General features: G+C 36.0%; 19 protein-coding genes, 2 long non-coding RNA genes and 3 other non-coding genes across 30 annotated transcripts; 12 read left to right on the top strand and 12 right to left on the bottom strand.

Annotated features, from left to right (window-relative positions):
- The first annotated feature begins 16,936 nt into the window (after positions 1-16,936).
- TRNAY-GUA (transfer RNA tyrosine (anticodon GUA)) lies at positions 16,937-17,025 on the top strand. The gene is given in 2 exon segments: positions 16,937-16,973; positions 16,990-17,025. It is a non-coding gene; the product is annotated as a tRNA-Tyr (tRNA).
- A 922-nt stretch (positions 17,026-17,947) lies between these two features.
- LOC111795532 (CASP-like protein 5C1) lies at positions 17,948-20,507 on the top strand. The gene is made up of 3 exons (XM_023678013.2): positions 17,948-18,453; positions 20,008-20,140; positions 20,226-20,507. The coding sequence occupies exons 1-3, from the start codon at positions 18,323-18,325 to the stop codon at positions 20,418-20,420; spliced, it is 459 nt and encodes a 152-aa protein (XP_023533781.2). The 5' UTR covers positions 17,948-18,322; the 3' UTR covers positions 20,421-20,507.
- A 2,132-nt stretch (positions 20,508-22,639) lies between these two features.
- On the top strand, positions 22,640-23,509 carry LOC111795743 (uncharacterized). The gene has a single exon (XM_087124011.1). It carries the CDS (start codon positions 22,640-22,642, stop codon positions 23,354-23,356), a length of 717 nt encoding a protein of 238 aa, XP_086980137.1. The 3' UTR covers positions 23,357-23,509.
- Positions 23,510-24,923: 1,414 nt separating this feature from the next.
- Positions 24,924-27,986, bottom strand: LOC111795744 (uncharacterized). Of its 2 annotated transcripts, none has more exons than XR_015421126.1 (3): positions 27,124-27,986; positions 26,364-26,861; positions 24,924-25,438 (listed from the first exon to the last, which is right to left on the bottom strand). It is a non-coding gene; the product is annotated as an uncharacterized LOC111795744 (long non-coding RNA). The 2 variants fall into 2 exon arrangements; XR_002815241.2 differs by having other exon boundaries at positions 26,364-26,868; positions 27,124-27,983.
- A 2,255-nt stretch (positions 27,987-30,241) lies between these two features.
- LOC111795116 (anaerobic nitrite reductase Glb1-1) lies at positions 30,242-31,472 on the bottom strand. The gene is made up of 4 exons (XM_087124062.1): positions 31,288-31,472; positions 31,071-31,185; positions 30,723-30,839; positions 30,242-30,630 (listed from the first exon to the last, which is right to left on the bottom strand). The coding sequence occupies exons 1-4, from the start codon at positions 31,431-31,433 to the stop codon at positions 30,487-30,489; spliced, it is 522 nt and encodes a 173-aa protein (XP_086980188.1). The 5' UTR covers positions 31,434-31,472; the 3' UTR covers positions 30,242-30,486.
- A 1,813-nt stretch (positions 31,473-33,285) lies between these two features.
- Positions 33,286-37,616, bottom strand: LOC147792727 (plastid division protein PDV2-like). The gene is made up of 3 exons (XM_087124061.1): positions 37,488-37,616; positions 35,640-36,104; positions 33,286-34,011 (listed from the first exon to the last, which is right to left on the bottom strand). Exons 2-3 carry the CDS (start codon positions 35,898-35,900, stop codon positions 33,352-33,354), a joined length of 921 nt encoding a protein of 306 aa, XP_086980187.1. The 5' UTR covers positions 35,901-36,104; positions 37,488-37,616; the 3' UTR covers positions 33,286-33,351.
- LOC111795248 (putative E3 ubiquitin-protein ligase ARI2) lies at positions 37,469-41,725 on the bottom strand. Of its 3 annotated transcripts, none has more exons than XR_015421138.1 (8): positions 41,343-41,719; positions 41,101-41,133; positions 40,724-41,003; positions 39,957-40,437; positions 38,350-38,898; positions 38,097-38,266; positions 37,745-37,970; positions 37,469-37,605 (listed from the first exon to the last, which is right to left on the bottom strand). XR_015421138.1 is itself a non-coding variant. In XM_087124060.1 (8 exons), exons 4-8 carry the CDS (start codon positions 40,992-40,994, stop codon positions 37,828-37,830), a joined length of 1,614 nt encoding a protein of 537 aa, XP_086980186.1. In that variant the 5' UTR covers positions 40,995-41,003; positions 41,101-41,133; positions 41,343-41,442; positions 41,586-41,725; the 3' UTR covers positions 37,469-37,827. The 3 variants fall into 3 exon arrangements, 2 of the variants coding, with proteins under 2 accessions (XP_086980186.1, XP_023533321.2); XM_087124060.1 differs by having other exon boundaries at positions 37,469-37,970; positions 41,343-41,442; positions 41,586-41,725; XM_023677553.2 differs by having other exon boundaries at positions 37,469-37,970.
- A 901-nt stretch (positions 41,726-42,626) lies between these two features.
- LOC111795249 (UPF0496 protein At4g34320) lies at positions 42,627-45,195 on the bottom strand. Its single transcript, XM_023677554.2, has 2 exons — positions 44,564-45,195; positions 42,627-43,326 (listed from the first exon to the last, which is right to left on the bottom strand). Exons 1-2 carry the CDS (start codon positions 45,149-45,151, stop codon positions 42,778-42,780), a joined length of 1,137 nt encoding a protein of 378 aa, XP_023533322.2. The 5' UTR covers positions 45,152-45,195; the 3' UTR covers positions 42,627-42,777.
- Positions 45,196-46,481: 1,286 nt separating this feature from the next.
- On the top strand, positions 46,482-46,555 carry TRNAN-GUU (transfer RNA asparagine (anticodon GUU)). Its single transcript has one exon. It is a non-coding gene; the product is annotated as a tRNA-Asn (tRNA).
- A 2,496-nt stretch (positions 46,556-49,051) lies between these two features.
- On the bottom strand, positions 49,052-53,387 carry LOC111795259 (dolichyl-diphosphooligosaccharide--protein glycosyltransferase 48 kDa subunit-like). Its single transcript, XM_087123870.1, has 13 exons — positions 53,025-53,387; positions 52,676-52,812; positions 52,348-52,473; positions 51,956-52,009; positions 51,719-51,832; positions 50,965-51,020; positions 50,824-50,865; positions 50,518-50,593; positions 50,330-50,401; positions 50,123-50,248; positions 49,918-50,022; positions 49,394-49,477; positions 49,052-49,306 (listed from the first exon to the last, which is right to left on the bottom strand). Exons 1-13 carry the CDS (start codon positions 53,290-53,292, stop codon positions 49,259-49,261), a joined length of 1,308 nt encoding a protein of 435 aa, XP_086979996.1. The 5' UTR covers positions 53,293-53,387; the 3' UTR covers positions 49,052-49,258.
- Positions 53,388-55,642: 2,255 nt separating this feature from the next.
- Positions 55,643-58,636, top strand: LOC111795258 (deSI-like protein At4g17486). Its single transcript, XM_023677565.2, has 4 exons — positions 55,643-55,805; positions 57,326-57,579; positions 57,735-58,022; positions 58,111-58,636. The coding sequence occupies exons 2-4, from the start codon at positions 57,378-57,380 to the stop codon at positions 58,347-58,349; spliced, it is 729 nt and encodes a 242-aa protein (XP_023533333.1). The 5' UTR covers positions 55,643-55,805; positions 57,326-57,377; the 3' UTR covers positions 58,350-58,636.
- Positions 58,637-59,941: 1,305 nt separating this feature from the next.
- LOC111795257 (putative NAD(P)H dehydrogenase (quinone) FQR1-like 1) lies at positions 59,942-61,730 on the top strand. The gene is made up of 2 exons (XM_023677564.2): positions 59,942-60,619; positions 61,232-61,730. The coding sequence occupies exons 1-2, from the start codon at positions 60,099-60,101 to the stop codon at positions 61,461-61,463; spliced, it is 753 nt and encodes a 250-aa protein (XP_023533332.1). The 5' UTR covers positions 59,942-60,098; the 3' UTR covers positions 61,464-61,730.
- A 565-nt stretch (positions 61,731-62,295) lies between these two features.
- On the bottom strand, positions 62,296-64,847 carry LOC111794676 (mitochondrial import receptor subunit TOM6 homolog). Its single transcript, XM_023676783.2, has 2 exons — positions 64,558-64,847; positions 62,296-62,572 (listed from the first exon to the last, which is right to left on the bottom strand). Exon 1 carries the CDS (start codon positions 64,732-64,734, stop codon positions 64,570-64,572), a length of 165 nt encoding a protein of 54 aa, XP_023532551.1. The 5' UTR covers positions 64,735-64,847; the 3' UTR covers positions 62,296-62,572; positions 64,558-64,569.
- Positions 64,848-66,066: 1,219 nt separating this feature from the next.
- Positions 66,067-69,572, bottom strand: LOC111794378 (cold-regulated 413 plasma membrane protein 2). Its single transcript, XM_023676350.2, has 4 exons — positions 69,341-69,572; positions 68,845-68,952; positions 68,688-68,758; positions 66,067-66,547 (listed from the first exon to the last, which is right to left on the bottom strand). Exons 1-4 carry the CDS (start codon positions 69,514-69,516, stop codon positions 66,294-66,296), a joined length of 609 nt encoding a protein of 202 aa, XP_023532118.2. The 5' UTR covers positions 69,517-69,572; the 3' UTR covers positions 66,067-66,293.
- A 2,462-nt stretch (positions 69,573-72,034) lies between these two features.
- LOC111795834 (extra-large guanine nucleotide-binding protein 1) lies at positions 72,035-77,006 on the top strand. The gene is made up of 8 exons (XM_023678436.2): positions 72,035-73,609; positions 73,708-73,845; positions 73,937-74,038; positions 74,127-74,297; positions 75,051-75,237; positions 75,353-75,594; positions 75,988-76,151; positions 76,237-77,006. Exons 1-8 carry the CDS (start codon positions 72,491-72,493, stop codon positions 76,823-76,825), a joined length of 2,712 nt encoding a protein of 903 aa, XP_023534204.2. The 5' UTR covers positions 72,035-72,490; the 3' UTR covers positions 76,826-77,006.
- A 4,990-nt stretch (positions 77,007-81,996) lies between these two features.
- On the top strand, positions 81,997-82,593 carry LOC147792726 (uncharacterized). The gene is made up of 2 exons (XR_015421160.1): positions 81,997-82,067; positions 82,175-82,593. It is a non-coding gene; the product is annotated as an uncharacterized LOC147792726 (long non-coding RNA).
- Positions 82,142-85,858, bottom strand: LOC111795114 (B3 domain-containing transcription factor VRN1). The gene is made up of 5 exons (XM_023677364.2): positions 85,617-85,858; positions 83,785-84,445; positions 83,547-83,701; positions 83,189-83,456; positions 82,142-82,401 (listed from the first exon to the last, which is right to left on the bottom strand). The coding sequence occupies exons 1-4, from the start codon at positions 85,731-85,733 to the stop codon at positions 83,196-83,198; spliced, it is 1,194 nt and encodes a 397-aa protein (XP_023533132.2). The 5' UTR covers positions 85,734-85,858; the 3' UTR covers positions 82,142-82,401; positions 83,189-83,195.
- Positions 85,859-89,224: 3,366 nt separating this feature from the next.
- Positions 89,225-92,516, bottom strand: LOC111795918 (B3 domain-containing transcription factor VRN1). Its single transcript, XM_023678558.2, has 4 exons — positions 92,192-92,516; positions 90,195-90,786; positions 89,916-90,115; positions 89,225-89,820 (listed from the first exon to the last, which is right to left on the bottom strand). Exons 1-4 carry the CDS (start codon positions 92,294-92,296, stop codon positions 89,485-89,487), a joined length of 1,233 nt encoding a protein of 410 aa, XP_023534326.1. The 5' UTR covers positions 92,297-92,516; the 3' UTR covers positions 89,225-89,484.
- A 1,547-nt stretch (positions 92,517-94,063) lies between these two features.
- On the top strand, positions 94,064-96,373 carry LOC111794707 (uncharacterized). 3 transcript variants are annotated; one of them, XM_087124361.1, is made up of 4 exons: positions 94,064-94,224; positions 94,566-94,910; positions 95,688-95,795; positions 95,896-96,373. In XM_087124361.1, exons 2-4 carry the CDS (start codon positions 94,572-94,574, stop codon positions 96,193-96,195), a joined length of 747 nt encoding a protein of 248 aa, XP_086980487.1. In that variant the 5' UTR covers positions 94,064-94,224; positions 94,566-94,571; the 3' UTR covers positions 96,196-96,373. The 3 variants fall into 3 exon arrangements, with proteins under 3 accessions (XP_086980487.1, XP_086980488.1, XP_086980486.1); XM_087124362.1 differs by having other exon boundaries at positions 94,220-94,349; positions 94,572-94,910; XM_087124360.1 differs by lacking the exon at positions 94,064-94,224 and adding an exon at positions 94,231-94,349.
- On the bottom strand, positions 96,327-99,801 carry LOC111794706 (uncharacterized). The gene is made up of 5 exons (XM_023676819.2): positions 99,414-99,801; positions 98,498-98,731; positions 97,592-97,675; positions 96,996-97,125; positions 96,327-96,832 (listed from the first exon to the last, which is right to left on the bottom strand). The coding sequence occupies exons 1-5, from the start codon at positions 99,698-99,700 to the stop codon at positions 96,680-96,682; spliced, it is 888 nt and encodes a 295-aa protein (XP_023532587.2). The 5' UTR covers positions 99,701-99,801; the 3' UTR covers positions 96,327-96,679.
- Positions 99,802-101,429: 1,628 nt separating this feature from the next.
- Positions 101,430-103,623, top strand: LOC111795708 (methyl jasmonate esterase 1). The gene is made up of 3 exons (XM_023678268.2): positions 101,430-101,907; positions 102,352-102,483; positions 103,259-103,623. The coding sequence occupies exons 1-3, from the start codon at positions 101,461-101,463 to the stop codon at positions 103,541-103,543; spliced, it is 864 nt and encodes a 287-aa protein (XP_023534036.2). The 5' UTR covers positions 101,430-101,460; the 3' UTR covers positions 103,544-103,623.
- A 1,172-nt stretch (positions 103,624-104,795) lies between these two features.
- TRNAK-UUU (transfer RNA lysine (anticodon UUU)) lies at positions 104,796-104,867 on the top strand. Its single transcript has one exon. It is a non-coding gene; the product is annotated as a tRNA-Lys (tRNA).
- Positions 104,868-105,300: 433 nt separating this feature from the next.
- POK2 (phragmoplast orienting kinesin 2) lies at positions 105,301-120,513 on the top strand. Its single transcript, XM_023678141.2, has 37 exons — positions 105,301-105,551; positions 105,620-106,304; positions 106,491-106,646; positions 106,749-106,832; positions 107,091-107,210; positions 107,290-107,403; positions 107,496-107,588; positions 107,676-107,836; positions 107,953-108,027; positions 108,126-108,213; positions 108,294-108,352; positions 108,609-108,672; positions 108,760-108,825; positions 108,899-109,081; positions 109,348-109,452; positions 109,530-109,765; positions 109,842-109,911; positions 110,036-110,101; positions 110,696-110,775; positions 111,325-111,403; positions 111,581-113,293; positions 113,416-113,865; positions 114,340-116,796; positions 116,887-116,994; positions 117,090-117,211; positions 117,311-117,398; positions 117,528-117,602; positions 117,681-117,923; positions 118,026-118,124; positions 118,272-118,349; positions 118,427-118,482; positions 118,566-118,677; positions 118,824-118,934; positions 119,575-119,745; positions 119,814-119,879; positions 119,960-120,079; positions 120,181-120,513. The coding sequence occupies exons 2-37, from the start codon at positions 105,621-105,623 to the stop codon at positions 120,316-120,318; spliced, it is 8,790 nt and encodes a 2,929-aa protein (XP_023533909.2). The 5' UTR covers positions 105,301-105,551; position 105,620; the 3' UTR covers positions 120,319-120,513.
- A 201-nt stretch (positions 120,514-120,714) lies between these two features.
- On the bottom strand, positions 120,715-128,374 carry LOC111795615 (Putative N-acetyl-gamma-glutamyl-phosphate reductase). 2 transcript variants are annotated; one of them, XM_023678142.2, is made up of 15 exons: positions 128,227-128,373; positions 128,091-128,141; positions 127,724-127,876; positions 126,374-126,481; positions 126,132-126,218; positions 125,964-126,014; positions 125,783-125,854; positions 124,335-124,454; positions 122,549-122,609; positions 122,372-122,452; positions 121,722-121,801; positions 121,539-121,628; positions 121,340-121,468; positions 121,134-121,248; positions 120,715-121,033 (listed from the first exon to the last, which is right to left on the bottom strand). In XM_023678142.2, exons 2-14 carry the CDS (start codon positions 128,130-128,132, stop codon positions 121,141-121,143), a joined length of 1,182 nt encoding a protein of 393 aa, XP_023533910.2. In that variant the 5' UTR covers positions 128,133-128,141; positions 128,227-128,373; the 3' UTR covers positions 120,715-121,033; positions 121,134-121,140. The 2 variants fall into 2 exon arrangements, with proteins under 2 accessions (XP_023533910.2, XP_086980460.1); XM_087124334.1 differs by lacking the exon at positions 126,374-126,481 and having other exon boundaries at positions 128,227-128,374.
- Positions 128,375-129,791: the final 1,417 nt, after the last annotated feature.

The raw sequence follows: 129,791 nt of genomic DNA, 5'->3' as shown, positions 1-129,791 counted from the left end.
AGTATTTTTGAAAGAGGTATCAAAATTGAGAATTATTTTTTGAAATTTAGCCATTGTGTATGGTCGGTTGTCATTTAAAAAACGTTATTCTTCTGTTGTTCGTAACTTTCGAAAAGAACGAATTTTTGGTGCTTTCTTTTTCTTTCTTAATTATTAGTACGTTGAGTCTACCGTGACCGTCTGATAAATTCTAAATTTCGGGTCAATTTCGTCATAGATTTAAATTTTTTTTATTTTTTTTCTTTCTGAGATATTATTAGGTTAAGTTTATAAAGATTGTTCGTAAATTTTGAAGTTTGGGTCGATTTGGTGACATATTAAATAAGAAATTAAATTATTATTTTCATCCATTATAAATTTAAAGACATATTTTGATATAGTTGTAGACTATAGTGTTGTTATGTGTGCACTTAGCATTTACGTATGTTAATTGGTCTCAATGTCTTGTAATATTGAACTTCTTCATGTAATTTGACTTATTTCCTCTCTTTAATTAAATAAAAAATATTAATGAGACTTATTTATTAAATTTAATACAAATAAACTCATAAATAATATCCATCCCATATAAGCAAGAACTTTCTCTATTGAGTTGAAACATTCAAAATGTGTTGTAACGATCAGTCATTTCATACAAATTTTCATAATAATCACTGATTAGTAATTAAAGGGGCAAATTCTTCCAGTAGCCTTGTTGCTCGGAATGCACTTGTCGTGGGTAAGTAACACGAACAGAGTTACGTAGCACGAACAAGTATAAATTACTCGGTAAATAGCTTACTTGTATGACCAGAGTTGTGTAAAGATATCTAAGTCGTGGGTTCCTGAAACATAGTACTTACTATGCCCTGTTTATCCAATTCTAGGTTTAATTGACTCTGTCACTACTAGATGTAGCTTGTAATCTTTAGAGTCTCATAATAAACGTATCATAAACATATGAGAGTGACCGAATGATTGCCAATTAATATACTATGTGAGCTAGACTTGACTCCATCATACTTACGAGCCGTGGACAACACCTTCCATACACATATGTGAGATTCCATATCGGTTCGGAGAGGGAAACAAAACATTCCTGAGTGTGGAAACCTCTCCCTAATAGACGTGAGATTGACGACAATATGTAACGGGTCAAAGCGAACAATATCTGCTAGCAGCAGTAGGTTTGAGTTGTTACATATATAACTCTCAAATAGAAAATTTGAGTACTAATATGTGTTGTGTCTAACACTCTGATGCTTAAGTCCGTCCACGTGGCTACAATAGATTAGGGCTGAATACACCTAAAGTCCATAAATAATAATCTATATAATCATTGTTTGTAGCTCTGTCAGCTGACAACTGTAGCGTTTCTTTTATTTTTACACGGGTCAATACGATCATCGTTTCTATCTCTATCATCTGACAACTGTAGCGTTTCTTTTATTTTCACACGGGTCTAGCCCTGTTAGCTAGCCAACTATAACGTTTCTTTTATTTTCACACGAGTCTATACGATCATTGTTTCTAGCTCTGTTAGCTGACAACTATAGCGTTTCTTTTATTTTCACACGGGTCTAGACCCATAGTCTAGTTCAGGGTCGGCTCGTGAATATATTTTTTTTCTTTTTTCGTTTTAGAATAACGATAGAAAAGATCTTCCAAGTAGCTTTTAAGTAAAATGAAAAAGGGTCAAAAAAAAAAAAAAAAAAAAAGTAAAAAAACTTTGAATAAATGAATTTTTATTTTTTATTTACTCAATCTTAATTGTCGCCACATGGACTTTTGAGGATCACAAGGTTTTTGTTTTTAGTGTCATTTTTATATTCATTACAAGGATACCAAAAAATATAATTATTATTATTATTTTTATATATAAAACTATTAATAATTTGGCTTCATTGAACTACTTGCCACGAATCTTTATTTTTTATTTTATTTTATTTTTTTAATGCACGAAAATACACAAATTTATATATATTTTTTTCTTTTTTCTAATAAATACAATTAAAATATATAATCCCAAAAATTTCAGTCAGATCACTGTACAGGGATTAATTTTTTTTTAGGGTAAAAAATGATAATTTAATTATAAAAAATGAATAAACCATAACGACGCCAAACAGACCAACATTTATGGGACGTTTAAAATGTTGATGTCAAAAGGTAGATAATACATCGATACCAATAGATATAACAACCTGTCACACGTTTAGTGTGATGAAGCATGTTTCTCGGTTAGTTTTCGAAACTCATCGTTCTAAATTCTCTCTTGTTAACTGAAAAATTGTTGGACTCTTAAGTTTACAAGTTTGTTACGAGTTAGAGGTGCATGCGGGTTGGGTTGAAGGAATCTTTTGGAACAATATAAAATTTTAGGTTAGTTGAGTCGGTGACCCGAACAACCCGAATAGAATTCACAATCCAACCCAACCCAACCCTTTATTTCTGGTTGGTCGAGTTGGTTAAGTTGACTCGACCAAAGTACTGTTAAAAAAAGTCAACTTTATAGTTTGAATTGGATAATCTGAATTGGTCGAGTTCTCGAATCAACTGAACGTTCCATACAACACAGAGTTGAAAATTGGAATAAGAACAAAGACCTTAAAAATAAAGATATTTGTTTGTGTTTGGAAAAATGAGTCAACGTTTGTGTAAAACAATTATTGTTGGGTGGAAAAAGTGGGTATGAGAAGCGGGTCCGAGTGTGCTTGGGAGGTCAAAAGTGATGGCTTATCTTCCTTGCAATTTGCAAACGTTGAAATAAATTGTACGTCTTCGTTTTTGACTAAACACTCGTCCTAATCTCGTTCTCGAGTTCAATGGAATTAGAATTCTTCATCCCGATCGAGTTCAGAATCCTGATATTCTTCGAGCTTTAAATTAGGGTAAGTTGTATTTTTGTGCTCGATCGTTGGATCGTGTTTCATTTAATTTTGGAGTTTAGTTGAAGTAACAATCTACGTCACTCAAAACCTTCTCTTAAAACTTAATCAAACAGGAGTCCCGGATCAACACAGTTTAATTAACTATACTGAATTAGACTGCAACGTAAATCGCTTGTGTAGATATCAACTTCTACACAAAAGCTCCTATATGCAAAACACTGCAGTGCACACTCGAGACAACAACACTCCCTCTTTAACGATCCCCTTGAAAATCTACTGAAATGACAGTGAGAAAACAAGGGTGAGGGCGAAACCGATACAAAAACCCTAAATCTCGTTGGTCTAGAAAATTTAGTTGGTATAGTAGCTCTCCTAATGAACCTTATGGTTCGATTGAATACGGGTAATTTGTGATTCATGCTTCATGCTTGATTATGTAAATGAACGTAATGGTTATGTATTCATATACTGTGTATTATGGATAGTCAGCTTGAAGACGTCACGTATATATGTGAATTATATGTCATACATAGATCATGAGAGTGCAACAATTAACCTATTCTTTCGTGATGCGCAGCTCCACTGACTAGATATCAATTCTCATCCATAAGAGGTGAAGTCTTCTAGGACTCTCGGTTATGCACCACCGGAGAATTTGTAAAACTCAAATCGTGGGTTAATTGTCCACCTGATCGCATTAAAAAAAAAATGATATGATTATATATCTCACATTTAGGTCCACAATGCATGTGGTATGTTCTTATTGTGTGGGCATGATGTTTGACCCCATTAAGAAGGTTACTTACGACGTTAAGGATGTATAGGACATGTGACGAGTTGTTTTCTAAATAGGTTATAGGTCTATATCAGCACGAATTCCACTTTATCATAGGTTTAGGTAGTTTTCGTTTTTGTTTAATCTGAAATCGCGTTCAACAGGTGGCTATAATCTTTAGTGAAGTCGAAGAAATCTGGTTGTTACAATTACATTTTCAATTGAAAATATATGTATTTTTTTTAATTTCATGTTAGAGTATATAAATAGTTGTTGTAACAGTCAAAATCCGCTAATCGATATTGTATTTTTTGGGCTTTCCCTCTCGGGTTTCTGTTCAAGGTTTTTTCAACACCCTCATGAAAAATGCTTCTTTTGTTCCCTTCCCCAACTAATATTGGATCTTACAATCCACCCACTTCAAGGCCCAGTGTCCTCACTCGCACACCGCCCAATGTCCACCTCCTTCGGGGCTCAGCGTTCTCTCTGACACACCGCTTGGTGTCTGGCTCTTATACCATTTGAAACAGCTCAAGCCCACCGCTAGCAGATATTGTCATTTTTTAAATTTTCTTTTCGGGCTTCCCCTTAAGGTTTTTAAAACGTATCTACTAGACGGATGTTTCCACACCCTTATAAAGAATGTTTCCTTCACTTCTCCGACCGATGTGAGATCTCACAATCCACCCTCTTTCGAGACCTAACGTTCTCGATCGTTGTGCTTCTATTTAGTCTAATCATTAATACTATTAAAATAAAATAGTGACAACCCATCCCTATTTATTTTAAACACGTCCATCAATTTAACTTAATCAAAATTAACCTAATAAACATATCCCAATCATATTCAACATTTCATTACAGGTGTGTTTTCGTAGTAAGAGCCAACTACAAATTTACACGAATTCTCCTTGACAGTTATTTTTTACATTAATTTTTTCATTCGAGAGTAATTTTATACACATTTACAAGTCATGACGGTGTACATATTATTTTTATACAAAAACATTAAAAATGTAAAACGGTTGAAACGACTATGATTAGGTCTAATTCGCTTCTTGTTTAATAAATTCTTAAATTTTTAAATTTGTTTATATATTTAGATTTAGAACTAAATTTTCAATTTTGTGTCTAACGGGTCCTTAATCTTTTCGATATTTTAAAAAATTAATAGATTTACTAAATATAAAATTAAAATTTAAAAATTTATTAGACATAAAATTGAAAATTGGAACGTAAAACAAACAGAAATATAAAATATTAGAAATTAAATTGATAATTTAAGGATATAATAGAGACATGGCATATGACAAAGGATTTGACAAGAAGTTTCCAATAAAATAGGTACATGTGTGTCGTGTAAGGTTATGAGGTTTGGTCTTGTCCTTACCAAAGAGGCTAAACAAAAAATTAATTAAATTTTAGGCATTAAGCATAGTCATTAACATAATTTATTCCATTTATTATCATATGAATACTTTATTTATGGGTATTACTCAAATTAATTAATTAGAGCTCTTTTTCTTTCTCAAGCTAACTCATAAATGACAAAAATTTGAAAAAAAAAACTAATTTCTAGCCAATCAGAACATGCCACGTAGGATTAGTCTCTATTATTTGAGTTGAGAAATTTTTTATTTAATTTTCCAAATATAAATATATATTTATATTTCACGCCCAATTTCATCCTTGAAATAGGAGGCGAGATAGGGACAAAGATTTAGGACAGAGAAACCTTCATAATCCCTGTTCCGTGACATCTCTAATTATTAGTTTCTTGAAAAAATGTTGCTATCAGCCAAACCGATCATAGTTTATCAGTAATTAACATATATTATTTCTCCTTAAATCGAAGGTTCAGATATTTATACTCTTCATTTATTGTACTAAAAAAAATAATCAATGTTGAATTTTGAATGAGATTATAGTGTTTCACGTCTAACGTCAATGACATACTATATAATATTTATAAAACACAATTATGGTATAAATAAAAGAAACATAATTTTCACATAATACTATTTATTTTAAATTTGAATTATAATGTGGGGTGATAATTAATTAATGAATATGAAAGTAAACGTGGCTTATAATAAAAATAAATTTCGTTATTTTTTTTTTATTATATACTTTGTATTATGTGACAGAGAGATATTTTCATATATATATATTTTTATTTTATTAATAATTTAACCTCTTATCCTTACACTGTCTTCAATATTTATAAAATATTAATAATTAAACAGACAAAGTACAGTGAGACAGGTTGGTCTCTACAAGTTGTCAACTTTCAACGAACCGAAATTAATTTTTTAAAAATAGATATTTTTTTACACAAATTAAAATAATTAAATTAAATTAAATTAAATTAATTTCCAGGCTAGATTCCGTGGTGTATTTAAAAAAAAATAATTATTTTGAATAATTGTTCATAATATGTCAATAAGGTGATTCATAGGATTTGAAATTTGTGTCCCATTAAACATTAAAAAAAAATTTAACGTTATATTTTTTTTATTTTTTTATTTTATTATAAAGTTGGTTATGTTTGTCCAAAGCATGTTGCCTATGACCGCATGACAGATGTTCTAGTCTTGCTTGTCTGAGTCGGTTGACAGAGAGGATGTCATGTTTGGGTTGAAAAAGTTGATAACTCGAACAATTAGGTTAGATCTAAAAATGTCTGAACGAAACCCAATCAAACCCACGAACAAGTTTTATTTTTGGAAACGAATTTTCAAATGACGAACGAAACACCTACTATATATTTTTTTTTAATGACTAAGGTCAATTAATGGATTAATAGAGTAATTATATGAAGACAAAGGGTTTGATTGTAAGGGGCACCGCCAAATTATATTAAAAATCGTAAGGAGACATTGACCCGGAAAAGTATGAGGAAGAACAGTGCATGTTCATCCTCAACTGGTCAATATTTCCTTATCACTCCATTTTCTTGATTGAATGTTTTAAGAGTTTCGTTTGACTCTCTTCCTCCCAAATATTCAATGACAAGAATCGATCGACATCGAGTTATTGTGGGTTAAATGTAACACTCCATCTACAAAATTCAGATAAGGATTCGGTATCTAATATCTCTGATATTCTCGAGCATCCCTTGTGCCTCGGTTCTAAGAGTAAAGACTATCCCCACAGTCTAGCACGAGTTCTTTCAGCATACTTTGTCTTTACTCACATATTTTTTTAAAGAAAGTTTTTAGGTCACCGTTAGCAGATATTGTCATCTTTGGGCTTTCTGTTATGGGTTTTCCCTCAAGGTTTTTAAAATACGTCTCTGTTAGGGAGAGATTTTCACACCCTTATAAAGAATGCTTTGTTATCCTCTCTAACTGATGTGGGGTCTCGTAGTTTTCTCTTTGTCGGAGCTCACACATGCTATGTGTACATTTCATGGGTCTTCTCTAATCGTGCATGATGTGTAGGTTTATAGTTATTTTTCTTCATTGGTTTTAGTGTGCGTGGGTATATGCACGCTCATAATCTGACCTAGAGAGACTTGATTCTCGGCTATTGATCGTGACGTTATTTCTTAAAGCAAGTAAATTATTTTTGGTATTTAATTTTCTAACCCGATTCAACTTAATTGTAAATCAAATCAGAAAGAATTTGGCGAAAAAAGAGTTTTCGACTTATTGAAACGGTCTCTCGCTTCCTCGATCAATCAACCTAACCAATAATTCCACTAAGAAATCATAGAGAATATCAAATTTTAATTATTTTTTATATTTTTAATATTTTATGTACTTTATGATCTTCATTTGTTTAATTATTTTGAAAATGATTTTTATAAAATTTTATGGCTATGTTTTACTTCACCAATTTGTGTTGCCACAAAAGTCATGAAAGCAATTGAAAATTGTGTATCACTATAATAAACATTAAACATCATACACCAAATGGTCGTCTTCTTCATGATAAATATGGTGGGACTCGTAATCCAATTTGACACGATTAGTACGAAATTAAATGAATTTAAGAAATACGATGTCGTCAGCCTATTACGTTTCCACGCTCTTATACGAAATGTTTCGTTCTCGCGAGCACACCGCCCGGTGTCTCGTCCTGATACCATTTGTAATAGTTCAAGCCCACCGTAGATATTGTTTGCTTTGACCCTTTACGTATTGTCGTCAGCCTCATGGTTTTTAAAACGCGTCTACTAGAGAGAGATTTTCATACCCTTGTAAGAATGTTTCGTTCCCTCTCCAACAGTCGTAGGATCTCATAGAAATTATTCAAGAAAAAAAAATTACTTCGTGTTGTTCTAAGATTGAAAATTATTTTCATAAAGCTGTATGAATCTTGGACGTTTTGTCCTCACTCACATTCTTCCTATGAGATCACTTAATATAAAATTGTTTTAAGTCGAGTACGTTTAGCTTTTGAGTTCTTATAATTGAGTAACTAAAAACGAATGTGTATCTTGTTGATATAGATAGTAACTATCAATTTTTTAAGTATTTCTAACCATTATATCTTCACGAACGCTTTCATTCAGATCTAGTCTCGGTTCATTTATTTACCTTTTATTTACTTTAGCATCATAACGATGTGATATCCCACCTTAATTGGGGAGGAGAACGAAACACCCTGAGTGTTGAAACCTTTCCCTAGCAGACTCATTTTAAAACGTTAAGGAGAAACCCGAAAGAAAAAGCTCAAACTAGCGATGGACGTGAGCTGTTACAAACAATGTTTATTAATTAATTTGATCGTTAAAAATTGAAAAGATTCTCTCTTTCTCTATGATGTTTTTTAGTATTATTTTTATTATTATTATTAAAAAAAAACAATTATTCTTTGGACCATATAAATGTAATCATGAATCATGTTGGTTTGAAATGTTGTTAACTGGTTTTGTGAGCTGTCAGTATCTAATTGGTTAGTTATTTTATAGTTAATATTTAATTTATAATTTTAAGGATAAATAATATAAACTTTTTCAATAAACTGTTAATTGGAAAATTTTTGTATTTTTATATTAGTAAATAATATAAATATTTAAAAATTATGATCGAACCCGTCCTATTACATCTAAACTAATAAAAATGTTCGAGAATTTACAAAGATGAAATAAAGAGATTAAATAGTCACAATTTTAAAAGTTTAAAAATTCAAAATCTTCGAGACAGAGATAATATCGTGCAAAGTTAGGAAGGTATTTTTTTGGACTTTGCCTAACTATTGTTTTCATAGAATCAATAAAATATATTTTGTCCATATCGAGCAAGAATCTCAAAATGTAGTATGAAAACGAGAACTACAACCCTTACAAAGTTTGGAGGATATTTTTCGACCCCGCCTAACCCTATTGTCATTCCGGTAGAGACCAATAAAATAGGTTTTGTCCAAATCGAGCAAGAATCTCAAAATGTAGGATGGAAACGAGAAGTAAAACCCATACGAAGTTAGGCGGATATTTTTCGACCCTGCCTTACCCTATTATCGTTCTTGTACAAATCAATAAAACCAGTTTTGTCATTCCGAGCTAGAATCTCCAAGTATAGGGTATTTTTTGACTCCGTCATGCCTTGTTATCATTCTTATAGAATTCAGCCAAACATATTTTGTCCATTTTGAGCAAGAACCTCTAGTAAGGGAGGTATTTTTCGACCCCGCCTTACCTTGTTATGTGAGAATCCCACATTGGTTGGGAGGAGAACGAAACACCCTTTATAAGGGTGAGGAAACCTTTCCGTCGCAAATGCGTTTTAAAAACCTTGAGAGGAAGCTCGAAAGAGAAAGCTTAAAGTGGACAATATCTGCTAGCGGTGAGCTTAGGTCGTTGCAAATGGTATTAGAGCTAGACACCGGACAATGTGCAAGGCGGTGTGCCAGTAAGGACGATGGGCCCTGAAGGAGGGTAGATTTCTGTGGGGTCCCACATCGATTGGAGAAAGGAACGAGTGTTCGCGAGGACGCTGGCCCTGAAGGGGGATGGATTATGAGAATCCTACAATATCTGTTAACAGTGGACTTGTGCCGTTACATGTTATCATTCTAGTAAATCAATACTACAAGTTTTGTCCATTCCGAGCCAAAATCTCGAAATACAGGACGAAGATAAGAATTAAAACGCTTAGAAAGTTAAGAAGGTATTTTTGAAACTCGGTTAAAAACCCTACGTAAAAGGGAGAGTGAAAGGACCACACTGGTAGAATACCACCAAACCATGTTGGAGTCCTTTTGTTGGGCTATTGTGGCACCATCACAAAGGGCTAATAGACAGCCACATGTCTTATCTTCACTTTGGCTTAGTGGACGCCATTGGGCATTCACTCAATCCTCTGCTAACCATACGATGCTTCCAAGTATTGGCAAAAATAGGGTTTTCATGATGACAATGGGTCATGTTTTGATGCTTCCCTTCACTCGTCGCTTTCTTCTTCATATTCAACTTAAATCTTGCCTTTGCTACCAACAAAGGCCTAATGTTGCACCACATGATTTTTAGTTGGACTAGGAATTTGAGAGTGGTTGCAACTTCGTACCTAAACCATTCTATAGATTACACGTTGATGTTCGTTGATGAGTGCAAAATCATTTTGTTTAGATGGGTATTGTGGAGTTGGAACCCGTTTTCTTACGAATCTGTAACTTTTTTGTTTTAACGTTCTAATGTTATTAGGTCAACTTATGATGGTAACCGACCTTATTTCTTGTTAAAATGAGGTTGCTGTTGTATGCATGACATGATTGTTACGTGCGAAAACATTCATTTAAAGTATTTCATAAACGATGTCATGGATTTAAACGTTCATAATAAAATCTTTACAACAACATAGCGAAAAACAGATAATGTGAAGTTTAAATAAAATATATTATATTTAACTTAAGGGTTACAAATAACATTAATGCATTTACCATACCTTCAGTCTCATGGCTGTCACCGCGACGTCGTTATCCACATAGAGATGCCTTTCCTTCACTTGAAAAGTAAGAGTACCATGTGACTTGAATATTTTAAGAAATACTCAGCAGGTAACCTCACTATTGGGGTTGAAAAATGCAAATACATGCAATATGGTTGGACCTATTTCATAAAAAACATCCTGGCATGGTCTTGGACTTCTCTTTCCAGTCCAGGTAAGGTTTGTTGTGTAGTACTTCTCTACACACAACCCATTCAACCGTACATGAACCCACTAAGCGGGCTCGTTGGGCTAGCATACTTTTATGCTGTCGGACACCACATAAGGAAAAGACCCGATGATATCATGACAAACATAAATATTGTAAGGTATGTGTCTATACTATTCATAATGTGGAAGTATCACAATCCATATGACAGATAAATACATGAGGTCCCCTTAGCTTAAAATCATGGCATAAGTAAATGCACGAGATCCCATAACTTAAAATCATGACATAAATTTATGATACACGTCAAACTTTCATTCATACATATCATAACGAGGCTATGAACATCCACACGTAATTCTTGTCATAGAATTCATACTTAATTTACCTGACATGATATGTGGAGGTTTATGCATCATAATTATCAAATATAATAAACATGATTCTACATTACATAATCATATTATACCATAATTTATAATATGTGATAACATGACATAATATAATATAACATAACATGTCTTAACTTAGCATATCATGACGTACAAAGTATAGCATTTGTCGAACAATCATAATCATGATACCTACAGGGGCCACGGGTTACGTATTTGTAACGGCCCAGGTTCACCGTCAGTAAGTATTGTCTTCTTTGAGCTTTTCATTTTGAGGTTCCTCTTAAGGGTTTAAAAGGCGTTTGTTAGGGGAATGTTTCATGCTGCTTTGTTATATTAAATTAATTAAAGTATTGGAAAATAAAAATTAAAAATATATATATTTATGAGGTCAATGGGAAAATATAAAAAGTAGTCCACGTGGGCTCAATGTGGACGCAATCTTACCTTTGAATTTTCCACATGAGATTCTTGAAAGTGAGTGTTTTGCCTTTATAATTTAATGATATTAAAAAAAAAAAGAAATATTATTTATAACCATTTACGACGTGTTTAGGTTGAGTCTGATTATGACATTTTTTATATTCAATTTAATTGTTCGAGTGATAAATTATTTCACTCTGAATAACTTTTATTAAATGATCAAATCCAATATAATATAATAAAATATTTGGATTCATTTTTTTTAATAAAAGTAAAATATTAATATTTTAAAATAAAATTTTATTTATTTTTAAATAATTATAAAAAAAATTTAATGAAATAAAATATTATTAAGTAGTTATCAATTGATTTGTAAATTTAAAAATTTAATCTCAATTAAAAAAAGAATAATGCTGACTAGGACTCATAATATTCCTATAGATGACGACACCTAAAAAAGTCCACGAGTTTTTTTTTATAAAATTTTTTAATACTATTTTTATTAATAAAAAAATATAAAAATCTAATAAAAAGAAATAATGAAAGGAAAAGGTGGAAAGTGCTTGAGCCAACCAAATATTTGGCATATATTATATACACGTGTTTGGCTAATTTGTAGAGGAAGAAATAAAATGATTTTTCTTTAATATTATTATTATTTTTAATTGCCGAGCTCGAGCTCTAGTCCTTCGAGATGAACTCAAACAAGTGATCGTAGTTCGTTTTCTAAATAAATGAATTCAGTTTACGTATATTTCATCATTTAAAAAGACGACATTGTCATGTAGTATTTGTCTTGATCTTGTCTTTTTTTTTTTTACAGTGGCTATGCGCTTGACAATGCGACATGACAATAGCGTGAGAGACTGTAATGACCCAAGTCACGACCCTAGTCCACCACTAGCATATATTGTCCTCTTTGAGTTTTTCCTTTCGGGCTTTCCCGTTTTTAAAACGCATCTACTAGTAAGAAGTTTTATTTCCCTCTCCGTGAGATCTCACAGATACCGAGTCACTAAAATTACAATATTTTAATAATTAATTTGAAAAATAACTTTATATTTTAATAATAAATTTTAAAAATAACAATTATGATGTCCCACGTTCGTTGGGGAGGAGAACAAACCACCATTTATAAACGCGTGGAAACCTTCCCACACGTTTTAAAGCCTCGAGGGGAAACCCGAAAAGGAAAGCCCAAAGAGGACAATATCTGCTAGCGATGGATCTGGGTCGTTACAAATGGTATTAGAGCCAGACACTGGACGATGTGTCAGTCTTCTCGCTGTTTCTCGAAGGGGGGTAGACACGAAGCGGTGTGCCAGCAAGGACGATGGGCTTCAAAGGGGGGTCGCGAGGACGCTGAGCCTTGAAGGGGGGTGGATTGTGATGTCCCACATTGGTTGGGGAGGAGAACAAATCATCATTTATAAGAATGTAGAAACCTTCATGTAGCAGACACGTTTTAAAGCCTTGAGGGGAAGCCCTAAAAGGAAAGCCCAAATAGGAAAATATCACCTAGCGGTGAATCCGGATCGTTACAACACTATTCAAATCTTCTTATAAAAATAAGGACTAAATTATATAAAAGAGATATCGCTTATCTTATAGTTGAGAATTATTATAGTTCGTAGTGGAACGCTGACGTTAAAAATGGTCGCAAAAGTGGTTGAAATTTGAAAAAAAAAGGTTATTTATTGTGTTTGAAATGGAAACAAGTGGTGAATTTATAGGGCTTGATATCTTTTGTGGGGTATGAGTGTGAGAAAAAGGGTATAATCTTGGATAAGCATTGCCCACTTTCCTCAATTTGTTGTAGGCCATCGATGATGATGAGTGTATATAAGAGTCAAATAAGTGTGCTTAATGTAAAAGGGTAATCATATTATTCCAAAAGTGATTGGTGGGTTACCCAAAAAGTTGTAGCCTTTCATTTTAATTTATGGTTGTGTGTTAGTCCATGTGTTGAATATGATTTTCGCAAGAAATTATTGGTTCGGTTTGAAAAAATGTGGTTGAAAATTCTATTTGGTGTCTGGTCATATACGATAGGGTCGATGAATTGATCTGATTTATTTCGTACCTTTTGCTCGATGAAGAAATAGGAAAGTGGAAGATGTATGGTGATATTCGAATAAAGGAAGGTACATGAATAAACTGAGACCATATCTGAATGAGAGTAATCCTGTGAAATCTCACATTGATTGGAGAGGAGAACGAATTATTCCTTATAAGGGCGTGGAAACATCTCTCTAATAGACGCGTTTTAAAACCGAGCAAAAGTGGACAGTATCTCTTAGCAGTAGCTTGGGTTGTTAGAACTAGTATCAGAGTCAGACAGTGTGGTAACGAAGACGCTGGCCCCCAAGGGGGGTGGATTGTGAGAGGACGTTAGGTCCCAAGGGGTAGATTGTGAAATCCCACGTCGGTTGGAGAGGGGAATGAAACATTCCTTGTAAGGACGTGGAACCTCTAACTTTTAGGGGAAGCCATGAAGAGAAAGAGGACAATAAAGATAAAGCCAAGAGAAGACAAGCTAACAAATAAGGCATATCTTCTGTAGGCAAATTTTTTGAAACAATACCTTTATTTCCATGTCTTCCCGCTACCTTATCGCCTACTTTGATTTCACGTTTCTGTGAAATATATACACGAATCATTTCTGGATTATAACTCGAACCCTCTTTTTTCTGGATCTATCTCACATCAATAACTCGACCCCTACCGCCTATAGGTAGTTTTAGACAGGTTTCTTTTGAAGTAGATACCTGAATGCCAAGTATGGCTCGTAATATTCTATCTTTGGGGGCATACGATGATTCTTTCGCCATCTGAGGCGTTAATTTACCTACTAAAATATCGCCCGTCTCCACCCACGATCATGACATCACAATTCCATTTTTGTCTAAATTCCGGAGTAAGCGGGCTTCTAGATGTGGGTTTTTTTTTCTTAAGATAAAGTGAGTAAAGCTAGTATGGAGTCGAAAGTCAACTTAGCCCAAAGAGGTGGTTGAGAATGGAGAGAAAAAAATAGAGTTGAAAAAGGCCCAATAAGGCCCAAATAGAGAGACCAAATGAATCCATTGATCATCTAATGAAAAATTTGGTCATGATCGAAGGATGGAGCGAGTGAAAAGGTGTGACCCCATTGTTTATGTTTCGAAATTAACACGAGAGCTATTCATCTCCTTACTCTATGGAATATAAGTAAATTTTATCTCGTAAAATTATATTAAATTGACTATAAAAGTCATTCTTACCCATATGAACCAAAACACAAATTCTCATAGACAAGAATTCATAACTTAATCAAGATTAAGATTGAGTTTCATATGATTATTCTGTGAAATATTAATTTTCTTAATTAACGTTTTATAAATAGAGGTTAAATATTTTGTGGTCCAATTTCATACACACTCATGGTATAGAATACCTTCACTTTGAAAATATTAATCAGATAAGATACCTAACCTTATCCATATATTATAAATATTTTAGGTTATTACTTAAACATACCCTTTCATGTATCAACCTATCCTCTTCAAAATTATACTAATAATCTTCGATGGTTAGAGGCAATATATAATAATTTAAGTAATCATAATTACGGTTAAAATTAAAAAAAAAATTAAAAAAAAAAAAAAAAACTAATATTAATACCCTTAAAACTTATATAAAAAAATTTACAAAGCTTGGAAGTAATCTATGAGACGTAGAGAGATGATTTCTGTCTATATATTCGCAGTAATTTTTTTACAAAGGTTAAGAGTGTTAATACTGCTTTCAAAATTTCAAGTTATTTCTTAAATATCGTATTAAGGTATTTTTTATTTTTTAAAAAATTTGACGGGTATTAATGAAACTTTTTAAAGTTTAATGGTATTTTGGAAACACAGTTGAAAGTTCAAGGTTGTTTAGTGCTTGCTGTCACAATCGCAGTTCTAAGGCAGTAGACTTGGCAACTGTGCGGCGCTTGTTCTATTCTAGCGAACAAGGTAGCCATGTGAAAATCAGATTTTGTGGACAATTATGGTGAATGGTCGAGCATCGAGCCACATATTGAGAGAAAATGTTTGAAAACAAGTTGAAAGTAAGGATTGTGAAAGTCAATTACATTGAGAACATGTGGGCAAGAGAAATTACAATACTTAGTTGGGGAGGTTTGATGACCACTCAGTCCCCCGTGTAGTACATTTAGGCTATTCAGGTTTGACAGACCTAGACATGGTTTTGTGGAAGGGTCATACAAACAGAAAATACAATAATAAAACAATATAACATAAAAGCAAATAAGGGGTTTGACATGACATGAATATGCAGCCAGCCCGTGATACTTGCCAATCAAACTAATTTTGATGGTTAAGTTAGAGAGAAAGTAGAAGCGTGGAAAGTTTAAGCAAGATAATAATGGCTTAGTTAAACTTACTTATTTATAATCGACTTACGGTTCTGTTTCGTATTCGTTTTGGAGAGAGAATTAGGCTTTCACAAACTCTCGTCCCTCTTGATTAGCAACTCTAATCCTAGTATGTCGTTGGTCTCAAAATTTGTAGGCAAGTTTTGATCTCGACTCAAGTAAGGTCAGCTCAACCTCAACTTATGTTTGGCAGCTTCTGGAGTTCCATTTTCATAGGTTTGGGAGATTACTTTAATTAATGATCTGTGGCATCATAAATTGTTTGATCAACCTGGACTAATAGATATAAAGTTTAAAGAAAAATAAATAAATCTTAAATGAAATGCTGCCGACAGACAAATTCGTTTAGTTAATAAAATAGGCTTATCTCCATTTATATTCTTCCCCCTCACACATTATACCAATAAATGTTTAATGTAATATGTGCACATAAAATATATAATTCTAAATTATATTTATTTTATAATTTAAAATAAATACGACCTACGACCTACTTCATATTGACTCCCAATATCAACCAAAACTAACTAGGGGTGAATACGGGTTGGGTTGGAAATTTTCTTGGACCAACCTCAAGTTTTGGGTTGGTCGAGTTGGTGACTTAAAGAACTAGAATAGAGATCACAACCCAACCTAACCAACCCTCTATGTTCGTATTGGGATGGGTTTGGTTGTCGGGTTGTTTTTTTTAATTATTTAAAAAAATCATATTTATACCCTATTGTATTAATAACCAAAATCTCATAAAATTTAAATATGAAGTTTTTACAATAGTTAAATATTCTTAATTTTTTTTAAAAAAAGTAGGGTATGGTTGAATTGTAACTCTATCTTCGAGTTGGTTTTGGTAATAATTAGGTCGTATGAATCTGTCAAGTTGGAATTTTTTATTTTTTTTAATTTAAGCATTGCTCTCAAAATTTGATTAATTTCAGATTACTCTTGATTTATTTTAAAACCGACCTTAGCTCAGTTGGTAGAGCGGAGGACTGTAGTTTGTGCTAATTAGTAATCCTTAGGTCGATGGTTCGAATCCGATAGGTCGGAAGAACAAAAAAAAAAAACATTTATACAGAGCGTTTGCATTTGTTTAGAGAATAGCAATCCACAACCTTCACTTCAAAAGATTGGTCCAACATTCTGTAATGGGTCAATGAAGCACTCATTTTGACTTTGATTTGGTGATGCTTTGTTCTTAAAATGTCAATCAATCCATCAAAACTATCATAAAATTTTATAATATTTAAGAATATGATTTGCTTACGTGCCAAATCTACTTTTTATTTCATATTATCTTAATGTTTTTTTAAAACAAAAGTTAAATATTATATCTAATTACAAACACCGAGATCAGCCGAAGTTCACCGCTAGCAAATATTGTCTGTTTTTAGCTTTTTCTTTCCGACTTTCCCTTAAAGGTTACTAGGTGGTGACTGACCCTGGCTGTTTTTAGCTTTTTCTTTCCGACTTTCCCTTAAAGGTTACTAGGTGGTGACTGACCCTGAAACCATTTGTAATGGCTCAAACTCATCGCTAACAGATATTGTACTTTGTGCTCTCTCTTTTGGCTTTCCCTCAAGATGACTAGGGAGAGGTTTTCAGGCTCAAGCCCAATGTTAGTCGATGTTGTTCTCTTTGTGCTTTCCCTCTCGGGTTTCACCTTAAGGTTTTAAAACGCAACTGCTAGGGAGAGATTTCCACGTTCTTATCTCTCTCCAATTGATATGAGATCTCACAAAATAAAAGTTATTATCTATACCAACAACGTGCACCTTTATTTCTATATTTGGTGACTTTTTAAGAATTTTTTTTAGAATTTCGATCCGTGAAAACAGAACACGTTAAAAGAACTCGATAAAATCGTTCTTAATGCGTTAAATTAAAAAAAAAAAATTAAATGATAGAAGAATGAAATTGAGAATTATCCTTTATGGGAAAATATTATTTACATTTTTACTCGAGAATAAATACGAAACGGCAACATTCAACGGCAGCAGGCACGCCAAAATTTCTGCGGCTGATTTGGCTCTCGAAGCTCTGAGAACGTGCCACCCAAAAACAAGAAACGGCCCCCGGAAGTCTCAATTCCAACGCCCCGCCCTTCTCTACGCTTCAATTTTCTGTAACACCCATCTCCGGATTCGACCTCGAAACCCCTTTTCACCGGAAAACACGCCGGATTCTTCATCGGGACCAAAATTGTTCACCAGAGAATCAAAATAGACTCCGTTGATTTGGGTGTGAGCGGGTATGGTGGAGCATTGAGCGATTAAGATGAGTGGTTTTGAGGGGAAGAAGAAATGGGGAATTTGTAGAGTTAGGAATCGCATTCACAGGCGCCGCCATGGACGTGGTACCTGGGTCGGTGGGCACCGGCGGCAGTTTCTCTTTAAGACTGGGCCAGACTGTGTTTTCTTCCGCTTCGCTTCTTTTCATGTCTTTGGGTATTGAGTTCTACAGCTACACTGCTTTCTGGTGATTCCCCCTTTCCCCTTTTCTTTGGATTGCTTTTGAATCTGTTTTTTGTGGTTTGTATGATCCATGGAAGATGAATTAATTGACTTGAAAATCTCTGAAATTACGCCTTGATGGGATTTGGGTTTGTGTTCTTGAGATGGATGAATGTGAAGAACTTACTTGATCTTTGTTACTCTGTGGTTGTTAGGATCTGCAAAGCTTTTGAATGTTCTGTTTAAGGAAACTAGTTTTGATAACGCTTGCAGGCAATATAATATACAAATAACTTGTTGGTTAAACCATACAACTTTGAGCTGTGAGTTTATTTAGCATGTTATCTATGCTAGTATGCCCTTTTGTGGTGGTCTTCTCTTGCGGACTTCATTGAGGTTTGCCACCAAACACCTCCTATGGATCTATCTGCAATTCTGTTGTTTCAAACTTGAGTTATATGCAAAAACAAGCTCATTCACAAGATTTTCATAGCTTTGTCCTAGGATCTGACATGAAAGAAAACCGATTGAAGTTTATCTTATAGTTTAGTGCATAGGTTCTGTAGGATATGTAGGTGATGTGTGAGATCTTACGTTGGTTGTGGAGGAGAATAAAGCATAATTTATAAGGGTGTGGAAACCTTTCCCTACACCCTAGTTGACACGTTTTAAAAACCTTGAGGGAAAGTCCAAAGAGGACAATATCAGCTAGTGGTGGGCTTGAATTATTACAAATGGTATCAGAGCCCGACATCGGGCGATGTGCCAGCGAGGACCAAAGGAGGGTGGACATGAGGGGTGTGCTAGTGAGGAGGCTGAGCCTTGAAGGGGGGTGGATACAAGGGGTGTGCCAGCGAGGAGGCTGAGTTCTGAAGGGGCTGCACCGAGGGGTGTGCCAGCAAGGACGCTGTGCCTTGAAAGGGTATGGATTGGGGGATCCCATATCGATTTGAGATAGGAACGAGTGCTAGCGAGGACGTTGGTCCTGAAGAGTGATGGATTGTGAGATCCCACATCGGTTGAGTAGGAGAACGAAGCATTCTTTATAAGGGTGTGGAAACCTCTCTCTAGCAGACGCGTTTTAAAGACCTTGAGGGGAAGTCCGAGAGAAAGAACCCAAAGAGGACAGTATATGCTAGCGGTGGGCTTGGGTTGTTACAAATGGTATTAGAGCTAGACACAGGACGATGTGCCAGCAAGGAGGCTGAACCCCGCCCCAAAAGGGGGTAGATTGGGAGGTCCCACATCGATTGGAGAAGAGAGCGAGTGTCAGTGAGGACATTGAGCCTGAAGGGGGGTGGATTGTGAGATCTCACATCGGTTGGAGAGGAGAACAAAACATTATTTATAAGGATGTGGAAACCTCTCCCTAGCAGACGCGTTTCAAAAACCCAAAAAAACAATATCGGCTAGCGGTGGGCTTAGGCTGTTGCATGATCAGTGCATTTGGTTTAAAGTAAAATAGTTCACGAGATTATCTGAACTCGACCATCTATTTGTTTATCTTATAGGCTACTCTTCTGGGATTCCATGATTTTGCTTTGGATGTTAATCTTTCCATGGTTGAACATCAATGCAGCTACCTTGTGACAGTAATGGGTTTGGTCATACCCTGGAGCTTCACCTTAGCATTGGTTGATGGCTATTCAGTTCTCGTAAAATGTCCTCTTCGACAGCCCGGAATCCTCACGATCATCATCGTCGGAGATTGGGTAAGTACTTCTTCTTGAATGCCATTAAACTTTCAGTTTCAGGATGCTTTGGTTTTGGTATTCAAACCATTTGCTTGAACAACAGGCGCTCTCACTTCTTACACTGGCTGCTGCTTGCTCGACAGCGAGTGTCGTCGACATACTTCTTCATTCGGACAGTTCGTATTGCCCGTCGAAGCTGTGCAGGAGATATCAAATATCTGCTGCCATGGCCTTCTTGTCATGGTTTTTGTCTTTTGCTTCTTCTCTTTTCAATCTTTGGTTACTTCCATCCTTATAGTGTTCATAACTCCTAACCTCTAATTTGCTGAAGTTCTGCATCCATAGACTTATACACTCATTTTGTTCTGAATTAGAAATTTGTACACTTAGTTTTGTTCCCAAGTTGGATGAGATTTAACAAATCCAATGATCCGAACTACCCAAACTCAAACAAAAGAAAATCTAACCCAATCCAATTTTTATGATTTGACAAAAGAAAATCTAACCCAATTCAATTTTTATGATTTGAATTGGGTAGTCGAGGTAGACGGGATTCCTAAATGATATGAATACCTATACTATTAACCTACGGGGATTCGCTAATTCTAATCTTTAAAACTATAAAAACTAAATTTCAACTTTTTTTCGACCAAAAAGACTAAATTTATAATTTAATCTATCTTCAGTCTCGCCTTTGATCTTTGTGTCAAATTTGGAATTGATTCTTCCTCTAAAATACAAATGTCAATTTTGGAGGTATAACAATGGAATTTGACGTGACATTACTTCAAAATAGATAATGTTAAGTAACGTAATAGGCTAAAGCTTCAATATTCCATCTTACCCATTTGGATCTCCCTTCAATTTTTCAAGTTCAATTATGTTTCTAAGATATTGTTTCAAGGTGTTAGGTGGGGCACAAGAAAGATCGATTTGATTTAAGTTATGCTACTTTTAAAAACACGTTATACTAAAAAATGAATCTGATTGTCTGACATTAGGTCAATTGTAGAGGTCACACAATAATAAGAGTTGCCCAAGTCGTTTATTGATGTAGCAATATCAGATATGCTTTGATGCTTAAATTAGAGGTGAGTGATGATAAAGTGGAGAGGTATAAAAAGTGCACAAAGATGCAACATTAGGAAAAACATTCATTATACTAGAGAGACGATCCTTGTGTCGCAATGTTGACTCGTTTACATAAGATTCTCTCTTAGATTTTGTATGATACAAGCCATGAGGATCGACTTAAGCCTCAGTTCTTAGACGTCATGGACATATCAAGGTGTCAAGCCAACTATAATAGAGACGAAGCACTACTAAGCAATTCATGTATCACGTCGAGGCGGACGACTTATGTTTTTATGTCGGACCACAGTCGTCGACCTCCGATCGAGCTGCGAGCACGAGTAGGTAGGCGATTGGGGGGAGGAGCAGTTGGGCTGCCTTTTCAATCAATCTCAGACCAACCTAATTACTAGACCAACCTGACACTAATTACTAGACCAACCTGACAGATCTTGTGCCACTCCACCTGGTCGTATGAAATTGGCATGTCTCATAGCTCCCGAGACTCCTTCATAGAATTCCAATAATTTCTCCTGCCCGATGGGTCTACATCCATCCCTGAATGTCATCAGGTATTCTTCACTTCCTCACCATTCTTGTAACTGTCACCTGTAATCTGCGCAGGTGTGTCCACACCCCCTGAGTGGACGAGAAAGAAAGGATATTTCTCGGAGCAAACCCTAGATTGTAGACTTAGAAGTCAACTTTCCCGCATGAGCATTTGGTACATGTATCGGTCTACTTGATCTTACCAACCAAATTGAGTTTAAACAAACATCAACCTGAACATGATTCAACTGATTAAAACATATAAGAAGTCGGAAGTTCAAACTCCACGTCTCCGTATGTTGTTGAAGTCTATTCATTGAAATTAAACTAACCAAATGTTTAATATTAAGCTATAAACTAGGGCTAATGTCTTTGCATTATTCAAATCTTCCAAATTGCCTAATACTCTTCCAACTTAACAAAGGCATAGCCATAATCAAGTCTCTCAAAAAAGCTGCAATGCTCATATTTCATCGAATTTCATCGAATTCCATCTCAAATTCTGGACATGATTGTATCACAGATAGAATAAATATATCAAAATCTACAAATTCCTTTGATGGGTATGAACAAATATGCTTTGTGAGTATCAAAAGTGGTGCCTTCTTCACATTTGGGACTAATTCCCTTTCAATGCTTATAATTTACCACCTTCTCAAAGCATATAATAATTCCCCACCTTTGATTCATTTTCAAACCAAACCCAGCCCCAATAATACTCTAAACCACTCTTTTTCAATCCTATAACCCAATCTTTGCTCTCAAAATTAGTTGGTTTGACTGAAATATGTATGTATGTATGAAAAGGAGTCAGAGACAGTTACCTTGAAGCTTTTTCTTCAGTATATATACGATACGATTCCTGTTGTTTTACTCGAGCAGAAGCCAAATTTGAAGATGAAGTATAATGAGATTTCTCACTTCAGCCATCCACAACACAAGCTCAAGTTTGAGTACTCGGAGTCTCCATTCATGTGTGACGGTTGCAAGGAGGTCGGTATAGGCTCTCGTTATAAATGTACGGTCTGCGACTTCGACCTTCACGTGCATTGTGCGATCCCTTTCCCCTCTATCTCACACCCTTTTTATACCAAGTGCTCCTTTCAGTTCATGTCTCACCCGCCTGGTGACACTCCCCGATTCTGCAATGCCTGTGGGAAGGATGTCATTGGCTTCATTTACCACTGCAAATTATGTGGTTTCGACCTTCATCCATGTTGTGCCAAGCTCCCAATGGCACTGAGCGACGGTGCAATCAAGCTCTACCTTTATAAGAAAGTGAGTGCATCGTGTCATAGGTGCGGGCGGAAGGGAGGAAGCTGGAGTTACAGGTCTTCCTGTAAGAAGTATAATCTACATGTAGCTTGTGTGAAAGATATGCTTGTGGAGAGCTGGCATGAATTGTATTTTGGACGTGGGAAAGGGACCAAATTGGAGATGAGAATTCCTAGTCTTAGGAATTCTCTTCAGACTCATCACAACAAGGGCAAGGGGAAGATGAAAAGGTGCTGTGATATGGCTGGTATGGCTGTCCAATCTGTTATATCTGCACTGCTCGGTGACCCAACAGCTCTGATTGCTGGGGTTATTGTGGCCCTGATATCAGCAGCTTGATGAACAATGATATCAAGTAAGTTAGGATTAGGATTAGAATCAGGTTCCTTCAGTATGGACTTGTTTGTAGGATATCTGATCATCATGAATCTCATGATATCATTTAGTTGTAGCCAAAAATCCAAGAGCCTAACTCGTTAATAAACAATTTCTCTGGCCAAAAGGAAAAGGAAATAGTGATTTTCTTTCAAGAACTGAATTTCCTTTGAGTTCACGTAATATTATCTAAAAAGTCCCCCCAAAAAAGGAAAGAAAAGTAAAGAAACACAATAAAGCCTACAGATTCTCCATCTTTAGTCCTGAACCTCTCATGTATCAAAGAAGCTTCTGTGCGTATAATATTGTGAAATACCACATCGATTGGTGAGGGGAACGAAATATTCTTTATAAGGGTGTAGAAACCTCTCCCTAACAGACACGTTTTAAAATCTTGACAGGAAGCCCGGAAGGGAAAGCCCAAAGAGGACAATATCTGCTAGCAGTGGGCTTGAGTTGTTACAAATGGTATCTGGCTGGCTTGAGTTGTTACAAATGGTATCAGAGCCAGATACCGGACAGTGTGCCAGCAAGGACGCAAAGCTCAGAAGGGGAGTGGACACTGGGGGGGGGGGGTGTCACCGAGGATGCTGAGCCCTGAAGGGGGTGGGCACTGGGCGGTGTGCCAAAGAGGACGCTGAGCACCGAAGGGGGTGGATTGTGAGATCCCACATCAGTTGGAGGGGGGAACGAAGCATTCTTTATAAGGGTGTGGAAACCTCTCCCTAGTAGACACATTTTAAAACCGTGAGGGGAAGCTTGGAAAGAAAAACCCGAAGAGAACAATATCTGCTAGCGATGGGCTTGGGCTATTACATTCATCTCAAGTATGAGTCATAAACAAATTAATCGGATGATATTTAGAATATGATTACACGAAATTAAATCAAGCAACACGCAAATTATAGTCGATACCAATCTCTTTCGCGATGCAAAAAAATAACAATTGTTACAAGATCATGAGGCTGAATTATCCATACATCCAAGAAGTCTGTCTTCAAAAACTATAACATTTTGATTATGCCTACTACTGAAATATGTGATTCCCTTTTATGTTTCTAAGTTCTGGTTCATTAGTCATCCATCAATGTCAAGCTCGAAAACATTTCCAAAATTGGCAACCATATGCATACAGAAAGAGATTAAACTTGTATATACCAACATGTACATAAACATGGCCTCATCATTCATCTTATCAGACCTTTCCTTCAAACTTTATCCCTAATCAAATTAATACAAATTTAGAACCATACATCGATAGTATCAGTCTTGCATTTTTGTTTTTGGATTCAACACGTTTGATTCGAACCTATGGTCGAGAGTATATGTTTTAATACGTTGAACCATATTATATTCAAGTTATAAGACATACCCAGGCTTGGAGAACAGTTCTGATTATGGGCCATCCTCAAGTTCTCAAGGGAAAAGCTACACACTTCCACTTTCAGAATGGGACCTTAATGGGGTTGGTTTATATGAAATAAAAACATGCTTTATGGCTTGGACGAGATAGAAGAGAAAGAAAAGGCAATATTCCAGAACAGAGATGCATTCACAAAGAAACGACAATAGTGTCAAATATAGAAAAGGGTTCTCCTAGCGTGAAAGAAACATATGAAAAGGGCATATTGAAAAAGAAAGGAAGAAAAAAGAGTTTGGGCATACTTCATATCTACAAAGGAGGAGGGCCACAAGTCTACCTGTAAATTGGATGTATCTTGAACTTGCCTACACAGAATGGTTCGAGATTTTTCCTGGAAGAGGATGAATGAAGCACGCACGCCATTTTGGTCCAAACTTTGTAAAAGTTGCTCCAAAATCTGCTCTACCTGATCAACACAGACCATAAAACATTAAGAAACTCGAACCCCATTAATCCATTTTTAGCATTTGGCTAAATTTGCATCTTCCCTCATAATTTCAGCAAAGTTTCCTTTTCCAGAAAGTGAACTTTCCCTTTCCTTGTCATTAACACCAATTATCTATATTGTCACAGAATGCCATCAAGTACATCCCATCTTTGAAGCAGACCCGGGGACCGCCAGCCTCCCCAAGGAAGAAGAAAATGGATAAACATGGAAGAACATGAAGAAAAACTTAGAAAAATTGGATAATAACTCTTCAGGATTCTAAATATACATATGAAGAATCATAGATAAAGTGTAAATTTAACGGGAAAAGTAGTGAGACTGAGTACACATAATGTGATATCCCACATCAGTTGGGGAAGAGAACAAAACATTACTTATAAGGGTGTGGAGACCTCTCCCTAGTAGACGCGCTTTAAAAACCTTGAGGGGAAGCCTGAAAGGGAAAGCCCAAAAAGGACAATATTTGCAAGCGGTGGGCTTGGGCTGTAACAAATGGTATCTGAGCCAGACACCGAGCAATGTGCCAGCGAGAAGGCTGAGCCTCGAAGGAGGGTGGACACAAGGCGGTGTGCCAACAAAGACGCTGGCGCCAAAGGGGGTGGATTGGGGGGTCCCACATTGATTGGAGAAGGAACGAGTGCCAGCGAAGATGCTGGGCCCCGAAGGGGGTGGATTGTGATATCTCACTTCGGTTGGGGAGGAGAACAAAATATTATTTATAAGGGTGTTGAAACCTCTCCCTAGCAAATGCGCTTTAAAACCCTTAAAAGGAAGCTTGAAAGGGAAAGTCCAAAGAGACAATATTTGCTAGGAGTGGGTTCATAACGTTCAATTCTGGAAGTAGCAATTCATTGCTTATGCTGGTTGTAGTTATAGCTAACAACCTTGCATAGATCAATATCATTTTCCAAACCTACATTATTTCAAAAGACTATTGAAAACTTTTATGATATCAAACATAAAAAGTGCTTTTGATCCTTTCACTAATTTTTTTTAAAAAGTAAAATTTACATCTCCAAACATTCTACAATTATTACTTTCTATTATATGCATGTATTAATGGAACTCTTTTGAATACTGAAGAGATGTGATAGCAATACCTCATGAGACAAAATCTGGATAGTATAATTCAGTACAGCAAGAGGCCCTTCTCCTTCTTCTCTGTTACTGTCCAAGAAGTAATTTGGTCGGTACTATTTTCAGTCTCCTTTCACCCATCTTCTTAATCCTATTACCCAACATGATACATGACAGCTACCCTTCTTGTCAGATCCCATATCAATTAGATAGAGGAATGAGTGCTAGCGAGGATGTTGGCCCCGAAAGGGATGGATTCTAAGATCCCACATCGGTTGGAGACGGGAACGAAACATTCTTTATAAAGGTGTGAAAACCTCTCCCGTGAGGGGAAGTCCGAAAGGAAAAGCCAAAGAGAACAATATCTGCTAGTGGTAGGCTTAGGTCGTTACACTTCTATGGCACTAAGATTGATCCACATAATTCAATTCCATGAACCATAAGTACTATCCCATTTCTTCCGGATTGGAGACAGTTTGCAACCGAAAAGAAGCCTCGGGGCAGCGTAGAGATCGCCCCACCTGAGATCTAAAACAAAAAGGCTTCCCAATCAAGAACAATCAAGAAAACATTATGGTTACAAAAACAACTTATTTTGTGCAGAGCACTCCATCTCAAGGCCAAGAACAGTAGATACCCACAAGAAAAAAAGCGCAGGAAGAGTTGCTATTTCTTTTGAACCATTAGCACATGTATATAAGCATTATCAAAATCATGATATTGAGATCCAAAAGGTTAATCATGTTGATCAATCAGATAACTCTGTTGGGACAGAGAAGTTACCGATTGGTGTCATTGTCAAACAGTGAGAGACACGTTGAACAGTCGGTTGGTGGAGAAAGGGGTCTCCTGCTTTCTCTCACTCTTTCTCCCTGAGATAAATGGTCAGTGTGGCCCAGCTTCTGCACAGTTTTGGTATCTAATTGTAGCACCAAGGAAACTCAAAAAGGATAATCAAGCCTCATATTCACTGCATTTTCCGCCGTTTTCATACCGTCTTATCATGGCCCCATGATTCACATGCCCTGCTATTTTCCCCCCAGTTTTCTTTCTGTATAAATATAAGTTATCATTCACTACGTACCCATCTCCTCTTCCATCCAACTAAAACAATGGGGGTTTGTGCCTCATCTCAGAACTCGAGTGCTAGCAGCCTCACAAACTGGCCTTCAACAGCAAAAATTATCCATACAGATGGTAGGCTTCAAGAATTGAGGCATCCAGTAAAGGCCGGCCACATTCTTGATCAAAACCCTAATTGCTTTCTCTGCAGTTCAGAATCTATGAAGATCGATTCGATCATTCCCCAAATATCCAGCAACAGAGAGCTCGAATTAGGAGAAATTTATTTTCTAATCCCGCTGGCTAAAGCGCACCTGCCGATTTCCCTCACGGAGCTCTGTTCTTTGGCCGCCAAAGCAAGTGTGGCCCTCGCAAACTCCAAGAAGCCATATTCGTCTTTGAAAGCGGCGCCGCCCTCCGTCGGGTACCGAATCGGAGCCCCGGGGGCATAGTATTGAGATTTCGGCGATGGTAGAAGAACGAAAGCTAACGGTGAATAGTGCAGACATTGTAATAGAAAGATTCGTCCATGGCGAAGGAGTTCGTTGATGAGGGCGCATTGGAGAAGAAACAATGACACTCAAATATTTATTTTTTAATTTCTTTTTTAATTATGTTAAATTACCATTTTAGATTTCTTTTCATTTAATGTATCTATTTTCATTTATTTAATGTTTATGATTTTAAAAGTATACTTTTTTAGTTTATTCATTAATTTTTTTTAATATTTAATGTAAATAATTTATTTATTATTAAAAATAATTATTTTATCGATTTTAAAGTAAATTATATTTATATTTTTTAAATACATAAAAAATAAATAAAACAAGAACCGAACTCAACAACATGCTATCCTATGTCGACTAAAAAAATTTGATGTGATATCTTATAATTATTATTGTTTTATATAGTTTTCTCATCAATAACTACCCGGAATACTAAAAATTCTGACTTTTTATTTGAATAATGTTTTTAAAATTATAAAGCTTTAAATAATACAAGTCAGCAATTAATATATATAACTAAAAATATATAAATTAATTAAATATTGAGAATAAAATAAAATATATTCTAAATCAAATCATAAATAAATAATATTAAGATATATTCTATAAATAATATATACTTCAAATATTATATCTCAAAGGATAGACATATTGCCAACCTTGAGTGCACGAGTCGTAGAGGAACTAAGTCAATTGAATGACATGAAGAGGGTATTAGTGAACCTCCTCGAGCAAGTCGACAAACTCATTCACTAGAGGAAGAAGTTCCCAAAAATTCAAACTACCGACGATGAAAGGTTGTGACAGATCGAAGGATCTTACCAAACACCTTTATAATTTTCTTGAATTGAGTTCCATGGAATCCGAGACACAACCAAGTCAGTCGTGAAATTTCAAACATCAACGTCTTTTTTTTAATATAATTATACCGAATATATATATATAATGTTGGAGACAAAAAGGCAAGACAATGTTGTCGTACACACGACATTTTAATAAGCACCAACAAAAGAAATCTCAATTAATTTAATTTCAAAAATGAAAGTTTTCATTTGTGTTCAATGAACCATTCGAGGTTGTCTTGTCCTTTCATTAGGTTTCGAACCTATATTAATAATATATAAATAATATTTTATTACCTATTTTTTTTAAAAGAATTAAATTTGTCTATTCATAAAAATTATAATAGCTAGTTGATTTCGAGCGCGATTAAAAATTTGATATGGTAAAAATTAACGAATTGAGTTAACTGAACAATGACAGCGTTTCAAGGATAAAAGTAGAAGAGCAAAAAAATTATTTTCTAAAGCTAAATTTTTTTAAAGTGTTTGATTTTATAAAATATATATATTTGAAAATATTATATGTTTAAATAATATAATTTTTAAATACATCTATTTGATCAAGGTGAGACTCGGAATAGATAGGTATGTTCCTATGAGTGACTATGTCAATGCTTATATGTTTTGGTCACGCCTGTTTGTGCACTAAAGAACAATGTTTGGATCTTTCTATCTTATTTTATGAGAGATGTGATCATGTTAGATCCATAAGATATTATAGATTTTAGTGTTATATGATTTAACTCCCGATAATGAGTAAACAGTTCGATTATTTTGATGAGGGTGTTTATAGATTGGATTGGGTCGGGTTAGGACATCTTATAGACTCAATTCAATTATTCGGGTTATAAATTTTTTCGACCCTAATAACTTTTATTAATAATGTACCTAACCCAATCCAACAATAAACATTTTGGGTTCGGTAGGTTCCGAATTGTTTATTCAAATTTTTATTTTTAATAAAAGTAAAAGATTGGAAAATGTAACGTTTGTGTTGATGATAAATTTTAGTGGTGAACAAGAAATCTCTCTCTATAAGAAAGTAGTGTCGTTTTAACGGTAGATTAGTCGATATTGTGAGATCACGCATTGATTCGAGAAGGAACGAAACATTCTTTATAATGGTATGAAAGTTTCTCCTTAGTAGACGCGTTTTAAAACCGTGAGGCATGCTAACAAGGACGCCAAACTCTAAAGGGAGGTGGATTACGAGATCCTACATTGTTTTGAGAGGGGAACGAGTGTCGGCGAGGACACTAGGCTTTGAAAGAGATGGATTATGAGATCCCACGTCGTTTAAAGAGGAGAACGAGTGCCAATAAGTATACTAGGTTCCAAAAGGCAACGGATTGGATATCTGTCATTTATTAAAGAGTGAAATAAAACATTTTTTTTAATAAAGGTTAGAAACTACGCGCCAAAACTGATGAACTGTGTGCTTGAGCTAATACAGATCTTAATTAATCTAAAAAAATATTATAAAAAAAGCAATTTGACATTAATTAATTTATTTATTTATAAACAATGAAACTTTAAATTAAAAAAAGAAAAAAAACAATTCTTTTCTTGATGAAAAAGCCATACATTTATTCAACCACTCTAAAATTAAGCATAAAAAACGTCCTTGTCACACAGAATTTTAAAAAATGAAATATATATATATAGATGTATATATATATATAGATATATATATATATATAGATGTATATATATAGATGTATATATATATATATATATTAAGAGGTGGAAGAAGGCTTCATCTCAGCTTTAATGGCGGCCACCAACTGATCATAAGCGTCAGCCCATGCCCCTCTCATCTCCGCACTCCACATCTCTGGAATTCCTTCCTTTATTGTCTCCAAAAGTGCAAATCTTGTCACCTATGAACAAAAAAAACGTTCATTATTAGGTCATAGTTCGATCGGGATGAAGATAAAGTTCAAATTATAAGATCAAAATAGAACGTAGATACATCGAAATGTTCGTCGACGACACCATATTTGAAGTGACTGGCACCGAGCCTCTTGATAGTGGTTTCTCTAGCCGCTGCTATGCCACCTTTCCGAAGCTGAACCGCTGACTCACAAGTCTACAAGATTCAAACCAAATTCATAATGTAAAAGACAATAAAAAAAAGCAAGTTCTTGCAAATGAGAAAACGGGCTGTTTGAATGTGGGGCTGTTCTTATTTTACCCGAAGGGTTTGAATTAGCCCCCGATCACATTTATCCAGAGATTAAAGAAAAGATGGACAATCTGTCTTTTCAAACCAATCGTAAAAAAATATTCTTATGATAGAGTCCGTTCCTGATTTACTTACCAAAGTAAAGACACTCAAAGCATGAGGTTTCAGCTTAGGGTTTTGCTCGAGGGGAACATTAGCGTCTCTCAGAAAAGGAAATATCTTTTGAGCGGACGGAGCGATTTCAAATATCCTAAGCACAATCCAACAAAACAAGAAAAGGGTCAATTTCAAATGACGAATACGAACCTTAGGATTGACGGGAATGTCGTCGTTCGGGTTGGGAGTAGCTTACTTGAGGAAGAATTTGAGGGCCAATTCAGGAGCATTTTTTTTCATGACACTCCATGACTTGACCACAAGAGCTTCTTGGTGTTCAGTGAAAACCTTGGATTCTCCGAAAGTGCCCATGATTATGTTGTTTTTGCTTGGGGAACTCATATTGGAGGATCCTATTTATGCAGTGAACCAATAAAAGTGTTCTGTTTTGTGCTCTTACCTCTTCATTGCAATGAAAAGCCATGGCAGCCTGCCTTTTGCTTCTTTGGGTAAAATACAGAGATAATCCACAAGGCAAGAACAGGACATGGAACAAAACAGGGGGCTGTCTTGAAAAACAGCCAAATTTGCTGGTTTTTTCATTGGTTTTTGGGATAACTTTTTGAACTTATAAATTCTTGTGGTAAAAATTAATTTCAATCACTTGGGGTTTTTTTTTTTTTTTTTTCTAATAATTAAAAAATAGTTTTGGCCTTGAGTTGGGCAATTATTTATTTATTTTTTTGGATCTTGTTCGGTAATTCATTTATTTTGTTATTGAAAACATCGAAGATTATTCAAATAATGGTTTCAATTCGACCACAGAATCGATCTAGGGTGGTTGTCAATGTACAAGCTAGAAAAGAATCAGGATAATATAAAAGTCAACTTTGTTTTAATGAGTGGTTTGAATGTTTGATTAAATATAAATTTAATTTCTATAATCTACTAGTCTATAACTATCTTATGGTGTCGTCTTTAGTTGTCTCAATTCTCGGGTAATTACACCAAAAATTGAGTTTCTTTTGGATTTCCTTCTTGATCAATAACAATTGTAGCACTGTTATCATGTTGTATTATCATACCGTTTTCTCGTTTGAGTTCTCTACAACTACGTAGAATTATAGCTTTGATCACTGCAACACTGTCCTTATGGGTCAGCTTAGAATCACGAGGTTGACTTATAAGGGTCTGTCGAGGGTAGTAAGTTCAACCCTGCTTTGGTTGAGAAGGTTAAAGCCCAAGTCTCTGGGTTTGAAGGAAGGTGGGCGATTATACCTGAGGCTGACTACATCATCCGAGAAATCTACAAGAGAGTATATGGTAACCACTCAAGAGAGAAATCTCTAATAAACAAATTAACGAGTCAAATTATTACTGATCAACCATGGTCAACAACATGCAAAAGTTCACTAGGTTAATAGTGTTAGACGAACACGACTCTCCACAATGGTATGATATTGTCCACTTTGAGTATAAGCTCTCATGGCTTTGCTTTGGGCTTCCCCAAAAGGCCTCATACCAATGAAATTAGTATTCCTCACTTATAAACTCATGATCATTCCCTAAATTAGCCGATGTGGGACTTCCATCATCCAACAAATAGGTTACGTGATTGATGCCAACAACTCGTCGTAATAGCAAGGTAACCAGCATAGCCTCGAACCGAAGTTATGAGTCAAAGTTACAAGTCTTCGAACATTTGCATAATAGGAACCCATCTTATTGGACCTCTCCTCCAAGAATGAACTCATATTGAGGTACGGAGAAGAAAGAACGCGACTCATAATGTAACGGCCCAGATCCACCCCTAGTAGATATTGTCCTCTTTGGGCTTTCCCTTTCGCGCTTCCCCTCAAAGCTTTAAAACGCGTCTGCTAAGGGAAGGTTTCCACACCCTTATAAATGGTGGTTTGTTCTCCTTCCCAACCAATGTGAGACATCACAATCCACCCCCTTCGGGGCCTAACGTTCTCGCTGGCACTCTTTCCTTCCTCCAATCAATGTGGGATCGCCCCTAAATCCACCCCCTTTAGGGCCCAACGTCCTTACTGGCACACCACCTCATGTCTACCCTCCCTTCGGGGAATAGCGAGAAAGCTAGCACATCATCCGGTGTCTGACTCTGATACCATTTGTAACGACCCAGATCCACCGCTAGCAGATATTATCCTTTTTAAAAATTGTCGTTCAAATTAGACCAAAAGGTAGATTTTAAGATGGGATGCATTAAACTAAAAAAAATTAAAACCTAATATATACTTGTATATATTTTTAGAACATAAAATGGGTTAAACAAGAAGCATTGGCAAGTGATGCATTAACCACATCCATAGTTCACATCTGGTTTGGCCACGGCCGAGGAAAATGGAACTTCGACTCTCTCTTTCACCACGCACCGCGCCTCCCCGTCTTCCACCGTGAGAATTTTCCCGGGTGGGCATCGAATTATCGGTCTCTCTTCTTTGGTCGATGGCTGTTCAAACCCATTGGAGATCTTCGAACGACTAACTCTCTTCGCTGCGATTCGTTGTCCAAAGCCAGACATGCTCAATATTGACACAACACCAACAATGGTAAACACTGCCTTGGCTGCAGCAGCTATGAGTGAACCTAATCCGTTCGTCGAGCTTCTCGTGCTCGCTTGTTTGCTGGTAGTCAACGACTCGCTTGACTCCCTTTTAGCATCGTTCGTCGTGTAGTTCAAGGTTACCCCACTGCGGGCAGATTTGCGAGCGGACAAGGATGGTGGTAATTGGCCATTGTTTAGGTGAAGAGCGTAGGGCGGGCGGGTTGGATATGGAGGAAGCATGAGATCATGGTTGTGCTCTACTGCCTCGCCAGCGAAGGCCGAAGCTTCATTTATCACCTCCAAATGCTCGCCTTTGTAGTTCTTGAGCTTGTCGAGTAGCATCGTGCGGCTGTGTTCGATCTCACTCAGAGCAGCTTCCCGTTCGTATCGTTGTTGTTGTTGCAATTCCTTGATATGACAAGAGTAGCAATATCAATTAGCACTGGACCAATTGTCTGGATCATATAGTTACATAACTAGGAATGCAAATATATTCAACAAAGACTACGTTATTCCAGAGTTCAATTAACGTTCTAGTAATGAAACAGAACAAAAATCTATGGATTATTCTGATATAACTCAAATTTAGAACTGAGATATGTGAGATCAAGAAAGCAAGAATAGATTGGTGCTATGAGTATAGACGGCTCTTCGAGCAGACCATAGTCTGTAACGGTCCAAATCCACCGCTAGTAGATATTGTCCTTATGGGCTTTGCCTTTCGGGCTTCCCCTCAAGGTTTTTAAAACGCGTCTGCTAGGGGAGAGGTTTCCACACAATTATAAAGAATGTTTCGTTCTCCTCCCCAACCGACGTGGAATCTCACAATCCACCTCCTTTGGGGCCAACGTTCTCGCCAGCACTCCTTCCTTTCTCCAATCGATATGGGACCCTCCCTCCCCAAATCCACCCCCTTCGGAGCCCAACGTCCTTACTGGCACACTGCCTCATGTCCACCCCCTTTGGGGCTTAACCTCTTCACAGGCACATCGCTCGATGTCTGGCTTTGATACTATTTGTAACGGCTCAAGCCCACCGCTAGCAGATATTGTCTTCTTTGGGCTTTCCCTTTCGAGCTTCCCCCCAAGGTTTTCAAAACGCATCTACTAGGGAGAGGTTTCCACACCCTTATAAAGAATGCTTCATTCTCCTCCCCAACCAAGGTGGAATCTCACAATCCACCCCTCTTCGGAGCCAGCATCCTCACTGGTACTCGTTCCTTTCTCCAATCAATGTGGGACCCTCACCAATCCACCCCCTTCGAGGCCCAGTGTCCTTGCTGACACACCGACTCGTACCCACCCCTTTCGGGGCTCAGCCTCCTCACTCACATCACCTGGTGTCTAGCTCTAATATCATTTGTAATAGCTCAAGCCCACCTCTAGCGGATATTGTCCTCTTTGGGATTTCCCCTCAAGGTTTTTAAAAAACGTCTACTAGAGAGAGGGTTAAAAACGTCTACTAGAGAGTAGTTTCCACCCCTTATAAAGAATGTTTCGTTCTCCTCCTCAACCGATGTGAGATCTCAACTAGTCCCATTGATTTTGACCTAGACAAGACAGACAAAGAGAAGGATACAGAGAGCGAGAATATGATTTAGCATTACAATCCCAAAGGCCAAACTTGTTTGCTAGAAGAGGAAAACCTTTCAGAAAAAGCAAGAAATCATGTTTGAAAACATGCCATATAGATAGTTAACAAAGAAAACCATTTCTTATGATATCAGTTTCTGCATTCACAAACAATATACCAAAGCAAGGAACAAGGTCTGATTTGACAGAACACAAACAACAAAGCAATTCAGTAAGTAGTTCCAAAGTTTCAATTCACTTTCTTTCTACCACAAGAACAACGAAGATCATTCAAGAACTTCTTAGCTCCAAAATATGGTGAAATGAACAAAAGAAAAACGAAACCCAGATCAGAACAATTGCCATATGATACAATCAAATCAATTCAAAATCAAAAGCAGAACAGAGTCACAGACCATCAAATCAAGAAATGTGAGAAAAAAAAAAGAGCGAACGCGGGAAAACCTGCAAAGAAGAGAGTTGGGTCTCCAAGGATTCAAGGGCATCGCAGATATTCAAAAGCCGTTCCACCTCATCGTCGTCCTCCGTGACGCCGGCAGGACATTCGGAGGTGGAACCACCGTCATTGGCAGCCTCATTTCCCACTCCGGCAGATGGGTCTTGCAGGAGAGAGGCGGTGGTTGTAGCCTTGTGAATGCAGTTGCTGATCTTCAACCGGAGCTCTGTGGCTCTGCCAAGAACCATGTCTATGCCGTCTTCTTCCATGGGCGCTGGTGGGTGGCTCCGGCTAGGGTTTTTGAGGGAAATTAGGGGAAATGGGAAGTGGGGTTTTGAAAAGAACAGGACTTTGAATCAGAAGGCGCCAATAGAAGTAGTTTATGGTGGAAAAATTGGAAGATTATAAGTGATTCTGGTGCTCTCTCTGTAGATATACTGATTGGCTCAGAAGACCCACCTTTCTTCCTGAAACTGAAATTTCAAACAATGCAAACTTTGTTTCTACCCAAAATACAATGGAATCTTAGCAATTACATTAACAAGTTTTCATCCATTTCAAAAATTTATAACCGTGAACTAGTTCAACTAGTTATGGTATTATATTCATGTTCTAAAACTCAGATGTTCGAATTTTCAAATCTACATTCTCGAACTAAAAAAACTAGTTATGAAAATACTAACTATTGGTTCCGATAGTAAATTTGAGTATTTTGGAGTGAATGGGTTTGTAAATTATGCTATTACTAATGAAATTGTGTAATTTGTTATTTGATTTGTGAAAAAAAAAAAATATAGTTTTGAAGTCATATTAATTTCAAATTTAATTTGATAAAATAAATTAATAAGATTAAAATGGACTCAAATAGAGCAGATGAGTTGATTGGAAAAGAGCCCATGAAAATGGATTGTTTGCACTAAAGAAGTAATTGAAGGAGTGAGCACACGTCTAATTTTTAGCATCTTCCCATGCTTTCTCATGTCGAAAGGGTGGCTCGCTAAACTCACCACTAGTCGATATTGTCCAGTTTAGCCCATTGCGCATCTCCATCAGCCTCACGATTTTGAAACGCGTCTAGCAAGAGGTTTCCACACCCTTATAAGAAATGTTTCGTTCCCCTTTCCAACTAATGTGAGATCTCACAATCCACCCCCTTAGGGGCCAGCGCCCTCATTGGCACAACGCTTGGTGTCTGGATCTCATATTATTTGAAACAACCCAAATCCACCGCTAGCAGATATTGTCTGTTTTGGCCCATTATGTATCGTCATTAGTCTCATGATTTTAAAACACGTTTGTTAGGGAGAGGTATTCACCCTCTTATAAGAAATGTTTCGTTCCGCTCTCTAACCAATGTGGATCTCACAGTAACTTCACAAGAAATAACTAGACCAACATATGACTGAAGGAGTATCGAACTAGATGTAAAGACACATAAGCATATCGGACCAGAGAGAAGTGTCAATCGCAAGAAATGTCTAGACCAACATATTCCCAAAAACCAAGCTGGATGTAAAGACAGAAGAATTAAGGACTATAGAGAAGCATCAATGCGGCGTTTGTGTTACCTCAATGATTAGTTGAATTAATGGACAAATGATGTAACACCAATAACGAGGTTACACAATATTCCATTTGTTCACAAACAATTCTTTAATGCTGATGAACCACACATTATCTGTAAATAATGCTAATCTAATTCATAATGAAAGTGGAGCTGGCCTAAAGCAACATCTAAACAAACACAGGTTCACCAGACTACCTAGGAATCAACAATCAAATCAGTTCATGGCAGACAGGAGGAACAGCTTTAGAAACATCAAAATAAACACAGCCAGAGAGAAATATCAGACTACCTCAGAATGCATATAATAAATACCCTCTGTCTATCTCAGGCTGAGAGTTCAGCTAGCATTTACATTCCAAATACCATCAAAGCTCGATATCACAGCTATGTACAATTTGCGGATTCTTCTAAAGCAAAATGGAAATAAGGAACGTGAGTGAAGTGAAGAACATCACAGATTCTCTTTCAAACTATAGCTCAGCCGAAGATAAGATAATAAAAGATGGTGATCAACGAGTGAAGAATTAAAAGAACACCTAAGATTACCTGGTCCCATGCTAACGAAGCTATTGTTTTATGTCAGATCTGTACAACTGTACTTTATAACCACGCAACTTCCAGATATTAGTTTAGTTTCTGTCAACCACCTCAGCAGGCAAGTTTAGATCAAAAAAGTTACCAGTAACAACGTCTGCTCTGGCACGCTTCCTAGAAGAGCATCCGTTCTCGTCGGAGTTCAATCCAGACAAACGATCGCGTTCCGACAATCCTCCTGCATTTGTACCATCAGTAAAACTATAAAGCATATACATCAAGCAATGTGCAACGATCTTGATTTAGAGTTGTAGGTAATGAATGCAGATTTACAATAAGTGTAGAAAAGTACTCTCTACATTACCACTTGTACTACAGTCTGATGGAAGATATTTATCAATAGTAGTATTCGTTTTGCTGTTCCAACAAGCCGAAAGTTCCAGTGCTTTCTCGATTCCTTTCGACTTGTACGGAGCGATATTGTGTATACCCAGTTCAAGAGAACCCAGAAGATCATTTTCAATACAGTCATACCTGCATGAGAATAGTACTTGAGTTCCAAGAGCTTAACGCACGTTTAGAAGAACAGAATTAACAGATTGTTCGAGTACGCTTACATCTTCTTGCAAAGGGTATCGGTGATAACGGACAGATTGATGACCTGCATCCTTATCTCCATTACCTTATCTTTGGCGTATTGATCAAACGGTTCCTCTAAGAACTTGGAGAGCTTCTCAACATTTGCCTCAAGTTGTTGTTGTTGGTCCTCAAATAGATGTTGCTTTATTTCCCTTTCCTCCTCGGTCATCTCGTCTTTGAATAGCTCGTCCCCGAACATATAGAATGCAAATGGGTAAGAATATGATAAAACCCGCCTTGATCTGAAAAGCCTATGAAGTCCATTGTTTACCCAACTAAAATCTCTCAGCATGGATTCCCTCTCTTCAGATATCGAAATCTTCTCTTGTATGGATTCCTTCAATTTGCTTTCCAGCTTACAAGAATCTGTATGAGCCTTGTATCGATTATGATAGTGCATATAGCGATACAAATCCCGTTTTGCTCTTTCAGCTTTTTGTGCTGATTCTTCTTTGTAACGCCCACAACTGTGACCAGAAATACTCGACCAAGTGTGTTCTCGACCGGTAGCTCCACCACACAGCCAACTGTACCAGAAGGATGGGAAGAAGAAACTTAGACACACTTGATAAAATGAAAAACATGGCCAGAAGAACAAATAGCTAGAACAAAAACAAACAGTTCAAACAAAATTTATTGTAAAGAATAACAACTACAAAAAGAAACAGAGTTCTACAATCAGAAACTTAAGTACTAAGCACTAAATGCTTGATTTTTATGAACTTATTTCAAATTAGAAAGAGTTTAAGTTATTATTTGGTACGTTAAAGGAAACAATACCCATCTTTCACACTTCACACCTCACTACCTTTATTTCCTTAGAACAGATTATGGAGATACGTATTTTTACAGAATCTATAACTAACATAAGCTTAAAATGATTAAGCACAATGTATTGAACTTGTTCAGTTGAATGTCAACAAAAGATTAAGTGAAGTTTTAAGTATAAGAGATGGATTAGATATTACTAACTGATTAACTAACAACAATCCTCCTTAGATTTCATTCCAAATGACTCCGATGTACGTCGAAACCATCCAATATACATATTCAAGAAAAGACAATTTTTCTTGATAATAAATTAGCAAAAGCCAACGAAGTCAAAAAGAAAAAATAATGAAAAGAAATGTTGTTGTTGTTCTTTTTTCCAGACGAGGACTATCGAGCACACTAAGTATTTTGAGACCCCCAAAAGTGGTGAATCATGACGAGTGTCAACGACATGTAATTCAAAGAAAATAACAAAGAAGAAAACTGTTCTTAGAAAGAGACAGAAAGAGCATCAAATGGCTAGATTCATCGGAACATTTTCACACCAGATGAAATGCAGAAAACTATTTATTCAAGACAGCTAAACCCCCGTATGCTTTCAAGAGAAGAATTTAGCCTCAGTTTCAACAATATATGACAGTGAGCTATCTGCCTCGAAGTCTGGCAATATACGAAAGAGGTATCGCTATCAGAAAGTTCGTTTTCAGGTCTTGTATTTAAGTAATTTTGAACAGACCGCTTCCGTCCAGGCTAATAAATTTATCGAAAAAAAACCATAACAAAGAAAATGATTACAAAAATAGTAAGAACATACCAAAATGCTTGTCCACAGATGCAACTGACAAGGTTACAGCCACCATTCTTCTCGACAGGTTTGTGGCACTTTGGACAGGGTTTCGTATGTACTGTCATCCAGTTAACTGTTTCAGATTCATCTCGACACTTCTTAATCCAAAGTTCCCACATCAAACATGAACATGGTGAGTGAGCCTCTGATAAGCAACTGAAACAAAATTGAAGACCGCACGAACATTCTACTTCACAAAACTCATCATCCTCCACGCGTATAGCATTACCACAGTGAGGGGTACTCGGACACCATTTGACTCTCTTGTTATCCTCAATGTACGATTCAAGAAGAAAACGATCAAATTTATTGGCAAGAACCGGATGCCTTTTACTAACTAGATTCCTAACAACAGCTTCATCGCAAATAGCATTACATTTATGAGCCATGCATCTAATTCTCCGACTTTGACCCTCGTTTATTTTCACAATGAAATGTTCAGTCCAACCTGAAACACAAAAGTGTAGTAAATTTGATCTCAGAACAAATGTTTCAAGTTTTCAACGACATAATGAACAATAAAGCTCCGCCCATTATTAGTAATTTATACGAACTTCCCACAATTTCATTCCAAAACAATTGCTCACAACCAACAACATCACAGCTAATCTTTACAATATCAGTTCACAAGGCCATTGGAAAATACTTCTACATAACTCCAAAAGTAGAATTCGTTGATTAGCACGTGAAAAGATCGACAACAAGTAAAATTTTAGAGGGAAAAAAATGCTTACAGTTATTACAAAAGCAATGGCCACAGTCAACTCTAGTTGCATCATTGCCATGAACTTCCTCCATGCAGATATCACACATCACCATGGAAGAAGGCTCAGAGGAACTAATACTTTGATTCTCAATCATAGTAACACCAGATGTAGCAAACAAATGATGTCTCCCTTTCTCCACAAGTACTGCAAACAATTTCTCTACATCCCATCGGTAATGAATGAGTAAGGTACGAGCATGGTATTCCCTCAATGATAACATATCCATTACTCTACGCATATCCTCCTTCTACATGAAAACAAAACAATTCTAAAATCAAATTCAAACAACGAACAACAACCCAGCTAAACAATCAAACAATAAAACGAGATAAATGGTTCTAAACCTGTGCCGCAAGGAGACATTCCTTCGTAATAACCTGAAAACAGAAAACATGTTCTTCATAAGTATGGCCGATTAGAAAATCCATAAAATTCCGCCGCTCCATCATAGAATGTTACGTTATGATTCAACAAAAATCAATCGAGAAAAAACCTCTCCAAATTGAATCGAGAAAAACAAAGAACAGTAATCAAATCCAATTACAATCCACCTCCCAACCCGAACGCGTCGCGAGAAATAGAATACCTTAGTCGCAGAACTTTTAGGAATCCACTGAATTTCAGAGTCCTCGTTCTCGAGGCCGTGGAGAGATTCTCGATCGGAGTCATAGTAGTCTTCATCGCTGCTGATGCAGTCCTCCATTGAGAAATTGAACAAAGAAATTACAAACTGAAGTCAGATGGAAAAGGAAAGGGAAAGCTCAGTGGTTAATACAGGTAAGATCAAAAAGGAAAGGGAAAAAAAAAACAGAACAAAACAATTGCTGACGAGATTCGATGAATAAATCGGATCCGGAGAATCGGGAAACGCCGGAGAACGTTTCCCTCCAGCGAGATCGTTGGAAAATCCGGCCAAGAGACTGAAAGGACAACGACTAATAGGAGTTGTTCCGATGAAATAAAAAAAAATAATAAATAAAAAAATCTTATATATATATATATATTTTTTTTTTTTTTTGCTTTTTTTCTGCTTTAAATTATTTTACTAACTCAGTAACTTATGGAATTACTGCGATTCCCTTCCCTCTAATTATTGGGGTCGTAAGTGTGACATTTTTTTACCACTGCAAGTAAAAAAAAAAAGGTTACCCGTAAATTTTTTTAACTTATGAGGGTTATTTAATTGGTGCATAGAGGTCGGTTTTTAACTTATGAGGGTTGGGTTGAATCTCGTCTATACAAGGAAGGTGTTCCCAATTTTTCTCGAGCCCGAGCTAGGGCAATGTCTACTAAATTGAGTTGATAAAATTTTTGTGTAAATAAATTTGAAATTGGAGTGATGACCTTGATGACGGGTTTATAAGAGAATGTCTGAGAATAACGATTTATTAATTTTGAAAAAAATGGATATTATTTTACGTTAATTGGGAGTAAATAAAATATTTTGTAAAATCGAGCAAATTCATGTGAACTTAGATTAAAATAATAAAGAATCTTCGATATTATCTATTGGAATATAATATGATTTAAATATGATCGTATCATTAAAATTTCCTATAAATATGACATTTAAATACGATAATTAAATATAAATTTAAATATCTTATGTCATTTAAATATGATTTAGATAAGATATTCGTATATATTTATTTAATTTAAATATTTAAATATATTATTTTTTAAAATTCTACCAAAATCACTTTAAATAAGACGGAATGCATTTTAATCTTTCTCTAAATTCCCTCTACAATCTCGAGGATTTTCTTTCAGAAAGCTCGGGTCATAGCGAGGAATCCTAGGTTTGCTAATTTAGGGAATGATTATGAATCTATAATTAAGTCACATGACACACAGACGTTCTGGTTCAAAATTAAAAAGGGTAAATGTTTTTTATTTATTTATATATATACTTTTAAATTTAATTAAAAGAAATAAAACAAAATATCTATGAACAAACAAAATAAAAAAAAAACAAATGAAAGAATGTAATTAATTACATAGTACTAATCGAAATTAAGATGTTAATTAGGATGTTTTATTATCCTCTGCAAAACCACTGTCCTTGCTCTTGTAATGTCTTTGCTACACAAATCAGCTTGAACTCCCAAATCCTCAACGCTCTTCATGAACACATCTAGTTTCTTCTTCATCTCCTCCACTCCAACCTTCACAGCTTCCTCTTCGATGGCGAACTCCGCCTTCTCCAACATTCCCTCCATCTCCGTCTCGACCTTCCCGACCAGAACCCGAATGTTGTCCATGTCTTTGATCGCGATATACGTCCCGACCTGCATTGAGCTTATCACTTCCTTTTGCCCTTTCAATGCATTCTCATAGCTCCTCCATAAGGAATCAATCCACTTTCCCATGGAGCCTAGAGGAATGGAGGAAGCTGCTGATAGCGCTGCCGTGACTGGCGGTGCTGCGATCACCGTTGCTACTACCGAGCAGATTAACACGGCGGCGAATGTGGCCGCAAATATCATGCTCGAGAGCTTCCTCCATGTGTTGATGGACTTCAGCTTCTTGTCGAGCTTGTTTTTCTTCTGTTGAAGCTTCTCGAGCATTACCTGGAGGAAAATGTTGAAAATTATTGAAATGAGTAAGTAACGATCACTATCTTCATTGATACGAGGTCTTTTGGGAAAAATAAAAGCAAAGCTACGAGAGTTTATGCTCAAAGTTACAATATCATAACATTGTACAGAGTCGTGATTCCCAACATGGTATCAGAGTCATGTCCTTAACTTAGTCATGTCAATAGAATCTTTGATGGTCGAACAAAAAAGTTGTGAGTCTCGAAGGTACAGTCAAAAGTGACTCAAGTGTCGAACAAATGATGTACTTTGTTCGAGGGCTCCAGAAAAAGGAGTTGAGCCTCGATTAAGAGGAGGCTATTCAAGGGCTCCATAGGCCTCAAGGGAAGCACTATGGTGTACCATTTTGTGAGGGTCGTGCTTCCTAACATGGTATCAAAGTCATGCTCTTAACTTAGCCATGTCAATACAATCCTCAAGTGTCGAACAAATGGTGTACTTTGTTCGAGAGCTCCAGAGAAAGGAGTCGAGCCTCGATTATGGAGAGGCTATCCAAGGGCTCTATAGGCCTCAAGGGAAGCTCTATGGTGTACCATTATAGAGGGTCGTGGTTCCTAACATAATATCAGAGTCATGCCCTTAACTTAAACATGTCAATAGAATTCTCAAGTGTCGAACAAATAATATATTTTGGTCGATGGCTCCAGAGAAAAGAATCGAGTCTCGATTAAGGAGAGGTCATTCAAGGGCTCCATAAGTCTCAAGGGAACCTCTATGGTGTATCATATATGGAGGGTCGTGGTTCCTAACATGATATCAAAGTCATGCTCTTTAACTTAGCCGTGTCAATACAATCCTCAAGTGTCAAACAAATTGTCTATTTTGTTCGAGAGCTCCAGAAAAAGGAGTCAAGTCTTGATTAAGGGGACGTTGTTCAAGGACTCCATAGGCCTCAAGGAAAGCTCTATAGTGTACCATTATAGATGCTCGTGGTTCCTAACATGATATTAGAGTCATACCCTTAACTTCGACATGTCAATAGAATCTTCAAGTGTCGAACAAATGGTGTACTTTGTTCAAAAGCTCTAGAAAAAGGAGTCGAGCCACGATTAAGGATAGGCTATTCAAGGGCTCTATAGGCCTCCGGGGAAGCTCTATTCTACTTCGTTCGAGAGGAGAAGATTATTGAACATTAATGAAAGGAGTAGTCCCACATCGACGTCGTGGTTCCTAACAGAAACGATTTTTAAAGCGGAAATTGAGAGATTACCATTTGCTGTTTATAAACAGAGTGAAAGATGTTGAAGAACTCCTGAGTGAATGGATCAGCAGAGGCCTTAAAATTCCTCAATTCCTGCAAAGTTTTCACAAAACGATTCCGACCCACATGAGTTTCCTCCTCCTCGAACTGCCGGAGCGCCATTAAAATCAGCAACTGGCTGTCCCGAGCTCGTTTCAAGCAATTTTCCAGAGCAGTACAGAAATCAAGCGTCTGGAGGCTATTTTCAAAGTAATCTTCAACCAGCTCGAACACCTCCTGGCTCTTCCAAATATCCTTTTTGCATTGCAGGATGACTCGAACCACCTCCTGGTTCATTTCGAGGAGGCATTCCGTGACTTGTTTCAGGGAATCGAAAGACAGGGCTCGGACTTGGACGCCGCCGCCGCCGCCGCCGTCGTCGGCTAATGTGGTCAGGACTTGGTTGGCTCGGGCTTGGAGGGCTTTATCGAAGGATCGGACATCGGCGTCGGCCACACAGGCGGCTTCGTAGGTGGTGAGGTCCTTGGCGGCGAGATTGATGGCGGCGGGTTGTTCGACGGCGGTGGTGCTCCGTTTGGTGGCGTGGCTGTTTCCCATTGGAGGAAAGATTGGGAAGAAAATAGGGGAATTGAGAAGCAATGAATTGAGAAAGGATTTATAAACCGTTAAAAGAAGCGAAGAAGAAAGAATGGCTTGCACGCATAATGAAAAATGGAACAGAATGCTACGGCTGCGGACTGGGAGGGGGAAGCAATCTCTCTCCTCTTCTCTCTCTTACGTCATAATAACTAAGCATTTTAGGGAAAAAAAATAAATAAATTACTCAAAACCCGGTCTTAATGAACTTACTTTAAATTTAGTTGATTCACGAGTTCTCCTGCAATGTCCCACGTTGGTTGAGAGCAGAACGAGACAGGGTGTGGAAACAGCCTTAAGTAGAAGTTGAACACGAACTCTTAATTATATGATTGGGGTTCGGTTCATTATTTAATGGGACGTGAAAAAATCTACAGCTGAGACAATTGAGTCGGTCTAAAACATGTCTCGACCCATCCCGACCCAATTTATGTCTGTTAGAGTATTATTACGTGAATAAAATACGAACCATTTTACTTAAAGTTAGAGTGGTATTTAAAATTAATTTAAAAATATAAGAAGATGAATATGACAGTGATATTACATTTCACCAACTATGAAAGTGATTTATAATTCCAAATAAACGTGACAAAACTTGAATTTATTTTCTTTCGATTAAATAATAAATAAGAACACTATCGTTTAATCTCGTATTTTGATCATAGTAGAAATAATTTTTGGCCCACGTAAGTGTTTACGTTCATTTCTTCTCTGGCTCTGTTAACATCAGTCATTGTCATAATTTAGGTTGTATATTATGTAAATGTATAACAAGTGGTATCACGATGTCAAGTTTTATTAAAGCTTGATTTGTTAGACAGTTCGTTCGTTGAGAACTCTTGGATATGGTAACTGTGAAACGCAGAGTATTATTTTTGGATCCCGTGCTAGTTTTATTATGGTAAGCTAAAATGTAGACGATCCTGATCCAAATGGACTTAGAAGAAGCGTTAATGGGAATTGCTACGGTATCGACATCTTGGTCATAAGAAGAAATGTAAAACAAAGATCGATAAGCTCTTATTTCATAGTAATAGTGTTTTGACCGTCGTGAGAGGAAAACAAAATTGCATTAACTTGATTCTACTGTTCTAGGTGACGTTATATTTTTCACGGGTTAACATTATTCAATTTTCTAATTACGAGAAAAATAATAATAATAATAATAATAATAATAATAAACATTTCAATTTCTCACTTCAATCTTTAGAATTATATAATTATTTAAATTATATTATCAAAACTAAAATTATTTATTCATTAAAATATATCTCAATAGCTATAAACAAAAGCTGGAATAGCTCAGTTGGTTAGAGCGTGTGGCTGTTAACCACAAGGTCGGAGGTTCAAGCCCTCCTTCTAGCGGGGTTTTTTTTTTCTTTTTTATTGTTTTTTGCTTATTACGCCTGAAAAATATTTGAAATTATTATTAAATCGTAAAATTATTCTTTTTATAATTTATAATAATTAATAAAATTGGGATGAATTTTATGGGTATTTGTGTAAGGGAAAAGCTACACAATTAATAATTGGAAAAATGGTATGAAATTCGTGAATTGAACGTATTTTTCATGTTATTTATTAATCATTGATTGCTTAAAATAATTTGAAAAAAAAAATCAGAATTAATTAGGTAATTAAGAAAATTATTGAGTGAGAAACTCCAATACACTTTATAAAGAAGAATCTGCAAGTCATATAAATTTAGAGATATTAAATAATAATAATAATAATAAATCAAGGCATGTAAATTTTGATTAAGATAATGATTTGATATAATTTAATAATTATCTTGAAAATGACATAAATATTTGAAAAAAAATTTATAAAACCTTTATCACATGCTTATGAAAAAAAAACTGAATATTATTATTTCTTTCACCATATTCTAATCATAAAAAATATGAAAATAAATAAAGTGCCGTATTATATGAAAATGCAATATATTATGTAAGGATTATATAATAATTTTTAAAGTAACCAATAATTTAATAGATTAAAGATATGTCCGCTCGTTTCCCGTTTTTTGAAACGACGTGGTGTGATGATGGTCTTCTAGTTAAACAAGCAATAAAAATAAAAATAAAAGACGAAACGAGAAATGAAGTAATTATTTAACGAGTTTCTAACGTGTATGATTCAAAAAATTGATCGTTTTTTTTTTCTCTCACTTAAACAACTTGATGTATTTTAAATAGATCGAAACCAATTATATAATAGATCGAAAGTTTCTTTTCTTAAACAAAATGATGTAATGATGATGTTTTAATTAAGCAGCAGTAATTATTTAATGAGAGTGTAACGTGTATCTTTCAAATAACTTAACGTTTCTTACTTCGTTGTGTTTAAATGACGTGATGAGATGACGGTATTCTAATCAAGCAAGCAGCAAAAAAAACGCTGAACAAATAACTGAAACAAACAAGAAGAGATTCAAAACATTGACACTCATTTTATTTTATGGAAATTATGAAACTAATTTACTATAATTTTTTTTTTGAATTTATTTTATTTTAAAAAATGGTAAAAATTGTAAAAATTGATGTGAGTAATAGTGTTATTAATTGATAAAGAAATATGAGACTGGTAAGACAAGCAAGAGAGGTGGACACGTGGCAATAGAATAGTGGTGGAAAATAATGATTAGGAAAAGTTTGGCCATAAATGATTCCCCAAATGGCAACAAAGATGATTCTTCTAAGTTGCTTTCTTTCTATTGCTTACGTCACTCAAAGTTTTCTTTTTCATTTTCTTTCTCTTTATTTATTTATTTATTTATTTATTTATTTCTCTCCATAGAATTAGCTTATTGAATTATATATATATATTTTAATATATAGTAAAGTCAAATTTGTTAAATATAAAGATAAATAATTTCAAAATCTAAAATGTTTTAATCAAATAATTATAATAATTAATATAAACATATATGTATATTAAATTAAATATATGGTAGAATGTATTCTATATTTGAATAACATTTTCAAATAATTATACGTTATATATCAGTAATATAAATTTGTGTTTTAAACAAAGTTTAGAAAAAAAAAATTAAAAATTAGAAATAGAAAGAATAAAGTAAAAAGACAAATGTTTTTATTAAAATTTTCAAAAGTCAATAATGTTAGAAAAACGGGACTTGAAAGAAAAGCAAGAGGATGTGGACGTGAGGATTTGCGGGGCGGGCCGCCGCGTGCCCCGACACACCCGACTTTTCCCAGCCCGGAATGTCAATTTCATTTAAAATTTAAAAAAAATCAATAATTACGTGGCACTCACCTATTGGTTATGCAAAAAGACTGAGAAATTAAATCATTTCCCATGTGAATACATTCATTTGAGTTTCTTTTTTTTTTTTTTAATTAAATTATAAATTCAATTTCTATGTTTTTAAAAGTCATTTTGATAAAATCTTATAAATACTTCTAAAATTATAAAAACTAAATTCTAATTTGACTTTTTTTTTTTGGTTATAAATGTGGTGGTTGAAAATTGTTAGCATAAAAAAATTGAGAAATTAGACAATTTCCGCACGTGGTAAAAAGAAAAAAAAAAAAAAGAGTTTTATTTGTGAATCAAAATTAAAATTTAGAATAAAATAAATATTGATATGACATAAAAGATTAAATTATGCACATTTTAGAAAATTGAACAATCTTTAAATAGTAGAACTTGATAGTTCAAATATTGAGACATTTACATAAATAATATAATATTAATGTATTAAATTAGCATCATCATCAAAATTAAACCTGAATTAAAAAATTAATAAATAACCCAGAATAGCAAAAAATCATATTTAATGCCATATTTGTAAAAATCCAAAATTTAAAATCTTTTTTCTTATTTGAGAAGAAAATATAAAAGAAAATAAAAATTCCGAGAATAATTTGATTAATCTCAACAAAATTGTCATATCTCTCTAAATTAATTACTAACACTAAAGTATCCATAATTGTAGTATCAGCATCCAATATTCAAGAGAGAGCTCAAATAAAATTTAAAATTACGAAAAAAAAAATCAAAATTAGAATAACTAAGAGGCTCTGCACCTTACAGTGATTTTGGTTACTTGTTGTATAGATGAACAGCAGTGAACATAATGAAGCCAGCCATCTGCACCACAATTCAATTCTTATTATCATTTTGAAACATGAAACTGCACATATATACAAAAATGGGTATTGAAAGAGGCAGGCATACCATTGAAAAGGCTGCTCCATAGTATGGATAAGCGGTAGGAATGAATCTTTCATATTCATTGTGCCTAAAGGGTCTCACTGGAATCTGCAATATTATGAGTGTGTTCAAGAAGCACAGGCCATAAGCAATATGCATATACAACATGAAAGACTTCACCCATGTGCAGGTGCAGGCAGGCACACTCGAGTGAGGTTGCCCGACACTAAAAAGGTGCTAATGGTGTACACTGCATTCAAGCCTACGTTTAATGTAACAACCCAAGCCCAAGCCCACCACTAGCAGATATTTTGTCCTCTTTGAAATTTCTCCTCAAGGTTTTAAAACGTGTCTGCTAGGGAGAGGTTTCCACACCCTTTATCAAGAATGTTTCGTTCCCCTCTCATACCAATGTGGATGGAGTTCCATCTTAAACAAAGAGCAATTGCCATAATTTCCAGAACTACTTCTCGCTATAATAATGGGATCCATCAACTTGCTTATTCCCTCCATAATTAGAATGCATCAAGATGAAACTCGAACATTACCTGCTTCGATAGAGATAAGGCAGTGTATCCAAGTTTTTGATACTCGACCTTGAACTGGAATACTCCATATACATCCGGAACTTTAAAGGTAGTGTAGTAAAGACCCTACAAGAGAAAGAGAGAAAGTAGCTATAAATATTAAGGTTCAATAAAATCCATACGTAAAATCAAACAAAAAATAGTTATAGGAAATTTTCTTTTTTACCTTGTTGTCGGTTGATAAAGTTTTCAAAACATAGGGGCTCATCATGTAAAACTGCACCTGAACGTCGTCAGAGACATACGGCTCCCATGCCTTACCAGACCACTCGAAAATCTCAACGGAATATTCCTTTAAACGAAATTCAAAGGTCAGAAGAACTCAAATATTTCCATTTCGTTCTGTATTTAGCCTTTCTGAAATTAGAATTACCAAATCATCATTAATCCTGTAAATTGCTGGTTCATCAGTTTCCCCAACTTTGTGATGCCTAACATTCACAGCCTAAAAAAAACAAACGTCGATTTGTGGCGCAGAGGATAGAATTAGCATCTACAATCTGATTCTATAACAAATTCATACCCAGTAGAAAATGCAAAAATGTTAAAGTACTGCCTCACCTTAAGATGACCTCTCTCGTGGAAAACCCATTTGCTTAGTTCAATTGAAAACTGCTCGTTGCCTGACTTGTCATACCTGTATCACAACATACTCTCTTCAACAAGTATCTTCAACAGTTCATAAGCATACTAGATACCAATAATTGCTATGTGATCTAAATTCTCATCAATGTTCATTAATAATTGATGCAGCTTCATAATTGTTTTCCACCGTCCATTAGATAATATTTTACATGTATATGATGGTTGCACAACTATGAAGGTTTTTATCAAGTAATACAATCTCGTTCAGGCATTTTCACTTACTTGGTTGGATGTCCAGCCTTCTGCACCCCAGATTTGAAAAATCTATAAACAAGAGGAAAAACTGTATTATTAAGAGATCCTGAGATAGATAAAGAAGGAATAAAGTTAGTTGCTGGTAATTAAGCTACAAGTGTTCCCTACCGGTTGCTAAACAAACTTAATGATCCAGAGATCAAAATCCGGGCATTGTTTCTTGCCTGTAACACAGAAAGAACGGTTAATTCTTTTTTTTTTTTTTTTTTTTTTTTGAGGATAAGGAAAGAACTGTTGATTCTCTTTCTCTCTCCCTCTTTCATTGGTGATAAGAAAAATTATATTGTAGGTCTATGAAAGACAGAAGTACAAAGGATGGCTGGTAAGAAACCGTCCCAAATCAAAAGCCAAAAGAATTCACCCACTCAAAGAAATGGAGAATACGAAAACTCTTCATCTAGAGGCAAATAAACATTCTAAAATCTAGTTGGCCTTATTTTTAGAAGACACATCCACTAAATACTCATTTTAATTGACAAAAACATATGTACAAAACCAAAGATTGCAACAATACAGTAGTTGTACATCTGAAGAAATTTAAAAGGTTGCTCCCTGCCAGATGGATAAGAATGAGAGACCTTACAGCTTTAGTAGACCAGAGAAAAACTTAGAACACAAAGCCAATAGAGTTCAATTTCGTACTTGAACAACATCAGTTTAAAGAAATAATCCCAAGTACGTAAGTCAAGAAGTCCTTTAGGAAGCAAGATAAAAGCTAAGTGAACCGGTACACAATAAACTTTATTGTGCCTATTCAATACTCCATCTTTTCGTTTATCAAACTTTATGCTCCAGCAACATAGAACAAAACCATTAAAAGAGATGCATAGAAAGAAAGGCAGGAACTTGATCAATAATAGACCTGTATGACTGAAACCAGCGAGATAGCAGATCCTTTTAGTTGTGGAGGGCTCAATAGCTTGGACTTTGGCTTCGCAGAATATGCTGAGGGAGATGCTGAGAGAGCTTTTAGCACCTGGAGAATAAAAGAAGAGAGGTCAATACATAAAAATGGTCATGCCAATCCAGAGTTATTAAGCATTAATAGAACCACATTCTATGAAGAAGTTGTAAAGTAAGGACTATCCAAGTATCTTACCAAGTTATTAACAGGATTTAAAGTATGGCCAATCCCCTGGAAAAGAACAGGAGCCTGTGTGGAACATTCATTCAGATAGTAATTAGAAGTAAGCCTTATATTAACAATGACTGTTACAAACATAAAATAGAGTTAGTGCCAAATGGGAGAAATCAAGACCAAAGTAAACAGAAATGCACTGATGAATGACCAACACTCTCAGAATTATGAGCAGCCATACATTAAGACACTAATTATGTGAACTATCAATGAATTTTTTCTCCAAGCCGAGGAAAACTTTAAAGAACTTTCGATAATTAATAAAACCCCAACGAAAAGTTGATTCTAAAGGATGAAAACTACTATCTTCCTACATGATCATCTTTCTTAAATTACTGAAGAATCTAACTTGCCTCAATCTTCTTGCTTCCCACAATTACATCAGACTTGATCAAATCGTCACTGGCAATCAATGTGTGATCTCCCTCTGTCTCTGATACTGCATAGCTGGTGTGGTCAATGACTACAGCAGCTGAATCCTTTGAAATAGTACTTTTCATATAAGTGTACAGAAAAGAAACGGAGTTTTGATACGAACAATAAAACATAATCCATTTGCTCATGGAAATTATAAATATTATAACTTTTTAAAAAAGGTTCCATAGAATCTTCTTGCGCTATAAAGAACAAATATCATACTGCTATGGATAAAAAGGTAATATTTCCTAGATATCCACCTACCTCATCGAAATCAACACCACATTCAGTGGCAATTTCTCGGATCAAATCCGATGCATTAGAATCAGCAGCGAGAATAAGATCATGCCCCGAATCGACAAAATCCAGAATACCAGCAAGATCAACGGATCCCCCAAACCCTACAAAACCCGAGAAATTAAAACGTAAACAATTATCACAACATCTATGCAATTCATTACGAGTAATTCCGGCTACGTCAAAAGATAAAACCTCAAAATTAATAAATTCCAAACAACTGAAACCCTAATTGACACTATGTCTCGAATTTCCAAGTAAAAATACAAGAATTCCAACACGAAACCATCAGAAATGGAAATGAACGAAGGCTTACGGTCAATTGTTGGTGCAAACAAGATCAATGCGTCATAGAAATAGCGTCCATGTCTCTGCAAGGAGATCTTGGGGTCATCAGCGAGCTTGAAATCGAGGTCAAAACCACGGGACTGGAGGGAGTTGAAGAACAAAGAATGGGTAGATTTGATGGCAAAATCGTCGAGTAAGACGAGGACTTTGCGATCTGTGGGATTCTCGGGGGAGAAGGCATAGCAAAGAAATGGAAGAACAGAGATTAGCGTCAAGACGACGAGGGATTTCGACATTGCGCTAGGGTTTTAGGAAGTGGCACAGTCCGAAGAGGGATCAGAGATCTCTTTTGCAGTCGTTCTGTGAAGACAAGAATAGTCTGCGGAAGAAGTGAGTATTTGAAGTATTGCCCCAATTCAAAGTATAATCACAAAAACGCCCAATACTTTGAAGAATTTGCCAAACCACCCCTCTATTTTACAAAATCCTTTTAACTCTCCCGAACATCTATTAACTCGTAGAGTCGAGACTCTGGCTCGAGTATTTCTGTAAAAATTTTACCTAACGAGCTTCCAATTTTAGAAAATCTTCAACTCTCCTCATGTTTTTATGTAGAGATGTCTATTTAATTCGTAGGTTCGAGACTCTGGCTCTTTAGAGATCCAGCTCGAATGAGGTGAGAATGCTCGTTTAAATGGAGAATGATGGAGGAAACGGGGAGAGTTAGACCCATTATTGTGTATAGATAATTTTAGTCTTGAAATATAAGAATAATAACTACGGGAAGAATTATGCCTAGAATACACTCGAGAAACACACAGATAGCCTAACCCTAAAAGTAAGGAGAGAAGAGAGGAACTGGTTAATGATCAATTCTTTAGCCTCGACCACCTAAGTGGGCATATGCATTGCAAGTTCCTGGTTATGATGTCTCTATGTGGTCTGGTTTGGTTCTCGGTTAACCTAATTCGAGAAAAATAGAAAAACTCAAGATTATTTCCTATATAAGTATCTTTCTTTAACCTACGAAGGGTAAGTTCTTTCTTATTTCCTAAACTTGTTACACACACAATTCTTCGATCAAACGTAAAGTATTGAAGCTTGTGTGACTAGCATGACACAGATATACAAGTATATCTTATTTTGCATGTCACAATTTCGTTGTTGTATGTGGGAAAGAAGTCAAATTCATTGTCCAAACTGTGTCGGGGGGCCAAAGTTAAGGCCATAGTCATCCCTTGGAAGGACAATAGGGTAAGATCAAACTTGCAAAACCTAATCGAGAAAAAAAAAAGTTGCAATCAAGGTCGAAGTTAAGATTGATAATCCTCACCGCAAAGCAAATTTAATGAAGATCCAAAAAAGGGTCGGGGAGAATTCAAGTAACTTCTAAAAGACGTAAGAAGTTGAAGGACTAGATCTAGGAGCTCTAATAGCTCAAGTAGATAAGTACCTATAAATCATGGTCGTCTTCAAATTTAGGCTTTCAATTTCGTGTTTAATAAATCATTGATTATTCATTATTTTTGTACTATTAACAAATTTATTAAATAGTTAATTTTTACCGACTTAAACATAAAATTAAAAATTTTAAAAATTAAATAAATTCAAATCTAAAATAGAGTAATTTAACAAAAATAAGGGAGAAAGGATGGGACAAAGAGAAAGATAGAGGAGAGAGAAGCATTTGAATTTAACAAAATAAAAAAATAATAAATAAATAAAATATTGTTGTCACATCATTGCAGTAAAAATTGAACAGTAATTTTTACCCAAAAAAAAAAGTTTGAAACTTTAACCATTTTAACTTAGAAATTGGTGGATAATATATATATATATAATAATCTTATAAATTACCTAATTAACAGACAATTTAGAAATTGAATTATAGTTTAAATAATATTTATAGACTAAAAAATTAGTTGTAATTCCAAATTAATTAGAAAAAAGCTTGTTTAATTTAAAATCTAAATACATTTAAAAATTTCAAATTATAAACTTCGATAAAATATATATATATATATATATATATTATGTATATTAATTAAAAAGCATAGTAAAATTAACAAACCTTTAAATATTTACGTTAAAATGAGAAACATAAATAGGATTGAAAGTCCAATCTTCATTAATATTCTATCTAAATAAGATACAAACTACCAATTAAATCGTATAAATAAGACTTTCTTGAATATTAATCTGAAAAAATGAAATAAAATGTATGTTTTACTAACAAACTTGCGAAAATAAAATAAAATATATTATTAATAAAATTCTAAAAATAAATAATAAAAAATCCTAACAGATTCTTAAATCAAATTTCATAATAATAACTAAAAAATAAATAAATAACAAAATTATAAATTTTGATGGAAACAAAAATTCAGAGTGGATACAGAATCAGATTCCTTTGAAAACTCATGATTATTTTATTTTATTTTATCTAAAAAAAGGGAGTGAAAATGACTGCAACTGTACTAGAAAGGGACCAAGCTGGGAGGTATACTAAAAGGAAGAAGAGCTCAATGAAAATAGGAATTCGCGTCTTCAATCTTCTAATTAAATTCAACAAGCTGTCCACGAGCTTCATCGATTTTTGAACAAACCCCATCTGCCTTTGCAAATTTCCCCTCGTTTTCCCCTTTCTTTACTGTCCTCTTCGTCAAAAGGACTCTGGTTCTCTGCATTTCCAGTCGCCCACACGCTCCATCGCCCCCTTTGGGACCTCTGGAAATGGCTGCCATGCTTCTGCTGCTCTCTGGTTTCTCCATTTTCACTCTCTGATGGCTGTTTTTGGGGCTACGAAAAGGTATGTTCATGGGTTTTGATTGTTTCTTGCTTTTGACAAATGGGTTTCTCTTAACTTTTCTGAATTTCTGGGTTTCTTCTTGAATCTGATCTGGTTTTGTTCTGTGGAGTTTGTGTGTTGTGGTTTTTCCACTTGGGTTCTGCTTGTTTTCGTTTTTTTGTTGAAATGTGAAGCTTATCTAATGCACCCACCACTTGATTTCTTTGCTAATCTGTTGTTCTTGAACGGTTAGGATTCACGGATCTCTACAATCGTATGATATTATACACTTTGGTGTATTCCTTACTTATAAACCCATGATCATTCTTTAAATTAGCCAATGTAGGACTCCCTCCTAACGATTCTCCCCTCGAACAAAGTATAATATACAGTCTCCTTGAGGTCTATGGAGCCCTTGAACAGCCTCCCCTTAATCGAGGCTCGACTACTTCTCTAGAGCTCTCGAACAAAGTACACTCAAGAGTTTGACTTCATAGCTTGGATCTTGACATAATCTGGTTGGATTTGGAATCATTATGTGGAAGTTATGATGAATTTCGTAATGAATCATTCAGCATTCTTTAGCAGTGGATTTGAGTTTGAATGTTTATGTTTCCTTTACTTTTCATTTATATGGTCTGGCTTTGCTTGTGGAACTATACAAGGAATCTTGTGTTGAAAGATCCAAAAAGGGTTGAAAGATGGAGCTGAATTTGCCACTGGAGGGGACTACTTAGATTTCCTCTAGTTTTCTTGGATCTACAGGGACCTTAGTCATGTCCTAGGTAGATAGTCGACCCGACATTGAAGTTCGAATAACCCAATTGACGGGACGGGGGCGTATAGGATCATAGAGACCTTGGGACATCATTAGATCTCAAGAAAAAGTGAATGCTATAGCCTAATTGTAATGACCCAAGCCTACCACTAGCAGATATTGTCTTATTTGGGCTTTCCCTTTCGGGATTTCCCTTAAAGTTTTTAAAACGTGTCTACTAGGGCAAGGTTTCCACACCTTATAAAAGATGCTTCGTTCTTCTCCTCAACCGGGGGCGTATAGGACAATGGAATGGGCAAAAGATCATAGAGAGCTTGAGACGTCATTAGATCTCAAGAAAAAGTGAATGCAATAGCCTAATTGTAATGACCCAAGCCCACCGCTAGCCGATATTGTCCTTTTTGGACTTTCCCTTTTGGGGTTTCCCTCATGGTTTTTAAAACGCGTCTACTAGGGAGAGGTTTCCACACCCTTATAAAGAATGCTTCGCTCTCCTCCCCGACCGATGTGTGATCTTACACTAATTATTAAAGAAGAAAGAAAAGTAGAATTATACTTTGTGGCACTAGCTTTCCCTTGAAGGAAAAGGGCTCCTTGGGGCTTGCCGAGATAGACCGAAAACGTGGGTCACGAGTCGTATGAATTAGGTTATACTACTATGTAGCCGTCTGTGGTGTCTTTTCTGTCATGATTTCATACTTTGATAAAGAAATGAACTCAATATTATAACTTCATGAAGTAAAGTGTGTGCATATGTTTCCAGAATTTACAGGCTGAGACTAAGAGCCAATTGATTCCTGGCTTCACTATCAACCATGAAAGGAGGATCAGAGAATGGATGGCATTACTTTAAGTCTCTTCATTTTAGAGGTAAACCAGCCAACAATTTGTGCTTACTTCAGACCTCTGCCAGTACTCCGGGCGAAACTCCGGTCTATCTCAACGTGTATGACTTAACACCTGCAAATGGCTACATCTACTGGGCTGGTCTCGGCATCTTTCACTCCGGCATAGAAGGTTGGTTAGTTTACTTCTCTTTCGTTCGTATATCTAAATCGTGAACGATGATTTTGTTCTCACTTTTTTGGACAAAGGATCTGTGTTGATCTTGTAGATGTTCTTAAGATTATGTTATATAAGTTGTAGCCATAAGTTATTATTTGTGTTAACAGTTTACGGGGTTGAATATGCGTTTGGAGCCCACGACTATCCTACGAGTGGTATCTTTGAGGTCGAACCTCGGACATGCCCTGGATTCAAGTTTAGGAAGTCGATTTATATCGGTACGACCTGCTTGGACCCAATCCAAGTAAGAGACTTTATGGAGTGTGAAGCTGCAAACTATCATGGCGATTCGTATCACTTGATCGTGAAGAATTGCAACCATTTCTGTGAGGATATATGCAGAAAGCTAACTGGGAAACGCATACCGAAATGGATAAATCGGCTTGCGAGATTAGGTACGTGCATCGTCGTTTCCCTTGTCCAGAATACTTACGATTTCATGCTAGATCCTATGTGATTTTAAACCAGAAACACTCTTTGCAGGTTCCAAATGCAACTGCATACTCCCGAAAGCTCTCAAGGCCACAACCGTGCAACACGACCCGGGATTTGAGGGACAGGACAGCGAAAAGAAAAGACTAAGAAGCGGTTTCGGTTGCTTATCCTCAATCTCTATGAATCAGAAGGAAGTTTCAATATCTTCACTGTTTCTACACTCTCACTATAAAGGCTGCCTACCTCCATGGGAACTGAAACGATCCAAAAGTTGGTCGTTCAAGTAAGGGGAAGATGACTTACCTCAATCCGAACTTTCTTACGAGGTTTGTTCTTCGAGTTCTCGAGATAATAGCCATGGGAGCTGACTGGTCTGAGGTTTGAGGATTGATAGCAGAGGCTTTGATTTATCTCTTTCTTTTTCTCTTCTGTTTCTTAGTCTCTTAGAGGCTTTGTTCTAATCATTGACTGTTTCTTTTAGTAGAGCTTAGGAATCTTTCAATGTATATTAGCAGTTTTCTTGGAACGGCTAACGTATTATGTTACAAGTCTATGAGATCCTACATCGATTGGAGAGGAGAACGAGTGCCGATAAAGACGCTGGACCCTGAAGGAAGGGGATTGTGAAATACCACATAGGTCGAGAGGAGAACGAATCATTCTTTACAAGGGTGTGGAAACCTCTTTATAGCAGACGCGTTTTAAAAACCTTGAAGGAAAACTCCAAAGAAACAATATTTACTAGCAGTGAACTAATGACTCGAGAAGGTATACCAATTAGATTGTCTCGAGAATACAAACTTGGAAAAGAATCTCTTCCAGCAGAAAACTGGATCATTACAACTGTTGAAAAGCCTATTTTTAAAAGAAGAGAAGAATATGAGATAGAAATTTATTAATCATTCATTACAGCTTTATGCTGAACATGATTTCATTCCTAATCCCACCAATATTTTATGCCAAATTCTTTCACACAGAATATTTTTAGAAAATAAATTAAAATAATTAATTCACACAATTTTCTTTTTATAAAAATATTTGATAAAAGTCAACTGTACATTCAAATTAAAGCTGGAAATCATTCATATTGAATCCAAACACAATTAACAGAATAAGATAACTATGTATCAAATTAAAAAGCTTATAGTAATTTCTCGGTCACTAGTTAATTCTTCTAATAACGAGTTTTTAAATATGCAAACAATATGAATAGAAATCTTCTACACTGAAGCAAGAAGCAAATCCAATTAGGGGTGTACACGGGTTAGGTTGGAGAAATCTTTTATACTAAATCGAAATTTCAAGTCGGTTAGGTTGGTGACTCGAGTAATCGTTCACAATCCACCTAACCTAACTCTCTATTTATGGGTTGGGTTAGGTTGAGTTGTCGGGTTGTTTTTTTTAATCATTTAAAAAAATCTACTTATCTACCATACATGTTACATTAACAACTAAAATATCATAAAACTCAAATATTAAACATTCACATGTCACAATGCATAATTAATATCGGTTACAAATGTCAAATATTCTTAATCTTTGTATGATCTTAAAAGTCGAGTAGGGTTGGGTTGGGAAGGTTGTAACCCGATTTTCAAGTTGGTTAGGTTGACCCGACCTAAAAAATATCAACCTGCAAACTAGCCCAAATTTTTTATTTTCAAAAAATTCAATTCAACCCAAATAAAAAAAAGAATCTAACCCAATCCAACGTGATTTACGTTGGTACTCCGGATCGGTTTAGGGTTTAGGTTTTTTTTTTTTTTTTTTTTTTTTTTTTTTTTTTTTTTGTGTGTAAAAATTGGAATCTGATAACGATGAAGAACAAGTTTTCCATAAATTTCAAATTTGCCTCTTCTGGTCAAAGAACAACCTGTAACTTTAATTGAATCAATCAACCTATAACATAATCATCATCCAGTCAACTCAAAGTCCAATCCAATCTTCGTTCAAATTCCTCTTCATTCTCATCAATCAATCAATTAATTATCGAAAACTCCTCTTGATTTTCCGATTCTCAAATTTTCAAAAAAAAAATGGGCAAAGGCGGTGGATGCGTACCTAGCAAGAACAGAGCATCGATTGCCGTCTCCGATCCAGATCCCGATCATCCTCCGCCGCCACAGGAGCAAAAATCCGCCGCTCAATCTCACAATCCGGCCGGAGAAATCGCGAGAAATCTGAGGATCTTCATAGTGTATTACTCGATGTACGGTCACATCGAGCTATTGGCGAAGAGGATCAAGAGAGGAGTCGATTCGGTTGATGGCGTTGAAGGTGTTCTGTTTAAGGTGCCGGAGACGTTGCCGCCGAAGACGCTGGAGCAGATGAAAGTTCCGGCGAAGGACGACAGTGTGCCGGTGATTGAGGTGGGGAAGATGGTAGAGGCGGACGGATTCTTGTTTGGATTTCCAACGAGGTATGGATCCATGGCGGCGCAGATGAAGTCGTTTTTCGATTCGACGATTGATCTTTGGAAGGATCAGAGATTGGCCGGCATTCCGGCCGGATTGTTCGTCAGTACCGGAACCCAGGGCGGCGGCCAAGAGACGACGGCGTAAGTTGGTTCGTCGGTTTTGTTTCTTTTTCACAGTGCCATCAATCATTTGGTATTACAGTTCATTCTCTTCTGTTAATTTAAAAAATTTTAAAAATTGCTAAATTAAATTAGAAATCAAATCCTTTAATATATATATACACACATATATTTGTAAGCTAAAATTTAAAAATTAATTTAAATATATATATATTTTAAAATTATAGCTAAATTAATAAAAAAACTCAACAATTTTATATTTTATCTAAAAAAAGAAAAAGACCATTTAACCTTTTAAATTTCAATAATACTCTTAACTTATAAAATAAAATACTTCTCCGGTTTGTTTTGGATTAAGACGGTTTTAAAAATATTTTGAAAATACCCTCTTTAAGGATACTATCAAAACAACGGTAACTCAAATGAAATTTGAGAGAAGTGAGAGAATTTCGAGAGGTTAAATTATTCTACATTTAATATTTTATTTAAATATTATTTTGGTATATTAAATATTATTTTGGTCTTCAAACTTTAAAAAAAAAATGACGTCATTTTTGGTTGTTTGTCGTTGCAATGGTTAAAAGGGTAAAATGGTAAATTGAGATGTATGATATGTTTTTTTTGTGTGTGCAGTTTAACAGCAGTGAGTCTTCTAGCACACCATGGAATGGTATATGTTCCAATAGGGTATACATTTGGGAGTGAAATGACGAATATAGACACCATTAGAGGAGGGTCCCCTTATGGGGCTGGGGTTCTCTCTGGTGATGGCTCAAGACCTCCTTCTTCAACTGAGCTTCATCTTGCTCATCATCAAGGTAAGTACATGGCTACCTTACTTAAAAGATCTCTCCCCCGCTCTTGACTAACCCTTCTCCTCCTCGGTCCATTACTCGTTTAGTCTCGACGCTTTAAAACGTCTCAACTTCACGTCCTCTCTATCATCGCCGTTGGTGTTTCTGTCTTTTGATTTAAAGCTTAGGAAGTACTTCGATAAGCTTTAATCGAATGACAGATTCAATAAAGTAAAACACAGGGATTAAAAATGTAATTTAGCCTATTTTTTTTATTCTTTTCGACATTTGAATGTAGATTTATTGGTGCACTAAACTGGAACGTTTCTTTTCCCCGAGCTAACCCTCAGTTTCTTCATCTCCCCCTCGAGTAGTGACATACCCCTTCTATGTCATCATAACCAATAATTTACGAAACAATTCGATTTATGTGTCATACCTAATCATTCTTATATTGTCTAATCACCAAAAACATTAAGATTAAATCATCAATCCAAATACATGGATAAATCAATCCATATTAGTCTCATGCTAGCTGCACTTACTTTGTAGCAGGCTAGTCGACCCAAGCTATAGAGAACTAAAACTCGATCGACCGTCTACAAAACCTATCAACCTCTCTCTCCATATATATATATATATGTATATATGTAGAGAAATTGAAATTTGTAATGAAAGGCACAAAATTTAGCACATCTAACAAAAATCACATATGAATGATTAAACAAAATGACATCACACATTTCATATACTGATGATAAATATTAACTGAAAAACACAGTAAATTGGAAATTTACGTGACATCAATTGGTTACAACTTAGAGCTAGCTTTATAAGGTTAATTAAAGGATATGTTTATGCGATCTACATAAATAATCATACATTCCTAATGAGAGTTTAAAATAGAGAATTAATTGAGGCTGATAACTTAAGTTGCAGAAAAGAAGAGTGTCATCAGGCATCTTAAATTAACACATTCTACAAAGCCAACCTGAGATTTTATGAAACGATTTCAAGTCTCATCACATGATAATAACCAGCCTATGATCCAATAGAAAGAGCAAAATTGAAAAATAATGAAAAAGATGAAAAAGCCTCTCCGTCCCCCTTTTCCCCAATGAATCAATGGAAGAAAGAAAGTTACGATTTGGAAAGCCTTCACCCCATGGTCCAATCAAAACTGCACGAAGAATGAAGGAACGATTGGTAAGTGATTTGTGCAAATCTGAGTATAGATACTCACAGGCATGTAGCACAAAGTTAAGGTTATCAATAACTAGAAGTGGAAGGAAGTTGAGCATAGTGAGCTATATACATAACCCGCCATATGAAGAAACACAACTAACCTCAATTTATTGTCTTGAAAAAGTGAGCTATATAACAGCAATACAAATAAACAAAGCTAACCTCAGCTAACTAATTAGGGAGAAAAACAGTTACTGGTTGACCCAATTAAAGAAAGAAATGGAGGAATGTGGATGTGAGATCCCATGTTGAAGAGGGGAACGAAATCTCTCCAACATGGAGGGAAAGCCCTTGAAGGGAAAGTCCAAAGAAGACAATATTTGCTAGCGGTGGGCTTGGACTGTTACAAAGGAGAATAGGAGAGAGTAGAGAGTGGTCAAGCAAATTACTGCAAGCCTAGGCTTGGCTTCAAGATTAACAGGGCCATGTTCCATTTGATAAGCACATGGAGTCCACATAAGCAGCAATGTTGCTTTTTGATACGTGATAGTCACGGGGGATGACGGGCAAAGAAAAATTATCTATGGATTCAGCAAACATAAATCATTACGAGATATCAGTATCACCAGAGAAAAGGAATAACTGAAACCTAAAATCAATCACATTGGAATGAAGCATAGAGGTGGTTCAGTTTCCTACCAACCAGAAGGTGAATCGATTAAATCTATTGCATATAATTTCATTTTCAAGCAGAAAACCTATCAACTAAAACTTGTTAAATTTCTCCATTCCTGTGAGATCCCACGTCGATTGGGAAGGAGAACGAAGCATTCTATATAAGGGTGTGGAAACCTCTCCCTAGCAAACGCGTTTTAAAAACCTTGAGGGGAAGCCCATAGAGGACGATATCTGCTAGCGGTGGGCTTGGGCCGTTACAATTTCCATATCATAGCAGTCAGCGGATCCTCCACAGAAAGGAATTATCAAATGCAACGCAATCTTGGATTCCCTAGCATACTCATATATTTCTTTTTTCAAACCTCATTGCATTCGAGTATCCCTACCGAAACAGTTTAGCTCATTTGGTTGGCAAAAATGCAACCACACTACATGTTGCAGGCTCGAATCTCAACAGTATGGGTCGTGAGTGTGAGTTTCGGTGAAGGCATTGTGCATTTGATTTGTCTTCAAAAGTACCCCTATCGACTATGTTATTGTTGATAAACAACTTCTAATAATGCTCTGAGCAGGAATCAAGCTATGAAATCTTCTTCGATCTCTAAATTCTTCAGAATATCAGGAAAGCCATATGCTCATATACAGTAAGAGGGTATAAACTAATGGCACCCTTTTAAAAGCATTTTGAGAGAGGTCAAGCGACAGAGAAGAACACAGATTTTAAATTTAATGTAATATTCCAACCAAAACAGCAATTAGCAAAACGAAACATGATCAATGCAGCACAATCACTTATTTTGTTCCAAATACTTCAGGTATAATTAGTTCAACATGGTTCTCAGTGTCTTTAGCTAAGTAGCAAAGAAAACATTGCAAATAATTCAAAACAAATGAATAAGTAAAACCACAGATACATCAATATTTAACATACAGAACCTGCTAAGAGGCTAAGTTTACAAAATCAATCGTTTCTCAGTAAAAAAAAAAAAAAAAAAAAAAAAAAAGCCTATGTGTAGAATTAACAACAAAAAAAAATTAAAAAAACTACAGAAAACGGCAGTATAAACATGAAGCAGAGAAATCGTTCATTCAAACGCCGAATCGAACAAGAACAGATCTATTTCGAAACAAGATTTTTTCTTATTCGAACAAACTTCCAAGGGATGATGATACGCACATAATAAATAGATCAGGAAATAAACTAGAAGTCAAAATTGGATGCATTCACATCGTTTCTCAATAGCGAAACATTAGACAGTAAAGAGAAATCTAGACCTTAAAAATCCAATAGACTCGAAATACCTTAGAGATGACCTAAAAGTCGAGCTTGAGTTCTTCTTTCTCGTCGGAAAGGTAGTGTAGAACATAGGGGGTAACTCGAATTACAGCAACCCATACGCCGAACATAGCAACGTGAGATCGGAGCTGCTTGAGAGCAGCAGCCTTGTCGGGCTTACGCATAAACATTCCGGGAAACATTTTTCGCTTTCTCGTAAGCCGAACAGAGGGATGATCGGAAGTCGACGATAAAACCCTACACTGAAATTTGGGTATTTGTTGTGTGGGTTTAAGGCCGAGCCAGAAGGCTTTATTTTGACCGCTTTTTATTTATTTATACTAAATTACCAATTTAACCCTTTATATTTATTTAGCCTATAAAATTAATCTTTATACTCTTAAATTATTTTTTAAAAAAATTAACCGATGTCCTAAATACAAAATTTTAAATTAAATTTTTTATTAAACATAAAACATTAATTTTATTACTTATTTTAAACTTCATTTATTATTTTCACTTTAATTTGAAATACATATCAAACACAAAATAATAATTTTTATTACTTATTTTAAAATTAAATTATTATTTTCTCCAAATAAAAAATTGATTATTTTCACACCATTAATACTAAATACTCTAATTTTCTCTTAAATTATTATTTTTAAAGGGCTTTCTGTGGCATTTTCCAATCTTAGCATGTGTAGACATAATTTTGGCAAATAGTCATACGTTGTTGTGGAGCTTTTGTTTGGTGCTCGGTTGACAATGTATTTAGTGGATTTTCATCTTTCATATCGGTAGAAATTCCTTTAGGAACCCCAACTTTTAAAGTTAAGGTATGAAGCCCTACCCAACCTCTTATCATATATCTTTGTCCCTCATGTTGACATCACTATCTCCCTCACTTATGCCTCAGCTTGGATTCAATGTACATCTCTTTAGTGTGTGTTAGATGATGCATCGTCCTCTTATCCTTCTACAGGAAGATCACACACAACCTACTTTCTTCATAGTATGATTGTGACACTCAACTCTTTACTATAATATATTAAAGTGTATTGGACACAACACCATACCAGTGTTCGAATTCTTCTCTTATAAGTTGTCATAGGTCGCGTTGCTCACCATTGTTCTAAAACCACCCAAGAAGCTTCGACACCAACACAAGTATTTATCTTCTTAAACTTAATTTTTTTTTATAAGTGAATTACTTTTTAAACACATTTAAGAATTCCTCAAACTTCTTTATAATATAAAATAACAAATCTATTGATGATGTAATATTGTGAGACTTAAACCTACTCTGTTTTCTTTTTGAAAACATTATGATAATGCTATATTATTGACAAATTCAAACATATATGCTAATTAATTTAACATCTTAAAATAAGATTTTCTCCGATCCTTAACCAAGTCAGATTATTATAGACCAACTGGTACTATGATGATTAATTTACTCATAATTCCTTTTTAGACCGTTAGATCGGTGAAAAAAAAAATTCTATATAATATACATCTAACCGTGTAAGGAGTCACAGTTATATTGAATAATTTTTATTTTCTAAACCAATTACGGACAAACTTTTTACAATAAACTTTACACTGATGCAACCTAAAATGCAACACCCAATTGGCAAAAGAAAAAACTTGGAACAACTTTTAAAACAAATCTAACAGCTCACAGCTCACAGCTCACAGCTCACAGCTCACATTCCCAACACAAATACAAAGAACAATGCGTAGTTGCATTTGGGAACAATCAAAGCACGCGAAGTAACAGAGCCCAGACAGGAAAAACAAAGAGAAGGACAATGCCAATGGTGTTTGAAATGCCATTGGCTTTGGTGAAGGAGTTTCTGAATCCACCAGAGGCTCTGATGTGTTCTTGCAGCAAATAGCATGATATGATCAGACATATCACTTCTCCAATGGCGTCGCCCCTTATGGTGCTCGCAAATAACCCCGGAGCCACCACAATTAGAAGTATCAAAGCGCCGGGCAATTCAAGCCAATCTGTATTTCCAGGCAATGAAAGAAGGGAGTGGCAATAATTCAGTTTGACATTGTTAAGAATGAGATAGAAAATATAATTGGGAAGGTGTATATTATCATTGATATTGATATCCTTTAAATAGGATACGAAAAGTACAAATGAGGAAAATATAAAATAATTAAATACTGAGAATAAAATAAAATATACTCTAAATCTAACCATAAATGGAAGAATATTAAGATATAATATCTAGGATATATTCCATAAATAATATATCTCAACACTCCCCCTCAAGTTGGAGAGTGTATGTAATCACGTCCAACTTGTCTTTAACTTGTCTTTACGGTAGGTCAATAACACCCAAGTTGTCTTTCACTCTTGTCTTCTCAGTAATGAAAATATCTGTCAAAAAATAGACCGCCTTTGATTGGTTTGCATTTTTAGACTTTCAAGAAATTATTGAATTTTCAAGAAAGATGCAAGACTCAGAAATAGGCCGCAATGATTGACTCGAGGATTGGTAACTTGTCCCATTTAATTTGATTTGGAACAAGTGAATATCCTCCCTGATCACTTCTTTGTCCATGCATAAATGCTTTAGAAATAGACCGCAATGATTGACTCGAGGATTGATAACTTGTCCATTTAATTTGATTTGGAACAAGTGAATATCTTTCCTGATCACTTCTTGGTCCATGCATAAATGCTTTAGTGGATAATAACACCAAGATCGGTGCTTTGGATCACTTGAGAGGCTGTGAAAGAAAATACGAACATCTTGAATATGTCACCTTTGAGCTTGGTGAGAAATTTGAAGATGCTTATAACGTATTCTTGATATTGGATGATTGACGACGGTAAAGGCTTCACTGATTGGTTAGGGTTTGGCTTTAGGTTTAATACTCCCCTTGGACTCTGAGTCCAAGGGGTATTAGGAATACCACGATCGGAGCTTTGATATTAGGAATATCAAGATCGGTGCTCTGATACCATGTTAAGAATGAGATAGAAAATATAATTGGGAAGGTGTATATTATCATTGATATTGATATCCTTTAAATAGGATACGAAAAGTACAAATGAGGAAAATATAAAATAATTAAATACTGAGAATAAAATAAAATATACTCTAAATCTAACCATAAATGGAAGAATATTAAGATATAATATCTAGGATATATTCCATAAATAATATATCTCAACAGACATCTAATTCTTTTGGCTCTTAAGCTTGCTAACTAGACAGGACATACTATACTTCAACATGATGTGAAATTTCTATTTACTGAAAGCTTAAGCTATTAGATTGGAGAACAATTGATTATGGATGAGGTTTGGGATGTTATTTGTTCCTTCAAACTAAGCAAATGAAAGTGTCGAGGATTGTTGGGAAGGAATCCCTCATTGACTAATTTAGGGAATGATCATGGGTTGAATATATCTCCACTGGTATGAGGTCTTTTAAGAAAGCCGGCAAGGCCCTTATGCTCAAAGTGGACAATATCATACCATTATGGAGATCTATGATTCCTAACATAGTATTAGAGCTATACTCTCAACTTAGCCATGTCAATAGAATCCTCAAATGTCGAATAAAGAATCTATGAGCCTTGAAGATGCAGTCAAAAGTGACTCAAGTGTCGAACAAAGGGTGTATTTTGTTCGAGGACTCCAGAGAAGGAGTCGAGCCTCGATTAAAGAGAGGCTGTTCGAGAGCTCCATAAGCATCAGGGAGGCCTCTATAGTGTACTTTGTTCGAGGGGAGGATTATCGAGGATGGTTGGGAAGGATTCCTTACAAAAAGAAAGTTCAAAGGTATGTTAAATACCTAATGGTAGTATACTTCAACTGAACTTTTTGATCATTTTGATGCTTTAAGATCTATCGAACTTTTTACAAGCTCAAAGATGTTAAACAGTTTGATAATGATTCTTCTTCATTGTTAAGATTTCAAAAGTTCTTAACGAGGAATGAAAAGGAGAATAGAAAACTAGTCAATGTAGCAGTCATCCAAAATGAAACAGAAGGAAGAAGAGAGTAATCAAAACTACTGATGGCTCTAAATCTATTTCAACAAACTCATCATCCAGAATATTTTGTAGTTCATAAACTGAAACTGAATTCTGTAATTTCTATAATCAAGTCGAGTCCTGAAACTACCTGGGAATCGACGTGGGAAGAAGAGACGCAGCACTACAGCAATGGCGGCGATCCACTTTCCGACCTCTCCCCTGCAAGAGAAAGCAATTTAGTTAGAGACGACAGAAGCGTAATTCCGGGAGCTTCATTCGGAGCCAATTGCTATAGAGATGATCACCTGAGAAAACCGAAAATCAAACCAGGAAGACTAAAGAAAATGTACGGAATCAATAATGAGGTAAGTATATTCGTCTTCCAGTTCGTTCGATCCAAAATCAGCAAGTAACTGCACTCACAAAACAAATTCAAGTTGCAAAAGTGTACAATAATATGAACAGAAAGGAATCGAAGTCGAATCGAAATGATCCAGAAAAACCTAAAAGAAGATCAAGCAGATGTCAAAACCAAAACGAACATTTGGTTACAGTAATCATTTCCCTAACTAAATCCTTCTCATATTCGTCAATCAGTTCAATATCTAAATCAAGAAACGAATCACTTCAGTTAAACAGAAAATCGATCACTAAACACAAACTATTCCTCGAAACAGAAACCGAAAATTAGCCTCTCACAACTAAAGTTTCCTCTAAAACAATCAACCGTCAGCAACGAACCACAAACAAAACATCGCTAAATGAAGCAGGAATAAAGTCGTATGAGAGAGAGAAACATACATAGCAGCAAAGGAAGCAATCCATTGGAGGAAAGTAGCGCCAAAACCCACAGCACTAAGCCTAACGACGTGTGTAGCAAGCTTTTTACCAGCGTTACGAAGTTCCCGAAGATCAGAGGAGATAAGATCGGAAACGTCAGAATCCGTCAACATTTTCAAGTAGCTCGGTTTCACCATTTCAGTACGGCCGCTTTGATCTTCCGATCTGATGAAATTACAGAAGTATAAGAAGAAGAAGAAGAAGAGCAGAGCAGTGAGACAGACACATACGCTTTTGATTGGAAGATGCCACGTGGACCAATATTTTAATTATGTGATCTGTCAGCCACGTGGCCTTCTCGATTTTTCTTATTTTATTTTATTTTTATGGTGACAAATTAAGTATATGGCTTGTGAAACTAAAATTCCTTCCCGCCCTTTAATCTCTGATGACTTGTAAACATTATATGTTATAATATAATTCACCTATTTCTAAATTACACGTGGCAAATTAGTTCTTGTCCACGTCTATCATTTATCTATTATTTTTATTTTGTTTTATAAAGGGTTTTCTACTTTTTTTTTTCTTAAATATTATTTTGCTTTATAAAATTCGTTTGATAATTATTTCAATTTTTAGTTTATAGTTTTTCCGTTCCTAAAAAAATATTATTTTGTGTTTGTTTGATAATCATTTTATGTGATATCCCACACTGGTTGGGGAGGAGAACGCAACACCAGAAGAGTGTAGAAAACTTTCATTAGCAGACGCGTTTTAAAGCCTTGAGGGAAATCGTGTAAGGGAAAACCCAAAAAGAACAATATCTGCTAACGGAGGGCCTGGGTCGTTACAAATAGTGTCAAAGTCAGACACGGGGTGATGGGAGGCTGTTTCCCGAATAGGGGTAGACACGAGGCAATGTGCCAGTAATGACGCTGGGCCTTAAAGAGGGTGGATTTGGTGGTGGTCCCACGTTGATTGGAGAAAGGAATGAGTGCCAACGAGGACAAGGACATTGGGCCCTGAGGAGATTGTTCCCTAAAGGGGTTAGACACGAGCGGTGTGCCAATAAGAACACTAGGGCACGAAAGGAGTGAATTTCCAACAAGGACAAGGACGTTGGGCCCTGAGGAGGTTGTTCCCTGAATGGGATAGACACCAACAATAAGCCAGTAAGGACGCTGGCCCACGAAGGGAGTGGATTTGGTGGTGGTCCCACAACAATTAGAGAAATAAACTAGTGTCAACAAGACGCCGAAAGGGAGTAGACATGAGGCGGTGTGGACAATTATTATTTTTACAAACCAATTAAATTAAATTAGGATCAGTTAATTTCAAAGATATTAATAATGTTTTTATTAGATTTGTTTCTTCTTAAACCATAAAAATAAACAAATTTAGTTTTCAACTATAATTAATACCGACATTAATTTAAAAAAGGTGGGGAAATTAAATTGTTAACTTCTATGGTTTTAATAATTTTAGAAACAAAATTAAAATTAAAAAAAGAAACTAATTGCTAATATTAATTTAATAAATTTTATTGAAATTTAGTGTGAAAACAGAAAAATAAATAAATAATTTTTTTAAATAAGAAAATGTATTTACCCAATTGCCCATTCAATGGGACTGTATTCATATTTGTAATCATTAAGCCAAATATAAAGTCTTTGAGTTAATAATAGTGATCATTAACAAATAATAATAATTAAAAACTAATCATGGCATTAATGGCCATTATTTATTTATTTTATTTATTAATTTATTTTTTAATTTAAAAACAGTTCCTTAAGAATTAAACACATTATTTTTTTTTAAATAGTTAAATACTCCCTTTGAAAGTGCTTTAAATATATTTTAATTTTTTCTCAAATTATGGTAAAAAAAAAAAAAAATTAGTGGGTAAAAACAATTTTGGTGTCAATACCATTGCTAAATTGGTAGCTAGCAGCCCACGAGCAAGTATAGACTGATGTTTTGACGTCACTCGTTATTTTTTATAGTCCCTTTCCATTCTACTAAACGACCAATTTTGTTTACTGTTTAGGATTTTAACGAACTACTTACCATGACTACTGTCCATTCATAGTTAATTTAATGAGATAATTTTTTTTTTTGAAATTAGAATTAGGCCTGAGAAGTTTTCTCCATCTCCACCTCAGTGAGTTTTGACACAACTATCAAAGGTCTAACTCCTATAGAATCGATTTAAATATGATTTATATTATTTTTTGAGAAAACATTTAATCTTAATTATAAAAAATTTAAGTTTATTAAAAAAAAAAAGATTATTTGTAATTAAAATATTTTCATGATTTTTTTAAAAATATATTTATAATTGAGGGCAATTGTAGACATCTGTGATTAACAGAAATTCATTTTAAGAACCAAATTTGAAGCAGAATCATCAGTAGAATCAATTTCGAAGAGAAGTGAATCAATTTCGAGAGCGAGATCTCAAGAATGGGAAATTCGGTACAGTTTCTCCATGGCCCTAGCCTGTTCGATCATTTCTTGTTCAACACGACTCAGCCAGGGCACAGTTTTCTCTTGCAGAATGTTCAAAATCGCCTTTCAAATCGAGTTATAAATAAATGCAAGTGGGGACGCGATTGTGGAAGAAAGAACTGGTAATACTCGAAAAATCCTTTTCAAATTTGACGTATTGTATACATAGAATGATTATAATAATAGCTAAGACCTACCACTGGCCATGACCGTCGGAAATTTCCCTTTTCTGTCTCTTTCTGTTGGTTTTTCTTCGATCTACTCCAACGCGTTGATTTCCACCATGGGACACTATTTTGAGTAATCAAAGTCTTCTTTGCAGTCTTTGTGTTGACTGAGTATTATAGCATTCGTGTTTGGAGACTCATTTTCCATGAGCCCCACTGTCTAAAAGTCTTCCTATTCGATTTTCTTGATTATGGGTTCCCACTAACTGGAGAATTGCAACTTCTGGATCATTTCCATTGGAGTTTCTTTCTCCTCTGCGTGATTTTTTCGCAGTTCACATGGAGAAATTGATTTGGATTCGATGATTCGTTGATTCGTTGATTGTTTTTTCTGTTTTTGGGGGTTTGGGTAATTGTTCTTGCTTGATGAGTTGTGGGATGTGATTTTTAGAATCATTGGCTCTGTGTTTGACTTGTGTTGTTTAATCGGCGAGATATGGATGGGCTTCTGAAGAAGTTTTTTCATGAGAAGCCTTCTTCTTCGGTTGGTAATGAGGATTTTAACCCTGAATATTCTTTTGCAATTGAGTATACAGGTCCTGGAATCAATTACGACATTCCCCGTGCAGTTCCTATCAATATCGATTATATTCCAACTGCTTCTGTTGTTGTTTCATCGTCTCAGTTCAGGGATGATGTATCAACGCTTCCAGTTATACAACCCATCGTTGGTAAATTTAGTAGGAGCTCAAGTTTGAAAGCCAATTTAGTGATTTCTTCAACCTCTGAAATCCAGGAAGATGGGCCTGTTTTCCTTGATGCCAATAAGAAAGATAATGGGAAAGATAAATGTGATATCATTGAAAGTTCTGGTGAACTTGAGAATTTCAATAAGCTAAAGGGAAGATTAGAAGGCGGGTTAGAATCACTGGAAATTAAGAATGAAGAGGATTTTCAAGGTTACACGAATTCGAGTGATTCAGAATCGGCAGAATCGGGTTTGAGCTCGTCTTCTGGGATTTTTGCTGTAAGAGGGGAAGAGGAAGTTGAAAATGAAATCCAGCCTTGGCATGGCAGGAAGCCATCAGCTGTTACTTTTCTGGATCCCCATTCGAGCAGCAGCACGATTTCTGACGAGGCAGAATCGAGTCAATCTGATGCTGAAAGTATCCATGACATGCCAAGAGCTGAAAGGAAGGGGAAGAAAGGATCGTGCTACTACTGCCTTAAAGGAAACCGTTTCACTGAAAAGGAAGAGTGTATTGTCTGTGGAGCCAAATATTGTATTGCTTGTGTAATTAGGGCAATGGGATCAATGCCAGAAGGAAGAAAGTGTATCACTTGTATTGGGTTCAGGATTGATGAATCAAGAAGAAACAACCTGGGTAAGTGCACTAAAGTGCTCAAGAGGCTGTTTACTGACTTGGAAGTTAAGAACACTCTGACTCGGGAAAAAGAGTGTGAAATAAATCAGATACCTGCAAGACTTGTTTATATCAATGACCATCCTTTAAGTCGACAGGAACTGCTTATGCTGCGAAGTTGCCAAAAGCCACCAAAGAATCTAAAACCAGGACGATATTGGTATGACAAAGAATCGGGCTTCTGGGGAAAGGTCCTTTCTCTTTGATTGCATTCATTTTATCTTTTTGGGCATTTAAAAGAAGTGTTTTGCACCACAACAAGCTTCTTATTCTGTTTTTAACCGAACAGGAAGGACGTGGACCGTGTCAGATAGTTAGCACCCATCTAGAGGTTGGAGGTCGCATTAAGAGGGATGCTAGCAATGGCAATACAAATGTTTGCATCAACAATCGAGAGATCACGAAAAAAGAGCTGCGGATATTGAAGGTGGGTAATTCACCCAGTGTTCATATTTAGTTTAGCTTTATTAAATTACAAGAACGTGCAAATAACACAAATGAGATCATGTTGCTTGCAGCTGGCTGGAGTACCTTGTGAAGGAAGACCTTCTTATTGGGTTAGCGCAGATGGATCATATCAGGAAGAGGGAATGAACAATGGGGGGAAAATATGGGACAAGGTAAACTTTATGCGATATTGTTTACTTTCTCGTGCTCTATCTTATTTATCGAACTTCCGAGAATAATAAATGCACTTTTTTTTTGCAGCCTACAACGAAGCTTGCATGTGCCGTTTTTAATTTACCTATTCCTTCTAGTTCTGTTCATTCTGGAGAGGAAAAAGTGGATAAAGCTAGTTCTTCTCCTGAGCCGAAAATGCTTCATAAACTTCTACTCGTTGGCCATGACCAATCTGGCACGAGTACCATATTCAAGCAGGTAAGGCTTAGCTGATCTTATTACTATAGAATCAACTTGAACAATTATAATTTGACCCGATTTTAGGTGTGGTCCATTTTTTGCTATACATACATTAAAAAAAAAAACTGTCCAAGGCTAATTCTGGTAGGTTTCTGAAGTATTATTGCATTTTCTGCTTCAGTGACTTTTACCTGTGATTGTGCTGACATTCTTATTATTTATGATGTTAATCTTAATATTAGTTTTCTTCTTGCTCGATCGGAGTTTCAATAAATAGTTTCAATTCATAAATAAAGTTCAATGATTTGCCTGAAAAAGTCGTATGTTGAGTAAGCAGGCGAAAAATTTATACCAATATATGATTTGCTTCTCGTGTGTAATTTATACGTTGTGTCAACTACTTAGTTGAATGCATGAAGTTAAAAGGTTTTTTTTCAAGCTTGTGTATTTTGAACCATCCGTTAAGGTGCATTCCGGGGGTGCCTGCCTCATGAAATGCGAATTTTTGGGAACAGACTTTGGAAATCTGCCATGTTCTTGTTTTCTTATCTAAATATGTCGTCAATCCTTAAACATTATTGTTCAAGAGAGGTTCCTTCTTGGTTGTAGTTGAGATTCATGTCCTTGAATTACACCACTTTTACATCTGACGTTTTAACTTATTTTCACCCAATATCTCAACCTCCCTGTTCTTGGTGCCCTACAAATAATATTAATATAGGAATGTTTATCCTATATGCTTTCTGAACATTAATCACTTCTTCAATCTAGGCCAAGCAAATTTATAAAGTTCCTTTCTCTGATGACGAGCGTCAAGCCATTAAGTTCCTGATTCAAAGAAAATTGTATTGGTATATTAGTATACTCCTGGAAGGACGGGAACGTTTTGAAGAAGAAATTTTGATGGATGAGAAGAATAAGCAACCTGTGAATGATCCGTCTACCTCATCAGCATCAGGTATGTTGTAATTTAAAATTTAGATGGTTTTTCCTAACAGTAGATTATGATATCATCCTAACTACATTAGTCAGATGATTAATGTGTATAGTATGGAACTGTTCTATGGTTACAGGGAGTGACGTTCAGTTTGAGCGTAAAACCATCTATTCCTTTGGCCCTAAGCTGAAAGTGTTCGCCGACTGGCTTCTTCAAGTCGTAGTGTCAGGTTACTTCGAGACAACATTCCCAGCAGCTACCCGTGTGTACGCCCAATCAGTGGAAGAGTTGTTGAAGGACGAAGCGTTTCAAGCCACATACAGTAGAAGGAACGAACTAGAAATGCTCCCAAGAGTTTCAACTTATTTCCTTGATCGGGTGAGTTTATAGAACGTACCCTTCTATCTGATAGGGTGATAAACACTGTTTTCTCTCTGTCTTCCTTGGCCATCTTGAATACAAATCACATCAACTTGAAAGTTTAGTGATATCAGTTTAACAGTTACATGACGTGTTGGTTGTATAATTTCAATTGACGAGTTAAATTTAAACAAGTTTAGGCATTGATGAAGTTAACATAACATTATTAGGAACCTAGAAAATTTTCAAGTACTAGAACAATTAAATAAATACAACATTCAAAAGTTTAGTGACCCATATGAGATAATGTAAATTTATCACATCTTTTAAGCCATGATTTTTCCCCTGATATCTTGCTTGTGAATACTGGACTAGATCATGATTTGCGATCATCATTCTTTATGAACGCAGGCTGTTGACATTTCAAGTGCAGACTATGACCCTTCTGACAACGACATCTTGTATGCCGAGGGAATCTCCTCATGTAAGAGCCTCAGTGACATGGAGTTCTCGTTCCCCGAGTCACGACAAGACTCCCTTCTCGATCCACCTTACCAGCATGACTCGTCAATAAGGTTGCTATTTGACGTTCTTAATGGATTTTTGTTAGACATTTATATGAAGCCATCTTCTAAAGAACTTCATGCCTTGTAATTTCAGGTACCAGTTGATTCGAGTCCATCCCAGTACCCTGGGAGAGAACTGCAAACTGTTGGACATGTTTGAAGACATGAGCATTATCCTGTTTTGTGTTGCTCTGGTCGATTACGACGAATTTGACGAAGATGACAATGGAGTTTTAGTCAATCGGATGATCGCAAGCAAACAACTCTTCGAAAGGATCGTGACCGATCGAGCATTGAGTGGGAAGAACTTCCTTCTCATACTCAACAAGTTCGATCTCTTCGAAGAAAAAATCATCCAAGTTCCTCTTTCGCAATGCGAGTGGTTCGACGACTTCAATCCAATGATCACGCCAAATTCTACCGGAAGAAGCAGCAGCAGCAGCAGCACAAACCCGTCGTTAGCTCAACGAGCGTTTCAGTACATAGCGGTGAAATTCAAGAGATTGTTCTATTCTCTAACAGACAAAAAGCTGTTTGTTTCACAAACTACAGGGATGGAACCTGAAAATGTGAATGCAGCTCTCAGATATGCGAGGGAGATAATCAAATGGGAAGTAGACAAGCCTAACATCAGCATTACTGAAATTTCAAGTGCCAGTGCTGATGCAAGCAGCTTTTTATAGGTACTCAAATTTAATTGATTATTTCCTTCATAATAAATTAGTGTAACACAAATTATTAGATTGTCCTCTGTAAATTTTTTATATTTTTATTAAAAAAAGCTGAAGAATTAAAATGTATAGATTTTAGTAATGCCTAAAGCGACCGTAACTCAGCAATAATTGACATATATTGTTTCGTTTAGATTGATCAACGTCTTCTTTGTGTTTGTAGCTTTGTCAAGTCCTGAATTTTATAGAAAATAGATTTATTAGCCCTTATGTTAAATATATTTTGTTGGTGAATTTGAAATTTGTAATAAATAATAGATACTTTCATATTAATTATTTAATTAAAGTAATTTTCTTTCAACGATAAATATTTAATTGTTCATGCATATGTTTTTGAAGTATCTAGTAAAGTGTGAAAATAATATTAATAAAAAGCTGTTTATACAAATGTATCCAATTTAAAATTAATGATATCAATTATTTATTTAATTATCCATACCTTGCTATCCTAACTAAATTTATTTACTGAATTTAACTTATATATTTAACTAAGTAAAAATGTGTTGGATAATATTATTCTAAAAGCTATTAATTATAAATAAATTAACCGAAATAATTTAATTAATCAATTTTAAAAAAAAATGCTTATCCTAACTTGTACCAGTCACAACATTTCACTAAGATTGGTTAATAATCTTATAAGCATAGTAGAATTAACTTAGTTGAGTTAGGTTATAACTTTATTTTCGAGTTGATAAGACTGACTCGACCTGGGTTAAGTTATAACTCTATTTTCGGGTTGATAAGACTGACTCGACCTACAAATTTCAATCCACAAATTGTCTAGGTGGTCGGGGAATATGCTTACCTTAAATAATATTTAAAAAAATGTAAAAAATAAAGAAAAATAATTCTTTTTACAAACGAAAGGATAATACATCGATTAGGTAATCTTGTGAATCCAATTAGAGGCTGACACGTCTCAAACTCCACGATGTGAGTTGGCACCCACTGAGAGTAATTGCAACAATGACGTGGCATACACAAAATTTGGACAAATCAGAATACGACACATATAGAACACGTAGGCAATTGAGAGAACATGTGATGTGACATGTAAGTAGGACATCTCCAAACCATGGGCGCACCTTGTGGCACTCAATTAACTACCATTTTCAGTTTATTTATTTATTATTTATTATTATATTTTTATAATTAATTAATTAATTACTATTTTTAATTTTAATTTAAAGTTTAAAACTTAGGACCGTTTTAAATATTAGTGACATTTTTAAATAGTGCATGTCACACATTAAAAAAGAGTTTAGTATAGTAAGATTTTAGAAATTATGGAAGAGTTTTAGGAAACTATGGTGAAACGATTTCAATCTTCATAGAGGTGTACGATTCTCCTCTTAAGAGCTTATAATCATCAATAGTTTAACTCTAATGCCTCGAGAAACGAATGAATTGAGAAGACCATGAGCTGTGGGCGTCCACGATTTGTTAACGAGCCTCGACCTTGTCCTTGATCTCAACTTAAGTGAGGTCGACTCATCTTTGGTCTCGACCTGTGTTGGTCTTTCCTTTTTGTTATAATATCAAAACTTCGTTCCCTTTTATTTTGGTTCTTGGTAAAAACTAGTTACGTCGGCCTCGACTCTCGACCTCCTTAACGTGTGTTTTCCTTCCACTTCTCCTTCCATAAAACTCCGACCCTCTTGTCTATTCGATTGGTTCGTACTAAAGATTAGTCGAAAAATAGGATCTTACTAAGAATTATTAACACAAATATGTACATGTAACTAAAGTTTTGGCCTTTGGGGGACTAATCCAACAACAAAAAGCCAGAGTAGAACTAGAACCATCGGATCCCGCCACCGCTCCCGGCCGGAAAATCTCAAGAACCACCACCATCTCCTCCTCTCTCCTCTTCCCAACACGGCGGCGAGACGACGGCCAAACCCAACGCCGGCGCCGGCCGTAATTCGATTATAAAATCATTTACACACACTATATATATATTCATCATATCACAAGCAGATCAGAGAAAAACAGAGAAAAACAGAGGAACCCATTTCTCCGGCGGCGCATCACAAGGGAGCAAAGCGATCGATGAGCAAACAAATGGTGGAATCCGACAAGGTTGCTTCTCGGTCATCGGAATCTGCAGAGATGACAACGTTGTTTTCGGATTCTTTGAGGTCTCGCTGGTGACAAAGCTTGGATTTGGGCATCAATGGCTTCTTCTTTTGAGCTTCGACTCTGTTCTTCCATTTCCCCAGCTCGCTCATCCATGATTCTACCATTGCTGCCATTTTTTTCCTCTTCTTTTGCTTTAATTGTTCTTGATTGTGCAATGAGATTTAGAGCAACGGTTGGGGGGAGATTTATATAGACAGACAGCTGCTCAAAAACAGGGCTGCAATGGCACATCCAATTTCAGCTTCGAATATTCTATAATGAAAAATATCATATACAGTTTAAAAAATGTCCCACTTTTAAAATTAAATCCCAATTGTTTTATGGCCCATTTAGAGAATGATTATGAGTTTACAATCAAATAATATTATCTCTGTCGGGATGAGATTTTTTGGGAAGCACAAAGCAAAACCATGACAGCTAATATTCAAAGTGGACAATATCATATCACGGTGGAGAGTCATGTTCATCTAACATGGTATCAGAGTCATGTCCTAAACTTAGATATGTCAATAGAATCTTCAAATGTCAAACAAAGAACTTCAAAAGATAAAAGAGTCGAGTCTTGATAAAGAGAAGATGTAGAACCTCGATTAAAAGGAGGTGTAGGATGAAAGTCCGACGTGCTAGGGTATTTTTCTAGAAGTGATATTGATGGTGGTACAAATATTTTTTATTTTTTTAAAGGTTGAAAAATATTAATCATTTTCTTTTAGTTTAAAAGTATTTTTGAAAATATTAATTATTTTATTTAAAATTAATAATAAAATATTTATTTTTTTAGTTTAAGAATGTTTTTATTAATCTAATATTTAAATTTTTAATGGAACTTAATAACCTTAATAAATATTATAATATTTTTAGTACGTTTGAATGATGATATAATTTTTGTAAAAGGGGTAAAGAGGGAATATGGGTGTGGGGACCATTTTTGCATTATTTGAAGTGATTGAGGGGTTGAGAAGATGATAAGGGTGGGGGATGATGTGGCTTTGTGGTGGGGCCCATATACTTTAAAATTAAATGTTTCAAATATTTTTTTAATATAAAGTTGCTATTATTAAGACCCAAATGAATAATTGTGGATTTTTTTAAATATTTATTTTTAAATATCTTTTCTTTCATTTGATATTTAAATATCTTTCTAGATATTATCTAGTATATGATAAACAATATTTCATTTTATCAAAGAAAAAACATTTTTTTCTCGACGCCGCGTAATAAAAAAATTTGAATTAGACACGAACACGAGTCCTTCCAACATGTTTTGTTTTCATTTATCTGTAAAATTTTCGGGAGGTCATCCAACATAAAATTGCTCAAAGTAAAGCATGATTAATTATGAAGTTCATATGATCGAGCGGCAAAAAAAAAAAAAAAAAAAAAAAAACAACATCTAATTGGTATAGATGGTGACTTTCGATTTTTTTTTTTTTTAAGTATTTCTTAGTCATCCTACGCTTATGATTGCTCTAATTTAGATGTGGTCTCGGTTTATTTATATACCCCTCTTTTACTCGGGTGTCACATGCCCACCAACTTTCGCATTGGTTCGTCTCCGAACCACGTCAAACTAGAAGAGGTACTACTCTGATACCATTTTCTCGATTTGTACGGGGTCTGGTACCATTCTAAAAAAAAGAATTGTCCAAACAGCTCCTTAGATGTAATCATATACGAACTTTCCTCCTAGTTAGGTCTATGTAAATATATGAACATATCGTTTTCTCAATATAATATATCTCAAATAAAGCTATCGATGGTTTAGAAAACTAACACGTTAGTTATTTTAGGTCTCTATATTCATGTAATCGTGTTAGGTTGAAATATCTTTTTTTTTTTTTTTCAAAATATTTTTAGTCTATTAGGGCCAAATTAGGATCATATTAATATTGGCCTAACAAAGACCTTAAAGTGGCCATCGTCGACTTGGCCTTATGGACCACGGTCACCATCGACATCCCTCCGAACCATGGTTTGTTTGTCATCGAGCTACAACTTTCATATTTAGCCCTTGTTACCCTTCGCTATTTCAATCTCATCCTTTCCTACTTTTTTACTTCCCATTTTTGCCCTTTCGAGGTCGAGTTTTATTAAAGTACTTCATTTTGTAAGTAGTCGTTTTTTTAGTACAACAACGTATGAGAGTGGGAGATGCTAACTTTAAACCCCATGATGCCTAAACAATTAATACGAGTGGATCTTTCTTTTGTTCTATACCTCGAATAAACAAGTTCTAACTAGAACCGCAAGAAGACGAGATGTAACGACCCAAGTCCATTTCTAGCAAATATTGTCTATTTTGGCCCGTTACGAATCGTCATCAGCCTCACAGTTTTAAAACGGGTATATCAGGGATAGGTTCACATCTTTATAAAGAATGTTTCATTCTTTTCTCTAACCGATGTGAGATTTCACAATCAACCCCCTTGAGGGTCCAACGTTCTTCTATTTCATGAATCTCAAACAAATGGAATTGGATAAACTATGGGAACAATGCAATGAACAATTTCCCTCATGTTTTGTGGAAAGGGCACGACACTAAGCCCCACAGTTTTTGTGCTTATACAACTTTTTCCAAGTTAGATATTGAATTTTGCTCTCTCAGTCCATTTATCCATAACAAAAAGTCAAGAAGAACACAATAATGGATGAGGATAAAAAAAAACAAAGTAGAAGTCAAACCTTATCCACTTAACACTCTATCAATGACTCATCAACACCCGTGGATTGAAGAAATTATTTGAACCGACCTAAAATTTCATGCTGAATGGGGTTAATGACTCGAATTACCTAATTTGGGTTCATAACTCAACCCAACACAATACAGGTGGGTTATTAGGTTGTATATTTAGTTCTTCTCCAGCATGTTTAGAACGAACGAAGCTCTAATAACCATGATTCCTGAAGTTTCCAACTCACCATAGCTATATATTCTTCAAACAACAAGTTGTTGTAGTATAGTGGTAAGTATTCTTGCCTGTCATGTGGGTGACCTGGGTTCAATCCCTGGCAACAGTGTTTTCTTTCAATGGCGAATCTTTCTTCCAAAGTTGGTATCCATTTCTTTGAAAAACTACATTCAACTTTTTGAGTAAAAGAGTAGAGAGTTCATGGCTTGACAGATAAGAAAACCAACTTTTTAACTTTTCCATGTAGAGAAGAATGTACAGATGGGAGGCTAAAAGCACTGGAGTTTCAAAGTTCAACCACTCTTCAACTTCCTGCTTTTAAAAAAAAAAGCTGCATGGACTAAACAAGGATAATCTTAAACAACAGGGCGTTGTGTATTCAAGGCACCTCGTTGTCATCAGTCTTTGAGAAAAACTTAAACACATTGGCATTGTAATGCACTGGATTTGTTCCGGCTGGGCTTCCACGTTTTCCTGCAAAAATGAAGAACGTCATGACAGTGTCAGATATGAGAATGTCCGATCTATGATTGATGGGTAAACAAAAGGTAGCATACGAAGAAGGAGATAATTTCTGCTCAATATGCATATGTAAACGAAGAATCCATTTAGTTCATGTCACAGCTCAAATCCAGCCCAAATCTATCGCTATCAGATATTGTTTTCTTTGGATTTTTCTTTTTGGGATTCTTTCAAGGTTTTAAAACGCATCTACTATAGAGAGGGTCTAGCCCTACTCCGACTAATACCTCGTACCGTCGGGTGACTGGCTCTGATATCATGTGTAACAGTCTAATGCTACCGCTAACAGATATTGTCCGTTTTAGCCCGTTACGTATCGCCGTCAGCCTCACGGTTTTAAAACGCGTCTATTAGGGAGAGGTTTCCACACCCTTACAAGGAATGTTTCGTTCTCCTCTTCAATCAATGTGGGATCTCACAGTTCATCTACTCAAAGGCTTGGTACTGGTTCATAATAGTAACCTCCAAAGGAAAATGAAGCTCACACTAAAAGTAATTTTAAAAGGGCATGAAAGTGAATCACTCAAACATGTCCTCAATAAGCAATTTGGGCAATAACATTATTTGGAATAGTTATCTCTTTTGTTTTAAAAATTTTCAACAATGTTCCACTACATGTAGAGGTTAAAGCTATAGTGTTTAAATTTACCATTTAGAATCTCATGAAGCATGCAAGTAAGAAAGGTAGCCAACCTTGAAAACTTTACATGACACAAGTCAAATTCAGCAAACGAATTACCTTGGATTCAAGTTTTTGTTGGAAAGTCATGGGCACGGAATATTGTAACTTTCAGCACAATGTCTTTTATATCAAGCAGTTCAAAAACACAAACATCTTCTTCTTTCAAATCGTTCTCCATGACAAAGTTAGCCCATCCCCTGGTTAGTTTGGTGCCAGGACCTTCACGAACACATCGAACACGCCATTGCTTTCCACTAGAAACCTGAAGCGTGATGTCGCCTGAGACCCCTTTCAGATACTTCTCAGAAAATTTGGACGGTATATGCTGTCAACAAAGGAACCCAGTTCATTTGTATCACCTGTTTCACAACACAGTTGAGAATCACACAATGGAATGTCGAGCTAAAAGACTTACCAGATGGAATCCTCTGCGTACATAGGAATGTCTCATAACAATCCAGCAAAAAGGATTGCCAAACGCGAACTCCTCGACTCCGAAAGCCATCCTAGTAATTTTATGTGGGATGTTTCCACATTTTTTTTCGAATAATGGCTCATTGTAGTAGTCAACTACATTCAATTTTGTTATTAAGAACCAATTTATTTCTTAGAATCTGCAAATTAGTTGAACTGTGTGCATTTGTAGAACTTACTTGGTTCAACTTTTAACTTCTTTTTCCTGGCTCCTTCTTCTATTTCATTAGAGAATTGAAAGTCAAGATTCTCTCTAGCTTTTGCGAGCCCATCTCCATTGAACTGAATACCAATATCTCCATTTGACCTTAGAACTTGCAACTTATCTAAACCTTTGAGTGTATAATCAAAATCCTTTGGAGGATGCAGGTTCTGTGTGTCAAACCAATGCGTAAAGTTCTTAGTGCTAGCTTCATTGGAACTTCCATGGAATTTCTGCTGCTCTGAAGACTCACAAAAAGCCTTCTTGGCCGAAGAATGCGAAGGGTCCGGAGAACTGTAACCAAATAGTTCAACTAATTTCTCACATTCAGCTTCTTTTCCAAGTGCAATTGGGCTTTGTTCACAGGAAGCATTTGAAGTAATGCATGAACCATTAGAAATAGAAGTCAGGTTGAACATGTAGAAGTTGAAAACGGAATTTCCTTCAAATCTGAACACCAAGAGTTGCCCAACTTGAATGCAATGGTGACTGATAAATTCATGCCAGCCATCCTCAAACCACAAACTACGGCCATGTCTTTTTAATTCCAGAACCCATCGGTAACCATTAGGAACAACTAGAGTAACAAAATCAGAAAGATCATCTCCAAACTTCTTTGCAAATTTTTTCGGTATTTTCTGTGCATACATCAAATTAATCAGTTAAAACGTTACTAAAAACATAAAGCATCTCAATCAGCAAAATAGCAAAATTTCAAACAAGGTGTAATAGCCCAAGCCCACCGCTAGCAGATACTGTCCTCTTTGGGCTTTGCCTTCAAGGGCTTCCCCTCAAGAACGCGTCTACTAGCGTGAGGTTTACACACCTTTATAAGGAATACTTTATTCTCCCTTCAACCAATGTGGGATCTCACAATCCACCTTCCTTGGGGGCCTAGCGTCCTCGCCGGCGCAGTGCCCGGTGTATAGCTCTGATACCATTTGTAGACGCGTTTTAAAACTTTGAGGGGAAGCCCAGAAGGGAAAGTCCAAAGAGGACAATGTATCACTCAAAAGAGGACAATCTAAAGTGTTAATACCATTATCAGAGTCAAATTACTGAATGGATTGTTATAAGAAACGATAAAAGAAAAGATCATGGTTTTCTCACCCCGTCCAAAACAATTCAACAGCAAACAGCCTCCAAAATTCTTTGAAACCAGAAATTTCGACCTCTTTACTGAATTTCCATGGGAAGAATTGAAAAAGAGAACCAGAAAAAAAGAAGAAAAAACACTATCCTCCAGCAGTTGAACTTGTAAGTCACACTCATTGAGTCACTGCCTAGTCAAATGAAGCTCAACAAGCCTGACAAGATATAGTAAAAAAAGGGGTCCTGGCAGTACATCAAGCTTCATGCACAGACATATTGAACAAGTGTATCAATTAGAAAAGTAAAGATCAATCAACACCAAGAAACTCAAGCTGCAAAGCCTAAATCATGTTCTCGGCCATTCAATTCGTTTTGTACTGCTTTCACTCACTCCCCTCTATGCAGCAACAGAATTTGGCTTTGAATCACTCGCCCCTCTAATCCTCCAAAACAATCAAACGAAAACTACCACGAAAAAATTGCACACTAAAATCAGCCAAGAACACAACCACAAAAAGGCGTTCTCCCTCAATTTCTTCACCATCAATGTGCAACATACAAGAAAAAGAAGCTTAGAAGATGAAAAATCAGTCTACATTCTCAAGACCAGAAATGATTCTGGTTTCAATTCATTTTACCATTCGCAGAAGAAAAATCAAAGCAAGATTCAAACAGAAACAAAACGAAATACAGGCGATAACAACAATGACTCATTACCAGCTTCTTGTCTTGAAGAATAGACGGCACTACTAGCTTATAGAACAGGCCAGCCTTCCTCGCTGGAGAGGGTTCATCGAACGATTGAGCCGCATGTTGCTCGTTTGACTCGGCCATGGCTGTTACAGAATTCTCCACGGAAACTTTAGCAGACCATTGATTCACTTTCCATTGGTTTCTGGGAGAATTCTTTGTACCCAAAACCCCGCGCTCTGTCTGTACCAGAAAAGAGAGAGAAATATGAAGTTTTATAATTCCAAAAAATGGACCTTTTTAATTTTTATTTACGAAAATAGACCATTTTTTAAATATAGTTTTTTAGATGAAATTACTTTTATGCCCTTATTCATTAAAATGTAAAAAAAAAAAAAATTACTTTATTATAAATAAATTTGTTGTTCGAAAATTTACGTCATAATCTTTTCCATTGTAAAAAAATGCTTCGGGTTAATGAAAATAGGTGAAATTTTTCATTTTTCTTAGTCGAAATTCATATTTTTCAATCAAGTTGCATAACTTTTTGCCGAGTCTACCAAATCTCGACCGAGAAACGATTGAGACGATCGGGAAGCCACCAAGACTTAAGAATGTTTCGCATATGACTGTTTTAGCTATGAATTTGAGACGATCGGGAGTTGAGAGAGTTTGACGTAGATATTAAAATTAAAAAAATATTATTACTTTTTGAGTAATTTACAAATTTCAAAAAGACTAAAATGAAAATATTACCATGGAGGTCTTTAATTTTCTAGGTTTTTATTACCTTATTTTGCAAGATTATGATAATAAATTATGGAATAAAATTACCTTTTTGGTCTCCAAGTTTTTAAAATTAGGTGCGTTATTTAATTCCTGAGAAGTAGGTTTTATTATTTATTTTATTTCCTACAATAATGAAGTAACCTTTTATTAATTTTAATGATGACGTGGAAATTATAAAACAAAAATAATAAACATAATAATTTTTTTAAAAAAACTTCTCTCTTCTCTCACCACATCTCATCTCTTTTCCCATGCATCGTTGGCATTGCCAACGATGGATCGACAAAAGAGATAGCAAACTATGACCAACTCCTGTTTAACGGTGGAGATCTAAGACCAATGACCAAAAGTTCGTTACTGGCAATTGCCTCCTTCCATCAGTGAACGGTTGGTATGAGAGTCAACAAACTTAATTCTCACCGGTTTTTAGTACTCAGTTGTGGATTGTCAACGTTGGAGGTAATTGCTGGCCATCGGTCATCGACATCAAACATGGTCGATGGTCGGGCTATCAATTGATTTTTGTGAGTCAATTTAGACATTTAATCCGAAAATCGTCCATGTTTCAATCCTCATCCATGCATGTAGACTTCTTAAAAAATCTAGACCCTCAATTTAAAATTTGTTAGTTACTTCAAACAAATAATCTAAGTTGATTAACATTGTGATTCTTTTTCAAGCCCATAGTTCATGTTGGTTTTTTTTTTTTTTTTTTTTAATTTTTTATTATTACGCACCAACCCAAAACCGAACCGATTCAATTCGAATTCAGAAAAATGAACCCAACCCTTATAGTTTAGATTGGGTTGGTCCAGGTTGTCGGTTGAATATACATCCCTAGTATTACTAGCCTTATTTTGTATTTATTGGTCTTGAATTTATTCTAATTTTGTGCTGTTAGGTGGGTAGAAATTAAATAGGTTGCCATAAAATACTTGATTAATTTATTAATATTATTATTATTATTATATTGAGATATTAGAAATTGTTTATATATTTGAAATTGTGAAACAATGTCAATTAATTAAATTTTTTTAAAAATAAAACTAAATAGACATTAACATTCATATGCAATCGTTAGTCATTTAATCCACACGTCAACTTACTCATAACAAAACGGACACATGAGAAATGTTTATCTAATCATCTTGATCGGGTCAACCATATTGAATAGTCATGCAGATTAAACAAATACAATCTTAAAATAACGATGAGATAGAATTTAAACACTATCATTAAGATAAAAATTCGTCCAACTGACAAGAACCTTTGATGGGAACAACCATATCAAATAATCATGTAGATTAAACAAATATAATCTTAAAGTAACGATAAGATAGAATTGCAAATTTAATCCTCAGAGCTTCGCCTAATCTAAAACGCTATCATTAAGATAAAAATTCATCCAACCAACAAGAACCCTAAAACGCTACGAACTAATTTATTCCATATCCCATCAAATTCCATCTTAGACATGACTCTTTGAACCTTTAAGATCATAAAGAATATTTGAACAACAAAGCATAAACTAATAGACCAACCAATTTTTCTTTTGCTTTTGGCTTTTGGCTTTTCAATTCTTTTAATTTTCTGTTCTTCAGCTTTTGAACAGAAATAGATTATAAATAACAGGTTTCAATAGCTTAAAATCTCTCCCTCTTCAACACACTGTCCTAAATTGAGTGTCTTGATTGTTGCTACTCTGTTCTAGCTCAAGCCCATGACAAGACCATTCAGAATGAACCCAGAAATCACGATAAGATAAAGGTTTTACTTCAAACCCAGAAATGATTGCTGCTACTTTAATCTAGCTAAAGTACACTACAAGAGTATTCGGAACAAAACAAGACCGATCGGTCACTGTAAGAAGAGAAAGTTTCCGCTTCCAACCCAGAAATAAGAACATGCAGATGAAATATGGACTAAATTGAACAAAGGGGATTCTTGTAACGGCCCAAGCTCACCACTAGCAGATATTATTCTCTTTGGACTTTTTCCTTTGGGCTTAGCCTCAAGGATTTTAAGACATGTCTGATAGGGAGAGGTTTCCATGCCCTTATAAAGAATGCTTCATTCTCCTCCCCAATCAATCTGGGATTTCTAATCCCCTTTGAGCCCACTAGCCATTCAATTTCGCACCAGACTCCACGAGTTAGATGGACATTGTAACAGCTGAGGCCCACCGCTAGCCGATATTGTCTTCTTTGGACTTCCCCTTTCGGGCTTTCCCTCAAGGTTTTTAAAACACGTTTGATAGGGAGAGGTTCTCACACCCTTATAAAGGGTGTTTCGTTCTCCTCCTCAATCGATGTGGGATCTCACAATCCACCCCCCTTCAGGACACAGCGTCCTCGCTAGCACTCGTTCCTTTCTCCAATCGATGTGGGACCCCCACCAAATCCACCCCCCTTCAGGGCCCACCTCTTTGGGAAACAGCCTCCTCACTGGCACATCGTCTAGTGTCCGGCTTTGATACCATTTATAACAGCCCAGACCCACCGCTAGCGGATATTGTCCTTTTTGGGCTTCCCCTTTCAGGCTTTCCCTCAAGGTTTTTAAAACACATCTGCTGGGGAAAGGTTTCCACACCCTTATGAAGGGTGTTTCGTTCTCCTCTCCGACCGATGTGGGATCTCACAGACATTTCGCCGAACAGGGTGGTTTGGTTTGTCATACCATAGCCACGAACTACAACGTCAGCATAGCTAGGGGCAACTATCCAATAAAACCTAAGCAACTGAGAAAGAGCAACTCTTCCTTTGATCCTATCTTATCAATCACTTCGCCCATAAAAAGTTGAAGTTGTTGAGATAATGTAAATCTAAGCATTGAATAAAGGTTCAACATAAAGAACTAATGCTCTTGTCTCGATTGCTATCAACAAAAATTTGAAATCTATTTACAACTAAAGTCAATACAGCTTTTAATAAGTAAACTCTAATTGGATCTTTTTTTTCAACTTAATCATCCTGGAAAGCTATAAACATCAAACAACAGCCAATTCCACAAGAAGAGATCAGAAGCAACAGGCTACCACAAATAAAGAAAAAAAAAAAAAAGAGAGAGAGAGATTTGATACAATAGGGTAACCTGGAAATGTCGACCATTAGTTTCTGATCAGCTTAATTTGGCTAGCACTTTGTAGCGAGTGTGGATTCATCATGCTGGGAGGATTCGGGTTTACCATTCGTCTAGCGTCTTCAATGACACGAAACATGGTAACTTTGAGAACGATTTCTCTCACCCTGAGAAGCTCAAACACACAAACGTCGCCCTCCCCTAAATTATTTTCCAGGCAAAACTCATACCATCCCTGACTTAACTTGGCCCGACCAACTTTATAAAGACACCGGACCGGCCACTGTCTCCCATCGGGTGTCTGAAGTTTGATGAATCCTGAAACCCCACTTAGATTCTTTTCAGCAAAGCAAGATGGCAAATACTGTAAAAGTAGAGTGCAGACTATCATAGTTAGTGCTCACATAATTCAATTGTAAAGCTCCCATATTAGATATTTCAATAACCCAAAAATCTTACCATTATGCAACCTCTGTATAGATAAGATGGTCGCAAGACGACCCTACAGAAGGGATTAGCGGGCTCGAACGCTTTTGCACCGTTGACAACTCGTTCTCTTTCTTCTGCTGTCACAGTTCTCTTTCTAGCAGAAGCACTTTCATAAAATCTAAAGCGATTGTCACCGAAATCTTCACTATGAGCAGACGGACGATGCTCGCCTACAGATTGTAAAATATTGGGTAAGATAATTCATAGATTTACAATGCTAAAATGTGAAACAATGGGACAGGAGCATACTAGAATCAAGTTTCCGCTTCTTGCCTCCACTTTTTTTAATTCTGTGAGCATCATCACCCAAATTCTGGAATCTCACCTCATCTGCAGACTTTTTAACCTCCACAGCACTAAACTGAACCCCGATATCTCGAGTAGGTAAATATTTGGATTGCAACGTACTTGCAGATTTTGATTGGTGCAGATTCCATTCATCACCAAATAGCTTGTTTCGTAAAAAACCCGAGTTCAAAGGCTGATTGGAAGGAATGGCTTCAGGAATGTCATAATCCTCCATTTCTTCAAAGATTCGGTTTTGAATGCTGTAATTGTTCCTTTGATTACCACCGAGAGCAGCAGATTGGTAGTTTATCTCAGATGTATTAAGATTAAAGATAAAAATACAGAATGATGAGTTTCCCTCATATCTGAATACTAACAAAAACCCGACCCTTATCGAGTAATGCTCAAGAAATCCATGCCAACCATCTTCAAACCAAAACTTATTATCAGCTTTCCTCAACCCCACACGCCAAACATGGCCATCAGGAACAGTAAGTGTTGCAACTGCAGAAAGATCATCCCTGATCATCCGGAGGAAACTTTCCGGGATTCTCTGCAAAAATATTGAGCAGTAACGGTGTCACATAAATGATCGATAATACAGAAACATAACACCATTCCAACATATTCAACAAGATGACTGCAGGCACTATTACCATTCAACAAACTAAGTCTTCCCTCCCGAGCTTCCCCTCAATGTTTTAAAACACGTCCAGTAGGGAGAGGTTTCCACACCCTTATAAGAAACGTTTCGTTTCCCTCTCCAACCGATGTGGGATCTCACAATCCACCCCCTTAAGAGCCCAGCATCCTCACTGGCACACCGCCTAGTGTTTGGCTCTAATACCATTTGTAACAGCCCAAACCCACTGTTAGCAGATATTGTCTCCTTTGGACTTTCCCGTTCGGGCTTCCCCTCAAGGTCTTTAAAACACGTTTGCTAGGGAGAGGTTTCCACACCCTTACAAAGAATGTTTCGTTCTCCTCTCCAACCAATGTGGGATCTCACAAAGTCAAAGGGAAATGCTGCCTAATTGAAAAGGGGAAACAGTAGAACACTTTATCTATGATTTTAAAAACAAAAATCCTCTAAAGTGGCTGGAGCCAACAGATAAATTGCATAACATGGAAAGCCTAGGTCAAGAAAACCAAGCAAAAATAAGCGATAGCATAGACTACATTATGGGAAGCACACAAACCCAAAGCAGTAAGCTAACATGACGTTCAGCAAGAATAACAAAAGCTTAACATGATGAGCAGTGAAAATAACAATACAACAAAAGACCTATGGAGTTTGCTTTTGACAAGATCCCAACTACTAAACTGGACTAATTCAGCACTAAGAAACAATGGAAAAATATATCAATACTCATTACCAAGGAATCAAAATCTATTATTATGATAAGAACATAATGATACAATGCATATCAAATTAGAACAAATCTAAAAATGCCATCCCTAAAGACTAAGAAGCAAGAATTTGAAGAGAAGGCGTCTAAAATTGAGAAAGTTACTGAGAAGCAGATCATTTAGTAAGCATAGCCAATGCATTCAGATTGCTGAAACTAACAAAAAGAATCAAAAACATGATTAATAAATAAGCTTAAAAAATGAAAAGGTCAAGCTCCAAATTCAACAATAATAGCCATATTACGACCAAACAAGTTCTTTGATTAATCAAAACTAACATAAAAGTAAGTAAATCATCAACAAAACCAAGTATATCCCAATTTTTTTTCCTTCTTCCCTGATAAAACAGAACACAGATATCTAGGTTTTAGCTTGATTCCATCAGAAGCTCGTTGAACACGAAAGAACTCAGCAAGAGATACACAAGAAACAAGAAAAACTGAGAAACAAACAGTAAAAAGAAGAGCCCTCGAGGCTGATTACTCAAAAAAAACAAGCAAGGGAAGCAAAACCCGTTAAAATCGAACAGAAAAGAATCGAGAACGTACCAATTTCCTAGCTTGGATAGTGGAGGAGAGAACAAGCTTGTGGAAATAAGGGCGCGGCATTTTCCTTTTGAGATAGCCCGTTCGGAAAGCTGAAAAATCAGTCATTCAGCATAACGATTCAAAGCCCTCCCTTCAATTTTTTTTTTTTTTCTCGTAAGAATCCAAACAACCGGCCGACCGTTCGCCGGATTTCTCTCTCTCAATCTCTCCCCTCAATCTCCGCCGTATGAGACTCTGTTCTATGAGCCCTCAGATCTACTTGCCCCTCTTCCACTGATTCTTCTTCTTCCAGTCAAATTCCATTTCTTCGAATTAATAATTAAAACTAAAAACAAAAGTCCAAAAAAGAAAAAGAAAAAAGAAAAAAAAAAAAGAAAAAAAAAAGAAACCATTCCTGGGAAAAGAAAACTCAACTTGACCTAAAAGTTGAACCAGCCGATGGAAGGGGTGGCCCACGGTGACCCATCCCAACTCGGCTCGACTTGACTCGGTTTAACTCGGCCGGGTCCACCAAGTCCACTCGTTAACATTTTGTTTTTTTTTTTTTTTTTTTTTTATTCTTGGGAAAATTGATATTTTAAATTTATTTTATTTTATTTTATTAATCTCATTAATTTTTAATTTTATATATTTTTAAATATTTTATTTTAGTCCAAAAGGTTATTAATTTAAGTATTTTCAATGAAAATAATGCATTTACGATATTAGTACCCAACATCTGTATCGTTGAGGATGACAATATTTCAGTGGGAGAAAGAGTCGTGATCATATTAGAAGAAGGGTAGGTTGTGACTTACACAGAGTGTCAAAAGTGATGGTGACTTGTTATTCATTAACCCCATAAAAGGGTCGAGAGAGAAAGTTAGTGCATGACAATATTTCAGTGGGAGAAAGAGTCGTGATCATATTAGAAGAGAGGGTAGGTTGTGACTTACACAGAGTGTCAAAAGTGATGGTGACTTGTTATTCATTAACCCCATAAAAGGGTCGAGAGAGAAAGTTAGTGCATGACTTAATACACCAAAAAGACGTCCACGAAAAAACCAACTAGATAGAAACAAGATTGGAATCAGCATAAGCTCAATGGGAGCAATATCGAGTCCCGAACCACGACCCTAGAAATTGGAGTTACCATGAGAGTTTTGATGCCGTTTAAGTGAGATATGTAAATATCGATAAATGTACTATAATAGAGTCTTGATAAGGAAATAAGCGACCGAGGAGAGTATGAAGGAAGCCCACAAGATAAACGTCAAGCTCAATGAGCTTAATCAAGCTTATGCTCAAAATCAATGGAAAAAAACTCAAATTGACACTAATAATAACGGTTTCACAAATTTTATATCAAACCGTATGAACTTTTTAAGATGCTATGTGTCACAATTGCACTGTTGCGACAATAGGACAACGATTGGGCAGCACTTGTTCTAGCTCAACGAACAAGTCACTCATGTGAAATTGGTACTTCGCGGACAATATCGATTTATGCTCAAGTCTCGGATCACGTTTGAGAGAATGTTTTAGAAAACGTAAGTAAGAAAATACGTTAAAAATAATTTTAAAGAAAACAATGTTATAAGCTATAAGCAAGTAGCCAACAACAATAACGACTTCGATAGTATATAACATGAGTAGGAAGAATTGACAACTAGGCACATCCCCATAGATATTTTGGGGCATTTTAGCCTTGACGAGTGTAAACATGATTTGGGTGATCTGTCATGCACCAGACACAACGTGAAATGGTAAAAGTCTATCTAACATGACAACACGTCTTGGATAAGCATGATCGAGATATTCGACATGCGGCCACAAGCAACACAACTTGAACAAACATGACTGAGACATCCGACATACAACCATAGATCACGCTTTAGACAAACATGACAGTACGTCACCATCCACTAAATTTGAAATTTAGAAATGTCACCATTAGTTTGCTATTTAAAAAATGAGATAAACCCAAGTGGTTTTAATTTGAACTGTTTCTTGAGATCCAACTCGACCGCGGATATAACCGTTTCCCGAGTCCGGTAAGAGCCCTTCTCCTCTCTTTTTGCGACTCTGTTTTTTTTTTCTTGTTCAAATGGTTTCTGAAAGAATTAGAAACCTGCGCTACATTTGATTTTGTTTTAAATTCTCCAACAAATCCTTACAGGTATGAATTAAATTTCCTTTTCCATACTTTTTTCTCAAGCAAAAGAAAATCACGCTTCCGTTCCACGTTTTTTTTCCCCAAATTTCCCGTTCTTAGGGCTTACCGCCCTCTGATCTTACACAAAATCGGAAATCGGAAATCGGAAATCACTCTGCATTATCTTGACTCCACGGTAGAGAGATCTTATTTCTGTTGATTCTCTGCGTTTTCTTATAGTTGTAGATGGTGAAGAGAATAAGTGAAGGCAGAATTGCTGCGATGTGGACGGTAGTGACAGAGGCTTTGGTTGCGATGATGCTGATTTTGGTTGCGGAAGGGATGGAAAGGACGGATACGAACGATGTATACAGTCCTTGTTTGGATGCGAAGATTCAGAGATCAGACGGATTTACTTTTGGCATAGCGTTTTCGTCGAAAGAATCGTTCTTTCAGGATCATATTCAATTTTCGCCTTGCGATAAGCGTTTGGCTTTGACATTCAAAGTCGCTCAACTTGCTGTTTTCAGGCCTAAAGTCGACCAGCTCACTTTCCTCACCATCAATAGCACAGCCTTCAATCCGGTACGTCTGTAATTTATATGTTAGTCTCATAACAAAATGTTCATCCATTACTGTTTTCGTCGATGAAAATTTGCTCCATTGATTTCGTTTTGGATGAAAATATGATGCAGTGCTATACTAAGTCAATCCATGATGGATCAATGGGAGTTCTACCGTTTAGAAACAAAATTCCAACCAACTTTAAATAACTTCGCATAAAATGTTGCCCTTTGACATATCTAGTTAGCAGTTGGAAGCATTTATAAAGCTGGCGCTACTAGGGACAACAAAAAGAAAAACTCCCACAATTGTACACATTAAAGAACAACAATATTTCCATTGATCAAATCATGGGTGGGTCACTAACTTTTTGAATCTTTTCCTTGAACAAGAAATAATGGAATATTTTGGTAGATGGGCTTCCGTTTGTAACGACCCAGATACACCGCTAGCAGATATTGTCTTCTTTGGGCTTTTCCTTTCGGGCTTCCCTTCAAGGCTTTAAAACTGGTAGGGAAAGGTTTCCACACCATTATAAATGCTGATTTGTTCTCCTCTCCCAACTAATGTGTGACATCACAATGCAGTATGAAATTTCAGTTAGGAATAACGACTCTCCACATATTGTCCACTAAGTATAAACTCTCATAGTTTTGCTTTGGACTATCCAAAAGGCCTCATACTCAATGAAAATAGTATTCCTTCCTTATAAATCCATGATCGTCCACTAAATTAACCAATGTGGGACTCTCTCCCAACAATCTCAATAATTCCGTGATGATTTTTGCTCGGTTGTAGGCTATGTATGGTGGCTATATGGTGGCATTTGCTGGGCTGAAGTATGCAGCAAGGTCTCTCCCAGTGATGGTTACTGATAACTCTCACACCATTACTAGTTTCACTTTGGTAAGCCCACAAAGGACAGAAAAACAAAAGTGAAAAATCACCATCTTAATGGTAACAAAAGGGTTCTATTCTCCTTGTGTCTGTCTATATTGCTTTCCAGGTTTTTGAATTTCAAAAGGGCACTCTTCAAAATCTGTTCTGGAAGAAATTTGGGTGTGATAAATGCTCTGGGGATTTTTCAACTTGCCTGGATAAACAAGACTGTGCAGTTCCCAGCTCCAAATGTAACTACAATGGTGGTTCAATTGACTGCAATTTAGGCATACAACTAGCATTTTCAGGGACAGACAAGAACCTCCAAGTCCTCAACTCCTGGTTTGAAGTTAACCATCTCAGACGCTTCTCCCTCTATAAACTTTTCTCCGACGTTCGCGATAAGATCACCAATCCATTCCAGTGAGAATCTTTTATATCTTCAGCTCTGTAGGCAAGGATCCAATATGAGTTATGATCTGCACATGTCAAGATGGCTTATTCATAGGAAAGGTTATGTTGTCATTGGTCCATGCTCTGTAACTGTACAATCTTGAAGATTCAATCTATATATATAGAGAGAGTTAAAATGTATTCTGCAGAAATGAGATTACTGACCATTGAAGATGGAAAGGTTTCTACACAAAAGATACAGATCTGAGGGGATATCTTTATCCCTTTTCTATCTAATCACCACCACAAAATCGAATGATCTTGATCAAAGATCGAGTTCTCGTCGAGATCATGTCCTAAAAGAGATTCAGATCCACTGGGATGTCAATCAAAAAACAATTCTGTGATCCCAACTGTTAGAATTCAACTAAACCTTATCTTTCTTCTCCTCCATTCCACCATTGCCATTTACAGCTACTTTTCCTTCTTTCTCATGCCATTCTAGTAAAAATGCTCACTTATCTGACAGAGGAAAGGGAATCGTCACGCTCCGGCGGTTGGTTCGCCAAAGCTTGTGAACTATCTACAGAACCTACACCTTTCTGGTTCAGCGGAGCACCGCGAGTTTGAATGAGATAATGTGCCACAGACTTGAAACCCAAGTTCCGGGCCTGAAAGTAAAATGAAATTAGCTTTTCGTTAACATTACTAATCGATATGATTCCAGAAGACGAAACAATCACTAGTCAAAAACTTTCCTTCAAAAGGTTACATCATTTCTGAAAATCTAGAAGGAAAACGTTTGTATTTGTACGTAAAGGCACGAGTACTAACCTTTCTATATATCGCACCGGTAGGCATCCATCCTTTTAATTGTCGACACAAACTGCAGTTGCAAATACCACGACACACTGGGCAGTTCCAATTGGGATTCATACTCACTTCCATCACATTCTCTCCATATCTATATAAAGATAGAAGTTGCGTACAGATAACTGTTCATATAAATTGCAGAAAAGGGCAAGAAGCCCAATGCATGTTCTCAATAGAACCAAATGAATCCACAGGGAAATACAATATGATTGCAGCATATAAATTCATATCAGGCAGAAGTTTCAAATGGGCATGAATCCAATCCAATCCAAGATCTTAAACAATAAGTTAAATTACCAGAAGCTTCTAGTATCCTTCAAATCTTTTTTGTATTTATGGTTAAGTTAAATTACCTAAACTTTCCTGGTTGTGTCTATTCAGTCCGAAACTCTAAAATGTTTCCATAGGTCTTTGAACTTCGAGATTTATGTCTATTTGATCCCTAAATCTTAAAAAGTGTCTAAGACCCAACAAGACACAAAATTGAAAGTTTATAAACCGATCAGTCAGAAAGACACTTTTCAAAAGTTCAAGATCAAGTGGCTATATTGATTTACCGCGTGTACAAGCAATCTCCACATAACTGCCCTTGGCCTGATTTACATTTGCTGCAATGTGTATGGTGACCAAGAGTCTTCTGCCTGCAAGTCATCACATAGATCGTCTCAACTGATGAGTAATAACGACACTATCGAAAACCAAGTGAAGAATGTAAGAACCATGAGATTTTAGAAAATATAAGAGACAAGAGCACATTGACATCTTTTCGATGTACCTATGACCAAAGTAGTGAGATAGGAATAAAAACTTCTTAAAAAGTTCTCCTAAATAGGTGGTAAAAATGACATTAGAGCCATACACTAGATGGTGTGCTAGCAAAAATGACATTAGAGCCAGACACTAGATGGTGTGCTAGCGAGGACGCGTGTGCTAGCGAGTTTGCTGGCCTCCAAAGGGGTGGGATCTTGGACTTCCCCAAAAGGCCTCATACCAATAGAGTTAGTATTCCTCACTTATAAACCCATGATCATTCCCTAAATTAGCCGATGTGGGACTTCCATCATCCAACACCACATCGATTGGAGAGGGGAACAAAATACCTCTCCCTAGCAGATGTGTTTTAAAACTATGAAGCTGACGGTGATACGTAACGAGCTAAAGTTGACAATATCGTATGAAGCTGACGGTGATACGTAACGAGCTAAAGTTGACAATATCTGCTAGTGGTGGGTTTGGACTATTACAAATACAAATAAACCATATTGAAAAGTAGGAGGCTAAGAGCTACTATTTACTAGTGTGGAGGGAAGTTTTATTCATTGCTATTCAGTCTAAGTGGGAATCCTCGAGATTGAATACAGATAATTATTTGGACCAGTAATAACAAAAATGAATTGAGTAAACATCGTCTTGTCATTAAAGTACATTCGAAGAAACAAAAGGAAATTAAAAACTTGTATTACCTGCATTGATGACACGACTCTCCATTGATAGGATCGTACATACGCTTCCCGTCTTGATCATATCCATCCACACCAACAGTCCAACTCGACTCGCAATCTCCCAACAACTTGGCATCTTCTTCTGTGTAAACTTCTGGTTGTGAGCCTTCTTTTATGTGAATCTCATTACTTTTAGAACTTCCACTCTTAGTTTGACGGAGCTCCACATAACTTACTGGAGTCAATGTCTTCAACCTGCAAATTACTATCAGATATTGTCCTGTTTGAACTTTCTCTTCCGGGTTTCTCCTCAAACTTTTAAAACGCGTCCACTAAGGAGAGGTTTCCACATCCTTATAAGGAATGCTTCGTTCCACTCTCCAACCAATGTGGGATCTCACAAATCACCCTCCTTGGGGGTCCTGTATCCTTGCTGGCACACTGCTCGTCAATGTGGAATCTCAGAAATCACCCAAGTGGATTTCCCAACCAATGCATCCACTAGAAAGACGTTTCCACATCCTTATAAGAAAGGATACGTTCCCTTCTCCAACCAATGTACGATCTCACATCCACAAACTTACCTCTTGGCAAAATGTTAATTTATTGGCAATCATATTCTATCTCTCAAGTCCAGATCTTCAATGATCTTAGCAATTAAACTCTAGGTTTGTATATTTGATAGCTATGTTCATTGTTACTTGTTCTACCTTGATCCATAGGCTTCTAAGAAAATTAGAGTAATTCTGACTGTACCTCAAAATCTTGTGATAGTGTAAAGACATGCCAAGGAAGGTTCATTTTCATGCAACGAAGTCTAAACATGTTAATGAGCAGATATCACTAGCTTAATAGATATTACATTCATCACTCACTCAACGCAAGGAGCATCGAAAGAACAAAAGCTTCAACACGTGAAGGAAAGAAGAAACAATACCTCGAAGAGCGCCTCGGTGGCTCGTCGGCGGGGGATCCGTTCGGCGATTCCTTCTCAGAGGAATTTTTGCGTAACCGCTTCGAAGCGGTGGCGGTGGCGGTGGACTTAAGCTTGAGAGAAAGTTCAACAATGCCAAGTTTCTGCATCCTCTTCAGATTTTCCTTAACCCTTTGATCCCTAAGCTGCTCGTAACCTGGAGCAGTAACCTCAGCCGCGGATCCTTCATCGACGGTCCCATTTCCGGCAACGGCGCCTCCTCCTCCGCGGCTCTTTCTCCGAGAAACCATTGCCGCTCCGTCGCCGAAGAAATGGCGAGAAGATTGTCGTGGGATTGGGGGAATTCTTTAAACAAATTGCCGCCAAGTTATTAGCAGAATCCATTACACAAAATTACCCCTCCATTAATGGCAAATGTAGGCTAAAATTTCAAAATAATATAATTGGTTAACTTAAAATTGGAATTAAATAAAAAAGTCTAAATTACCAGGAAAATTAGAAGGGAAACTAAAAAAACGTCTAAGGAATAAGATTATTACGGAGATGAAGAAAAAAAAAAGTCGAGAGGTAAAATTAGAGTTAAAGGTTCGTTTGATTACTATATAAGTAGATGTCAAATTACCCGAGTTAAATATTATTTTTTTCATATTGTAAAATTCGAATCTAAATAATTAAAATATTATTTTTCAATATTTTGAATAATAATAATAATAATAATATGCATAATTTTTTTAAAGAAAAAAAAAATACTTTTCCCTGAAAATCATTGAAATTTTAATTTTTTTTATTAAACTTTTAAATTTATTAAAAAGAATTTATAACACCTTTAAATTAAAAAAAAAAATGTAAAAGATGTATCACCTTTCAAAAATACTCGTGAACTTTCAAAACTAATATTAAAAAGTTAAGAGATTATCTATGAAGTGTCGATAGATGATTTTCGTTCATATATCGACGATAACAATTTTCTGAACTATTAATTATAAAGACAAAAAATCTTAATATTACTTTTAAAATTTCAAAAGTATTTTATATTGATTTTTTTTAAGTACATTATTAATTCCGAACTCACTGAATTTTTTTTTTTGAAGTCTAAATATATTTTTAAAATAAAGTATGAAATTAATAATATAAATGACAAAAATAATTATGAATACAAGTAGGCAAAAATTAAGGGGTAAGAGACGGCTCAATAAATGAAATGCTTAAGCGTGTAAGGGTTGTTTTCCTTTGAGCGACCCTTATACAACTCGAGTTACGAAGATAAGAATGAGTTTTTTTAAAAATAAAAAATAAAAAATAAACAAAAGCGCGTTTAGTTGTTGGCTAAACTACTTTTGTCTATGTCCACAACTGTCCATTCATCAATGCCTGTTAATGTTTCATTGGTCAAACTATGCTTCACTTTTCTTCACCGGTCAAACTATAGAGATTTGAAAGTCAATTAAATTTTACTAAAATTGCAAAAACAACCCTACAATTTTGGTATTTGTTTTACGATCCTCTATTAGCTACACGGGATGGAGACAGAGACGAGGATCGCATTCCTCATCCCTATCTCCAATTCCGACCTTGCTCTATTCCACTCTGCTTTTATTATATATATATATATATATATATATGTATATATATATATTAAAAGTTAGTTTCGTGCTTTAATTATATTATAATAGATAAATATTTTTTAAAGTAGAGAAATTTAAACCATATTAAAATATTTTACATTTTTAATTAGAATTATATTAAAAATAGAAATTATTCATGAATATATATATATATATATATATATATATATATATATATATATAATAATATGAGAAAAAACTAGTAATTGAGTAGAAGGGGTTGATTGCAATTTTAATAAAGTTTAGAGGCGGATTACAATATTCAGCAAAAGTTAAGGAGTTAATTGATTAAATTGAAAAGTTAAGGGGTGATTGTAGCAAATGTTATTATTGAGGGGTGGGTTTTGCAATTTTTCAAAAATTATTTTGAAATAAAACCCCAAATCGTACATTTCAAAAACCCAAAAAAGAGAAAAAAAAAGAAAATGAAATATTTGAATATTCTCATCTTCTTCCTCTTCCTTTCTTCTACAGTAACCCTAACGCGATCAAATCCGCCTCCGTCTAGCGGCGGTGATGGTAAGCACTTCGTTCTGGTTCACGGAGCTTGCCTTGGTGCCTGGTCGTGGTACAAGCTATCGACGCTGCTGCGCTCGGCCGGCCACCGCGTGACGGCGCTGGACATGGCCGGTGCCGGAATTGATCCGAGGGAGGCGGAGGATCTGAGATCGTTCTCCGAATATGTTCAGCCGTTGACGGATTTCATGGCGAAATTGCCGGCGGAGGAGAAGGTGATCGTGGTAGGGCACAGCCAAGGCGGGCTGTGCATTTCTAAAGCGATGGAGGATTTTCCGGATAAAATTTCTGTGGCTGTTTTCGTCGCCGCCGCCATGCCTGGCCCATCCTTGAACGCTTCATTTCTACTGGAACAGGTATTCTTATTTCAACCGCACCAAATTTAAATATATATATTTTAAAATGAGTAATAGAATTTTAATCTTTTTAAAATATTAACACTTTCAAATTTAAAGTATATTTTTATTTTCTTAAAATATATATATATATATATATATATATTAATAATTTTTATTTGTTAGATATTTTTTAGTTTGGGATCCGAGAACGAACTGGCATAGATTCGGTGAAATTTAGAAGTATTTTTATTAATATTTTAGCGTTTTTATAGTGTTTTTGAGGAAGAGAGCTAAGACGGGAGAATTTTGAGAAGTGAGTATAAGGGTATTTTGGTCATTTTTAAATGTCGGAAAAAAATTAGGAGTAAATACAAAGTTTTTTTTTTTTTAGTTTTCATTGGGTATTATTATTAAATGTATTTTCTTATCCTACTAATTTCATTTATTTTTTACTGTCTATAGTTTCGCAAGAGGATAGACTTTGGGCCTGATACCCGTTATACATTCGGTAATGGGCCCAAAAGCCCGCCAACAACTTTGAGATTCGGCCCACTTTTCTCGGCCACTAAACTATTCGATAGAAGTCCCAATCAGGTAACTTTATTTTAATTATAAGGGAAAAAAAAAACAAATTTTATCTCTAATCTTGGTCAATTTTTAATCTAAACTTCCCATTTCATGAAATTACCGTTTAAACTTAGATAAATTTGGCAATCTTTAACGGGTAAGATCCCATTTAGGTTGGAGAAGGGAACAAAGCATTTTTTACGGGTGTAAAAATCTCTATTTAGTAGATGCGTTTTAAGAACCTTTAGGGAAAATCAAATAAGATAATATTTGCTAATAGTGCACTTGGGTTGTTACAAAATGTATAAGAACCGGACACCAGACGATGTGCGCTGGGCCCCTCAAGGGGGTGAATTGTGAAATCTTATATCGAGTTGGAGACGGGAACAAAGCATTCCTTGTAAGGTTGTAGAAACCTTTCTTTAGTAGATACGTTTTAGGGGTGAATTGTGAGATCCCCACATCTGTTGGAAACGAGAACAAATTATTTCTTATAAGGGTGTAGAAACCTCTCCCTAGTAGACATGTGAGATCACACATCGGTTGGAGATGAGAACGAAACAGTAGAAGGGTGTAGTAGAGATCTGTCCTTAGTAGACGCCTTTTAAAAAAACTTGATGGAGAAGTGGTGGACTTAGGCTCTATCAGACACAATTAAAATTTCAGAAATCTATTAGACATTTTTTCAAAGTTTAGGAACCAAATAAACATAAACATTCTAAACAAACTGAACTCATCTTCCTCATTTGTATTTACACGAACCTAACCTATCATCTAAATAACATTTGGTTTATTATGGAAGGACTGGACATTGGGCAACACATTAATGAGACAAACCCATTTGTTCGTGGGACGACAATGGAGCAAAGATCTTCCTTTGACGACACAAAGGTATGGGTCTGTTAAACGAGTTTTTGTTGTTTCAGAAAAGGATAAGGTTATAAAGAAAAGCTTCCAACATTGGGTGATTAAAAGAAATCCTCCTACCGATGTGGTGGAAATTAGAGGATCCGATCATATGGTGATGATATCCAAGCCATTCGATCTCTTCAACAAACTTTCTCACATTGCTCGACGTTATTCTTAACCTATATTTTGTGTGTAATGTAATGTGTTCGAAGTTTAATAATACCGTTGAACTTATAATTATATTTTATATTAATATCATTAATTGTAGCATGCATCTATCTACTTAATGAATTTTTTACGTGGGATATCATTGATTAACCCTAACATAGGGCGACGCTAACCTCCTCAAGCCGACGCCGTTTTCTGTAAATGGGTCTTTTGCTTTTACCTGAAACATAGTTAATAATAATATGATAAATATTTAAATACTTAGTAAGTGACTCTACTGTTAGGGTTGGAAAGTGCATTCACGTATAACATGCATTATGACTTGTGGGACCTAATTCTTTTGACGGGTTTATTGGGCACTACTTTTTGTTATGAGTAGGTTTGGATGTATAGTACTTTTCTACACACGATTCATGTATGCACACATGAGCCCACTAGCCAAACTCGTTAATGTACCCCGTAGGTCTGACCGTGAGCTGGGTGTCACGGTCATGCATGTCCAAGGCGTGTTGTCTATGGCCGCATGACAGATGTCCTGGTCTTGCTTGTCTAGGACGTGTTATCTATGGTTACATGCCCGTTCCATACCCCTTTTACATGCTTTCATCCTAAATAGGCTTTTACCATTTCATATTGGGTCAACGTGGGGTGTATGCCCATTCACGAGAATCATGTCTACACCCGCCACGGCTAAAATGCCCCAAAATGTATTATAGGGATATGATTAGTTGTCACTTGTTCCAAACCTGAGTTATATGCTATTTAAGCCGTGGTATTCGTTTCTTTGCTTTTAGTCATATAATGTTCATTTCTTGTTGACACGATCTTAGTTATACATGGACTCCCTTGAGCGTGTTGATTTTAACCGAGAAATTGCCACTTTCGTTTACGTTTGTTTTGTTATTTCCTTTATCTAGTAGCTAAGTTGCCGGATTGGATTCAGTTGGGTGGATCCCTTAAGAAATGAGTTAGGTGCACTTTCTTGTCACCTAAATTCTATGACTTAGATATTTAGTATTCTCTTATTTATTACGTGTGTTTACTATTTAGACAGAATATCATCACCCATTGTTACTAAGAGATTGAGAAAATTGAGGAAACAAGAGAAAAAGCAAGGAAGAAACCGATGTAGAAATAGAAATAACTTCCGAAATGAAGGATACTAAACAGGATCGAGAGGATCGAGAGGGATCTACCGAATAAGATAATTTCCCTTCCAAAATGAAGGAATCAAAAAATACGTCAATGAATTTAGCATGTAAGCCATCTTAGCTCAGTGGTAGAGCGCGTGGCTTTTAACCACGTGGTCGTGGGTTCGATCCCCACAGATGGCGAAAAATTCTTGATATCATTGTTCTAAATTAAACTACACTAAGTTTACAGTTTGGCATTTTTTACTTTAAATATTATTGAAAATTAAATAAATAATTTTATTAATTTAGCTAAGATATAATTTAATGTTTTAAAATTAAATAAATAATTTTATTAATTTAGCTAAGATATAATTTAATGTTTTAAATATTTTATCTGTTACTGGGAAATTGGGAGCAATACAACTACAAGACAAACATATAGCCGTTGGAAATTTGAAATTCCTCATTACAGCCGCATAATTTCCTTTAGACCAAAAAGCCCTTACTAATTTATTTTTGAAAAAAAGGCCGTCACTGAATTCAAATCCCAAAGCCGCGGTCGAGTTTTTGAAATCTTTGATGGAATCTTAGCCGTCCATTACAAAAGTCCTTCTGGAACCCCACTTTTTAGAGCTCAGTTCAAACTTCAAACTGTCCAGCCACAGGACAGGTTCCCAAAATTTGCTCATGGAGAAAAACGGAGATTTCTGCAGATTCTTACAGGCCGAGTTGGAGGTTACTATCTTTCGTCTTAGATCCGTTTGATTCTTCTTCACCTTCTTCGTTTTTGCCCTAGGATCTGCTGGAAAAGCTTCGTGAATCTAGCTGAAAGCAATTTCAGAAGTTCCAACTGTCCCCTGATTTGTTCTACATTTCTTCCTTCAGGTGAATTTCTGGTGTTATTCACTCTCGTTTTGTTTCTTTGTTGATTTTTCTCTGCTATTCCTTTCCAGAATGCTTAGGGACTTCAAGTTTTTGCGTCGGGGTTCTGGTAAGAACGAGGAGCTCGAAAATGTACCGGTGAATCCTAGGGATTCTTCGATTACTCGAATTGGATTGGACTCTTTGCGACCTCCATTGAATTCAATTCAAGAGCCTATTCGGAGTTCAGATCCGGAATCGGAAGTTGGTTTAAAGAGTAGAGTGGAGAGGACTCCCGTTAAGGCCAAGGGGAAGGGCTCGGATCTTGCATTGCCGCTTCGCACGCCGGACAAGTATGGAGGAACTGGGTTTTCGTCGAGGAAGCGATTTGGTTGGGCTCAGAAAAGCGAATCTGGTTCTCTTCCCGACGAGGAGAAGGTTGATTCGGTTACATGTTCAGCACAGCCGAGTCGTGGCGGAGGAGGATGTGGAAATGGGGGTTATTCTAACATTACCACCCCTAGGGTTACGAGGACGGTGGGAAGAGCAACGTCGAGTTATTCCGAAAGCAACTCTACGCAAAGCACTCCGTCTAAAAGTGTTTCTAAACCTCCGAATTCATTATGTCGCAGCAAAATCGATCGAATCAATAACTTATCTGCATTGTATAAAGGGATTCATGCTAACCCCGTACCACCTTCGGTTGTTAACACGGTCGAAGTCCCTCACTTCGACCTCAAAGAAGACCCCTCATTTTGGATGGAACACAATGTACAGGTAATTACATCTGTATTCTTACTAATGAGGCTCTGTATTACTCCATATTCAGCACAATGGAATTTTAAATTAATCTTCGTACAATTCTAGAGAACCCAGATGACTTTGGCTAATACTTAATCAGTACTCCACAAATTTATTGATGCATTTAGCTAGAATTCACTTATAGTTGTTAAATTTTTACAGGTTCTTATACGTGTTCGTCCTCTAAATGACATGGAGAGGAGTAATAATGGTTACAATAGGTGCTTAAAGCAGGAAAGTGCTCAGTCCATCACTTGGATTGGCCAACCAGAAACAAGATTTACGTTTGATCATGTAGCTTGTGAAACAGTTGATCAGGTTTGGTTGGAGAAGAAATCCTGGCCGTTCATTTTTTACTCTCTTTGGAGTTTATCTCTCATCCTCTATGTCCTTTTTTGATGATATGTCTCTTCTTTGCAGGAAATGTTGTTCAGGATGGCTGCTCTGCCAATGGTTGAGAACTGCTTGTCAGGCTACAATAGTTGTATGTTCGCCTACGGTCAAGTAAGTTTCATACTTTCTTCACTAATTTCCTAACAGTGCCAGGCATTTCACTTCTATTTGTATCTTGATAATTAACTGATTGTAGCGACCTGCCTAATTTTAGTTGCATGCTCATTGTAGTCAATAATTATATGGATGTTAATAACCAAGTGTTACCTAATTTGTTCACAACATAGAGTGATTTATGTTAGCTGATAAGGCTCATTGTTCTCTCAGGATTTTAATGTTTTATTGAGTTTTGAGTTTGATTATATGCAGACTGGAAGTGGAAAAACGCACACCATGCTTGGTGAGATTGACGATCTTGAAGTCAAGCCAAGTCCACATCGTGGGATCACTCCACGTATATTTGAGTTCTTATTTGCAAGAATCCATGCTGTAATTTTCACTTTCATTTGATCTCCTTTCAATATGAAGTGGTTAAAGATAATTTCTGACAATCTTAGCCATTTTTCAGGAGGAAGAAATTCGGCGAGATGAGAAGCTTAAGTATAATTGCAAGTGCTCTTTCTTAGAGATTTATAATGAACAAATAACAGATCTTCTGGATCCTTCATCCACGAATTTACTTGTAAGATTGATTAATGCTATATTTTAGTACGTGTCATTATGAGTTGGTAAATAGTTTTTGACCATTCTCCTAATTCTTTTGTTTTCTCATAGCTGCGGGAAGATGTTAAGAAGGGCGTATATGTAGAAAATCTGTCGGAATTTGAAGTTCGAACTGTTAGTGACATTCTCAGGCTTCTGACTCAGGTTACAGTTTATACTGCGGCTGTTTCTTTCTTTCAATTCAACTGGACTCGTTTGTTTGTTGATCAAATCATTGTTTGATGCTTCTAGGGGTCTTCAAATAGGAAAGTTGCATCCACAAATATGAATAGGGAAAGCAGTCGCTCACATAGTGTATTTACATGTGTGATTGAAAGTAAGTGGGAAAAAGACTCCTCAACTAACCTACGCTTTGCTAGACTGAATCTCGTTGACCTTGCTGGTTCAGAAAGGTAAGGAATCAACTGAATTTTCGCTAAGAGTTTCAGGCCACAGCATGTGCACAAATTCTTCCTTTTTCGGTTTGCTTCTATTCTTATTTCATAAAACCCTGTATTCTATTTAACAGGCAGAAAACTTCTGGAGCTGAGGGTGAGCGTTTAAAGGAAGCTGCTAATATTAACAAGTCACTGTCTACACTAGGGTATCAATCTATGCCCTTACCTTATGACCCTTCATCCATCTTAAATTGGTTTGTTTGCGGCTTGGCCTTTTGAATTAAACGGTGATTATATATTTCAGTCATGTTATAATGGTGTTATTGGATGTGGCACGTGGGAAGCCGAGACACATTCCTTACAGAGATTCAAGGCTAACCTTTCTCCTTCAGGTTGATAATGGTTCTATTCCAAATTCATTCTGCCTTTCTGCTGTTGATGCAGTTTTTGACATAAAAAAATAATAATGCAGGACTCTCTTGGTGGAAATTCAAAAACTATGATCATTGCAAACGTTAGCCCTTCTATTTGGTTAGTTACTGAATCTCTATTGAAACTGGATTTTGTCGAATACTAATCAAATTTTTGCTCAGGCTACTTTTTCTAGCCCATTATGTTGTAAAGATTTCAGTTTTTTTTTTCTTTTTTTTTTTTTTTTTTTACTTCAACTATATCTTTATGTGGCCCTATTTTACACGTCTGTTTTCAGGCTCTTGATTGAGGGAGTTTGTTGTGATGATACCTCCTGTTTATATACTAATTCTTTATTAACCATTTTCTTATTCAGTTGTGCAGCTGAAACACTAAACACTCTCAAGTTTGCCCAGCGGGCAAAGCTCATCCAAAACAATGTAAGTTACCCTCATTTAGGAACCACTTAGTTGATGGTATCCTCCAATTTCTTATGACCAATTTGTTGTTCATTATGTCACGTCTAGGCAATTGTCAATGAAGATTCAACAGGAGATGTCATTGCACTCCAACGCCAGATACAGCTTCTTAAGGTAATATGACATGCATATGATTAATTTAAATTCATAGATCCAGTTTATACTTAATAATTTGTTTGTGTAACAGGAAGAGCTTGCATACCTCAAACGGCAGAATGTTTCTAGATCTCTGTCATTTGATTCCTTTGTCAAAGATACACCAATGGAACATGAAGACCATGATACAGAAAATATATGTGATATGGACATTTCACAGGACGATGATTCCTTTGACTCTCAATTAAAAGAAGTGAGACTGTCTACGAAACAGGTATACTTGGCTGCGTTGAATTTGTAATATTGATCAGTTGTATGAATATTTGTACTAATTCTGTTGGAACGAGTGATTTATCTTCATATTTTGTTGACGGTACACAGTATTGGAATACTTCCAGTGTGGACTTGTTTGCTGTCAACTTCTTTTCTTTCTCCTGAGACTCGTGCTTCTTTTTTGAGTTTTCTGTGGTGGAATGTTATGAAATTTTCCTGTCGGTTTCTAACATCTTGGCTGAAATGGAATAATAAAATAAAAAACAGTTAAAATCTTTGGAGATAACACTTGCTGGTGCCTTGAGGAGGGAAAAAATGGCAGAAGCATCCATCAAGCAACTTGAAGCTGAAATTGAACAGCTGAACCGTTTGGTAGCTCTCTTCTTTTTATTCCTTATTCTGGAATTCCTTTTTTTTAGGTAATATTTATCTTCTAAACTGCTTCTCAGGTCCGTCAAAGAGAGGAGGATACAAGGAGTGCTAAACTGATGCTCAAATTTCGAGAGGACAAAATTCAGAGAATGGAGTCACTTCTTGGTGGTTCAATTCCAGCAGAAACTTATCTTCTTAATGAGAATAGAGGTCTATCTGAGGAGATTCAGTTACTTCGAGCCAAAATGGATCGAAATCCTGAAGTTACTCGCTTTGCCGTAGAGAACATTAGGCTTTTGGATCAGCTTAGAAGGTAATATTGCTCTTGTTTCTTTTTCCTTTATTTTTCTTTTTTGTTTTTGGAGACTTCATTATTTAATCTTCAATAGATTTCAAGAATTCTATGAAGAGGGGGAGAGAGAAGTACTTATGGGCGAAGTATCCAAATTACGTGATCAGGTACTTTTAAAAGTTGAAGAAGTTGTCCACATATTGCTTTCTTATGGAAGTTGTTTTGATTTTCGTTTGAAGAGCCTATAACTTTCTTCTTTTAATGATAATGATTAAAAAAAAAAAAAAACAGCTGCTTCAATTTCTCTCTGGGAATTCAGAACAACAAGATAATTCAAAACCCACCATGCAACCTCAGGTCAGTACTTCTTAACTGGTGAAGATTTTCATTCCAGAAACATGACCATATGAATAGTGTGATAGAATGGGAAGGAAAATGACGAAGTATTTTCTTCCTAGATCTTTCATAATTTTTGTATACTTTTTCGCTTTGAGGGGAACCCATATGTAGAACGCTTGATAAAATTTATTACAAGCTTACTTTTTTCTTCTCTATCTGCCAAAAGAATATAAAACCATCACCTTCAGATGAAAGGATGTTGTGTAGGGCTGTTAGGGTGTATTTTTTAAAAAACTGTCTGAAAAGACACCATTTTTCTTCGCTTGCATTTATTGTTACTCCATATAAAACTTTAAAATTAAGTTATTTAACAATTAATGATTATATATGTACACAAAATATAAACACCGACGTATATCTTCATTTTTTGTTATTTTTCCTTTAAAATGTTTCTACAAATTATCTTTCCAAAACATAAAAAAGAAACCTTAAAAAAAAAAAGAATGGTTTTTATACACGAACAACCTTATAGTTTCATCACTTTCTTGAATCCATGTTTTCTTCGTGTTCTTGGTATTACTGAATATGAGACTAAATTTTGTCTGTTTACAGTTGAAGAAAGCACTTGATGAGCTAGAGGAAACCAAGTGCAGTCTAGAATCTTGCCTAGAGGAAAATAAAAAACTTAGCTGGTGAGTACATTTCTTATTTCTGCCTGAAGTTTTTATCAAGGCTTTTAGATGGCCTAATTTCAAATATAACATAAAATGATTTGCGTACTTGCAAATTGCAAAAATAGCAAATCCAAGAAAGATAGTAAAATGATGGCAAAAAAGATAACAGTAACAATTTAATCCATGATTACTTTTAAAAATGAATTGACTAATTTTATCAAGTTAATTAGTAATTAAAAAGAATACTGGGAAAAGATACTAACCTATGTCAATTAATAATTACTATAATAATTCTAATTAATATTTAGGTCAGTTGTCAATTATCTACATTAATTGTTATAGTTAAAAGTTAAAAATTCATTGATTACTATTATTAATGAATTGGTCGTTGTTAATGATTTTTTTTATTTATTAAAAAACCTTATTTGCAATTGCTTCTGTAAAATGCACATTTTACATACTAGAAAAGCAATTTATCCAATAAAGTTTCTCTTTCTTAATCTTGCAAAATGAGACCTTTAGTGAGTTATTGATTGATTTGAGAAGTAATTTGTTCATGCTATACAGGGAGGTAGACCGATTGCAGTCAATGCTGAGTACTTTAAAATCTGATCAGCGTCAAGATCATAGTATCTATACCATTCAGGTATTTTGTTTTAAAGTAAATTTGTATAAGCAATACTACTGGAATGACGATAAGAAATTTGATAGTCTTGAAAAAAATTGTTATGCACCTAATTATTGAATAGTATGTACGCTGGAATATTACTGTCGTCCTACAAAGGCCAAAAGTATTTATTATTTTCTTGATGCGAATTTCCAGGAATCATTTAAAAGTGATTTGGAAGATTTGGTGCCAAAGACAATCGATATGGAGCTGACTGCGGGGAATGACAATTCCTTACTGGAGAAACATGATGAAGAAATTCTCAATTTGAAGATGGAATTGGATGTACTTAAAATCATTCTCTACGAAGTAATGCTGTCTCACAGAGAAGTTGATGACAGAGTCGTATGCTTGAACAACGATCTTCAGCTTGCAGAAAAAGATCTTCAGCATATGAGTGAACAGTGTGAAGCTGTAAACCGGGAATCAGAAGAAGCAAAATCCATTATAGAAGCGCTTGAGTCGCAGCAAGTTCTCTCAATCAATGAGATTGAGGAACTGAGGAATAACAACTGTCAAAATTTGCAGCTTCTGAGTGAACGGGAACAAGAAATCATGTGTTTGAAAAAATGCCTTTCTCTGAAGGAGTTACATGACAAGTCACCTGAATCACCTTCAATCCATTCAAGATTTGATGAATCTCGACTGCGAACAAGAATGAACAGGATGCAAGTTTCTCTTGAAAAGGCCAAGAGATTGAATGCTTTATGCCAATTGGATCGTGAATGTCAAGCTTCAAATGATAAAGAAATTGATGAAGTCCGCAGGCAAGCTGAAGCTGAAACTGCTGAGGTGATTGTCTGTATGCAGGAAGAGCTAGCAATACTTCAGCAACAAGTCCAAGATAGTTATTTGAAAGAAATAGAGATGAAAAAAGATGTTAACTCTCTGGAAGCTGAAGTGAAAAATCTGCAGGATGAACTCCAGCTTATGACTGATAATAATGAAAGTTTAAGTGAAATACTTGGGAAAAAGGACCAGGAGCTTTCAATCTTGGCTGAAGAATGGGAATTGCTGACGAGTGAGATGGAGGAAATCCTTGCTGATGGATATGTAGCACTTATGGATGCGTCTAATCACCTTGATGACATATCTTCTTCCTTTCCAGAGAAAAGGATTTGGATTTCTGAACAAGTGAGTAGAATGATAAGAATCTTATCTGAGAAGGACTTGTTAATTGAAGAACTCAGAAGGTGTTTGGAGGATGCAAATAATAAAAGAATTGACATGGAGAGCATGCTTAAATCTCTTAGAGGAGCAGCATTAGCTATTACAGAAGCTCATCAAATGGAGTGCAAGGAGAAAGATGAGGAGATCCTTCATCTGACATCCCAGATTAAAGAAAAGGCTACAAGTAATGCAGAAATGGAAGACACCATCAAATTGGCAGAAGAACGTATTAGAAAAACATCAGTTTGTGCTACAATTGGTTTTATTCTAGTTAATAGATTATCAGAGCTAAACCATTCTCATTCTGATGCCTTGAAAGGTAAGAATATCCAGTTAAAAGAATCAGTAGAATCAAACTTGAGGAAAGATGCCCATGTTGAGCACCAAGCCACTTTAATCAAAGCAGCAGAGGAACAGATAGTGCATCTAAGGGAGCAACTAGAAGAATCAAGGGGAACTTGTGCTACACTAGGAAAGCAACTTACTGAGGAACAAGAATATCGTCATTCTATGCAAGTAAAGCTTGACGAATTTGAGAATGATAAAATTTTGACAATTGAGAAGCTAGCTGAGCTGAAAACTGATGTTTCTACTCTAAGGTCGTGCATGAGCTCAAATATGGGAGAGCAGCATATCGATACTGAGGAACAGAAATCAGAGGATATATTTTCGTCTTTGGGTGAGAGGGAAGAAAGATGGGTAAGCTAAAATTTTGCTTTCTGATTGACAAGCTAGATCTTGAGGTTAGTTGCATGCATGTATGATGTTTAACTATGACTGAAGGTTGACTTCCTAATTACCAAATGTGAAATATGTTGCAGACAGGTGCAAACACACATCAAGAAAGCAACATAGATCAGGATGAAGGCCAAACAGCTGAAGTATTTGATCGTTCTCTTAAAGTGGGAAAAAAAGTACATGGCTTTACATGTAGTGAGAAAAACATAGAATCTCAAACCTTCAATAGTATTTCTGATAGAGATATTACCATCACACTTCTGAAGAAAGAAATAGAATCTGCACTAAGAAGCTTGGGAGTGGTACAAGCCCAGATGGTCAAGCTTCAAAATGAAAAGAAAGAGATGTTGATCAATGAAAAACAGAACCAGCAGAACTTACAGTGTTTAATGAATCAAGTACTTATGCTGCAAGAAACCATAGAAAAGTTTGAAAAGCAATCTGAGAATGTGATGGAAGCTTTCAATCACAGGTTAAAAGCATTTGAACAGAATGTGTTTGAAGCCAGTTCTCATTGGTGCCAAACAAAAGAGGTTAAGCAAACTATCTCCTTAACTATTTTTTTTTTTACACGTTTAAACTATATTTCTGATTTTCTACGAATTCCTAATTCCGATTGTTTATTTAGAATTGTTATCTAAGTAGCTGTTATCTCTTATTTCAACAGTCTAGTTTTAATTTATCCTTAGCCTGCAGCTTATTTCATATTAAGAATTTTTTTCTTACTCCTTTACCGTATAAGAAATGATGTCCCAGAAACAGCAGTGTCAGACTAGAATATTATATGTATATGGACCCAATGTTGTCGTTACCTTTTAGAAATCTGATATGTCTACCTTTGTATTTGTGAGTGTTCCCATTTTTAACCAGTGAAGTTGTATAGTGTATCATCATCTCAAATTAAGCAAAGCATTTGTAGAATTCAAACTACGAAACAGACTGATTTTTATAGATATGTTTGCAGCTAGTTACCATCATCTTCTAAACTATCATTTCACGTGTTACAGTTACTTGAACGTGAAGTTGGGGAAGCAAAGGTAACAGCAATCTACAAGACTGCAGAGGCATCTTGCATTCTGGCTAAATTTGAAGAAGCCCAAGAAACCATAAAGGAAGCAGATATTATGATTAATGAGCTCATGATAGCAAATGAGACGTTAAAGCTTGAAATAGAAAGGCTAAGGGAAAAGGAAAAGTTGCAAATCACCGAGCAGGAACTTTTGATGAAAGAGGTTACAAGCTTGCAACATGGTAATATGTTAACGTGTCAGCAATTCCAAACTCTAGAAAAACATCTACACTCAAATTTAATAGATATAGATGTTTCCGTTGCGGAACTGGAGGATACCATTGCGGAAGTCCAGACTACTGTCAACAGCAGTTTCATGTCTTTGGAATCTGAGATCCAGTCAATGAAGTCTTTACAACTGGACTCAACCAAGTTTGTCCGTTCATGTTTTGAGAATATATGGTCTGAGATAATTGGGAAGGATTGTGCTATATCCGTACTGCACCTCTGTCACATGGGCATATTATTGGAAACTGTGATGGGGTTAAATGCTGAGAATGGTTTGCTTCAGCATGGGCTGTGTGAATCAGATGCTGCAGTAGCTGGTTTAAGGGAGCAAAACCTCAAGTCAAAAAGAGAGCTTGATATGTGTAAAATTCTGAAAGGAAAATTACTATCTGACCTCAAGAACAGTTTTCATCGCATCCAAAAGAAAGATGAGGAAGCGGGAGAAATGAGTTCAAAGCTAAATTCATTTGAGAAAAAGATATCAGACCTACAAATACAAGAGGAACAAATGTTAGAACGGTCAAATTACATGGGACATCAGCTTGTTGTTTTGATGAAGGAGTTGGACGACAGTAATAAAAATTTAATTTCATCACTTTTGGATCAAGAGCTATGGCTGAAGAAAAAGGAAAATTTCCTCGAGTCTCAAACTGATTTTTTTGTTACAAGTTTATGCTTGAGAGATTTGGAGTCAAGTATTTTAGAAGCAGAAATAGAAAAGATGGCTCTCCAGAAGTCTATTGCTGATAGCGAGCATATAAATTGTCTAGCATTTTTGGAGGTTTTAAAGGAAAGGGCAGTTATTTTCAAGGTTGGTGAAGAGTTGAATGAACAACTCTTACTAGACAAAGAAGCTGAAGTTGTACTTCTACAAAAGGAAGTTCAAGAAGCACAGGTTGAGCGGAAACATTTATTGTCAAAACTGAATGAAAGCAATTTGAGCGTGAGGAAGATGGATGAAATGAACAAAATTCTTGAACGAGAAGTTCAGCTGCTAAAAGAAGCCAGTGGTTCAAATGATGTATTGAAAATTGAATTGGATGATGTTAGGAGGAAATATCAAGCACTTGAAGCTGAATGTGATAGATTACTGAAGGATTCGCAAACGAAAGAAAATTTATTGGGAGATTCTTTCAGTCAAATACATGCCCTAGATCAGAAAAATCAGAATTTAAATACTGATCTCGAAGAGAAAAATATTGAATTCCTGGAGCTGCAATTTTTCCAGCTTACACTTGCAGAGACATTGTGCTCAAAAAGGCAAGATTTTGAAATTTTTGTTAACCATGTAAATTCACTAAATGAGGAGAATGTTTCTTTCAGAAACAAACTTCAATATTATGAGGAAAATATGCATGCAGTTCTCAGGATTATGAGTATGAACGTTGCAAAATGTGTTGATTCAATGGACATGTTAGATGTTGACTGTACCAGAGTAGTAGAAGCGTTGAATGCAGGTTGTCCAGTAGAGGATAAGATATACCATGAGATGCAGGAAAATGTGGGGAAGGTATCAAAATTTCTGGAAGAGTTTGAATACCTGGAGTTGAGAACTAAGGAAGTGGAATCAGAGAATTTGAATCTTCAAACTGAGTTAATAAGGAAGGACGAAGTTCTTGCCGGACTTCTCTTTGATCTTAGCTTGCTGCAGGAATCCGCTTCTAAAAATAAGGACAAAAAAGATGAACTAGATGAGATGGTAGCTTCAAGGGAGGCTTTAGATAATGAGCTTGCAGAAAAGTCAGCTGAACTTGATAAGGCCATTGCTCATACCCATAGACTAGAAGCTCAATTGCAGGATAAAATGGACATGATCCATGATCTGGAGCTCAATTTATCAAAAGAAGGTGATTCTAAAAAGTTAATGTTCAGTGAAAATTTGGAGCTGAAAACTCGAATTGAAAATGTTCTATTAGAAAAAAGTTCAATTGAGGAGGAGTTGTCAGAAAAGAAGAAGGTAACTGAAGACTTGGAAATGGAACTGTTACGAATGGGCAATCAACTCGGCCAAATGAACGATTTGATTGAATTTTTGAGAAGTAATTTGAATGAGCTGACAAGTGAAAGAGATCAGCTACAAATGGAGGTGCGTAGTGTGAAGGAAAATCTAGGAACCTTAGAAGCACTAGCTGAAGAAAATGAGGCGAATCTGATGAAAGCTCAACAGGTATGTTCCATAAATAAGCCACTAAATGGTATGTTAGGACATAGATTTCCTTTATTCATGATTTTATCCTAATATATTCATGAATTTCAGATAGCTGAGTCACAAAAGATCTATGCTGAAGAGAAGGAGGCTGAAGTGCAACTCTTGGAGAGGTCTGTGGAAGAGCTCGAGTTTACCATAAATGTACTGGAAAATAAGGTGAAGTAGAGTGGCTAGATTGCGTTACTTGAGAAATATTTTCGACAGTTTTCTGTCATTCAACTAAATAAACTGATGTCCGAACCCCTTGGTAGGTTGACATTGTAAAGGAAGATGCTGAACAGCAAAGGTTACAACGAGAAGAGCTCGAATTAGAGCTTCATGGAGTGAAAAACCAAATGCAGAATTTTAGAAATGCAGATGCTGACTTGAAAAGGTATAATACCAACTCACTCATTCCATTTTCTCCACTGGTTTGAACATGTCTGTAAAAAATAATGTTAGACATTAATGTTTTTTCTCCTTGTACCTTTAGGCATGTAAACGAAATAGAGAAAAGCCATGCAGAAGCGTGTCGACACATACAAATTCTTGAAGAAAATGTAAAAGAAAAAATTGCCGAGGTGAAGTTTATCGTTGCATCCTCATATCATACAAATTATGTCTTCTATAACTGAAATATTTTCATATGATTTTGAGCCAAAATTGGCTTTAATCTAGAGTAGTATTTCACTTTCGATTTGTTTCAACAGATTGGTCAACTTAAAGCCCATATTTCTGAGCTAAACATGCATGCAGAAGCACAGGCTAACGAGTATAAGCAAAAGGTAACCAAAATTAAGTTTCATTCTGGCTCAAACAGTTTTTTCTTTGTCTCTAACTTCACAACTCACAAATCCTTATAGTTCAAATCCTTGGAAGCGATGGCTGAACAAGTCAGACCTGAAGGGAATTCCACACATGTCAATAATTCTTCTTCAAACAAGATGGACAAGGGTGCAGTAAGGCCACGGGGATCTGGTTCACCTTTTAAATGCATTGGATTGGGCTTGGCACAACAAATGAAATCTGAGAAGTATGAAGAGCTCTCTGCTGCAAGGAATCGCATTGAGGAGCTCGAATCTTTGGCAGTTAGCAGACAAAAAGAGGTATTTGCCCATCTTTGCAAATCCATACACCTATAACATTTTAAATTAATGGACATCAGAACTTTCTTATCCAAAATTATTGATTTTTTGGGTGTTCGTCAGATATTCTCACTGAATGCAAGACTAGCTGCTGCTGAGAGTATGACGCATGATGTCATCCGAGACTTGCTAGGTGTCAAGCTTGATATGACCACTTGCATGGTACTTTATGCAACCTTCTTCGTTATTTATTAGTCATAGTCATTTATCTGATGGAGCATCCAAGAAACTCTTGAAGTTCTTGTTAATGGAACTTTAGCATTATAGTCTGAGAAAGATTTCTTATCACGTGCTGTTTAATATTACTAGTCACTGTTCGATGATAATCATCAGCTGCAGAAGACATCAGAGAGTTCCCATTTTAACATTGTTGAATCCCAAGAAAAGGTAATCCTAGTTTATACAATGTTGATTGAAACTTGGTTGTATATTGGAGTTCGTTTATAATCTTAGATATCTTTCAGGAGAAGGTCATAAAACTGAAGAAACAGCTCAGTGAGTTTGTTGAGGAGCGTCGTGGGTGAGCTTATTTAATTACAAGTATTTTCAATTTTCAAACTTGTTTAACTATTTCAATCGTATCTAAGTTTCTTCCTTCTTCAGATGGTTGGAGGAGATTGATAGAAAACAAGCTGAAATGCTAGCCTTACAAGTTGCTTTGGAAAAACTTCGCCACAAAGATCAGTTACTCAAGACTGAGAACGAAATGTTGAAGGTTTGAATGCTGAAATTTTTTTTTATCTCTTTGATTTTCCTCTTCAAACTTTCCTATAATTTCATTTTCCTTACAGGGTAGTCCGACATTATCTTTTACCGATATATGTTTTTTTTTATCTGATTTGCCTTTTTGTTTCTGCATAGTCGGAGAACTATAATCACAAGCAGAAAGTAATGGAACTTGAAGGAGAACTTAAGAAATTGTCTGGTCAACAAAATCTCCAGCAGCGTATTCATCACCATGCCAAAATCAAGGTAAGAATCAAGATAACTTCATGCTTATTACTTCAATTTTGCCAAACTATCTCTTGTTAGCAGTTGCCAGTAGTCTCCATCCATTCCGTTCCAAGTAGTGTAATGGCCCAAGCCCACCGGTAGCAGATATTGTCCTCTTTGAGCTTTCCCTTTCGAGCTTCACTTCAAGGTTTTTTTAAAACGCGTCTGTTAAGGAGAGGTTTCCACACCCTTGTAAAGAATGTTTTGGTCTTCTCCCCAATCGATGTGAGATCTCACAATCCACCCCCCTTCGGGGCCCAGTGTTCTCACTGTCACTCGTTCCCTTCTCCAATCGATGTGGGACCTCCCAATCCACCCCCTTCAGGGCCCAGCGTTCTTGCTGGCACACTGCCTTGTGTCCACCCCCTTCGAGGCTTAACCTCCTCACTGGCACATCACCGGTGTCTAGCTTTGATACCATTTGTAACAGTCTACCGCTAGCATATATTGTCCTCTTTGAGCTTTCCCTTTCGGGTTTCCCCTCAAGATTTTTTTTAAAAACGCATCTGCTAGGAAGAGGTTTCCACACCCTTATAAAGAATGTTTCGTTCTCCTCCCCAACCAATTTAGGATCTCACATAATCTTTCCTTATTTTTCTTTGCCCTTTTATCCCAACAGGAAGAAAATAACATTCTAAGAGCACAAAATGGAGACCTAAGTGCTAAGCTGCATCGAACCGAGATTCTTCTATCCCGTGTAAAAGAAGAACTTGCTTATTTCCGCACCTCCATTGGGAAGACTCCAGACATTGATTTTGACGAGGAGCAACGACTAAACATCAAGTTAAAGGTTAGTATTCTGCAAACAGAACATGATGACTTGAAACCAATCTTCATTATCTAACAAATACATTATAGGAAACCGAGGAAGAGAAGGTCCAACTAGCTCGGAAGCTATTAAATCTATGCACCAGTGTTTTAAAAGTAAGTATTAACCTCAAAAAATGCTAAAGAAAAACAAAACTCATAGTAGAAAACTTATACATACTTCTTTTAACTTGCAGGCAGCTGGAGTAACGAAACCTTCAGCTGATATATGCCCCTCCGTGGCTGAGGAGGCACTAGATCAACTAATGATCAGAATTTCTTCAGTAGAAAGAGAGCTCCAGGATTTCAAATTCAAGGTATGTGTTCTTATACATATGTTAGTAAATTTCATTATTCCGGTGGAGTTGTTCGATAAGGAATTGAAACTGAAAGCCATACGGTTTGTGTTCTTATACAGAACAAAATTGCGAACGAAAGAATTAGATTATCCGAACTCATTCCGCAACCTTCACCAAAAAGTTCAAAGACTGAAGATAATTGTCAGTCTCCTCTAAGGCTGCTTCAAACTTCATATTTTTCTGCTTTAGATCGATGAGGCGAGGCCCATACAGAAAAGGGTTTTTGAGGTGATTTTCTTTTTGGCTATTCAATTTATTTGTTTACTTTCCAGGAAATTGTAATTAGCCATTTGCCAGAATATCTGTATGAATTGATTGAGCTGTCTATCACTTGTTGACAGTGTAAATATTACTGTTAATTATAATTAAATAGTAAAGTTTGTTTCAGAAAATTGTGTTTGTTTTTCTATCATCTCTATCTCGAGTTTTATTTTTCTCAAAAAAGATATTTGAATCCTTAGTTTAAACAAGTTTTTAGCTAATCATACCTCCAAGTTTCCGTATTCATTTTTTGTTTCTTCATGGCTTAAGTTGGTTGAAACAACTGTTCGAGTGGGTTAAGTGACTTAACGACAGCTTTATAGAGACCAAACTGGACGTTTTAAAGATATATATACCAAAATTAATCGAAGTTGAAAGTACATCAAAATTTTAGGACAATGTATACTTAATTTACTTCAAATATTTGCTACCAAATCTTTAAACAAAATTTAGCTCAGCCTCACGTAAACATAATAATTTAGCTCAGCCTTTTACAGTTCTTTATTGAGAAGAAAGAACAAAAGAAGTGCTGCTTATTTTGGAAGACATTCTTGATCATCATAATTTGTTTCCCATCATCTGGCAATTAACTCTTATGATACAGTTGGAGGTTGGAGCTTCCACAAACGTCGCAACTTCATCTCATGTAACCTACACAACGGGTAGTGAGATATAGTTAATCGACCATCGGACCGACCTATGTTCGAGAAAGTATTTGAATCAGTTAAGGAAGGTTTTGACTTGGACTCACTAGTGTATTAAGGAAACAGTGGCTGGTAAAGGAGCCCTGTAGATTCATGGAATCCCATCATCACGTTGAGATTCTGTATAGCTTGACCTGAAGCCCCTTTCACAAGATTATCGATCTGTTCATAGACTCATCGAGATCGTTATTAGGCGCTGTATCGATTGGGATATGCAAACTTTAACGTTTATTTATAAATTCAATCAACTTACAACAGAAACAATGATCGCTCTTCCTTGAATTCGATCGGGAAAGACATTGATGTGGCAATAATTAGACCCTCGAACGTTATGAGTACGAGGGACGACTCCTTTCTCCAACACACGTACGAATTCTTCTTCCTACAAGGAAACACGAAAAAATAAATATCAAATAGTTCTCAATCTGTAGAATGAGAATAGTTTTTTATACCTTATAGAAGACTTTTAAGTGTTCGTGCAAATCCTCAGTTGTCACTCCTGGAGCCATTTCAACATATATAGTTGATTGCATACCTCGAATCTAATACAGTAAAAGAATATACCCATTAAACTACCGTACTTAAGAAACGATCGATCCTAAGACGAACCTAATTAGCAAATCAAAGTTCGTTACCATTGGCATTAGGTGGGGTGTAAAACTGACGGTTACTTTCGATTTTGCCGCTTCAGACAATCCCTGCTCAATTTCAGGAACTGAAAAGCAACGAAAAAACGAGATCATTACAGCATGTAAACTATTGAAAAGTATATCAATCACGAGATTCTAAATACTGAACTCCTGTATAAAGGTCTGATTGCACTAGCAGAGACTCGTGCCGAGGTGAAATCCAAGTGAAAGAAAACAAGCTATTAGTTCTATGTGCCAGCGAGGAGGCTGAGCCCTGAAGGGGGATGGACATGAGGTGGTGTGCCAGCAAGGACGCGACGCTGGGCCCTAAAGAGAGGTAAATTTAGTGAGGGTTCCAAATCGATTGGAGAAAGGAACGAGTGCTAGCGAGGATGCTGGGCCCCGAAAGGGGGTGGATTGTGAGATCCCACTTCGGTTGGAGAGGAGAACGAAGTATTCTTTATGAGAGTATGGAAACCTCTCCCTAACAGACGCGTTTTAAAAACCTTGAGGGGAAGTCCGAAAGGAAAAACCCAAAGAGGACAATATCTGCTAGCAGTGGGCTTAAGCCATTACAAACAACTTGCATATAAGTAATTCAATCAATCAGATAGCATCCCCTAGCATCTTAGTCAATATGACCAATGTCCACTCACCATGACGATGTCGAGTAATTCCATACGAATAAATGCCTTCAGCTATTTCGGCGTATAGATTTGCCTCTTTGGCACCACGTCCTACGAAGTAAAGCATGTTAATAAAGGTACACTACAATGTATTCAACAGTTTATGACAAACTTTGCAGAAAGCGTAAACTGGAAATAGATCTTCACCAGCTCCACTAACGCCAGACTTAGAATCAATAATGATGCCCCCAAGTTGAATTAGATTAGCCTGAATGAAAATATTTGAGAGGTGATTAGAAAGCCCATTAAAAAAATTTAAAAATAAAATAAAATAAAATAAAAAAAGAAAAAAAGGAGAGAAACGATGAGAATATAATCAACAAAAAAGGAGAACGGAACCTAGAAGCCATAGGGAAGAGATATTGTAACGACCCGACTTTTCTTACCCATAGCGGTCAGGGCCATTACAAAGAAAAGTGATTTTTAAGAGTTGAAACAAATAAAAAATATGCAAAAGAAGTAATTTATTAAAATCATGTGCGGGTATCCTGTAAAAAGGTTAAAAGACATGCCACCTAAAAAAATATTCAAACAACATAAAAACTTAAAACCAAAAGTTAACTTGGTAGGAATCCTAACCCCATAAACTAGGTGTCCACAAACACAATTTAAATCAATGAACAACTAAGTGCAGAAACGTCGAAAGAATAAATTTCAATAAAAACATAAAATTCTCAAGTCGCCCCATGACTGACTTCTCCACCGTACTCGTCACCTTCGTGTCACAGCCTCGCCTAAAAATCGTTTTAAAAACAGGGTGTGTATTAAAATATTTAGTAAGGAACTCCCCTGTTGGGGTCGAATACATAACCATCACACGACGATCAAACAAAATCGATGGACCTTAGTAGTTAATTATCATAAACACACAGCGTGTAATTTTTACCACATGAAAATCAACATCCACCTTTACTCCTTAAAATGATTATCAATGGCTAGTTACCCAAAATACACAGCGTGTAACCCTTACCTTGATCACCATTTTCTGCAATCACCTTGTTTTTAAAACGATTTTTAGGCGAGGCTGTGGCACAGAGATGACGAGCAGGGTAGAGAAGTCAATCATGGGGCGACTCGAGAATTTTATGTTTTCATTGAAATTTATTTTTTCATTGATAGACGTTTCCGCACTTAGTTGTTCGTTGATTTGAATTGTGATTTTGTGGACACCTAGTTTATGGGTTCTAGGGAATCACACCGAGTTAACTCTTGATTTTAAGTTTTTATGTTGTTTGAATAAACTTTTTTTTAGGTTACATGTCTTTTAACCTTGGGGTCCCGGCACATGATTTTAATAAACTACTCTTTTACATATTTTTCATTTTTTTTTTAAGACTCTTAAACATCACTTTTCTTTGTAACGACCCTGACCACTCTGTAAGAAAAGTCGAGTCGTTACAAATATGATAAGAGACTTGCAACAATAATTTATGAGGATGGTTATCTCGTTTGCCAGCGTCTTTGGTAGATATAATCGAAATGATTTTTTTAAACGTATTATAAAGGAGGCTTAATACTATAGAAGCACCTACACAAATTATTAAAGCTTCATAATAATGGATAGCAATAAAATACATTTCTATTTTGGTTCATTCTATGGGATAATAAATAGGAAGATGAAATGACCATGACTCAGTAACCAAAGAGTAGCGACAATTATACATGAACAAAAACAACAATCTCCCCGATCATGACAATGTTAATGCAAAGTATGTCGTCATAATAAAGTGTTTAAAAATTTTCAGTACCCCGAACGTTCTAAGGTATTATTAATGAAGTTAATGATCAAGGCATGCACGATAAGCTGCAGTAAATATTTTATTTCTGTACTTCGGATTATATAAACATAGGATCAAAGAAAAAAGAGTATCAGCTCAGCATTCATTGCATTATCATGTACTAATGATATGATATGATAGGGATAGATAAGAACCTTTATTAGTGGCACAAGAGGAAGTTGAATAGATGTTGGATAACAGCCCGGATTAGCTACAAGACGAGCACCCTTGACTTCATCCCTTAGAATCTCTGTCAAACCATAAACGGCCTCTTTCTGAAACCAATATGAAATACTTTTAACATTAACAAATTCCAAAATTGTATACTAAAAAATGTGAGAAAGAAGTTCCAAGAAATGCAAGGTTCACGTCTTATCGCACCCCTACCAGCCTAATATACCCTCGACGCATAATTTACAAACTTATAACACATGACTTAACTGAAAAGGGAGGTAAATAAACTAACAACATAATTTTATCAACACATGAAGATTAACAAAACTGACTAGCAAAGGAACGGTCAAATGGGTTCTCTCCTCCAATTCGTTGCTTTCTTCTTCCTCCCAAGTCGTTCTTTTCTATGCCTTTCGCCGTGAGGAGGGTGGGACAAGGGATATGGGTTCTAATGCTTTTTTTTTTTTTTTTTTTTTGTCGAGATAGTAAGTTTTTCATGTGCAGTTTCGAGGGAGAGCCTACAAGTTAATAGAGAAGCACGGGAAGCGGTTCTTTACTCTGCCGATTGAAGAAGTGGTAGTTGTTTGGTTAGTCGACGTGCTTGAAGATCTTCTATTGTAGGCACTAACCTAGAAGTTTTGTTACCTTTCGTATATTCATTTTCTTTTCTTGTACTTTTGTAAGCGTATGACGACTCATCACTTTTGATGGGCAAACCTAACATATTATAGGAGGATATGACTAGTTGTCAAATCTTCCTACTCGGGTTATATGCTATCAATGCTATTATTATCCCTTATTACTTGCTAGCGTAAAACACTTTCTTTCTCAAAATGTGTTCCAAAACTCTCCCTAACCTCATTTTCGAAGACGGTTTTCCAAGAATGAAGGTGGAGGTTATGAGATAGGCCCTTTGAGACACCAATGATCCGAGTTTGAGTTCGTTAACTCACTCAAGGGCGAGAATAAGTGTGGCACAAACGTTTTGTGAGTCTCAAAGAAGGGCACAAATGAACCTTTTTTGTTGGTCTTTTCAACCCAAATGGCTAGTTTGGCGAATCTTTCCTCCCTAAAGAATTTCTCATTTAGACGAGCTGTGAGAAGGGCTAGTCAAATTCAGCCATCTTAAAGTAACAAAAAAGGCTCTGTCTCTTGTGGTCTCTAAAAGTTAAACCCTCGTCCCTCTAAACTTGTTGTCGATCTCAATAGAATACGTGTTTCTTTCGATGTTGGTAATTTTCTTCTTCTCGAGAGAAGGTATTGCCATGGCAGGTGTTATTAAAGGGTGTGCATGATAGCTTTTGTCATGATTCTGGCAAGGGCGGGTTAGGTTCGGGGGAATTGAGAGAAACATGTAGAACGAGATATAACGTACAAAACCAATGAAAATTTTGCTTAGTTCAAACAAAGAAACACTAAAAAAGCACACCTGCAAATCCACTGCTCTATGTGCTTGGCCATACCACTCCTCGTATTCGGATGGATCTTGCAAGCGAAAGTCCTACAGAATCATCGAGTACAGTTCACGGGAACAATTCATCATTTCAACCTCAGAAAGTAAGAGCCCCAAGTACTTAAAATACTATAAAGTACTTAAACATTAAACATACAGCTGAAAGATCAACAATCTTTAATTCCTTGGGAAGGGCTTTAATAACTTCCTGGAGAAAGAAAAATACAAACCAATGTGACTTAAAAGGAGAAAAGCCTATGTAACATTCATGATATTTAGGGGTATCTCATAAATAATCGATCAAAAACTGCAATTCGGTGCTCACCTGCGTTGTCCCATGCGGCAAGCAGCAAAATATAGCATCGACCTCCGAGAAATCTGCATCTTTGATCGCTACTAATTCTGGAAGATCCTATAAACAGCAAGGAGTTCAGCTAACATAACTCCGATGCAAACTATTAATACGAAACCTTCAAAATGTCCATCTCCAGAAACTTACTCTAAGAAACATAACAAAACTGACCACGACCGACATTAAATAGAATCGGGTTAGTAAGAGAGTCATACTTGTGTGATTAGATGAGGAAATACTGATGAAAACGGCTGACCAGCTTTCCTATCAGCTGTCATGAGAGTAATGCCAAAGTGTGGATGATTTGCTAGAAGCCTAACAATCTACAAAGAACAAAAGGGATCATTCCTTAAGTGGAAAAGAGTACAAGAAATATAAGATTTCATGCTTTTATGTCCCATCATTCCAAATGCCCGCTTTCGCCGTTAGACAAGCAAGAAAATTTTGTAACAGCTCAAACCCACCGCTAGTAGATATTGTCCTCTTTGAGCTTTGTCTTTTGGGCTTCCTTTCAAGGTTTTAAAATGTGTCTTCTAGGGAGAGGTTTCCACACCCTTAGAAGGAATGCTTTATTTCCCTCGGAGCTTTTTCTTTTGGGCTTCCCCTCAAGGTTTTAAAACGGTTCCACTGGAGAGAGGTTTCCACGCCCTTATAAGGAATGCTTTGTTTCCCTCTAAGCTTTCACTTTTGGGCTTCCCCTCAAGGTTTTAAAACGGTTCTACTAGGGAGAGGTTTCCACACCCTTATAAGGAATGCTTTGTTTCCCTCTGAGCTTTCCCTTTTGGGCTTCCCCTCAAGGTTTTAAAACGCGTCTACTAGGAAGAGGTTTCCACACTCTTATAAGAAATGTTTTGTTTCCCTCTGACCTTTCCCTTTTGGGTTTCCCCTCAAGGTTTTAAAACGCATCTACTCGAAAAAGGTTTCTACGCCCTTATAAGGAATGTTTCGTTTCCCTCTGAGCTTTCCCCTCAAGGTTTTAAAACGCATCTACTAGGAAGAGGATTCCACACCCTTACAAGAAATGCTTTGTTTCCCTCTAAGCTTTCCCTTTTGGGCTTCCCCTCAAGGTTTTAAAGCGCGTCTACTAGGAAGAGGTTTCCACACTCTTATAAGAAATGTTTTGTTTCCCTCTGACCTTTCCCTTTTGGGTTTCCCCTCAAGGTTTTAAAACGCATCTACTGGAAAGAGGTTTCTACACCCTTATTAGGAATGTCTCGTTTCCCTCTGAGCTTTCCCCTCAAGGTTTTAAAACGCATCTACTAGGAAGAGGATTCTACACCCTTATAAGAAATGCTTCGTTTCCCTCTAAGCTTTCCCTTTTGGGCTTCCCCTCAAGGTTTTAAAACGCGTATACTAAGGAGAGGTTTCTACACTCTTATAAGAAATGCTTTGTTTCCCCCTAACCTTTCCCTTTTGGGCATCCCCTCAAGGTTTTAAACGCATCTACTAGAGAGAGGTTTCCACACCCTTACAAGAAATGCTTCATTTCACTCTCCAACCGACCTGGGATCTCACAAATTTCTTCTCGAAGTAAAGACTTAAGTTTCAAGCTAGAAAAGAACTACCTCTGAACCAGTATAGCCACTGGCTCCAAGAACACCAATGCGAACTTCCGGCTGTGGCTTTTGAGCTTTAGAACTCATAGAACATCTCATAGAACATTTAACAAACACCTTCCCTTCATTCCGCTTCTTAAGATTCAAAATCTTCAATTCATCCTACAAAAACAAAAAACAAAATTACAGAAAGGAACAAAGAAAATCCTCTCTCAACTAAAACTTTCCGAAATTTTTAAACAGTTTCACTCGCCACCACGAAAACAGATTTGAAAGTGGTACACAAAAAATGAAAGAACTAAAAATCATTTAGAACTTGGTAAGAAATCCCACATTTTCTGGATAATCTTAAACAAAAAGCAAAACGAGTCCAAACCTTGAATAAACAAGAAACAGAACTGAAGGTTGAAGACGCCATCTTCTACCCCTGCAAAATTTTGAAAAGGAGTGTAAGGTTTCAAGAGACCACAGAAGACGGCCATTTGAATATTATAGAGACTAGGCGCTTAAACCTTCGTTGATTAGATCACAAGCTTATGCGCCGCTGAAGAACTTTCCGCCGCTCTTCCAGACGAATGAATTGAATATAAGATCTCTGTGCAAATTCTCGATCATCTTCTTTTTTATTTTTCTTTTTTTCTTTTTTTGATTCGCACGATGACGTGAACTTCCATGTTCTTCCTGTTTGTTTTTTTTAGGTTTAGAATAATAATTAAGAATATTTATAATATAATTAAGATATATATATATTACGTATAAATATAATTTTTAATAAATAATTATAAAAATAAAAATAAAAAAACCCAACCTGAAAACAGAGAGTGACATTTTAGCTGTGAACTCTATTCAAGTTGCTTATGTTACCAACTCAATTAATTCGAAATTTGTTTAATTTATACCTATCCCTATATAAAAAATATTTAATAACTTATTAAATATAGATATTTTTAAAAAATTAAATGACATATTATACATGAGTTCGTGAATTATACCGTTAGAACAACTAAATTTTAAATAATACAAAATTAAGATTTTAATGATTTATTAAAGTTCAAGGGCCAATTAAATAGATAATTTTTATTTTAATTTTTAATTTTACATATAACTTTAAAGCTTTTAACTTTTGCATTTAAATAAACTAAAAGTAATTAATTTTGTTTTATAGACTTTTTTTTTTTTAATTATTTTATATCTAATAAATTAAATAGATGTAAATTTTTCCAACTTCAAAATACAAAATTGGAAGAAAATTAGAATTTTAATATAAAGTTGGTTAAATAAATTTAAATTTTGAATTTTTATGCTACGTCGAATAAATCTTTAAATTTGTCGAATAAATTTTTAACGTAGTCAAATTTTATATCGAGTATACTTTGTTTAATCTTTTTAATATTTTTAAATTTACATGCTCGTCGAATAAAATTTTAAAGTAGTCAAATTTTATTCGAGTATACTTTGACTTCACCTATCGAATATTTTTAAATTTACAATACTTATTACACCAATTAAGTTTAGATTCTCGTACTAATTAATTTTAGGTCTAACCTATTTTTAAATTTTTTAAAAATATCAAATATAAAACTCAATTTAACACAAAATTAAAAGTTTGAAAATCTTTTTTTAAAAAAAATTATTTTTATTTTTCAATTTTCCATATTTGACTCAACACATCATCCATTTTGTCGTGTGCTCAAATTCTACAACCAACAATGACAACATGTGGCAACTTGTTTCATAAATGTTTTGATTTTCGTTTCTTTCTTTTGTCTCGTTTTTCTTATTTTGAGATTCGAACGTAAATTACTTTATACTTCTAGAGCGAGGCAAAGGCAAAGACAAAGATTGTTGGACGTCTGGTAAAGGGATTCTTAATGAAATGATCCAAACCCACCGTTAGCGGAGATTGTCATTTTTGGGCTTCTCCTCAAGGCTTTAAAGCGCGTCTGCTCGGAGAAGGTTTCCACACCCTTATAAAAAGTGTTTTGTTCTCCTCCCCAACCAATGTGGGACATCACAGTGCACCCCCCTTCGGGACCCATCGTCCTTACTGCACACCACCTCGTATCTATTCCCCTTC

The sequence above is a fragment of the Cucurbita pepo genome, chromosome 5, assembly GCF_057944985.1.
Source record: "Cucurbita pepo subsp. pepo isolate OVF chromosome 5, ASM5794498v1, whole genome shotgun sequence".
NCBI lineage: Eukaryota > Viridiplantae > Streptophyta > Magnoliopsida > Cucurbitales > Cucurbitaceae > Cucurbita > Cucurbita pepo.
Note: the sequence above shows the minus strand (reverse complement) of the source record. Positions and strands in the feature narration are given on the sequence as shown.

Coding starts and splice junctions, on each gene's coding strand:
- LOC111795532 (XM_023678013.2), top strand. CDS start 18,323: ATGGACGTGGTACCTGGGTCGGTGGGCACCGGCGGCAGTTTCTCTTTA. Junction 18,454..20,007: donor TACAGCTACACTGCTTTCTG/GTGATTCCCCCT, acceptor ACATCAATGCAG/CTACCTTGTGACAGTAATGG. Junction 20,141..20,225: donor TCATCATCGTCGGAGATTGG/GTAAGTACTTCT, acceptor CTTGAACAACAG/GCGCTCTCACTTCTTACACT.
- LOC111795743 (XM_087124011.1), top strand. CDS start 22,640: ATGAAGTATAATGAGATTTCTCACTTCAGCCATCCACAACACAAGCTC.
- LOC111795116 (XM_087124062.1), bottom strand. CDS start 31,433: ATGAGTTCCCCAAGCAAAAACAACATAATCATGGGCACTTTCGGAGAA. Junction 30,840..31,070: donor CTTTGAGTGTCTTTACTTTG/GTAAGTAAATCA, acceptor TGAATCTTGTAG/ACTTGTGAGTCAGCGGTTCA. Junction 30,631..30,722: donor TCGTCGACGAACATTTCGAT/GTATCTACGTTC, acceptor TTTTGTTCATAG/GTGACAAGATTTGCACTTTT.
- LOC147792727 (XM_087124061.1), bottom strand. CDS start 35,900: ATGGAAGAAGACGGCATAGACATGGTTCTTGGCAGAGCCACAGAGCTC. Junction 34,012..35,639: donor CCCAACTCTCTTCTTTGCAG/GTTTTCCCGCGT, acceptor TGTCATATCAAG/GAATTGCAACAACAACAACG.
- LOC111795248 (XM_023677553.2), bottom strand. CDS start 41,459: ATGGAGGACTGCATCAGCAGCGATGAAGACTACTATGACTCCGATCGA. Junction 41,004..41,100: donor AATGTCTCCTTGCGGCACAG/GTTTAGAACCAT, acceptor GTTTTCATGTAG/AAGGAGGATATGCGTAGAGT. Junction 38,267..38,349: donor GATACCCTTTGCAAGAAGAT/GTAAGCGTACTC, acceptor ATTCTCATGCAG/GTATGACTGTATTGAAAATG.
- LOC111795249 (XM_023677554.2), bottom strand. CDS start 45,151: ATGGGAAACAGCCACGCCACCAAACGGAGCACCACCGCCGTCGAACAA. Junction 43,327..44,563: donor CTGTTTATAAACAGCAAATG/GTAATCTCTCAA, acceptor ATTTTCCTCCAG/GTAATGCTCGAGAAGCTTCA.
- LOC111795259 (XM_087123870.1), bottom strand. CDS start 53,292: ATGTCGAAATCCCTCGTCGTCTTGACGCTAATCTCTGTTCTTCCATTT. Junction 50,249..50,329: donor ACAGGATTAATGATGATTTG/GTAATTCTAATT, acceptor TTTCGTTTAAAG/GAATATTCCGTTGAGATTTT. Junction 49,478..49,917: donor CCTTATCTCTATCGAAGCAG/GTAATGTTCGAG, acceptor ATAATATTGCAG/ATTCCAGTGAGACCCTTTAG.
- LOC111795258 (XM_023677565.2), top strand. CDS start 57,378: ATGAAAGGAGGATCAGAGAATGGATGGCATTACTTTAAGTCTCTTCAT. Junction 57,580..57,734: donor CTTTCACTCCGGCATAGAAG/GTTGGTTAGTTT, acceptor TTGTGTTAACAG/TTTACGGGGTTGAATATGCG. Junction 58,023..58,110: donor AAATCGGCTTGCGAGATTAG/GTACGTGCATCG, acceptor CACTCTTTGCAG/GTTCCAAATGCAACTGCATA.
- LOC111795257 (XM_023677564.2), top strand. CDS start 60,099: ATGGGCAAAGGCGGTGGATGCGTACCTAGCAAGAACAGAGCATCGATT. Junction 60,620..61,231: donor GGCGGCCAAGAGACGACGGC/GTAAGTTGGTTC, acceptor TTGTGTGTGCAG/TTTAACAGCAGTGAGTCTTC.
- LOC111794676 (XM_023676783.2), bottom strand. CDS start 64,734: ATGTTTCCCGGAATGTTTATGCGTAAGCCCGACAAGGCTGCTGCTCTC.
- LOC111794378 (XM_023676350.2), bottom strand. CDS start 69,516: ATGGTGAAACCGAGCTACTTGAAAATGTTGACGGATTCTGACGTTTCC. Junction 68,759..68,844: donor TTGATTTTCGGTTTTCTCAG/GTGATCATCTCT, acceptor TTTCTCTTGCAG/GGGAGAGGTCGGAAAGTGGA. Junction 66,548..68,687: donor CTTCCCACGTCGATTCCCAG/GTAGTTTCAGGA, acceptor CTGGAAATACAG/ATTGGCTTGAATTGCCCGGC.
- LOC111795834 (XM_023678436.2), top strand. CDS start 72,491: ATGGATGGGCTTCTGAAGAAGTTTTTTCATGAGAAGCCTTCTTCTTCG. Junction 75,238..75,352: donor GTCTACCTCATCAGCATCAG/GTATGTTGTAAT, acceptor CTATGGTTACAG/GGAGTGACGTTCAGTTTGAG. Junction 75,595..75,987: donor CAACTTATTTCCTTGATCGG/GTGAGTTTATAG, acceptor TTATGAACGCAG/GCTGTTGACATTTCAAGTGC.
- LOC111795114 (XM_023677364.2), bottom strand. CDS start 85,733: ATGGCCGAGTCAAACGAGCAACATGCGGCTCAATCGTTCGATGAACCC. Junction 84,446..85,616: donor TTCTTCAAGACAAGAAGCTG/GTAATGAGTCAT, acceptor ATGTATGCACAG/AAAATACCGAAAAAATTTGC. Junction 83,457..83,546: donor TACGCAGAGGATTCCATCTG/GTAAGTCTTTTA, acceptor CTTTGTTGACAG/CATATACCGTCCAAATTTTC.
- LOC111795918 (XM_023678558.2), bottom strand. CDS start 92,296: ATGACTGATTTTTCAGCTTTCCGAACGGGCTATCTCAAAAGGAAAATG. Junction 90,787..92,191: donor CTATCCAAGCTAGGAAATTG/GTACGTTCTCGA, acceptor ATATTTTTGCAG/AGAATCCCGGAAAGTTTCCT. Junction 89,821..89,915: donor TATACAGAGGTTGCATAATG/GTAAGATTTTTG, acceptor CTACTTTTACAG/TATTTGCCATCTTGCTTTGC.
- LOC111794707 (XM_087124361.1), top strand. CDS start 94,572: ATGGTGAAGAGAATAAGTGAAGGCAGAATTGCTGCGATGTGGACGGTA. Junction 94,911..95,687: donor ATAGCACAGCCTTCAATCCG/GTACGTCTGTAA, acceptor GCTCGGTTGTAG/GCTATGTATGGTGGCTATAT. Junction 95,796..95,895: donor CCATTACTAGTTTCACTTTG/GTAAGCCCACAA, acceptor ATTGCTTTCCAG/GTTTTTGAATTTCAAAAGGG.
- LOC111794706 (XM_023676819.2), bottom strand. CDS start 99,700: ATGGTTTCTCGGAGAAAGAGCCGCGGAGGAGGAGGCGCCGTTGCCGGA. Junction 98,732..99,413: donor CCACCGAGGCGCTCTTCGAG/GTATTGTTTCTT, acceptor AGTAATTTGCAG/GTTGAAGACATTGACTCCAG. Junction 97,676..98,497: donor GAGTCGTGTCATCAATGCAG/GTAATACAAGTT, acceptor GATGACTTGCAG/GCAGAAGACTCTTGGTCACC.
- LOC111795708 (XM_023678268.2), top strand. CDS start 101,461: ATGAAATATTTGAATATTCTCATCTTCTTCCTCTTCCTTTCTTCTACA. Junction 101,908..102,351: donor CTTCATTTCTACTGGAACAG/GTATTCTTATTT, acceptor TACTGTCTATAG/TTTCGCAAGAGGATAGACTT. Junction 102,484..103,258: donor TCGATAGAAGTCCCAATCAG/GTAACTTTATTT, acceptor TTATTATGGAAG/GACTGGACATTGGGCAACAC.
- POK2 (XM_023678141.2), top strand. CDS start 105,621: ATGCTTAGGGACTTCAAGTTTTTGCGTCGGGGTTCTGGTAAGAACGAG. Junction 107,589..107,675: donor TTCTCAGGCTTCTGACTCAG/GTTACAGTTTAT, acceptor TGATGCTTCTAG/GGGTCTTCAAATAGGAAAGT. Junction 109,453..109,529: donor TTGAACAGCTGAACCGTTTG/GTAGCTCTCTTC, acceptor ACTGCTTCTCAG/GTCCGTCAAAGAGAGGAGGA.
- LOC111795615 (XM_023678142.2), bottom strand. CDS start 128,132: ATGGCGTCTTCAACCTTCAGTTCTGTTTCTTGTTTATTCAAG. Junction 126,015..126,131: donor TGCCGCATGGGACAACGCAG/GTGAGCACCGAA, acceptor TTCTTTCTCCAG/GAAGTTATTAAAGCCCTTCC. Junction 121,249..121,339: donor GAGCGATCATTGTTTCTGTT/GTAAGTTGATTG, acceptor GTCTATGAACAG/ATCGATAATCTTGTGAAAGG.